The sequence below is a fragment of the Mirounga angustirostris genome, unplaced genomic scaffold (genome assembly GCF_029215605.1).
Source record: "Mirounga angustirostris isolate CCGP_5_RB_7025 unplaced genomic scaffold, mMirAng1.0.hap1 SCAF_2, whole genome shotgun sequence".
NCBI classification, from domain to species: domain Eukaryota; kingdom Metazoa; phylum Chordata; class Mammalia; order Carnivora; family Phocidae; genus Mirounga; species Mirounga angustirostris.
In genome coordinates, this window is record NW_026991710.1 from 90,082,772 (window position 1) to 90,207,744 (window position 124,973).

The following is a 124,973-nucleotide window of genomic DNA, read 5'->3' on the forward strand; positions in this document are numbered from 1 at the left end:
GAAGTTGGCAAAAGGGAACAGAAGGATGGATATGGTAACCCATATTTTCCTGTTGGTGCCCTGGCACAGGGGATGGGGGAGATGAGCGCCCATCTTAACATTTTTACCAAAATAAAAGAAGCCCTAGAGACCAGAGGTTTAGGCAAAAGTTCTAGAGTCAGACAGACTTGTGGTGTATGTCTCTCAATCACTTCATAGCGTCTCCATTACTCAATAGCTCTGAGACTTTGGGCAAGATCCTGAACTTCTCCAACCTCAGATTTACATTCCATAAAATGGAGTTAATGTCTACTTTTCATAGGGCCAGGTAGAGGTTTTCTTTTCCAGTCTTTTTCCTGATGGTGGCTCCTGACTGATGGCAAGCAAAGGTAGCTGATATCTGAGGGAAAAAAAACATGACTTTGTATCTTATTTTTAATTTTACTTCTGGTATTGTGGGTAAAACATTAGGCTTTGGACTCATTGAAAAAACTCCTTATATAATGAATTATTCAGTGAGGTAGTAGGATACAAAGTCCCTGTATAAAACTCAATTTTATTTCTATAAAAGAGCCACAAATAAGTAGAAAATAAAATTGAAAAACCATTTACAGAAACATTCAAAAACATAAAATACAAATAAATTTAACAAAAGATAAGTAAAGTTCTACACTGAAAAGTGAAAAACATTGATGAAATTAAAGAAAACTTAAAATAAATGGAGAAATATATAATGTTCATAGATTGGAAGACTTAGTATTATTAAGATGTCAGTTCTTCCCAAATTGAACTATATATTCAGTGAATATATATGTGGAGAAAAATAAACCTCTACTCCAACCTCACATAATACACAAAAATTAACAAAGATGAATCACAAACCCCAACATAAATGCTAAAACTCTAAAAGTGCCTAGAAAAAAACCAGGAGAATATATTGAGCCTGGAATAGGTGACAACTTATTAGAGAGAACACATACAAAAAAATGTAAGCATAAAGAAAAAATTAATAACTTGGACTTCATCAGAATTAAAATCTTTTGCTCATCAATGAAAACTTTTTTTTTTAAGATTTTATTTATTTATTTGAGAGAGAGAATGAGATAGAGAGCATGAGAGGGGGGAGGGTCAGAGAGAGAGGCAGACTCCCTGCTGAGCAGGGAGCCCGACGTGGGACTCGATCCCGGGACTCTAGGATCATGACCTGAGCTGAAGGCAGTCGCTTAACCAACTGAGCCACCCAGGCGCCCATTCTCATCAATGAAAACTATTAAGAAAATGAATGGACAAGACACGGACTGGGAGAAAATATTTGTAATACACAGATATGAATTTATATCCAGAATATATACAAAAACTATAAATCAATAAAACAAAAAAATGAAAAAACCCAATAAAGAAATGGGCAAAAGATATGAATACACATCTCACAAAAGAGGCATGATCAATTAACATATGAAAAAATGGTCAACACTATTATTCATCAGGGAAAGGTATATTAAAATTGCAATGTAATATTAAGTCATGCTTATTAAAATATGTAAAATTTAAAAGATGGATAATACCAGATGTAGGTGAGGATGTGAGACAACCAGAACTGACATGCATTACTGATGAGAGTATAAAATGGAGCAGCCCCTTCAGAAAAATGTTTGGCAGCTTCTTATGAAGTTAAACATATACTTAACCTATGAACCAGCAATTAGGTGTTAACAGAACAGAAATAAAAACATTCATTGAGCGAAACCTAAAAACAATTCAAATGTCCATCGACAGGAGAATGGATAAATTATGATACATTCATACTAAAGAATATGCCCTACAATAATAAAGAAGTACCAATACATGCAAGATGGATGAATGTCAAACACACATTGAACAAAAGAAGTCAGATACAAAAGCAAACCTACTGTATTACTGCATTCTTCTCAAGTTCAAGAACAGACAAAACTAACCTATGATAGACATCAGAACCATGGGTGCACCTGTGGATGTGGGTGGGACTGACTGGAGGGAGCACAGGGGACATTTTGGTGGTTTTGGAAACATTTTTCATCTTGGTCATTGTGTTGGTTTAAAGTGTATATACATTTACCAAAACTCATCAGATTTTATACATAAGATCTGTTCTCTTTAAATTTTATTTTAATAAAAATAAAAAATGAATGCATCTCAATTGCAAGTCAGGCTGGGAAGACCAAATGAAAGCAACTTTATTTTTGTTTCTCTGGTATTCGAAATTTTAAAAATATACCATTTACTCAAATATTTTCTACCCTTTACTTTGTACATCCTTCCAATTTTAAGTGGTAAACAATGATTATTTTCCCCCAAAATAATTTCTATCCTTGGAGGTAGAAGAAAGGAAATAACTATTTCAGTTTTATAAATATTCTAAGAACAAAGAAAGAACTGCAAACTATGGTTTACATTTTCATTAGTTTCCAGCAAGCAGTTTTTTAAATTTTTATTTTAGAGAGAGAGGGAGAGAAAGGGCATGGGGGGGGGGAGAGGGGGAGAGAGAGAGAACCTCAAACAGACTCCGCTAAACTCGGAGCCCAATGCGGGGCTCAATTCCACAACCCTGAGATCCCTGAGCCAAAACCAAGAGCGAGAGGTTTAACTGAGCCACCCAGGCGGCCCAAGCAAGTAGTTTATAGCATCTCTAGTACTCCTGTCAGCCTTCTAACAGTCTACACTTAAAAAAAAATTTTTTTTTTGAAAAAAGATTTGAGAGGAGAGAGAGAGAGCACGAGCGGGGAGGAGGTGGCGAGGGGCAGAGGGAGAGGGAGAAGCAGATTCCGCGCTGAGCAGGGAGTCCGACTGGGGACTCCATCCCAGGACCCCGGGATCATGACCTGAGCCGAAGGCAGATGCTTAACGACTGAGCCACCCCGGCGCCCCCAGTCTATACTTAATGGAACTATGCTTCCTACAGATTCAGTGGAATTGAAAATCAGGGGAAAGAGTGTATTATGGATGATTAAAAAAAAAAAAGCCAGAGTTCTTTCCCTAAACCTTAACATTTTTAGAGGTTAAAAATAGGGGTGCCTGGGTGGCTCAGTCGGTTAAGCGCTGCCTTCGGCTCTGGTCATGATCCCAGGGTCCTGGGATGGAGCCCGGAGTCAGGCTCCCTGCTCAGCAGGAGTCTGCTTCTCCCTCTCCTCCCCGCTTGTGCTCTCTCGCACGCACGCTATTTCCTCTCTCTCACTCTCAAATAAGCAAATAAAATCTTAAAAAAAAAAAAAAAAGACGATAAAAATACCTGAGAGCACGGTGAAGGAAGCATAGTTGGATGAGATCATGGAGAGGACGTGAGGCTGGTTGACCTGCCAGATGGACCAAGCAGTGGGAGGCTCCCACCTCCTCCCCTGGCTGGGAAGTTCCGTTCAGCTCATCGTTCCTGTAGCTGGAGCCATTTCAAGGATGCAACCTTGAGAGAGCAATGTGTTGCTGAGACTATCTGTAGGATATACACGATTAAACTCTGTTACGGCTTCTGTATAAACTTTTAAGATTCTGGCGAGTGAGTGCAGAGATCCACTTGTCTTGCAACCTCCTATGACGAGCCTCCTAAGTAAGTTCCCTTGCTTATTAAAACTGCCACCTCCCTAGCTTATCCTAAAATGTGTGTACAAAGCAGGTACTTTATGATAAAATTGTGTAGTGCACGCAATGTGTGGAATTCAGAGGAAAACCCAGAGTCAGTGATTAACAATGACAAAAAATGCAAGTAAATTAGCCATTGTTCAAGGAAAGCAGTGGTGCCATTTCTCTTTTGTGGCTTTTTAGACTTTTGTTGCCCCGAACTTCCATTTTATTGGAAACTCACTTTCTACCTGGTCTTCCTTTTTTTCCTTTCTTGGAGAGAGTGGGGGGAGGGGCAGAGGGAGCAGGGGAGAGAACCTTTAAGCAGACTCCACACCCAGCACAGAGCACCGCCGCCCCCCAGGGTTTGATCCCACAACCTTGAGATCAAGGCCTGAGCCGAAATCGAGAGTCTGATGCTTAACCGATAAGCCACCCAGGTGCCCATCCACCTGGTCTTTCTTGATAGGTTTTTTTTCTTTTTCTTTTTCCTATTTTAAACAGTTTCTAAATAAAATTCTCTATTTCAGGAGTAAAACAAAAACCAAAAAGCTTCCACTTACCCATCTGGAGTGGCCTGCCCCTTTCTTGGCTTCTCCCTGCCCTTCCAGTACAGGGTCACTTTCAGATTTCACCCAAGAAACTCCTCAGGTTGCAAACAAACAGTCTAAAATGAGCTTTTGTTTTAATTTTAAATTTTGCTGCTGCTTCATAGAATTATAAATTATATATTATAGATTGTTACGTTCTTTTTTATTTGTCCAGTTTCTGGAGGCTTGTTTCTTCCTCTTGGTCAGAGGAACCTTTCTAGGTGACTGGGGTGGACTTAGCTGAAAAATGGAGCATGGGCAAGACTCCTCTTCTACTCTTGTTTATCAAGTGCTTTTTAAAATCTGATTTCATTTGGTAGAAGAAGCATGGCATTACTTAATCTGTGCATTAAGCATAGCATTGCTTAACTGGATAGTGGATAGTGACTCCCCTCCTTTTCTTAAAAAAAATAGACCATTTTTATAAAAGCAGATTTAGACTTACAGAAAAACTATGCAGAAAGTACAGAGAATTCCCATATTCCTCCCTCCCTCCCTTTCCCCTGTTGTTAATACCTTGCATTGGTGTTCTACATTTGTTACAATTGATGAGCCAATATTGATGCATATTGTTATTAACTAAAGTCCATAGTTTAGAGTTCATGCTTGTTGTACATTGTATGGGTTTTGATAAATACATTAATGTATAATGACATATATTCACCATTATTACATCATACAGAATAGATTTAGTGCCCTAAAAATCTTTTGTGCTCCTCCTATTGATCTCTCCCTACCGCAGCCCCTGACCACCACTGATCTTTTTTACTGTCTCCATAGTTTTGCCTTTTCCAGGATGTTATAAAGTTGAATTCATGCAGTATGTAGCTTTTCAAATTGGCTTAACAATATGCACTTATGATTCCTTCAAGTCTTTAATGGCTTGATGGTTCATTTTATTCATGAGTGATATTCTGCTGTATGGATATACCACAGTTTATTTTTCCATTCTTCTCTTGAAGGACAGACATCTTGGTTGCTTCCAACCTTAGGCAATTATGAATAAAGCTGCCATAAATATTTGTGTGTAGGTTTTCTTTGTGGACATAAGTTTTCAGCTCATTTGAGTAAATACTAAGGAGCATAATTGCCCTTCTTTTTCAAGAAAACTTTTACATCTGTTATTTGTATCTTGATAGATTATAATTTGCCTGTGTAGCTAACTCCTGTGACTGTGTCCCTCCCAATTTCTTTCCCTTAAGACCATTTCAATTTCTCTCACATATGAATCACAAGAATGCCAGACACATGTCGACAACTTTCTCTTTGAAAAGCAAGATGTTTTCAGACTTGTAGGAACTACCCTGATACACCTGATAGTCATTGACAGAAGCAGCCCATGAAATAGCTTGTATATTGCTTTGGCAGGTGGATGTTAAGTGCTAATAGTTATTCATATGGAAATACACTGCCTTGTCCCTTCGGGTTCCTGCAGTCATATGCATGTGTGTAGTATAAGCTTTGCTCTTTCTTTTGGTGATGGCCCAGCCTGTTTATTCCTATCAAAACCACTGTCAAGAAGGAGACAGTAATGACTTCAGAGTTTATGCCCTCTATAAATGGATGTGATACTGGGGAAATTTCTCAGTCTTTCTGATCTCCAGTGTCCTCATTTGTGAAATGGACCTCATTTGTGAATTGCAAGGTGGTGGGGAAGATTGGAGGTGCTGTGAATAAAGCATCTACTTCCTCTATGCCTGGCTCATTGGGAACAATCTGTTGATGGTGTGGTAGTGGTGATGATGAACAGCAGCTGGGCATACAACAAATCTGTAACCCAGGAAAATTAAGTGCTTTGTGCCTCAATAGGAAAATTTTATCTGCAGGGTAAGAATGGTGACCAGCACATATAACCATGTCTCCCAATAGCCTACCTTCTTCTATTAATGTCCACTTATGCTTAAAAACATTCACAGCAGTCTCCTTGCCATTAATGCCTAATTCTCTTACTGACCCACCAGTAGGGTTTCCTCCCATCCATCCATGTCCTCTCAGGATCTAAGGATCCAATAAATAAGCATTTATTTTCTTTGTCCATTTCCTGTTCCACGTCCTATGGTCAGCCTGGCTTTCCTCCTCTCCACTCTGATCTGAGATTTCCTGTTTATCACACGAAGCTTCACTGCATGCTCCAGTCCACAGTTTGCTGTAGTTGCCCAGAATAATTGGTGACTGGCCATTCATTAGCTCATACTCATAAACTATTTTTTGTTGTTGTTAATCCGCCTAAGCAAGCTCTTAAACTTAGGGGCCCATGACCTCTATGTACAATATCCTATCATATATAGATGTTTAATTAATCAATGAATCAGTTAATTTGACTCTGCCAGAAACTGAAATGGGTATTTGGCCCATAAAACTGATTTTTTTTTTTTGCTTTTAAATTTGTTTTTTTTAAAGATTTTATTTGAGAGAGAGAGAGGGAGAGACAGAGCATGAGATGGGGGGAGGGGCAGAAGGAGAAGCAGACTCTCTGCTGATTTCTGGGCAACTTTAAAATACGGACGATGTTCATCTGCCCAGGTCAGGTTCAGGTTTATCTAGGAGTAAGAATATGGAGTAATAAAATATCGCTGCAAGTCCTTCCTGCATGGGTAGCTCTGGCTTAAGATTTTGCTATCTGGGCAACCCTGGATTTTCTGTGGATTAGCTGAGATTGATCTTTTCCATCAGTCCCCAGTCTTGATGTCCACCCCATAGCCATGGCTGTCTCCATCATCTCCTAAGGGGCTTATGCTCAACATTAATGACCATATTAGCCCAGGTGACATGTAATTAGGAAAGTGAGACTTTTTATGACCAAAAATAGTACAAGAGATTCTACATCCAAATAGAATATAGTTGTGGATTACTTCATATCTGTGCTCATGTCATTCCTCCTCCTCTCCACTAATCCAGCCTGATGCTTGACTGTCCTTCTAATTGTTGTCCTCTCTAACACTGACTATGCATTTTGCTGAAGGGGAAGCTTAACAAGGTTAGTAACTTAGTGCAGGTTATTGGTAGGACACTCATTCCGAGTCTCAAGTCCAAGTGAGTCCAGAAAGCAATGGAATATTCCATATGTCCCCCCACATGACTTCTGCTGCCCGCCAGGGTCTGCTTCTCTTGTGAGAAATCAGAGCTGTCTGGCAGAGGCCGGCTAAAATCAGAGAACTCCTGACTTTAGCCATTTCAGAAAGCAACCCGGTATCTGAGGAATGATGAGGACATAATTAAATTTGACTGAAAGGCTTGGAGTTCTTCCCATTCTCTACCAGAATGGGTGTTCACTAGTGTGACTGTTGTTTTTGTGACTATCGCTTTATCTACATTTTGACTAGCACTTGGAACACTACCTCTGGGCAACTTATATGAAAGCTTGTTTTCCAGGATGAAGTAAACTGACAGAAATTTCCACTGTTCTCAAATCTGGTGTAAATGGTTTGCCTGAGCTGGATATTTCTGGGTGCATTCCTGACAAAATAACTGAGGAGACAACTAATGGGTATGTCAAGCTTTTATGTTCTATCCCTGAGAGGTGAAAAGAGAGCCTAAGTTGTCTGGGAAGGAATAGCAGTCAGCTCTGCTAGATTTCCAGTGCTTCCCAGATTTTGCACTGTTAGCTTATTTTTTCCAACGTGGCTCTGTAATAACAACCCACTCCTTTCCTTGCACTCCTGGCCCCTCATGATGTTTTATTATGCTCATGCTGAAAGAAAAGGTGTCTGTGCATACTGTATCTCTTCATTTGGCTTCAGGGATTTCCCTTTGATTTGGAAAGAATAATCTTCCAAATTCCGCTATAAAATATACAGGAGAAAATAAAAAAGATAAAGCTCCAGGAATGTGCACTGGTGTTGACATTTTGTTCTAATATTGCTCACGTGAATGATCAATTACTCCAAGTCTGAATTATCAGGCACTGTTTTTCACTATTGATTTGTACGGCACAGTTTAACTTTGTTTCCATCCTTCCCCGTATTAAAACATAGCCACTCTTCAGCAGGTACCCCCTAGACACCAGGAGCAACTCCACAGCCCCCTAATTGCTCTCTCCCTGGTTCTGCCCAGAATATTTATGGTGAGTCGCCAGTTATCTCCTCCCTGGCAGCCGTCCCCGCTTTCCTGCAGTGAGCAATTGACCACACTCACATTTGCAAACAGAGGCTCACTCAAGTGTCACTAAAGGAGAGAGGAGGTGGAGCCAAAAGGGCTTTGAAAAGGAAAGGGAGTCATTCTACTTTTCAAAAAGAGAAACTGTTTGGGGAGGAATCCTATCTCTGTATTTCTTCTTTCAGCCTCATCAAGGGTCGCGGTCGGAACTTTCCATCACTTTCCCTTTTTCCTCTCTCTAGCCGTGGCCTACACCGCTCTTCCTGTCGCCGCAAAAGTCAGCGGCAGACCTCTACAAGTCAGTGGCCGTGAAACTGCGAAATTTGTCATATGGGTGTCAGGTATTTCTTCCTGACTTCCCAAGAACTTCGATAAAGAAATCTTTCCCGAGGGTCCCTTTCTGGCTGCAGGCCACTGTCTTGAGTTGAAGGAGGACGAGCTGGAGGACTACAGCAAAAAAGCAGAGTGAAAGATGCCCCAGGGCTGCCCGCCAACCCAGGGGGGACACGCTTGGGGTCCAACGTAACCACTCTGCCCCGGCTATGCTCAAGCAAAGTCAAGTTATTTTCTGTTGAAAGCTCAAGCCCATCAAGATTATGCTGCTCTTCCTAATCATTCTGTTGCCGGTAGTTTTTAAATGTAGTTTTGCTAGTCTCTCAGTCCTGGAACGATGGAACTGTCCTGGAGGCTCTCTCCCAGGAAAGGGGAATTCTACTTGTGTGGGTAAGTAATCTCATTAAAAGGAATTTACATCCTCCCAGAAACTGCCTTCATATACCTGTTCATTCCGTTTTGTATACTTGGGCATTTTTTTTCTGATTTGCTTTTGGGTGGGTACCTTTGTGTAATTTTTGTTTTCTAATGCATGTATATTTTCTTCCTGGCTGTTAGAGGAAATCTGCTACCGACTATAAAAAGTCATGGCTCTCAAACTGTTCTTGCGTGTGTGAGTGAATATGTCTCAGGTATAAGTAACTGAACATTTCTTTTCATGCAAACTTCTGTCTTTACTCTGACAGGAGTAACTACTCACTTAGCTGGTCAGCTTTATGTTGGAACCTGGGGAAACAGGAGGTTTTTGGGAAACTGTTTCTATATAAGCTATAAAGAAAAAATCCTTCTTTCTGATAACTTTGTACAAGAACTCAGAAGTTGCTAAAACACCAGAGGACAATGGGAAGGAAATAGGGAATAAATGTGATTCTATCATTTTGAAAGCTAAGTTTCAAGTTAAACCTCCTCTCCTCTCTCCCCTCTCCTGCTGTTTCTGGAGCTCTGAGGGCAACTTCAGTTTTTGAGTAACAGGTGCATTGAAACTTTGAGCACTGCTAAGAAATGACAGTATGCCACACCCCTCCCATATTAAATGGGTTTTTCATCAAGGAGAAATGGGACTTTTACCACATGCAAAGAATCATCTTGCTTAAGGACTTCACCTGAAAAGCATCTCTCTCCACCCTCCCGCCGCCTCTTCCCCCTTCCCTTCTTCCCTTCTCTCCCTTCCTCCATTCCTCCTCTCTCCATCTTCCTTTTCTCTCTCTCTCTCCCTCTCTTACTGTTGATTTGGTTTGTTTACTTCTTGGGTGTGTCTCCAACCTGTTGCTCAAACAAGACAGCCATTTCTACTCATTAGAGGGCATAAACTCCCCTGACATACTTTTTCTGTCGTCCTGACCTTCTGAAAAGGGGTATGGCTCCCAAAAAGAGGTAGAGGGAGGGAAACACAGTAAAGTTTCCAGAAGAGAAACCTCTGGAAGACAGCACAAAATCATGGGAATAGAGAGAACAATTCTGAGTCAAACTGCTGACTTTGGGCTCCTGCCCTGGCTCTCCCATGAAGGAAGTTCTGAATAAGGAAGTCAGGTGCTCTTGCTCAGAATCTCAGGACTCTGTCTCCAGGCAGTTCTCATTGTAACAAATGAGCAGAACCCTAGGGTACTGGAAGGAAGGACGGAATTCTAGTGACCTCTATGTCTCTGGCACCTAGAACATTTCTGCTTTTATAATATGTACTCTATAAATTCTTCCTAAATGAATGAGAAGTCTCTCCCTGGCCCGCTAATCACATCGTCCTAGGGAATAGCTATGAGAAGGGGGTGACAAAAGACGAAATGACCCCACGAGCCTGTTACTCAGCTGTTGGAGCAGAAGTAAAAGCTTTTGGACAGTTATACTAAGTGGACTGGAGCCTCTCTGGGGTGGGAGAATTTTCTGAGAGTAGTTGGCAAATGACCAGAGACAGGCTCTGCCATCTGCATGGGATGTGAGGGGAGATGGTAGGAGCCAGTCAAGAAGCAGAACCTGAGAGAGAAAAAAAAAATGACAGAAGTGAACTGCTACACATAGCTTTAGAGTCTCAGGGAACAAACGGATTCCTGCTTGCAAAGGAGCCTCCGCCTTGTGCTTCTCGCTGCCCCTGCTGGTGGCTCAGAGGCGCCTTTACTGAGACTGGTTGCACCAAATAAACCTGAAGCCTAGGCTAGAGACGGTAAGTGAAGCGGGACTGTGTCACAGAGTGGAAGGTTTTAGAAGCAAACACGCCTCCTTTCAAATCCATTCTACCTATTTAATACTTGAATAATACTGGAATATTGCTGGGAAATAATAAGACCCCATTTCAGCATTGTTGTGGGGATCACATGAGATAACACATAAAATGCACCTAGCATAGAGGCTTGCAGATGGTGCTCAATAAATATACCCTTGGCTCTTCCATGTCTTGGCTAAAACCCTTTGATCACATCATACCAGGCAGTGCCTTATTTGAACAGTGACATGGCACAGACCCCACAGAGTGTAGAATGTCTGGATGCCACTTTGTGACTCTGCCTCTGCTCCCTCGTTCCTTGCAAGTCATGGATTTAAACCCCCTACTTTACACTCCACGTCTCATGTTAGCTGATAACTGCCTGGGTCACACCCTCGGCCCCCTGCGTTTCAGAGGATAGTATTTCTGCTCTCTAAATAGGTAGAGTGCTATCATTGATTTTTCTCCCAATTAAATTCTACTCGCCTTTTTTTTTTTTTTAAGATTTTTATTTATTTAACAGAGAGAGAGAGAGAGAGAGAGCACAAGTAGGCAGAGCAGCAGACAGAGGGAGAGGGAGAAGCAGGCTCTCCGCTGAGCAGGGAGCCCGATGTGGGGCTCGATCCCAGTACCTGGGATCATGACCTGAGCCGAAGGCAGCCGCTTAACCGACTGAGCCACCCAGGCGCCCCTCTACTCGCCTTTTTACTTGCCCTTAGCATTGAGCCAGACCATCTCTGGCCAGCAGGAAGAATGCTTTGTGGTTGGACAAGATTCAGGTTACTTTACGCCAGGTTGTCATTCACGTGACTGCTAGCCAGGTAAACCACTTGATAACACAGGACTGGGTTTTCTTCTCATTTCCCACCACCCCCACCACCCTTCCTTTTTTTTTTTTTAATTGCGTGAGTATTTTATTAGCCTCTATTTGAGCTAGAGTAGGTGAGGGGAGCGCAATAAGGAATATTGCTTGGCAAGGGGCTTCTGAACTTTCAAGCCTATTTGCCCTGGAGGAGAAAAATGAGCTGAAAAAAAGAACTTTTCCTGTTTGCCATGTATACCTGTATTATTTATTTGAGCTTTCTTAGTAAATAAAGGGTGAGGAAGAAGTACAAGCTAACCCTGAGACAGCTGACTTCAGGAGGGATCCTGGGGCACTAAGTTAGCCAACCGGGGAGATCACTCAGTAAACAGTGAAATCCCTGATTTCAGCACTGACTACGGCTTGGTCAGCCTCCCAGTCATGTGCAATGTGGAGTAATTCCAGGATCAGAATCTTGTTTGTTTTTTCAGCCAAGGTTATGCAAAAGTTTGTTTTTCTTTAAAATCTAACTGCAAAGAAATTATAGAAATGATCTTTTATGCATACCATGGGAGTGAAACCACCCCCTCAAGTACACAATACTTTGTGGTCTTTGAGGGGTCGTCGAGCTTAGTGGTAAAAAGCTTAAGTTTTGGAGACAGACCTGGGTTCAAATCCCAGTTCTCCTGCTTGTGAATCCTGTCTCATATTCCTTAGTGCAAAACAGAGATAATTACCCCCTCAGGATTGTTGTTGTCAGGATGATGTTAATGTATTTGTTTTCAATGCTGGCCACACATTATAATCACCAATGTCTAGGTTACCACCCTGGTCCATCTGGGTCAGAGTCTCTTCTGGGGGTGAAATCCAGGCATCATTTTCTTTGTTATTCTCCTTTGGCAATTCTAACAGGCATAATGGGCAGCCTCGGTTCAGGACCACTAAATTAATACATAAGAAGTGCATAAAACAGAGCCTGGCATATAATTAGCTTTCAATAAGTCTTAACTGCTATTAATATTTTTATTGTTGTTAACATTATTTTTATTGGTGGTAATAGTAGTAGTATTTTCTAAATGTGGTTTGGTTTCTTCTACAATAATTGAATTTTTTTTTTTTTTTACACACAGAAAAATGCCACATTGAAAAAATTGAGGATAGTTTTACCACATTAAAAAATGTAGTCAAAATAATTTCAGCATCTATAACTTGTATTTTTGTAATCAGAAGAAATGTTTATTAAAAATACTAAAACATTAAACTGACTTGAGTCAGTGTTCATGCAGACCTGCAATTCCAATGTTAGCCTTTCTGTGATATCAACTGATAAAAAATTGCACTAAGCACAAATTAAAACTGCTTGCTAGATTTCTTACCAGTAATAATTTTATTTTAATAACAATAACAAAAATAAGCCACTTGAAAATGATTATTTAAATTTCTTGTGTATTTTTTCCTTATATTTGGAACCAGTTTCTCTAAGATTTTTAAAGCGGTTGAGGTCATACAAAAAAATAATAAAATAATTCTTTAAATGAATTTACATTTTTGAACAAGTTGGGGTTGTCCAAATATTTGACATTCAATTTAGAAGTTGGAAGGTGGGAATTCTTTGCTTTTGTTCAGAAGAGAACAGCTAGTTGTTTCCCATTAAAAGTAAATGGACTAGTAATTTGGCTCACATAAATTCAGAATCTTGCTTTACTATCTACAACTTTGCCTTCATGAAAATCCATTTGAGATAATTTCTTGTTTAGTATGAATGGTTGTTTTCTTTTCTTTTCTTTTTTAAAGATTTTATTTATTTATTTGACGGGGGGGCGTGCGGGGGAGAGAGAGCACAAGCAGGGGGAGTGGCAGGCAGAGGGAGAGGGAGAAGCAGACTCCCCGCAGAGCAGGGAGCCCGATGCGGGGCTCCATCCCAGGACCCTGGGATCATGACCTGAGCCGAAGGCAGACACTTAACCGACTGAGCCACCAGGCACCCCTCTCTTTTTTTTTTTTTTTAACATCAGTAGTCTCCAAACTCCATCCCGTTGAGCAAACAAAATGTGGGCACATGCTCTCAGGATGTGTTTCTTTGTCAGTTCCTTACATGTTATCAATACTACAATGATGAACATTACATAATTTTTGAACATACATACATAATATGAACACATAATATTTCCCATATTTCCTTTCCACACAATAGTGAATCTTCATACAGACTCTAAGTAGTACACATCCTACTTGGGAGAGACTGTTCTAGAGAAGTCATAAAATGATGGAACAAATGCTTTAGCTTCCACTTAAGTATGAAGAGATAACCAAAAGCATTGCTAATTTTTTTTTTTTTTCAAGTAAAGGGGACTGATTCATAGTGAATGACTGTTCTCAGAGTGTTTAAGAGAAGAAATAAAAATGTCCTGTGCTTCCATCCTGGGTTAGGGGGGAACCCAGTGTCTCCCTCCTTTATCTTGGAGGGTTCCTGGGCATGGGGACAGTGATGATTAATAATCAATAATTCAGTCCTTGCACTGAATTACTGATCTACTCTGTGCCTCCCTTCCCTCATGTGCTGTCCCTTTCCCACAGTCCATCACCTCACACTGGACACCACCCTGTTACATTTCTCATATATGAACCATGAGGGTACAGATTCTAACTGAAGTCTTTGGGCAAAAACTTCTAGCCACATCCTGATCCAGCACATCAGACACTTAAAATATTTTTCATTCTTGTTCTTAAAAAGTAAGCAATTGTTCTCTGGCAAAGTCTTACCAGCCATCTCTCTTTCTTGGCATTAGCCTTCCACTGCAGTAGCTGGCCCCCCTTTCTCCCTGGGTTGTGTTATCTGTACCTAGCCCTCTTCCCTTAATCTATTAAGGAAATCAATTAAGGCCCTCTTAATCTATTTCAAATGACCTATGCAGAACATTTTATTTATTTTATTTATATTTCCAGTATAGTTAACATACAGTGTTATATCAGTTTTAGGTCTACAATATAGTGATTCAACAATTCTGTACATTACTTAGTGCTCATCATGATAAGTGTACTCTTAATCCCCATCACCTATTTCACCCATCCCCCCACCACCTCCCCTCTGGTAGCCATCGGTTTGTTCTCTGTAGTTAAGAGTCTGTTTTTTTGTCTCTATTTTTCTTTGTTCATTTGTTTTGAATTCATATTTGTCTTTCTCTGACTGACTTATTTCTCTTAGGACTATACTGTCTAGATCCATCCCTGTTGTTGCAAATGGTAAGATTTCATCCTTTTATATGGCTGAGTAATATTCCATAGAATGTATATATATATATATATATATATATATATATGTATATATATATATATGTATGTGTGTGTGTGTATACACACACACCCCTTCTTTATCCATTCATCTGTCAATGAACACTTGGGTTGCTTCCTAATTTGGCTATTATAAATAATGCTGCAGTAAACATAGTGGTTCATGTATCCCTTTGAATTAGTGTTTTTGTATTCTTTGGGTAAATACCCAGTAGTGGAAATACTGGATCATAGGGGAGTTCTCTTTTTAACCCTTTGAGGAACCTCCATACTGTTTTCCACAGTGGCTGCACCAGTTTGCATTCCCACCAATGGTGCATGAGGGTTCCTTTTTTTCCACATCCTTGCCAACACTTGTTTCTTGTGTTTCTAGTTTTAGCCATTTGGACAGGTGTAAGGTGATATCTCCTTGTGGTTTTGATTTGCATTTCTCTGATGATGAGTGATGTTGCACATCTTTTCATGTGTCTCTTGGCCATCTGGATGTCTTCTTTGGAGAAATATCTGTTCATGTCTTCTGCCCATTTTTATTTGGATTATTTGTGGGGTTTTTTTTAGTGTTGAGTTATGTAATTTCTTTATATATTTTGGATACTAACCCCTTATTGGATATGTCATTTGCAGATATCTTTACCCATTCAGTAGGCTGTCTTTTTGTTTTGTTGATTGTTTCTTTGCTATGCAGAAGCTTTTTCTTTTGATGTAGTCCCAATAATTTATTTTTGCTTTTGTTTCCCTTGCCCCAGGAGACATATGCAAAAAAAATGTTTCTATGGCCAATGTCAGAGAAATTATTGCCTGTGCTCTTTTCTAGGGTTTTTATGGTTTCAGGTCTCACATTTAGGTCTTTGATCCATTTTGAGTTTATTTTTGTTGATGGTGTAAGAAAGTGGCCCAATTTCATTATTTTGCATGTAGCTGTCCAGTTTTCCCAGCACCATTTGTTGAAGAGACTGGTTTTTTTTCCCATTGCATGTTCTTGTCTCTTTTGTTGAAGACTGTTGACCATATGAGTTTATTTCTGGGCTCTCTATTCTGTTCTGTTGATCCATATGTCTGCTTTTGTGCCAGTACCACACTGTTTTCATTACTAGAGTTTTGTAGTATATCTTGAAATCTGGGATTGTGATACCTCCAGTCTTGTTGTTCTTTTTCAAGATTGCTTTGGCTATTTGGGGTCTTTTGTGGTTCCATACAAATGTTAGGATTATTCTAGTTCTGTGAAAAATGCTGTTGGTATTTTGATAGGGATTTCATTAAATCTGTAGATTGCTTTGGGTTTTAACAATATTTGTTCTTCCTATCCATGAGCATGGACCATCTTTCCATTTGTGTCATCTTCAATTTCTTTCATCAATGTTCTATAGTTTTCACAGGACAAGTCTTTTACCTCCTTCATTAAGTTTATTCCTAGGTGTTTTATTCTTTCTGGTATGATTATAAATGGGATTGTTTTCTTAATTTCCCTTTCTGCTGCTTCATTATTAGTGTATAGAAATGCAATGGATTTTTGTATATTGATTTTATATCTTGTGACCATTGAATTCACTTATCAGTTCTAGGACATTTTTGGTGGAGTCTTTAAGGTTTTCTGTATAGAGTATCATGTCATCAGCAAATAGTGAAAGTATTACTTCTTCCTTACCAATCTGGATGACTTTTATTTATTTTTTTGCCTGATTGCTGTGATTAGGATTTTTAGTACTCTGTTGAATAAAAATGGTAGGAGTGGACATCCTTGTCTTGTTCCTGATCTTAGGAGAAAAGCCCTCAGTTTTTTACCATTGAGTATGATGTTAGCTGTGGGTTTTTCATATATGGCCATTATTATGTTGAGCTATATTTCCTTTAAACCTACTTTGTTGAGGGTTTTTATCATGAATGGATGTTGTACTTTGTCAAATGCTTTTCCTGCATCTATTGAAATGATCATATGGTTTTTATCCTTTCTCTTGTTGATATGATATATCACATTGACTGATTTGCAAATATCAAACCACCCTTGCAGCCCAGGAATAAATCTCACTTGAATATGGTGAATGATTTTTTTTAATGTATTGTTAGATTCAGTTTGTTAATATTTTGTTGAGTATTTTTTCATCTATGTTCATCAGAGATATTAGCCTGTAGTTCTCTCTCTCTCCCCCCCCTTTTTTTTTGTCATGTCTTTATCTGTTTTTGGTTATAGGTTAGGGTAATGCTGGCCTCATAGATTGAATTTGGAAGCTCTCCTTCCTCTTTTTTTTTTTGGAATATTTCGAGAAGAATAGGTATTAACTCTTTAAATGTTTGGTTGAATTCACCTGTGAAGCCATCTGGTTCTGGACTTTTGTTTGTTGGAAGTTTTTTGATTACCACTTCAATTTCATTGCTGGTTATCAGTCCGTTCATATTTTCCATTTCTTCCTGATTTTGTTTTGGGGGTTATATGTTTCTAGTAATTTATTGATTTCTTCTAGGTTGTCCAATATTTTGGCATATAATTTTTCTTAATATTCTCTTATAACTTCTGTCTTTTTGTGGTGTTGGTTGTTATTTCTCCTCTTTCATTTCTGATTTTGTTTGAATCATCTCCCTCTCTTTCTCTCTTTTTTTTAATGAGTCTGGCTAGAGGCTTATCAATTTTGTTGATCTTTTCAAAGAACTATCTCCTGGTTTCATTGATCAGTTCTATTGGTTTTTTTTTAGGTCTTTTTTGTTTATTTTTGTTCTAATCTTTATTATTTCCTTCTTCCTGGTTTTGGGTTTTGTTTGTTCTTTTTCTAGCTCCTTTAGGTGTAAGATTAGGTTGTTTGTTTGAAATTTTTATTGCTTCCTGAGGTAGGTCTGTATTGCTATAATCTTCCCTCTTGGACCAGCTTTAGCTGCATTCCAAATATTTTTTTTTTTTTTAAGATTTTATTTATTTATTTGACAGAGAGAGACACAGCGAGAGAGGGAACACAAGCAGGGGGAGTAGGAGAGGGAGAAGCAGCCTTCCCTTGGAGCAGGGAGCCCGATGCAGGGCTCGATCCCAGGACCCTGGGATCACGACCCGAGCTGAAGACAGACGCTTAACGACTGAGCCACCCAGGTGCCCCCCAAAGAATTTTTTAAAAGATTTATTTATTTATTTTGAAAGAGAGGGAGGGAGTGTACATGAGCATGCATGAGCTGGGGGAGGGGCAGAAGGAGAGTGAGAGGGAGAGAATCTCAAGCAGACTCCCTGCTGAGTACAGAGCTGGATGTGGGGCTCGATCTCACAGCCCTGAGATCATGACCTGAACCTAAATTGAGTGAGACACTTAACCAACTGAGCCATCCAGGTGCTCCTTCATCCCAAAGATTTTGGACCATTGTGTGTTTATTTTTATTTGTTCCATGTATTTTTTGATTGCTTTGTTTTGAAATAGGCAGGCTGGGTCCAAGAACCCAGAGGGGGTCCCACAGGATCAGCCAAGAGGGTCCTTGGGTATATGCAAGATAGAAATCAAACATGAGCTAGGAGGGACTGAGAGCAGAGTTTATTGAAGATATAGAGAGAATGCAGGTACAGACAGAGGCTGGGAGATTCCAAAAGGAAAAGAAGAGAGAGTCTCATAGTTGCTTGGGGTCTGGGGTTTTTACTGAGGATTGTGGTCTGGTGTACGTGTCCTCCCAGGCATCCAGGAGCTGGTCAGATCAAGGACAAGAGCTCAGGTGTCTTCCATAAGTCACTTGGAGCCTGGGGGTCTTGGCGTCTAGATGTCTAACCCCGGTGGTCTGGAATATGCACAGGATGGCCTCACCCAGTCATTCTTGCCCAGTCTTCCCTTAGATGTTATCTATTGTGCTGGAAGACTCTAAAGAAATCATTAACTCCTTGTCCCTTACAAGGAAGACATACATTATTTGTACTATGAGGCATGTGTAAAGTGGGGGTACAGGTCCTAGCAAGAATAGAAGCAGGAAAAGGAGCAAAAAGCAGATTTTTATGGAGCCCTTTAGTTTTCCTATCTCACTTTGATGCTGGAATGTATGGTAACTTCAGTTGTTTTAGCCGAGTACTAGGCAGAAACTTTTGCTCTCATCACCTCTTGACCTTCCTTCTAAGCCTGGAGTCTGAATTGGTGTGCATGTCTGTTTTTACTTTATGACCTTGATTTTCTGAGTCTCCCAAGCCTGGCTAACCATGCTAATGTCTCTGTGTCTGGGTTTCCCAAGTATTTCCCAGGATACTGAGTACGCTGGAATTTGTGTGAGTGTGAAGGCATTTGAGAGCCAGCAGACCCCTGTGACAATGACTCATGGTTTACATTGATTTATTTGCAAGCCCCCTCCCAGTGACAGGATAGAAAAAGGCCTCTCAGAGGAAAGCACTACCTTCTTCCCTCCATTCAGAACAGCCTATCAAGGGCTATAGATCAGCTTTGTGCGGGTACCTGGGTTTCATTCATGAGGTGGTTCTTTTTGTGGGTGGATGGTTGCTAGGATACAGATAGTCCGAACAATATCATGGCAGCTGCCTTGTTCTTCAGCACATGGTATGGCAGTTGAGAAATATTTTATTTTATTCATTTCAGTACTTTTCTGGTTAAAATTTCAAAAGCTTGAAGAAGGATCTTTCTTCTGTAGATTCCATCCTTGTATAAACAGATCAATGATAGAGGATCAATCAAATTTGATACTGTATAGCTGCTGACACCAATCCTGTGTATTATGGGCCCTTCCCTTATGAGGTTTAAAAACAGGCACAGAGACAGAAGCTACCAGGAATCTTCTGGTGTTTTTCTCCCTCCCTCTGAAGCATACCGTTATTCTGTTTCCTGTAGAATTTTCTTTCTTTCTTTCTTTCTTTTTTAAAGATTTTATTTATTCATTTAAGACACAGAGATACAGAGAGAGAGAGAGAGCATGACCAGGGAGAGAGGCAGAGGGAGAGGGAGAAGCAAGCTCCCCGCTGAACCAGGAGCCCAATGTGGGGCTCGATCCTAGGACCCTGGGAACATGACCTGAGCTGAAGGCAGACGCTCAACCATCTGAGCCACCCAGGTGCCCCTACTGTAGAATTTTTGACAGAAAGGAATTTAACCTCTTCTTTGCCTGCAGGGAGACTGCAAAGGTTGCTGTCATTAGCATTAATTTGCCCAGTATGTGGAAATGTAAATCTTTTAGATTCAAGCGACATTGTTGAGAATTTTAAAAGCTCTAAGTGGATCCAAAAGTTTATTGTATTTTGGAAAACAAATTTGAAAAAATCAACTGAAAGTTTTATGTCTTGGTTATCCTAATGAATCATGACTAACAATTTCATCTAAGAAGAAAAAAAGGTCCATAAGAAAAATTTTCATCTAAGATTTCATCATATTTAAAAAGCACCCAACAATGCTCAAGAAAGGATGATAGGTGACTGTCTTTCTTTTCTTTTTTTTTATTATGTTATATGATTTTATTTATTTATTTCAGAGAGAAAGAGTGAGAGAGAGCATAAGCAGGGGGAGGGGCAGAGGGTGAAGGAGAAGCAGGCCCCCGCTGAGCAGGGAGCCCGATGTGGGGCTCCATACCAGGACCTTGGGATCATGACCTGAGCTGAAGGCAGATGCTTAACCGACTGAGCCACCCAGGTGGCTACTGTCTTTCAATATTGATATATTATCTTCTGGAAAAGAAAGCCAAAAAGAAGAACACTGTTCATGGATATCCCTCTTTAACATAAACACATCAATGCACATGAAATGACCAGGTTTTATTACATCCAACAGAGAGGATGAAATGTCATTTTGAAACAAAGGACACATTTTAAGCAGAGTGAATTGTGGTTGGTACATTACCCAAGTGGGTTGATCTTGTCACCGGAAAAAGTGGGGCAGTTGCAGACAGGTGGTTCTGGTGTCACCTTGCTTGTTGTCTTATTTTGCATGAAAGTACATGTAATTAGTTGATGAATTTTCTAGACTTCCTCCAGAGGGTGGAGCATGTGTCACAGCAGGCATGGGCATTGTTTGTTTTAGGTTATTGTTTTATTTCCTTTTGTAGAGCTCATAGTGACACATTATTAATTTGATATTTGAAGTTTAGAGAAGCAGAAAGAAAACATTTTACAGAAAATAGGTGTTAAGGTGAATAGCATTTATTTATGAATTTACCACAAGCTCAGGCTTCTTTACAAAATGCCCCAAACAAGGAAACTATTGAATTCTATAAGACCAGCAGGATAGGAATTGAATTGTTAATGTTAGATTAGAAAGACCTGGAAGATCATTTAGCCCAACCATCTCCTGTTACTGATGAGAAGTTGAGATCCAGAGAGGTGAAGTAACTCATTGGGATCCTGTAATACTTTAAACTCAGGACTCTGGACTCATAAAATCTACCATGTACATGCCACCTCCTGTGACTGATGTTTGAAAGCCCACCAATGTAATGATTAGTTCTTCCTACCAAAAAGTATTAATAATATTAAGTTGGTTTAGGTTAAGTCTCTTAAAATATCTAGTGGTTTATCTTTAGATCACCTTGAAAGAAGGACTAAGATTTCCTTTTATATAAATTATACCAGCAAATTAATTCAAATCAATTAAACAAATATTTATTCAATATTAGTTATGTGTTTGGACAGACAGTGGTGACATCACTGATCCAAATGCCCAGGATCTCCTGGGGGGACAGTGGGGTTCCCAGCTCAGAGAGACAGGTGTGGAGCGGGCTGCAGTTTACCTGATGACTTATAGACCATATTAGTTGGATTTACTAAAACTAATTTTGACAAAATCCAACAAGTGGCTTAAAAACCTTCCTGCAAAGGAACTAAAGATTGCAGACAATGCTACTAATTCAAACTCAAGAGAATAATGATGGAAGGACAGAAGGACCCTTCTCTCTTTCCTAGAATAAGCTCTTTCTTGGTTTCAGAAGAGACAAAAACAATGTAAGTCTCTTTAGACTTGACAAAAAATAAGAAATAAAAGAGAAAAATTAACAAGAAGACAGCCTGAAAAGTGGATTTATGTTTATTAATGTTAGCGATGAACCACACAACAAGTGTAAAATTTGCCTTGAAATGTTAGCTAATGGTAATATGAAGCCTTCAGGACAAGCATGATATTTTAAAATGAGTATCCAGCAATGTGAAACTACTTTTTCTGATTTTTACAGTTGTGTTCAAAGTTTGGGTATATAAGACTATAGTTACTAAGCTTAATGATAAAAAGTTAGAAGTCTCTTGAGATTTCTGACATTACAGCAAAAATAGACAAGCCTCTTACTATTAGTGAAATATGTATTTCCCCTGCTTCCTGCTGTGGTAGAACACAGCTAAAATAATACATGGAAAACCGCATAACAACAGATTAAAATGTGTTCTTTTGTCAGCACTGTTGAAAACTTCACAGAAAGCATTACTGAAATTTTGAAGAAAAAGTATTATAAAAATTACACAGTTGAGTAGAAGTAAAGGTGTTTCTAATATATCTTGGCTTATGGTATTTTCCAGAAAGTAATAGTCAACGCTTAAATGACTACTCCATCTCCATTTAAAGATGACGAAACTGTGGGGCGCCTGGGTGGCTCAGTTGGTTAAGCGACTGCCTTCGGCTCAGGTCATGATCCTGGAGTCCCAGGATTGAGTCCCACATTGGGCTCTCTGCTCAACATGGAGTCTGCTTCTCCCTCTGACCCTCCTCCCTCTCATGCTCTCTGTCTCTCATTCTCTCTCTCGCAAATAAATACAATCTTAAAAAAAAAAAAAGATGATGAAACTGATACACAGAGAGGTTAGGTAATGAGCTAAACGTCACACAGCTAATAAGTAATAAGTAGTGGAGCCAGGAAATACTCAACAGTGATCTTAGCCACTCTTTGTGCATTTGTCTTTGTTTCAACAATGAAATGTACAAAGAACTAACATTTCTCTGTTTCAACAATGAAATGCACAAAGAACAAATACTTTTTCATTAACCAATAAAGGAAAAATGCATCAGAGAAGAAATTTTCTCCATAGTCAATGACTTCTTTATATATTGACAAATGTATTATGAAAAACAAGTAGCATAAATGTACCAGCGACAATGGAACCACTGCATTTACTGGCACATCAGCAAAAAAGATTCTTAGGTAAGATCATGGTGGGCCCTATAGGACAGTCCTTGGCAGTCTCCCAGGGCAGCAGTATTGTCAAGAAATTGAAACTGGAATTGCACAAAGTGCTATGCGACACCACTGATTGTCTTTACTCCTCTAAAACAAGACTAAACTGGGTTCTTTGTGATACTTTGTATTGGATGGGGAGTAACTATGAAACTGTTCTTCCCACAGGCTTGCCATAGAGCATCCTGAAGCAAAGCACTTAAGAGGCAGTGTTACATAGTTTTCTTTTTTTAAAAAAAGGATAAGTTTCAATGTTGTTGTTTTTTTTTTACCTTTTCTGTGATTAAAAATAGATGTTACTAGTATGCTACTCAAAAAAATAAAACCATAGAAATTTGTCCCTTCAAATTGAAGGTGACGTTCTAACAATGAGGAAGTGACTGCTGATTATAAGAAACTTGTGTATGAAAGAGCAGTTTGAAAACAGGTGTTTGGAAAAATCTCCATTGTTATGTGATTAGGTACCTAATGTCAATATGCCACCTATTAAAAATTCTTATGTCTGCACTCAAAACAAAACAAAACAAAACAACAAACCTTGTAAACACATTTCTTGGAACTTTAAAAAACTTCTAAATATTTTTGTTCCTTTTAATTGCTAAAAATATAAAATATGACACTTTCTGGTTAGTTTGCACTTACTGGTTGAAATCTAGGAAGATAGAGATTTGCTAGTCTAATTCAATAAAATTTGTGAGTGATTGATATATTTTGTGATTTTTGTGCATACAGCCAGTAAAGCATTTCTTTCATTTGACATAGATATAATTGTGAATGAAATATGGGTGGGTTTTTTTTTTGTCTAGGACAGCTATCAAAGCATCAAAACATTGAACTTTAAGCCAATTTTTAAAATTCTTATGTTATATTCAATCTTTTTAGTAAATGCAAACTAACCAGAAGGTATTGCATAGTCTCAATTTTTCACATGCAGAGGGACTTTTGGGGCTGTGGGATATCCCCAGCTGGAAATGCTCAGCAGAGAGTAGGAAATATAGTAGAAAAATAGTGATTTCTGAGTCTTATCACGTGTGTATTTGTGTGTATGTGTGAACATCTGGAAAAACTTTTCTAATGCTTTAATGCTGGTGAGTGTATTTTAGTCTGGTAGCAGCAGTCTTTAAATAAAATTGAGCATAATTTACAGTGACAAGATGAGAGATACTTAAACATGCTTATTTGAGATGAGGGATTACCTACAGCACAGGAACCTTATAACAGGATTCACTGTCCTACAAAACTGCATTTTTATGAGTTTTTAAAAAGTTATACTGAGCTGTGGTATTAACCAGGAGATGGATACATAAATTAATGGAATGGACTAGAAAGTCCAGAAATGGACTTGAGCTAATATGGTCATTTGATCTTTGACAAAGGTGCAAAAGCAATTCGATGGAGAAAGGATAGTCTTTTCAACAAATGATGGTGGATCAGTTAGGTATCTATGAGCAAAATAATGAACCTCAACCTAAACCACATACCTTATGCAAAGATTAACTCAAAATGGATCATAGTTCTAAATTTAAGATGTAAAACTATAAAAATTTTAGAAAAAAGCAAAGGAGAAATTTTTGTCTTGGGGTTAACAGTTCTTAGAAATGACACCAAAAGCGTGATCAACAAAAGAGAAAAAAAGTTGATAAATTATACCTCACCAAAACAAAAACTTTTGCTCTGCCAAAGGCAATGTCAAGAGGATGAAAGACATGCTATCTGCTGAAAGAAAACATTTGTAAATCAGGTATCTGACAAAGCACTTGTATCCAAAGTATATTTTTAAAAAACCTTTCACATGCGACAATAAGAAAATAAATAACATAGTTAAAAATGGGCAAAGGATTTTTTAAAATTTTATTTTATTACGTTAGTCACCATACATGACATCATTTGTTTTTAATGTAATGTTCCATGATTCATTGCATATAACACCCAGTGCTCCATGCAGTACGTGCCCTCCTTAATACCCCTCACCAGGCTAAACCATCCCCCTCCCCACTCCCCTCTAAAACCCTCAGTTTGTTTCTCAGAGTCCATAGTCTCTCATGGTTTGTCTCCCCGTCTGATTTCCCCCCTTCATTTTTCCCTTCCTACTATCTTCTTCTTCTTTTTCTCCTTCTCCTTCTCCTTCTTCTTCTTCTTCTTGACATATAATGTATTATTTGTTTCAGAGGTACAGGTCTGTGATTCATCAGTCTTACACAGTTCACAGCGCTCACCATAGCACATACCTTCCCAATGTCCATCACCCAGCCACCCCATCCCTCCCACCCCCCACCACTCCAGCAACCCCCAGTTTGTTTCCTGAGATTAAGAGTCTCTTATGCTTTGTCTCCCTCTCTGATTTCATCTTGTTTCATTTTTTCCTCCCTTTCCCTATGGTCCTCTGTCTTGTTTCTCAAATTCCTCCTATCAGTGAGATCATATGATACTTGTCTTTCTCTGATTGACTTATTTAGCTTAGCATAATACCCTCTAGTTCCATCCACGTCGTCGCAAATGGCAAGATTTTTTTGATGGCTGCATAATATTCCATTGTATATATATACTACATCTTCTTTATCCATCTGTTGATGGACATCTTGGCTCTTTCCATAGTTTGGTTATTGTGGATATTGCTGCTATAAACATCGGGGTGCAGGTACCCCTTCGGATCACTGCATTTGTATCTTATGGGTAAATACCCAGTAGTGCAATTGCTGGGTCATAGGGTAGCTCTATTTTCAACTTTTTGAGGACCTCCATACTGTTTTCCAGAGTGGCTGCACCAGCTTGCATTCAAAAATGGGCAAAGGATTTAAGCAGATATTTCACCAAAGAGAATATAAGTATGCTAATTAAGTTCATGTAAAGATGCTCAACATTATTAATTGCTATAGACTGAATGTGGCCTATGTTTATGTTTTAATTTCTGGAACTTGTGAATGTTACCTTATATGGCGAAAGGGACTCTGCAAATGTGATTCTGAGATGGGGTGGATATCCTGGACTATTTAGGTGGGTCCTAAATATAATCATCAGGGTCCTTATAAGAGGGAGGCAAGAACATGAAAGGAGGAAGGAGGCAGTGGAAGTAGAGAGATATTTGAAGAGTCTGCACCACTGGCTTTAAACATGGTGAAGGAATACATTAGATATAGGGAATACATATATATGGGATGCAATATATTATAAAATTAGAGATGCAGTTATCCAGGTGATGTAATTGTAGGAATCCATTTAAAGGGACCCACTTTTTAAACTCTTCTTAAATTATTATTATATAAGTTTCAGGTGTATAGCTTTATAATTTGACATCTGTATACAATGAAAAGTGATCACCACCACAAGTCTAGTTACCATCTGTCACACATGGTTGACCCCCTTCCCCTCTAGTAATCACTAGTCTGTTCTCTGTATTTATAAGTTTGTTTTATTTTATCCATCCCTCCCTCCCCCCTCCTTCCCTCTCTCCCTCCCTCCCTACTTCCTCTCTCTCTCTTTCTCCCTTCCTCCCTTCCTTCCTTCCTTCCTTCCTTCCTTCCTTCCTTCCTGATTCCACATAGGAGTAAGATCATATTGTGTTTGCCTTTCTCTGTCTGACTTTTTTGCTTAGCACAATACCCTCTGGGTCCATCTATGCTGTCACAAATGGCAAGACTTTACTTTTTGTGGCTGAGTAATATTCCGTTCTGTATATCTATGTACCATATCTTTATTCATTCATATATTGATGGATACTCCATTTGTTTTCTTGTACTGGCTAGTGTAAATAATGCTACAGTGAACATAGGGGTGTATATATCTTTTGAACTAGTGTTTTTATATTATTTAGATAAATATCCAGAAATGGAATAGCTGGTTCATATAGTAGTTCTAATCTAAATTTTTTGAGGAATCTGCATACTGGTTTTTGTAGTGACTGCACCAATTTACAATCCCAACAGTGTATGAAGTTCCCTTTTCGTCATATCCTCACCAACACTTGTTACACTTGTTATTCCTTGTCTTTTTGATAATAGCTATTCTGACAGGTGTGAGGTGTTATCTCATGGTTTCGATTTGCATTTCCCTAGTACAATTAGTGATGTTGAGCATATTTTCATGTGTCTGTTGGCCATCTACTTTGGAGAAATGTCGACTCAGATTCTCTCCCCACTTTTTTTTTTTTTTTTTTGAGAGAGAGAGAGAGAGAGAAACAGCATGAGAGGGGATAGGGTCAGAAGGAGAAGCAGGTTCCCCACCGAGCCGGGAGCCTGATGTGGTACTCGATCCCAGGACTCCGGGATCATGACCTGAGCCGAAGGCAGTCGCTTAACCAACTGAGCCACCAGGCGCCCCTCTCTCCCCACTTTTAAATAGGGTTGGATTTTTGTTGTTGAGTGGTAGGAGTTTTCTATTATTTTGCATATTTACATCTTATCAGACACATGGTTTGCAAATATCTTCTCCCATTCAGTAGGATGCCTTATCAATTGATGATGTTTTCCTGTGCTGTGCAGAAGCTTTTATTTAGGGGTGCCTGGGTGGCTCAGTCATTAATTGCCTGCCTTCGGCTCAGGTCATGATCTCAGGGTCCTGGGATTGAGCTCTGCATCGGGATCCCTGATCCGCGGGAAGCCTGCTTCTCCCTCTCCCACTCCCCCTGCTTGTGTTCCCTCTCTTGCTGTCTCTCTATCAAATAAATAAATAAAATCTTTAAAAAAAAGAAGCTTTTATTTGATATAGTCCCATTTGTTTATTTTTGCTTTTGTTACTCTTGCCTTTGGAGTCAGATCCACAAAGACAGCACTTAGACCAATGTCAAGGAGCTTACCTCTTATGTTTTCTTCTGGGAATTTCATGGTTTCAGGTCTTCCGTCCAAGTCTTTAATCTATTTTGAATTAATTTTTGTGTATGGTATAAATAATAGTATAGTTTCATTCTTTTGCATGTGGCTGTAGCAGTTTTCCCAACACCATTTATTAAAGGGACTGTCCTTTCTCCACTGTATGTTCTTGGCTCCTTTGTTAAAGGGACCCACTTTCTAATCAGTTCCTGGAACGTGAATGCAGAGAATCTGGCCTTAGGGTGAACATACCTGGAGTAGTGTTTCCTGAAGTGGGTTTTTTGACACAGTTGAACTCTGAGACACTATCCAGGAAGAATTCCTGTTAAATTCAATTTGAGATAAATATTACAGCATGATGTTTAAAAGCTAGACTCTGTGATCAGAAAGACATGACTTTATTATTTACAAATAACATAAATCTGTTATTTATTGGCCATGTAACTATGGCAAGTTAACAGCTCTAAACTTCAGTTTCTTCTTCTGTACAATGAAAATGCTGAGAGCCCCTACCTCCTAGTGTTACACAATTAATTGAAATAATGCATTCAATGCACTAGTGATAACACCCAAGATGTTGGCTATTACTATGCTGGTGATATTTATCACCTACCTTCTTGGAGCATCAAAAAATTGTCATGGCACATTAAAGACTGAGAAGTCCTATTGAAAAAAAAAAAAACAAAACAATTTTGCAGAACCTTCTAGTCTCAGTTAGTATCCTGAGAACCTGGGAGTAGACCTCTTAAGCCTGACAATGAGAATCGGGCTAAGGATTAGGTAGGAGATATTTTCTGCTTTAGATGATACATGTCCACCACTGCTCTGGGACTAAATAGGCAAACTTCATTCACATATTCCAGAAAGCAAAATTGAACCCCAGAGCTTGTCTTATAGAATTAAGATTTAAATTCACCTCTCTGGCTCCCATTTCTGGATGTATTATTTCTGGGTCACTTGGTGTCTCTCTCACCTGCCTTGAATGCTGACACTAATGAACAAGCTGAGAATAAAGATATCATTGCCCCCAAATTAAATGTGTGCCCTTTCAAGTATGGTAATTAAAAGAAAAACAGATGGAGATGGACTTCTAGAGTGAAATAAAACTTTCTGCACTTCTTAAAACCCAAGTCACCACTGAAGTCAGCCCCTTGAGAGGTAGACTTTTATTAGGGGTTTATGGAAGGGGCAGTGAAAGGAGGTGTCAAGCTTTCTTCCATCAGTTCTGTCAGTTTGTTTATTTTTATTTTATTATTTTTTAAAGATTTTATTTATTAGAGGGAGAGAGCGCATAAGCAGGGGGAGTGGCAGAGGGAGTGGGAGAAGCAGGCTCCCCACTGAGCAGGGAGCCCGATGTGGGACTTGATCCCGGGACCCTGGGATCATGACCTGAGCAGAAGGCAGACACTTAACTGACTGAGCCACCCAGGTGCCCCAGTTCTGTCAGTTTAAATATATATTCCTTTTCCATGGTGGTGTTGAATCCTGAAGGTCCAGAGCTCCCTTTTCACTGTCTGTCCTGTGAACCTGCAGTCTGTCTCCAGATTTAGAGCAGGAAACCAGTGGTGGGGAGAGCAGGGTGCCATGCTGGCCCGAGAGAAGACGAGGATTTTCTGTTAATCTGGTTGCAGGACCATTTCTGTGTTCTTTTTTTTTTTTTTTTAAAGATTTTTATTTATTTGACAGAGAGAGAGAGCGAGCACAAGTAGGCAGAGAGGCAGGCAGAGGGAGAGGGAGAAGCAGGCTCCCCGCTGAGCAGGGAGCCCGATGTGGGACTCGATCCCGGGACTCCGGGATCATGACCTGAGCTGAAGGCAGCCGCTTAACCAACTGAGCCACCCAGGCACCCCCATTTCTGTGTTCTGTAGTTCCTGTGAGTCTTTGCCCCCAGGTAGCTGAAGACCTTTGCTTTCTCTTCTCTCTGACCTCTGTGAGGCCACTCCCACCAGTTCAGAGCCGATGTAGAGGTGCCTCTTGTGAAATACTCTGTTTCTGCTGCCCGCTTCAATCAAAACCTGCTTGTCCTAACTGACCTCTGAACCAGTTCTTGGAGTCACTAATAAAAGTCTTCAGCGGGCTCTAAACATCCTGGCCTCCTTTCTTATTTCTGCAGATCCCCTACTAATCCCCCAGGTTGGGAAGTCAGAGGTTCCGATTGATTTCTGTGACCTGTTTGCTGGCTTTGGGTTTGTATTCCTTAGAAATGATGTTTGATTTTCTATGCACTTCCCTCTTGCTGAATGGCACCCAAAATGAACGGCATGGGAAAGTTTAGCTGTTCAAATATGCACACCCTGCTGACATTCAAACCCACGGATTGTACCACACACTGATATGTACAGAGTCTCTGACAAGTCTGAAAACCCTAACTGATTATCATTTCCAGTGGTAGTACAGAATGACTATTCCATCAAGCCTAATTCTCAAAGTCTTTCATTTTTAAAAAAATCATATTCCATTTCAGGTCTACAAATAATTACCCAGGCCCTGATTTATACAAAATGATGCCCGCAGTGTAGAAAAAGGAATGAACAGTGTTTTGAGGGAAGTGGAATTAAAATCAGTTACATGGGGACGTCTGGGGGGCTCAGTTGGTTGGGTGTCTGCCTTCAGCTCAGGTGATGATACCAGAGTCCTGGGATCGACCCCCCAAATCGGGCTCCCTGCTCAGCGGGGAGCCTGCTTCTCCCTCTGCCTCTGCCCCTCCACCCCCCACCGCCCCTCCACTTGCGCGCTCTCTCGCTCACTCTCCCTCTCAAATAAATAAATAAATAAATAAAATCTTTAAAAAGATTTTAAAAAATCAGTTACATGGGGACGTCTGGGTGGCTCAGTTGGTTAAGCGACTGCCTTCAGCTCAGGTCATGATCCTGGAGTCCCAGGATCGAGTGCCGCATCAGGCTCCCTGCTCAGCGGGGATTCTGCTTCTCCCTCTGACCCTCCTCCCTCTCATGCTCTCTCTTTATCATTCTCTCTCTCTCAATAACTAAATAAAAATCTTTAAAAAAAAATCAGTTACATAAGTAAAATGAACATAGTAATGTCTTGACACATGACAACTCAGACCAAGGCCGGGAAAAGGGCAATGTTTGACTGCTAATTCCAACTCTGCCACCAACCAGGGGTGGGTCTTTGGGAAACATCACTGAATTTCCTCATCTGAACTAGATCTATGATTTTCAGTTCACCTAGTGTAAGAATCATCTGAGGTGTCTATTCAAAAAACAGATTGCTAGCCCTTGGCCTACCCCTACTGAACTGGAATCTCAAAGGAAGGGATCTGCAAAAGACACACATACTCACAGCACCCCGTGTGATTCTTTTGAACAACAATTTTGGAGAACAATGAATTAGGTAATATTTAGGGTCCTTTTCAGTTCCCAGAGGCTATGATAAACCCTGGGTGCCATGATTCACCAGTGAATGGGAAAAATCTGAAGAGAAATTTCATTAGTTAATTCACACTTAGTAATTTAATAAATATTTTCAATTTATTTTTTGAAAAATTACTGAAGTTAACGTTATGGTTCATGTTTTATGGATCTAGGTATTCTTTAGATTTCTCTTTTCTCTCTGATTTATTCGTTGTAATATCTGGCCTGTCTAGTTCATGGTGTTATGTTAAGCATAAATGAGATCAGGATGTGAAAGTTTGTTGCTATCATTATTATTATTATTGCTATTAGTAAAATAACTACTGTAGGATTGACTCTGCTTTTATGAATTTGATGTATCTTCTGGTGTCTTCAGCTTTGTTCCTATGGCTAAAGCCAGACAAATGAGCAAAACACATTTATTTATTTATTCAAAAATTTTGAGTACCTATTATGTACAAAGCATTATGCTATATTCTGTCTAAAATGTTTAGAGTGCCTTTTCTTTCTCCTTTTTTTTTTAAAAAAAGCTGGAAACCTCCCATTTAGTAGTACTTTTCTTTTTTTTTAAAGTTTTATTTAATTCTTTTGTAACCTCTACACCCGAGGTGAGGCTCAAACTCATGACCCCGAGTTCAAGATTCACATGATCTTCTGATGGAGTCAGCTGGGTGCCCCCATTTAGTAATACTTTTAAATGAATAAAATGTTTTATTGGTCTTATCATGTATCAGTGCACTAGAAAATTAATAATATGGGTACATTTATTCAGTTTATAGAGAATGCATGATACACATTTCAAAGAAATGACTCCTAGTGATAAATCTACAGGCCCACAGATCAGTAGCTTTCAGTTTAGGGTGCCTTTTGTATTCATTCCTTTCCTCTAGGACACATTGCTAAGGGAGAAATGAGTTACACCAATGTTCTCATCCAGGGGTTCAACCTGAACAGTGGCACAAACCTATGTAGTGAGACCTTGGTTCTCGGAATCAGCAATGGCAAATTATATTTGCATAGTGCTCCACAATTAATAAAATACTTTCTCATCTAAAATTTTATTTCTGGGATACCTGGGTGGCTCAGTCAGTTAAGTGTCTGCCTTTGGTTCAGGTCATGATCCCAGGGTCTTGGGATCGAGCCCCGCATCGGGCTCCCTGCTCAGCGGGGAGTCTGTTCTCCCTCCCCCTGCTCTTCCCCCTTGCTCATGCTCTCTCTCTCTCAAAATAAATAAATAAATTCTTTAAAAAAATACAATTTTATTTCTTTCCCCATTAATCCTCTAACACAGGCAGGGAGGTCCAGTGAGATGTGTAGGGAAGCTATGGTGCCAGGACTAGAAACAAGGCCTCCTGGCTCTCAGTCCAATGCCCTTCCCATTTCTTCTATGATACCTCTGGTTCTACAGCTGGAGTGGCAATAGAAAATGGGCTCTCCTCCATATCTGTGCAGGGGTCTTCTATCGTGAGAAAGATATGGGAAGAGTGATTTGAGCTAATTCTCTTAGATATGCATGCTGGCACCGATTTCAAACTCTCATGATCTTGCACTTCTTCCTTCCTCTTGTATCTATTCCAATATCCTCTAAAGCGGAGTTAATGTCTTCTGACTGTGGAACAGAATCCCTGAATAAGAGGAGGTTAATCCATCATTTCGTTTAATCCTCAGAACAATAAACACATTTACTATGTTACATTAAGGTATTAAAGGCTAATGTGAAAACAGAATAATGTAAACCTAATGGGGAAGCAAGAATATGTTAGCCTTCATCTCCAATGCCCCACTCATCCCAGAGGCTCCAGAGTTATCTAAAGGCACAGTGGGAGGAGCCTCGTCACCCTCAGGCAGAAGAGACCAAGGCAACTAACCTGGCTGTAGGAAATGAAGCTATTCTCTGGCATTCTCTTGAAGCATCAAAGGCAAGCTCTGCAGAGTCAGCCAGTGATTTGTGTTGAGGTTTCCAAAGAGAGGTATTGGATTCCCAAGCAGGTGCTGACTACCTGGGAGTCTGAATGGGAAGGTGGCCATCACCTGGAACAGGAGACGATAGGGTTAGAGTTCAGGGCAAGGTCCTGCAGGAATCAAAAATCCAGGGAGGTCCACTACCCAAATCTAGCAAATAAAAATATATGGCAACTAGCTAAATTTGAATTTCAGGTAACAGTGAAATAATTTTTTAGTGTAAGCATGTCCCATGCAATATATATGCAACTCAAATTTGACTAGGCATCCTGTATTTTATGTGGCAATGCTAACAGGGACAAAACACTTCAGAGCTTTCACAGGATGGCATCTCAGTTTTCCCTGCTTCCACTTAAGACCTCTTGTTTTCGGGCGTCTGAGTGGCTCAGTTGGTTGGGTGTCTGCCTTCAGCTCTGGTCATGATCTCCGGGTCCTGGGATCGAGTTCCACATCGGGCTCCCTGCTTGGGGGGGGAGTCTGCTCCTCCCTCTACCCTTCCCCTCTGCTCATGATCTCACTGACTCTCAAATGATTAAAATAAAAAAAAAAAGACCTCTTGTTTTCTCTTTTTTCTTCTCTGTCATTACCCCGAGGTTCTGTTCAAAAGGTAAGAAGAGGAGGTAGGTTCCATTTCCAAAATGATAATACCTGTAGTATTATTTCCAATTTGCATAATTAAAATTTACATTCATCCAGACCCTACCCACAACAGAGTATAGGAGGTGGTTTCTTTTTTAACATAAAATGGCATTTTACAGATAAGAGTAGAAAGTGGTTTTCTTTTCAAATAGTTCTTTCTTCCTAACTTGGCAACTTTCATTTCTTACAATCAATTTGTGAAGAAGATGATTTATAAAATTAATGGTGAACATCCACAGGAACTTGTTCTTCATATAACATTCTTTATTTAAAATATAAACCAGGAATTAAAAATTAAGCCTACTTGTACTGGTTGTCATGGGGAAATATTTAGTCTAAATCAAATAAAATATTGAAAATATACAGTTTGGTTTCTTTCTTCCCACTCAGGTCCTGCACCTTTCTTAATTTTCTCCCATGGAAGCAGTATCTTTAGGATTGACCTGGAAGGAACTAATTATGAGCAACTGGTGGCAGATGCTGGTGTATCAGTGATCATGGATTTTCATTACAATAAGGGAAGAATTTATTGGGTAGATCTAGAAAGACAACTTTTGCAAAGAGTTTTTCTGAATGGGACAAGGCAAGAGGTAAAGTACATCCCTGAAGTATTTAAGAGATTTTTGTATAGGCTGACAAACATGGTATCATTAATTAATAATGTACAGATGAACGAAAATTACATTCCAATTCAAATGTTTCAGGCATTTGTAGATATTTGTTTAATTTGCATCTGTGGCATGTTACTGAACAAACCCACTGATATTCAGAAGACCCCAAAAGGAGTCAGGATGTCAATGGAATTTTGAAACTATACATGTTTATTAAGTCAGATCACCATTTTATGGTTAAAACAGATTATTTACATGATTATTTTTGGCTCCAGTGGTTCTCAGCTGAGGACAGTTTTGCCCCTCCAGGGATATTTGGCAAAGTCTGGAAAGATTGTTGGTTTTCACAACTGTGTTGGGAAGGAGAGAGAATGTGCCACTAGGATCTAGGGGGCAGAGGCCAGGGATGCAACTATATCCTAAAATATACAGGATGACCCCCACAACAAAGAATTATCTGACCTTAAATGTCAGTTGTGCTGAGTTTGGGAACCCTGTTTTGTCTAAAATGTCTGTCATAGGTTTTAGCACCTGATATTTAGGAAGAAAATCTTTTTTGATTCTTTTTTTCTTTAAAGATTTTATTTATTTATTTGACACAGAGAGAGAGAGACAGTGAGAGAGGGAACACAAGCAGGGGGAGAGGGAGAGGGAGAAGCAGGCTTCCCAAGGAGCAGGGAGCCCGATGCGGGGCTCGATCCCAGGACCCTGGGATCGTGACCTGAGCTGAAGGCAGACGCTTAACGACTGAGCCACCCGGGCGCCCTTGATTCTTCTTCTTCTTCTTCTTTTTTTTTAAGATTTTATTTATTCATTATTCACTTGAGAGAGAGCACAAGCAGAGGGGAGAGCCAGAGGGAGAAGCAGAATCCCCACTGAGCAGGGAGCCAGACGTGGGGCTCAATCCAAGGACCCTGGGATCCTGACCTGAGCCAAAGGCAGATGCCCAACCATCTGAAACACCCCAGGCACCCCACCTTTTTTGATTCTTAAGGTGTTTGCACTCTGGAAGAAAAATAATAAAGCAGGTGTCAGATATAAAGTATTTTGCTTCAAGTACATACAAAAGATCTTTAATCTTTCTCTGTAACTGGTGGAACCTTTAAATGAGTCCCAGAAGGAATGTTCTCTCATTTCCTGAGAGATGGATTACAGAGACTTGTGACTGGAGAAACCTTAAGCATTTATTCCCAGCACAAAGTGCTCACTGTTTTGTTTGTTTTTCTTCAAACCTTTTTCCCTTCAGTTATTCTTAAAAGCTTCAATTAAGTGCTAATTTCTTTTATCGCATCTCTTCTCTGAGACTTAACTAATGTCACCTTTAACAAGGATGGCTACTCATTATTCTCCAGCCATTGGTAGAATAGTTTCAAAAATCTTGAGTCTCAAAATCTGGGAAAAAAATTAAATACTTGTGAATTTGTGTCAAGTCATTAGGGAAGGATTGACCTGATGCGTACAATCCACCATTGTATCCTCTTCTTTGAGTTAAAACACAGTTTACAAAAAAAAAAAAACCCAACACCCGTTAAAATACAATTCACCTGGGTGAGCTAATATATTAATATATTAGCAACTGGTTCAATGGATTGGCTAGATTACTTTGCATGAGGTATAGGAATAGTGCAAGCTGGTGAGACTAATCTCTGCCTCATCCGAGTTCAGTGATGTCGTGTCAGTGGCTAGAAATCAGCTATGGTGGGAATATTTACACCAAATGGTGGGAATATTTACAAACCAAGGAAATCTGCAACCACACAAATCAGGGCTTCTCCCTACCTCCCACCCTCCACCCCCCAAGAAGACTGACCGGTTTACCTGCACACGCTGGAATTAGGAGATAAAAGAGGTTTTTGTTTGGTCGTTTTATCATGAGAGAGCAGGAAACACCACCCAAGAGGCATAAAGAGAAGCTCTGGTCTTTGGGCCATAGGGTCATAGTGTGAGGGCCCTGAAGACTTGTAGAAAAGATGGGGCCTGATGGAAGAGGAGGGGCCAGGAAAGTGGGGCTCTAATGAGAAATTCATTTATTTTAGAGCTCTGTGCACAAAAGTCAAGGACATCTTGCCAGATTTTGGCAAACCTTAGAATTGGGTTCAGGTGAGAATATGGAAAATTCCATTAGCAAATGGATACACTGTCTTTAAGATAGCATGGAAATTTCACTGTTATTATAGTGGAAATCATTAATACATTATGGTTGATTGCCTAATTTCAAGAAGCATAGGATAATTTTCCATTTAAAGCCCAAAAATACTCATGTGGGAGGGTTAACATTGCTCCATCAAAACAATGGCACCATATCTGTGACTATTTTATGATTTAAATAGTTTTATGAATGCACAAAAAAATGGCAAGTACTTAAAAGAATAGACTTTTATACATAAAGATAAAAAATGTTGATGTGAATGAAAAAATATTAATATTTTGAAATTTGATTTTACAGAGAGTATGCAACATAGAGAAAAATGTTTCAGGAATGGCAATAAATTGGATAAATGAAGAACTTATTTGGTCAAATCAACAGGAAGGAATCATTACAGTAACAGATATGAAAGGAAACAATTCCCGAGTTCTCTTAAGTGCCTTAAACTATCCTGCAAATGTAGTAATTGATCCAGTAGAAAGGTAACTGCTGTTTTCAGACATTGAAATAGATATCAAAATCTGATGATAATTCATAGACTTATAATATTTTGAACTCAGAAGGACAAAGGTTGTCTGGATTTGAACCAAGGTAGGCTTCCTTCTACAAATGGTGCTCTTAATTATCATGATTTCCTACTAGAGAAGAATAATTCCTTTTTAAAAAAATTTTTTTTAAAGATTTTATTTATTTGACAGAGAGAGACACAGTGAGAGAGGGAATACAAGCAGGGGGAGTGGGAGAGGAAGAAGCAGGCTTCCGGATGAGCAGGGAGCCCGATGCGGGGCTCGATCCCAGCACCCTGGGATCATGACCTGAGCCGAAGGCAGACGCTTAAGGACTGAGCCACCCAGGTGCCCCAAGAAAAATTCCTTTTTTAACTTGAAATCACATGGAATGTCCACAGCAGGGCAATAAATATTTGTTGAATTGGAATTTCATTCAAAATAGTCCAACTCCTCCTGTGCGGACATCCAGGGACTGAAACACCGAGAGTTGACCATTTAAGTGACTTTACCTTCAATTATGTGTCTATGTAATGTGTTTGCTCTCAGGTTTATATTTTGGTCTTCAGAGGTGGCTGGCAGCCTTCACAGAGCAGATCTCAATGGTGTGGAAGAGAAGATTCTGTTAGAGACGACAGAAAGAATAACAGCTGTGTCATTGGATGTGCTCGATAAACAGCTTTTTTGGATTCAGTACAACAGAGATGGAAGCAATTCTTATATTTGTTCCTGTAATTATGATGGAGGTTCTGTCCATTTTAACAAACATCTTACACAGTAAGTTTTGGTTTTAGTGCAAACTAAAGTAATTGCCATTTGAAGTTTGTCCAGCTGACCTAGTGGAGTGGCTTAGCACAGATTTGGAAGTCTAAAAACTTGATGAGTACATGTCCTAGATTTACCATTTATTGGGCAGTTGGCTTTGGGAAGATTACATGACTTCTCAGTTTGTTTTTTTTTCAAGATTTTATTTATTTATTTGAGAGAGAGAGAGCACAAGTTGTGGGGGAGGGGGGCAGAGAGAGAGGGAGAAGCAGACTTCTCACTGAGCAGGGAACCTGATGTGGGGCTCGATCCCAGGACCCCGAGATCATGACCTGAGCTGAAGGCAGACACTTAACCAGCCGAGCCACCTCAATTTCCTTTAATGTGGGGATAATAGTAGTAGCTATTTCTTGGGGTTATTGTGAAATGTAAGTAAAATTAATTAAGTAAAGACATGCAAATAAAAATAATTAACAGAGTTTTGGCAACTAGTAAGTTCTCACTTGTTGGTTATAAGTTATAGCTAATCTTTTGGAATTACTATGTCCTGTATTTGTGAAGCACCTATTTCATTTGATATGCTCTCTTGCCTGTGACTGACTCACCAGCTTGTGGTAAGAGGCCGAAATTAGTCAAGTGTGAAATGGATACAACCAGAATCCACTCTTAGAGTATTCCTATTTTCTTCCCTGTTTTACATTCATCACACTTAAATGCTGATTAGCAAAAGAATGGGACAATGAAGCTGAAGCTAGAAATTATATCCCATTAATTCAGATTATGAATACATAAATAAAATTTTAAACTTAGTATCTGCTTCTAAACCTAAATGAGATACAATTGAAAAGGTAGGTAATTAAAACTCAGTCAATAAATTGAAATGAAGTGAAATGTTAATAAGCCTGGAAAGAAATGTTCTGCCATTCTTTATATTTTTCTATTGTTTTTTAGGCACAATTTGTTTGCAATGTCCCTTTTTGGTGATCGGATCTTCTATTCAGTATGGAAAAAGAAGACAATTTGGATAGCTAACAAACACACCGGGAAGGATATGGTTAGAATTAACCTCGACCCATCATTTGTACCAACTGTTGGAATCAAAGTACTGCATCCACTCTTACAGCCCAAGGCAGAGAGTGATGCTTGGGCATGTGGTGAGTCATATTTGACCTTGAATGGAGTCTGGCACTTCGTCCCCACCCATCCACCTACTCAAGCCAGACACTTAGAGGCCATCCTTGGTTTCTCTCACTGCCTCAGCGCCAATTTTCAATCTACTGCCAAATCCTTTCCATTCTACCTCCTAAATACATCTCAAATATCCGCTTCTCTCCTCTACTGCTACGACTATAGTCTAACAACCAGCATTTCTTGCCTGGCCTATTGTAGTAGCCCCTCAACTAATCTTTCTGTTTTCCCCTCTTGCTTTTATTTTTTATTTATTTATTTATTTATTTATTTATTTATTTTAAATACTATTTTATTTTTTTTTAAAGATTTTATTTATTTATTTGACAGAGAGACAGAAGAGCACAAGCAGAGGGAGTTGCAGAGGGAGAGGGAGAAGCAGGCTCTGCACTGAGCAGGAAACCCGATGCGGGACTCGATCCCAGGACCCTGAGATCATGACCTGAGCCTAAGGCAGACGCTTAACCATCTGAGCCACCCGGGCGCCCCTCCCCTCTTGCTTTTAAATAGTTAATCTGATCCATTAACTCCCCTGCTTAAATCCTTCAAAAGCTTTCCTTTGCATTTGGATTGAAATGTAACATTTTACCAAGCCTATCAATATATGATGAAACTGATCTAACACTCCTCCTCCCCTCGCTAGAATCTGACTCAAGTCTTTCCATAGTTGCTCAAACATGCTGTCCCATTCATGCCTTTGGGCTTTAGCAGTCACGCCTTTCTCGGCCTAGACTTGTCTTCAGTTCTGAGCTTAAGTATCATGTCCTCGGATTAGCCTTCTCTGGTCATCCAATCAAGAGGAGGTGAAGAGGCCTACCTCTCACCTCCGATTTTTTTTCAGTACACTCTTCACTGAACTCATCCCAAGATGTAATTACATATTATTTTGCTTTCTTTTTGATATTCTCTCCCACTTGATTATAAATGCTGTGTAGACAGGGACCAATGCCTATTATTTATTTGTTTGTTTGTTTATTTATTTATTACTTAAACCTCCCTCTATTCAGTGGTTACTGATGTATTTATAAATGAAGAATTTTAAATAACATTAGTTAAATGAATGGTTTGACTGAATCTAGTCGCAGTCCCAAATTTCTACTTTCAAATGTAGTCTCTGAATTCTTTAGCATATACTTTTTTTTAGGTAGGCTCTTCAATATGGTTTATATACCACACAAATGATGTTGTACTAACATTTTTTATATGTAAAAGGTTAATTTCAAGCAGGCTTTGACATATATTTACTCTTATCCCCAATTAGCCAGGAGAGGTTCTGAAGCAGAGATCGAATTCTTTGTTTTCTTTCTATCTATTGGGTGCCACTAGGGTTTGGTAATAGTGTGGGAAATGGTAGGGACTGTGTGTCCCTGCCACAATTAGTAGATGAATGTGTTTGTTCCTGCCCTAGACATAGCTCCTGAAGAGAGCTGTGGAGACTGAACAGGACAGGCACGAGATTGCTGAAGGGAGGCTGGAATCTAGGGCAACTGACATTATTATTTCTTATATCCTCAAAGAGTTAACTAATAGAAGGACTTTTTAACTGATTTCTTTAAAAACTTAGGTAGAAACCATAATTTAATTTGTGTAATGACTCTGCTTTCAATGCAAGTGATGAGGGACTTACAAAGATAAATTCCAAGAGATGAAGTGTTTACTCAGATAAATTATTTTTTTACAAACGGATTTACTTGAATTCAGCTGTGGGTTGGAGCATAACATTAAGTAACAACCTAGTGGCAATGTTATAAGTGAGATGGTTGACCATTATCCATGCAGTAAAGGCAGCGAATCTGATATTCTGCCAGATACCTTCCATGGGAAATTTTGACTCAAGCTGTCTTCACATATGACTCATTGTCCAAGTGGTGGTGACTCACTACAAAAGTAGAACCAACCACAACTATGAATAAGTAATTATTGAGTCTCATTAGTAATAGTTATAGATATGTCCATCACCGTCTCTTACATTTCTGTGTAATCTCTTGCTTTCCAAATATTTTCGTGAACATTATCTTATTTGTTTGTCACGGTAACATTGTGACACAGAAAGATCAGCAATTATTGTACTTATTTCATAATTGAGAAATCTGGAGCCTAGAGAAGTAGAGGGTGTTTTCCAAGATTACACAGCTTGTTAGTGAGGGATTTTGGAAACGACAATCTTGGTGATGAGTCTGTCAGTTTATTATTCTTTCTACCATAAACACTTGAGCTCTTCAGAATCCTCCACTGTTACTCAGCTTTTTTGATAGGGAGGTCAAATACGATCACTGAAAGCATGAAGTTTAGAAGAGAATCTATAGTGATTCATTAAAGAGCAGCTTCAACCCATCTGGCAAATCATGGACTTTGGTTGGGAAGCCATGGCCAGCTGCAGAGCTGCAGGAAGACCTGAAATGTAGAAGGCAGGTGGCACTGGACATACTGGTTCCAGTCAGTGACCAAAGAACGTGCTTCACATACACCCCAAGTGCAAAGGACTTTTGATTTCAAAAGCACTGTTACTTTAGCCATCATTAAATAGGTTTGCATTTTTTAGTGTCTGGTAGAGCAGGAACTCTTCAAGTGGGATTTAAGGACTGTGAATCTCTTGATTGTATGGGTTAGATGAAAATATGCAAGTGTCCCTCCTTATGCAGGTGGTATACAGCTGTCATCAGCTTCTCCAAGTGCCTTCACATTTAAAGACATACGACTTCTAGAGGCTGGCTAGTTCCTCCTGGATAGTGGGCTTGCAACCTCAGCTCCTCTGGAGAGGTGGATGGTGGCAGTACTTGGTTTGCAAGGCATTTAGTAGTGAGATTACTTCAATGGGGAGATGGCTGAGAAAAATCATGTAACCTGGTTGGTATTATTTTTCACATAAAATTTAAGTATTTATACACACAAGAGTCTCAATAGACTTACTTCATGCAAAATGACTAAACTATCATTTATCCAAGCATCTTCTACAAAACACTGGTTCTGTGGGGTTTAATGGGATTATTTGGGGGCAAAAAAGTTTCAGGGTCAAATGACTTAGATAGGCCAGGTTAAAAAAAATTAAACAGGGTGTCTTTTCCCCAAGTGATTTCTTAGAACCACTCATATGGTTAAGTGCATTGTTAGTCTCTAAGGGCCATACAACCTATGGCATTTCCCTTTTAAAAAAATTTCTTTTAAAGATTTTATTTATTTATTTGAGAGAGAGAGAGTGAGAGAGAGCCTGAGAGGGGAGAGGGTCAGAGGGACAAGCAGAGTCCCCGCTGAGCCGGGAGCCCGACGTGGGACTGGATCCCGGGACTCACGGATCGTGAACTGAGCTGAAGGCAGTCACTCAACCAACTGAGCCACCCAGGCGCCCCAGCATTTTCCTATTTTATTTCCTTGCAGCAGGCCCACTTGACTCCCGAATCTATTATTGCTAGCTCCGACCTCTTTCTTGAGATCTAGACCAATTTAAAAAAAGAGAAAGACTGAGGCACAGTGAGAGTTAAGCTGCAGAGAAAGTTGATTTAAAACATTGGGGATTTATTCAGAGCATATGAAAGTGAGCAGCCCCAGTGAACACTGTTGTCTGACCGAGGGCAAGGTGGGGTTTACAAAAGCGAAGCCACACAACCTCACAAAGAAGACTACAGCAGTTTGTCGGTTTAAAGATTTTGTTTTATTTTTATTTATTTGACAGAGAGAGACACAGCGAGAGAGGGAACACAAGCAGGGGGAGCGGGAGAGGGAGAAGCAGGCTTCCCGCGGAGCAGGGAGCCCGATGCGGGGCTGGATCCCAAGACCCTGGGATCGTGACCTGAGCTGAAGGCAGATGCTTAACGACTGAGCCACCCAGGTGCCCCCCCCCCTTTTTTTTTAAAGATTTTTTTATTTTTATTTTGTCGGTTTAAATAATCCTTGTCTTATTGATTTGGATGCGCTGGTTACAGAGGAGCTGGCTGCCCCTGGTGGCTGAGCCCCAATCTACGCGGCAGAGCCACAGTTTCACCATCGGTCTGGTTTTCTGATACTTCTACCCAGTTTCCTGAGAGTGGTCACTCAGGTCCCTCATCTGAGCCACACCTGCTTGCTGTCTGCACCCAGCAGGCTCAGGGTCCTGCTGTGGCACATGGAAAATTTCCTTATCAAGGCCCATATATTTATCTGCTTTCTGAGCATTTCTGCTTGGATTTCTTGCAAGTGCCTTAGGCACAAAGGAAATAGTTGACCTACCAACTTCCACCTCCCTTCTCCCCAGCTCCAGTGTCCCCATCTGAGTGAGTGGCATCTCACCTCCATCTCCCAAGGCAGAAATCTTGGCGTGAGCCTTTCCTCTTTCTTTCCTCACTCCTACGGCATGAAATGAACCTCCAGCCCCCAACAACTCCCCCGCCTGCAATCGAACCGCTAGTGCCCTTTTCTGCAGCAATTCGTCCCTAAGTTCTGCTTAGTCAGCATCTCTGCCTCCCTTCTCCATGCTGCCGGGAGCATAACCCTTCAGAAATGAGAGCCCAGTCATGCCATTCCTCAATAAAACCAATCAACAATTCTGTTGCCCATAATGAAAATCCAGTCTCTTTATTTTTTTTTATTTTATTCTTATGTTATTCCTCATACATTACATCATTAGTTTTAGATGAAGTGTTCCATGATTCACTGTTTGTGCATAACACCCAGTGCTCCATGCAGAATGTGCCCTCCTCAATACCCACCACCAGGCTAACCCATCCTCCCACCCCCCTCCCCTCTAGAACCCTCAGTTTGTTTTTCAGAGTCCATCGTCTCTCATGATTCGTCTACCCCGCCGATTTCCCCCGCTTCATTCTTCCCCTCCCGCTACTTTCTTCTTCTTCTTTTTTTTTTTTTAACATATATTGCATTATTTGTTTCAGAGGTACAGATCTGAGATTCAACAGTCTTGCACAATTCACAGCACTTACCAGAGCACACACCCTCCCCAGTGTCCATCACCCAGTCACCCCATCCCTCCCACCCCACCCCCCACTCCAACAACACTCAGTTTGTTTCCTGCGATTAAGAATTCCTCATATCAGTGAGATCATATGATACATGTCTTTCTCTGTTTGACTTATTTCACTCAACATAATACCCTCCAGTTCCATCCACGTCGTTGCAAATGGCAAGATCTCATTCCTTTTGATGGCTGCATAATATTCCATTGTATATATATACCACGTCTTCTTTATCCATTCATCTGTCGATGGACATCTTGGCTCTTTCCACAGTTTGGCTATTGTGGACATTGCTGCTATATACATCGGGGTGCACGTAGCCCTTCGGATCCCTACTTTTGTATCTTTGGGGTAAATACCCAGTAGTGCAATTGCTGGATCATATGGTAGCTCTATTTTCAACTTTTTGAGGAACCTCCATACAGTTTTCCAGAGGAAAATCCAGTCTCTTTATTTACCCTGTTCACAGCTGTTCACAGAAGGTTCTCGGCTGCACCTCTCACCATTGTCTGCATTACATTGCATGCTGCAACCCTGCTCAAAGATTTAATTTCCTTCCACAAGACGTGCTCGCTCTGAGCCCTCTTCCTCCCTCCCCCGGCCTTTTGGTATGTTCAGAAACATGTTTTCTCCTCTGCACTGGCTCACTCTCTTTGTCCTCCGAGAAGTAGCTCAAACGTTAACTCTTTCAACACCTTCCCTGCCCCACTCACGGTGAGCCTCAGTTAGCTTTTCTCAGAATAACACATTTCCCTCACTTGGCTCCCTTGCTCTTATGAGGACAGGTGACACCTCCCGGTTGTACTCCCAGTGCCTAGAGGACATTTTATAAATAATAGTTGAAAAAAAAGAAATTGCAAGAAGCCCAGAGATATGTTCAGAGTGTTTTGTATAGCCTATTCCATAACCGAAAATAAAAGATTTGTTCTATTTCATAGAAGAAATTAAAAAAATAATAGTTAAAAAAAAAAGAATGAATAAACACCCTTTGTCACTTTCTCCCCTAAAATCCTGATGAAAAAGTTTTAAAGAGGTATCATATCTAAGTATGTGTCATCTTCCTTAGGTGTTGTAAGAGCCCCCTTCCCTTGGTCTGACAGATAGTCTGCTCCCTTTGGTATATTATGACTAAATCCCCAATGTTTTAAATCAGTTTTCTCAACTAACTCTCACTGTGCCTCGGTGTATTTTTATTTTTCCCTTGAATTGGTCTGGATCTCAAGAAAGAGGTCTGAGCTAAAAATAATAAATTTGGGAGCCACATGGGCTGCTGCATAGGAAATAAAGTAAGAAAATGCCACAGGCTGTGTCATCCTTAGAAATAAATCGTCATAGGGGTGCCTGGGTGGCTCAGTCGTTAAGCGTCTGCCTTCGGCTCAGGTCATGATCCCAGGGTCCTGGGATCGAGCCCCACATCGGGCTCCCTGCTCGGTGGGAAGCCTGCTTCTCCATCTCCCACTCCCCCTGCTTGTGTTCCCTCTCTCTCTGTGTCTGTCTCTGTCAAATAAATAAATCAAATCTTTTAAAAAAAAAGAAAAATAAATCGTCATAATTATTGTGTGTAAAGAATGATCTGCTGTGGTGTTACCCATATCATCTCATTTAATTTTCACAGCAATCCTATGAACTAGGTGTGATTATTCCTACCATTTTATAGGTTAAAAAGCTGAGTTGCAGAAAGGTCATAATAGCATGTTCAAGGTCACACTGTGGAGGAATTGGGATTTGAACCCAGGCAGAGTGACACCATGCTTCTTCCTCAACCATGCTAAAGAAATTCAGCAATATTTTATATATTAGCAATAATATCACTATTCTCTCTCATTTCATATCTTAGATTTTGCTTTATTTGTTTGGGGGAAACCTGTAATTTGGTGTATTCTTAGCTATCCATGGCCTTCTGGTGGTTAAATTCTTTGGTGTGCATAGATCATGGGGCCAAAATCTCTCTCTCTCTCTCTGTCACACACACACACACACACACACACACACACCCCTCTCCCCTGGCTGTCACAGCATTGATCTCCCATTATTTCAAATTCAACTTATATGGATTTTTGCAACTAGTTTTACTGCTCATATATACTGCTATAAAAGGTCCAAATATTTTTGCTTTCTTCTGTACTCTTGAAATGTAGATTCCAGTTTTATGCTCATAAGAGAGTTTCCAAAGCATATTCTTTGGAAAATGAAGGGTGTCTACCATCAGCACTGTGCAAAATACTTTACATTCATTTCATGCACAAAAATATTACTGAATTGGGCACCTGGGTGGCTCAGTTGGTTGAGCGACTGCCTTAGGCTCAGGTCATGATCCTGGAGTCCCGGGATCGAGTCCCACATCGGGCTCCCTGCTCGGCAGGGAGTCCGCTTCTCCCCCTGACCCTTCCCCCCTCTCATGCTCTCTCTATCTCATTCTCTCTCTCAAATAAATAAATAAAATCTTTAAAAAAAATTACTGAATTTCTTTGGTTCTGAGATTTCATGAAGGAGAATTGCTTCCACCTGGAGATCTACCTGCTTATGGAAGTGATTAGTAGAGTTAAAACTGCCCAGGTGGGACTCTGATTCATTTTGATTATGTCATTGCTGGAATGTCTACTGTAAAACCTTGGCTATTTGGAAACCTCTAGAAAAGAATCATCCTAGATATTTGAGTATTTTTTTCATACAATTGTTTTCCAAATTTTTTCATTGTGGTTAACTACACATAACATAAGATTTACCATCTTAAGTATTTTTAAGTATACATGGGGCACCTGGGTGGCTCAGTCTGTTGGGCATCTGCTTTGGCTCAGGTCATGATCTGGGGGTCCTGGGACTGAGTCCTGCATCAGGCTCCCTGCTCAGCTGGGAGCCTGCTTCTCCCTCTGCCTGCCGTAGCCCTGCTTGTGCTCTCTCTCTCCAAATAAATAAATAAAATTTTTAAGAAAGTATTTTGAAGTGTATAGTTCAGTGACATTAAGTACATCCACACAGTTGTACACCACCACCACCATCCATCTCCATAATATCCATAACTCCTCTCATCTTATAAAGCCAAAATTCCATACACATTAGCTATACCATCTCCCAGCCTTGGACAATCACCATTCTACATTCTATCTTTATGATTTTGACTGCTCTCCGTACCTCCTGGAGGTAGAATCATACAATTGTCTTTTTGTGGCTGGCTTATTTAACTTAGCATAATGTCCTCATTTCATCCATGTGGTAGCAGGTGTTAGAACTTTCTTCCTTTTATTTATTTATTTATTTATTTATTTATTTATTTATTTATTTATTTATTTATTTATTTTTTAAAGATTTTATTTATTTATTTGACAGAGAGAGAGAGAGAACACAAGCAGGGGGAGCAGGAGAGGGAGAAGCAAGCTCCCCACTGAGCAGGGAGCCCGATGCGGGGCTCGATCCCAGGACCCTGGGATCATGACCTGAGCCGAAGGCAGACGCTTAACAACTGAGCCACCCAGGCGCCCCAGAACTTTCTTCCTTTTAAAGGCCGAATAATATTCCATTGAGCGTGTATATAACATATTCTGTTTATCCATTCATCTGTTGATGGATATGTGGGTTACTTCCATGTTTTAGTATTGTGAAAAACGCTGCAATGAATGTGGGCATACAAGTATCTCTTCAAGACTCTGCTTTTAATTCTTTTGGATATATACCCAGAAGTGAATTGCTGGGTCATGTAGTATTTCCATTTTCAATTTTTTGAGGAATCACCATACTATATTCCACACAGTGGCTATACCATATTATATTTCCACCAACACTTTTTTCTGTTTTCATACAATTTTAAATGATCAGTTCAAACACCCAAATCTCTGTAATTTTTCATAGAAATCTTAGTAAAATATGGATGGCTTTATCTTCCTAACATTATTTATAGATAGTTATTGACATTTTGTTAATGATGAGGGTCACACAAAGGTACATGCCGGTGGGGCAATCATCAGACTGGTTTGAGGCAAAGCTGGGTTTTATTTTATTTTATTTTTAAAGATTTTATTTATTTGATAGAGAGAGACAACTAGAGGGGGAACACAAGCAGGGGGAGTGGGAGAGGAAGAAGCAGACTCCCCACTCCTCAGGGAGCCCAACGTGGGGCTCGATCCCAGGACCCCGGGATCATGACCTGAGCCAAAGGCAGACGTTTAACAACTGAGCCACCCAGGCATCCCCAAAACTGGGTTTTAAATGCGAGTTTGCTCTGACACCAAATTGCTGCCACTTGAAATATCTTTTAAATACTTGGAATGGTTCTCTATCACTTTTCTCTCTTCTTTCTTGCTGTCAACTCTCCCTTTTTGCTGGTTTCCACATGCCTGGCTGGGGACTCTATTTATTTTCTAATCTGAGGCATTTCTTTGCCATTTATTTGTTGAGGAAACCAGATCATTTGTCCTGTAGCATTTTCCACAATTTGGATTTTGCAGAGTATAGCCCCATGGTGTCATTTAACATGATTCCATACCTCCTACACACAGATAGTTTGGGCCTAGAAGCCTGATCAGATTCAGATTTTTTTGTGAGAGCACTTAGAAGGTGGTACTGCAGGTGGCATTGTATGCTTCCTACAGACCACACCAGGGGTCGTGTAGTGCCCAGTTCTGGTTCTTATTGTGATGTTCAAGATTCACTGGCAGTTTAGGTGTTGCCGAAGTGGTCCATCCATTGTAAAGTTTCCCATCAGCCTTTCACATAATAGCTTTAGAAGCTATTATGATTGGCTCGAGCCATTTTTTCGTTAGAGTTTCAAAGAGATGATATTCTAACTCTATCATTGCTTATGCATTTGTTAGCTGAAGAACTTTTCTACATCAGCTACAATTTCCCTGGGGACGATCTTTTATAGGAAAAGTAAACTAAATGTTTGATTCTTTCCTTTATCTGTTTTCAGAATAAAGGGTCTTTTTTTTAAAGCATCTTCATAAACTCAGAGATTTAAAAAATATTTGACATGTTTCTATTCATTGCAGTTATTATCATTTTGACATCAAATTGTACCACCTTTCTCCAGGAGGAGCCCTGAACTGAGGCTTCTAGTCTTTGTAGGAGAGATGACCAAGAGGGATCTCAGCGGCCCTCTCCCAGTAAGGCCAGTCTAGAAAGCTGGGCTGAGGCTATGTCTGGGCTCACTGGAATCATGCAGTCATTTCTGGCAATGGGGAATGCAGTGGGGGTGGGGTGGTGACCATGCGAGTGGCATGGACACCTTACATTTCTATCTTTATGCTAGGGGCTGGCCATGGTCACATTTGTCAGAAATGGGTACGAAATAAGAAATGACTGAGTGGGCCCAAGGGGCTCATCTGGAGTAAAAAGCATGTATTTTTTAACTGCTCAGAGGCTGTTGATTTGTTTACCTTCTGATTCTTAGAGGGGTTTAGATGGATAAGGATACCAAGTAGCTGAGTTCTGGCTAAGTGGTTTTTGTTTTTACTGTGATTAGGAATTCCAAGAAACTATTCTTGTATTTTCTTCCTTGTTATTTTCTATTAACAAAGAAGAATAAAGCTATATTATACAGTCTGGGAAGTTTTTTGAGGAAATTAAAGAAGTCATTTATTCAGGGAACTCATTAATGAGGAAGACAATAAATAAATGAAACAAAAACATAACTAGGTTCTGGGGTGCTTAGGGTGCTCAGTTGGTTAAGCGACTGCCTGCGGCTCAGGTCATGATCCTGGAGTCCTGGGATCGAGTCCCGCATGGGGCTCCCTGCTCAGCGGAGAGTCTGTTTCTCCCTCTGACCCTCCCCCTCTCATGCTCTCTCTCTATCTCATTCTCTCTCTCCAATAAATAAATAAAATCTTTTCAAAAAAGAAAAAATATATATGTATAATATATACATATACATAAAAACCCATAGTTATATATATGCACATAAATACAAGTGTACATATATATATATACACACACAAGTATGTGTCTATCTATCATCTATCTTCTATCTATCATCTATCTATCTATCTATCTATCTATCTATCTATCTATCTATCTATCTATCAAGAGGTGGGTCTACAGCCAGAAGGCTTGAGCTTGAATCCCAGGTTTACCCCTTATTACCTTTATGTGATCCTTAAGACATGGTTTCCTAATCTGTAAAATGAAAGATAATATGTGCTCTGCATAGCTCAAGGGCTTGTTATGAAAATTAAATGAGATAATGTAAATGCTTTATAAAATGTTATTTGAATTTTTGACCGTATGTGCTAAATACTGGGTGTGCTGATACTGAGGTATAAGACTGGTTAAAGTGAATGGGTTCACATGGAAGAGACTAGAAAGGCTTTGTTGCTGAGGCGAGTCTTAGCCTGAATTTGAGGTGGAGGAAAGCTGATCAGTCGATGGGGGAATCCCATGTGCATTGTTTCAGAACTGGGCCAGGGTAAAATCTATAGATTTACTCGGCGGTAGAAAAGCTCACGAGAGCCTGTGTGTTAGGCAGTTTTTGAAGGTGCAGTTTGTGGTGGACATTAACTCCATGATTAGGAGCTTTAATTTTATCTCAGAGGTAATTAAGCCACACTGCTGAGCTCTGGGAAGGGGTGTTATCTGAGGTCAGCAGCAGCTGGTTGAGCACTAGCTTTGGCCTAATTTGAAGCTAAAGAACAGCAGAAGATTACGGAGATTAAACAAAAATATAGCCCTCAATCCTCTGTTTTACCACTTCCTAAAATGATCTTTTAAAGTGTTTGGCGGCTTAATTCAGGTGGCATCCTCAGCCTAACCATTTAGAGAAGAATGGTGATTGCTTTCCTGGCCATCTTCATCATTAAAGAGTGATATATATTGCTAATAAGTACCATTCAAACCATCAGCAGCATGGTAGCATGGAAGGGGTACTGGGCTAGCATAGTCTGAGTTCTAACGCTAAGGTTGACTGGAAATTCAAGGAGAAACGAAATAAAGGAGTTAAGTTGCAGGTGACATGATCACAGGGGTTTTTTTGTGCCTGAAGTCTATGTTTGTAGTATACCTGTGTTGTGAAAGGCACCAGGCTAGGTGCTGTTTGGGCTATAAAATGTGAAAGGGTTACATGCCTTATCCTCAAGAAGCTTATTGGTTAATGGAAAAAAGAAGCATATATATAATCGTGATGACAATGGGATGATGGTGATGATGATGATCAGAGCACAGGTAAGTGCAGGCAAGAGGTAGGAGAAAAGTACAAAAAAGGGATAAATAATAGTGGAGCTAGATGAGTAATAGAGCATTTCCCGTACCCTGGACACTAATTGTTTTTCTTCAATACGCAGTTTGAATCCCTATTAACACATTATAAACAGTAATTAAGGCTTGAGGCTCCTTAGAGGTATAAACTTAGAGGAATTTACCACAAACATCTGATTCTGTATAGAACCATAAAAAAAAATTTTTTTTAAAGTAAGGGATTTCAGAATATTTATTCCAAAACTGTTAATTCATGGATTAGGAAACCAAGGTGAAAGAGATAATGATTCGATGTAAAGGCAGAACCAGAAAATTTGGTTTTCCTAGTCCTTAATCCAGTACTCACCTGTCATGCTGGGTTTGACAAGACTTTTACAAGGGATATTTATAGGGAGCATAATTCCTTAATTTTTTGTTACGTCAAGAAAGTGGTAACACTTTGGTGCCTTTAAAAGGCTGAGTCAGAGGACTGCCTCTTCACCTGGTAGATAGGGTCCTGGTGGATTCATGAATCATTTAATAAAGCCAGTTAGATCTTCAAATTAAAAAAGAAAGGCCAGGGACACCTGGGTGGCTCAGTCGGTTAAGCATCTGCCTTCAACTCAGGTCATGATCTCAGGTCCTGGGATCGAGCCCCACATCAGGCTCCCTGCTCAGCGGGAAGCCTGCTTCTTTCTCTCCCTCTGCCTGCCACTCCCCCTGCTTGTGCTCTCTCTCTCTCTCTCTGTCAAATACATAAGTAAAAATATTTAAAAAATAAAAAAAGAAAGGCCAAGTCAGACATTTCTGTATTTTTATTGCTGTTATTCCCTTGCAAACTTTATAAAAATTAAAGTTCAAAAAAATACGTGTATTTTTTTTTTAGAAATTTGAAGTGCGTGCATTTTGTCTACTTTTAAAATTTGGATCATATTATTTTTTCATTTTGCTTAGTTAAAATTTGGTAAGTAAAGCATGTAGGAACCTGAAAGCAATGTAGCTCTATATGTGTGATTGGTAGAAAAACCATGGATAAGAAACAAAATGCTTGGAATCAATATCCAAGAATCTATTCGGTGTAAATCCGAACTGATTCAGTAGGTAATATTGCAACAGTATTGAATAGTCAGCAAGATTGATTTTGTATTTAATTCTGTCATGAGATCTGAATAAACAAGTTTAAAATAACTAAGTTCACAACACAGACTTGCTAAAAAGAGGTATTCATAATTGAGGGGAGGCCGGGATGTTTCAATAGTACATCACGCAGGTGTTTTTCAAAGTGTGTTGTGAAGACTCTTGGCAGCAGAATCACTCTGATTCAGTTGAAAATGCAGATTCCTGAGCCTTTCTCTTGATTCACCAAGTCAGAATCTAGAGATTCTGCCAGGGAGTCTCAATGCACACCAGGGACATTTTCAAGAGTGAAAAAATGTTTTTACTGTGTCATGGTGTTATTGGTCAAGAGGAATGTTTAGTGACTTGGAATAGAAGGAAATTGGTAGAGTCAGAGTGAGGAGACATCTTTATAAGTAGATAAACAGAGACCAGAGGAACAACCCTACATGGAGAATGGTCTCAGCTTCTTGCACAGCTGAGCTCAGGCTCTCGCTGGTTTGTTCCCTATGCCATTCACAGTAAGACTGTGTTTTTAGCAGTCCTTCCGTTGGGTCCTTAGCTCTTCTCATTATTCACAGACTCTCATTGATCTCAACCCTGCCTTGACTCGGGATCCATGACCCCAGTCTTCCCCTGCTGTCACCTCTTGCCAGAGTTCTGACCTCTGTATCTACTTGGATCCTGAAATCTGCCCTCAGACTCAGGATTAACTCTGTATTTCCCAGAACTTTTTACAAAGGTCCTGTCATTGTTAAAATTGGGGAAAAGTAAGAAGGAACAAAATTGGAATAGGGATATATGCGTTACTAGTTTGTCTCTTGACTCTGGCTCTGAAAATCAAAGGTACAAAGTTGTCCATTTATTGTTCCATGTATCTGGCTAATCCAGCCCCAGCACCTACCTCACTAAACAGATTTTACTATTTTCACTGGGCTATTTTGTAAAACATGGTATACCACCAGCAATGGACTCAGAAATTTGGGGATAAGACATATGGCAGTGGTATATTTTGAGTCTGAAAGATGTTGTTCTTTAAATAAGGATCCTAAAAAACAGCTAAATATATATATAGATTGGACCTATAACTATTATACTTAAAAAAAGATGTTCTTAGGATTAAAGATTTTTGTTTCTTAAACAGATATTTCATTTTCAGAAGTTTTGTTTATGTGCTTTATTATTTTTCTTTTTATGAAAGCAAACCAGAATGAGTGAAATAAAGGGGATTAAGAGTACTCTTATCTTGGTGAGCACTGAGAAATGTATAGAATTGTATAGGTATAAATATACATACATATAAAATAAGTAAAGCAGAGGGGCGCCTGGGTGGTATAGTCGTTTAATTGCCTAACTCTTGGTTTCCACTCAGGTGGTGGGCTCAGGTCATGATCTCAGGGTTGTGAGATCCGGCTGGGCATCAGGCTCATTTTCAACCCAGAGTCTGCTTAAGACTCTCTCTCCCTCTCCCTCTACCCCTCCTCCTTGCTCTCTCTCCTTCTCTCTCTTTCTAAAATAAATAAATAAATCTTTATAAAAAATAAGCAAAGCAGAATGAAAAAGCTACTAGTGTTTAGTGTTTACAACCCAAGGAATGAAATCTCCAGCTAATTAGGATGTCCAATCCTGACTGCTTTGGTAGGAATAATACAATTAGAGAAATAAGTGGGCTGCATCTCTGAATGCTTCAGAATCCAGGCTAACACAGTTTGGCTCCAGAGCAGTGCCACCACGGGGAAAGACAGCACCCCTGCTCCTGTCGAGGGGAAATTAGACTTCTAAGAACCACAATGGGATCAAGCAGTGTCCCCGTCAAAATACATCTCCACTCCAAGTAAACCATCTTCTCTTTTAGATCAGAAACCCTGCAAATGGAGGAAAGGTAACTGCAGAGGTAGCATGTGTGGTCAAGACTCGAAGTCCCATTTGTGCACATGTGCGGAGGGATATACTTTAAGCCAAGATGGAAAGTACTGTGAAGGTAACGTGCAGGGGGGTAGCTACCTAAAGCAAGGACAGCCCACCTGAGCCAGTGGCTGCTCTTCAGTGGGTCATCCAGAGCCTTGAAGCAAAACAACTTGAGGATCCCCCCCATTTTTCCCCAGAAAAATTATTTTTTTCTTCTGTTGTTAAAGCCTCTGTAATAACTTTCAGATCTTCTTTATGTGCTGTGTTCCTAGATCCAATACTCTTAGAGGCTACTCAGAGCTTGATATACGGCAGGGATTCTCTGAGTGGACACCACAAACCTCTGTGGGTTTGACAGTATGCAAAATGTCAGTATTTTCAAATTTTTGCAGTTCCATAGCTATCATTAGATCTTCAAAGAGTAAGTGACTCCTACACCACATCCCATAAAGTCTGGCAGGAATCTTGAGAAGCTACGCACCAAGACTGTTTATCTGGGGCTCCTCCTATTTTGAGGCTTCAGGCCCAATTCAATGAACCCGGGAGAAATACTGTGTTCTTTCACCTGGGAGGTGGGTCCAGTGGGTTACTAATGAAAAGCATCCAATGGCTGTTAGCACACATTCAGTAGAATTAGTTGGGGTGTGATGTCAGGTAAATCTGACATTGAAGTATAAGTTAAGTATATGTCTCCTGCTCACCTGGGACTACTGGGGCGAGAGCTATAGCATAGAACAGTGGCCTGGAAGGCTGGGTTTCAACCGGAGTGAAGCTGCTGGGGAATGTACCCACATTCAGGTGAAGGGCTCCTGTCAGCTCTGAGAAGACTTTCAAGAGTCCCTGCCTTCAATGGCTACATCTTTTCATGGGAAATTGTACTACTTTTTCCTGAAGGCAATTCTAGTATGAAAATACAGATATATTTGAAAGTTTAAACTGTGACAGTAAAAATGGCTGTCATGACAATTGAACTGACTTCTTTCATTCTTTGCGAGGGTAGCAAAAACAGTCTTTCCATGGTCAGTTACAGCAAATTCAAGTGTGAGATATTCTACTTTGTGCTGACTTAATAGCAATATTACAATTTATTTTAAAAAATAACTATGTTTTACTGTTGTCATTGTATAGATGTCAATGAATGTGCCTTTTGGAATCATGGATGTACTCTCGGATGTGAAAACATCCCCGGATCTTATTATTGCACATGCCCTGTAGGATTTATTCTGCTTCCTGACGGGAAACGGTGTCATCGTAAGTATTTATTGCATTTTTTTCTTTCATTTTCAGTGATGTTTCCAAGGTGGCTATGATCTGGGTTGTTGGTCCTTGATCAGCAGTATGCATCAGAATTACCTTGATGTTTTATTATGTACATGAATGACAGGACCACAGACCTATTAAATCAAAACTTCTAAGGTTCGGAAACAAGTATATAGATCTCTCTATATATATATTTCTTGTTTCTTTATCCATATTTTCTTATGTCTCTCTGAAAGATAAGTGTGTAAAAACATAATCGTGATACATTATTATATCTAAAACACTAGCTGTAATTCCCTGCTATCATCTATTATCCAGTTACTTTTTGGGTATAATCACAATACCATTGTCACACCTGAAAAAATTAGCAGTGATTCCCTAATAACACCAAATGTCTAGACAGTGCTCAACTTACCTTAAAAAGTTTTTTTAAACAGTTGAATTGTGTGAATAACCCTCCAGACAAGGGCAATGTGTTTTATTAGCTTAATACTTCTCTTTTATTCTACAGATTCCCTCACCTCTGTTTTTTTCTCCTTTCAAGTATTTGTTGAAGAAACTGTTTTTTTCCCCTGTGGCTTCTCACATTTTGGATTTTACTGATCGCACTTCTGTGATGTCCCTGGCTTTCTGCAAACTTGTAGTTAGATATAAAGGCTTGAGCAGATTCAGCTTTGACATTTTTTTGGCAGGAATACTTCCTAGGTGTGTTTATACTTCCATCAGGAGACACATAATATCTGGTCATTTCTCTTTCTGTCATCCATTATAAAGTTCCTCAATAGTCTTTTATTTTTCTTTTTTAAACAAGCTCTGGCCAGTTTTTTTTTTTTTTTAAGATTTTATTTATTTATTTGAGAGAGAGAGATAGCAAGAGAGAGCATGAGCAGAGGCAGGGGGAGAGGGAAAAGCAGGGTCCCTGCTGAGCAAGGAGCCCGATGCGGGACTCAGTCCCAGGACCCTGGGATCATGACCTGAGCCAAAGGCAGACGCTTAACTGAGTGAGCCACCCAGGTGCCCCTGGCCAGTTTTAATAAAGAAAAATTTTGCATGATTTACTTTTCACTAGTCTGTTCTGGCATATTTCTTTCTTTTTAAAAAATATGTGTTTTGCTTTATTTTTATTCTTTTAAAAAATTTCCAGTATAATTAGCATACAGTGTTATATTAGTTTCAGGTGTACAATATAGTGATTCAGCAATTCTATAAATTACTCAATGTTCATCAAGATAAGCATACTCTTAGTCCCCTTCACCTATTTCACCCATGGTTCCACCGATCTCCCCTCTGGTAACCATCAGTTTGTTCACTATAGTTAAGAGTCTGTTTCTTGGGGAGCCTGCTTCTCCCTCTGCCTGCAGCTTCACCTGCTTGCACTCTCTCACTCTGACAAATAAATAAAATCTTATAAAAAAAAAAAAGAGTCTGTTTCTTGGTTTCTCGTTTTCTTTGTTCATTTGTTTCCTAAATATTACATATGATAAATTCATATGATATTTGTCTTTCTCTGACTTATTTCACTTAGCATTATACACTCTAGATCTATCCATGTTGTTGCAAATGGCAGGATTTCATTCTTTTCTATGGCTGAGTAATATTCTATTTTATATATATATTTATATATACATATATATAAATATATATATCACTTCTTTATCCATTCATCTGTTGATGGACACTTGAGTTGCTTCCATAATTTGGCTATTGTAAATAATGTGACAGTAAACATAGGGGTGCATGTATCTTTTTGAATTAGTGTTTTTGTATTCTTTGGGTAAATACCCAGTAGTGGAATTACTGGACCATAGAGTAATTCTATTTTTAATTTTTTGAGGAACCTCCATACTGTTTTCCACAATGGCTACACCAGTTTGCATTCCTACCAACAGTGCACAAGGGTTCCTTTTTCTCTACGTTCTTGTTGTTTCTTGTATTTTTGATTTTAGCCATTCTGACAGGTATGAGGTGATATCTCATTGTGGTTTTGATTTGCATTTCCCTGATGATGAGTGATGTTGCACATCTTTTCATGTGTCTGTTGGCCATCTGGATGTCATCTTTGGAGAACTATCTGTTCAGGTCTTCTGCCCATTTTTTAATTGGATTATTTGTTTTTTGGGGCTTTGAGTTGTACCAGTTGTTTTTATATTTTAGATACTAACCCCTTATCAGATATGTCATTTACAAATATCTTCTCCCATTCAGTAGATTGGTTTCTTTTTGTTTTGTTGATTGTTTCCTTTGCTATGAAAAAGCTTTTCTTTTGATGTCGTCCAGTAGTTTATTTTTGCTTTTGGTTCCAATGCCATATCTAGAAGAAATATTCTATGTCACAGAAATTACTACCTGTTCTCTTTTCTAGTGTTTTTATGGTTTCAGGTCTCACGTTTAAGTCTTTAATCCATTTTGAGTTTATTTTTGTATATGGCAAAAGAGAGTGGTCCAGTTTCATTCTTGCATATAGCTGTCCAGTTTTCCCAACACCATTTGTTGAAGAGACTGCTTTTTCCCATTATATATTCATTCCTCTTTTTTCAAAGATTAATTGACCATATAATTGTGGGTTCATTTCTGGGTTTTCTATTCTAGTCCATTGATCTATGTATCTACTGTTATGCCAGTATCATACTGTTTTAATTACTACAGCTTTGTAATATAACTTGATGTCTGGAATTGTGATACCTCCAGTTTTGTTTTTGTTTTTCAGGAAGTCTATGGCTTTTCAAGGTCCTTTATGGTTCCATACAAATGTTAGGATTATTTGTTTTAGCTCTCTGAAAAATGCTGTTGGTATTTTGATAGGGATTTCATTAAATCTGTAGATTACTTTGGGTTTTAACAATATTTGTTCTTCCTATCCATGAGCATGAACCATCTTTCCATTTGTGTCATCTTCAGTTTCTTTCATCATTGTTTTCACAGGACAGGTCATTTACCTCCCTTCATTAAATTTTATTCCTAGGCATTTTATTATTTTTGCTGTGATTGTAACTGGGATTATTTTCTTAATTTCTCCTTCTGCTACTTCATTATTAGTGTATAGAGATGCAATGGATTTCTGTATATTAATTTTATATCTTATGGCTACTGAATTTGCTTATCAGTTCTAGAACTTTTTTGGTGGAGTCTTTAAGGTTTTCTGTATAGAGTATCATGTCATCAGCAAATAGTGAAAGCTCTACTACTTTCTTATTAATTTGGATGCCTTTTATTTATTTCCTTTTTTTTTTTTTGGTCTGATTGCTGTAGCTAGGACTTCCATTTCTATGCTGATTAAAAGTGGCAAGAACAGACATCCTTGTCCTGTTCCTGATCTTAGGAAAAAAGCCCTCAGTTTTTCACCATTATGATGTTAGCTGTGGGATTTTCATATATGGCCATTATTATGTTGAGGTATATTTCCTCTAAACCTACTTTGTTGAGGGTTTTTATCATGAATGGATGTTGTACTTTGTCAAATGCTTTTCCTGCATCTATTGAAATGATCATATGGTTTTTATCCTTTCTCTTGTTGATGTGATATATCACATTGATTTGTGAATATTAAACCACACTTGCGCCCCAGGAATAAACCCCACTTGATTGTGGTGAATATTTTTTTAATGTACTATTGGATTCAGTTTGCTAATATTTTGTTGAGTATTTTTGCAGAGATATTGGCCTGTAGTTCTCTCTTTTTTTTGTAGTGTCTTTATCTGTTTTTGATTATAGTTTAGGGTAATGATGCCTCAGATTGAATTTGGAAGCTCTCCTTCCTCTTCTAGTTTTTGGGAATAGTTTGAGAAGAATAGTTATTAACTCTTTAAATGTTTGGTAGAATTCATCTGTAAAGCCATCTGGTCCTGGACTTTTGTTAGTTGGGAATTTTTGATTATTGCTTCCATTTCATTGCTGGTAATCAGTCCATTCAAAATTTTCTATTTCTTCCTGATTCAGTTTTGGGGGTTACATGTTTCTAGTAATTTATTGATTTCTTCTAGGTTGTCCAATTTTTTGGCATATAATTTTTCATTATATTCTCTTATAACTCCTGTATTTCTGTGGTGTTGGTTGTTATTTCTCCTCTTTTCATTTCTGATTTTGTTTATTTGAGTCCTCTCTCTCTCTCTTTCTCTTTTATGAGTCTGGCTAGAGGCTAATCAATTTTGTTAATTTTTTTCAAAGAACTAGCTCCTGGTTTCATTGACCTGTTCTATTGTGTTTTTTTGTTTGTTTTTGTTTTGTTTTGTTTTTTTAGTTTCTATTTTGTTTAGTTTTTCTCTAATCTTTATTATTTCCTTCTTTCTACTGGTTTTGGGTCCTGTTTTTGTTCATTTTTTTCCCTCTAGCTCTTAGGTGTAAGATTAAGTTGTGTATTTGAGACTTTTCTTGCTTCTTGAGCTAGACCTGCATTGCTATAATCTTCCCTCTTAGAACAGCTTTTGCTGAATCCCAAAGATTTTGGACTGTGTGTTTTCATTTGCATTTGTTTCTATGTGTCTTTTATTTCCTATTTGATTTCTTGGTTTACCCATTCATGGTTTAATAGCATGTTATTTAACCTTTATGTATTTGTGTTTTTTCCAGGTTTTTTCTTGTGGTTGATTTCTAGTTTCATAGTGTTGTGGTCAGAAAAGATGTATGGTATGACTTCAGTCTTTTTGAATTTGTTGAGACTTGTTTTGTGTTCTAACATGTGATCGCTTCTGAGAATGATCCATGTACACTTGAAAGGAATGTGTATTCTGCTGTTTTAGGATGGAAACTTCTGCATATATCTGTCAGATCCATCTGATCTGATGTGTTAAAAATACCACTGCTTCCTTGTTGATTTTCTGTTTGGATGATCTAGCCATTGACATAAATGGGTTGTTAAAGTTCCCCACTATTATTGCATTACAACTGATTACTTCCCTTATGTTTGTTATTTGGTGCTTTATGTATTTGTTGGGTGCATAAATACTTACAATTATTAATTCTTCTTGTTGGATTATTCCCTTAATGATTATGTAGAGTCCTTCTTTTTCTCTTGTTATAGTCTTTCAGCACTTTGAATATCTCATGCCACTTTCTTCTGTCCTGCAGAGTTTCTGCTAAAAAATCAGCTGATAGCTTTATGGGGTTTCCCCTGTATGTAACTGTTTCTTCTCTTGTTCCTTTTAAAATTCTCTCTTTTTCAGTACTTTTTGCCATTTTAATTATTATGGATCTTTGTTTGGACTTCCATGGGTTGATTTTGTTGGGAGCTCTCTGTATCTCCTGGATATGGATATCTGTTTACTTCCCCAGTTTTGGGAAGTTTATAGCAATTATTTCTTCAAATAAATTTTTTGCCCCCTTTCTGTCTCTTCTCCTGGGATTCCCATAATGTGAATGTTGTTAGGCTTGATGGTATCACTGAGTTCCCTTAACCTGTTCTCATTTTTTATTATTCCTTTTTCTCTCTCCTGTACAGTTTGATTGCTTTCCATTACCCTGTCCTCCAGCTCACTAATCCATTCTTATACTTCCTCTAGTCTATTATTTATTCCCTCTAGGATTATTATTGCAGTTACTGAGTTCTTCATCTCTGATTGGTTCTTTTTTATATTTTATATCTCTTTGTTGGGGGTCTCACTGAGATAAGCCACTCTTTTCTTAAGTCCAGTGAATATCTTTATGACCATTACATTAAATTCTTTATAAAGCATATTGCTTATTTCTATTTTGTTTATCTCTCTTGCTGTGATTTTGTCCTGTTTTTCAGTTGGGATATGTTCCTCCATCTCCTCACTTTGTCTAACTCTCTGTGTCTATTTCTTTTTTTTAAATTAAGATTATTTATTTATTTATTTTAGAGAGGGAGAGAGCATGAGTGGGAGGGACAGAGGCAGAAAGCATCCAAGCAGACTCCGTGCTGAGTGTGGAGCTCCATGTGGGACTTGATCCCAGGACCCTGAGATCATGACCTAAGCCAAAACCAAAAGCTGGATGCTCAACCAACTGCGCCACCCAGGTGCCCCGTTTCTATTTCTGTGTGTTAGGAAAGTCAGCTATGTCTCCTGCTCTTGAAAGTAGTGGCCTTATGAAGAAGAGGTCCTGTAGTGCTCTGTAGTGCAATGTCCCCTGTTCACCAGAAACTGGCAATTTAGGGGTGTCTTCTGTGTGTTCGGTGTGCCCTGTTGTTGTAACTGAGCCATGTTTGCCTTTAGTCCAGTTATCAGCAATGGCTCTCTTCACTTGTTGTGGAAAGGATTTGGTTCCTGTGTTGTTCTTTTTTTTTTTTTTTTTTTTTGGTCGTGATAAGTGCACTCTTTAATCCCCATCACCTATTTGACCCACTCCCCACCCAATTCCCCTCTGGTAACCATCAGTTTGTTCTCTGTAGTTAATAGTCTGTTTCTTGGTTTCTCTCTCTCTCTCTTTTTACCTTTGTTCATTTGTTTTGTTTCTTATATTCCACATATGAGTGAAATCATATGGTGTTCATCTTTCTCTGATCAATTTTTCTTAGCATTATTCTCTCTAGCCCCATCCATGTCATTGCAAATGGCAAGATTTCATTCTTTTTTATGACTGAGTAATATTCCATCACACACACACACACACACACATCCAATTCTTTATCCATTTACCTATTGATGGACACCTAGGCTGCTTCCATAATTTGGCTATTGTAAATAATGCTGCAATAGATATAGGGGTGTATGTATCCCTTTAAATTAGTTCGTATTTTTTGAGTAAATATCCAGTAGTGCTATTCTGACAGGTGTGAGGTGATATCTCATTGTTTTTATTTGTATTTCCCTGATGATGAGTGATGTTGAGCATCTTTTCATGTGTCTGTTGGCCATCTGTTGGCCATCTTTGGAGAAATATCTGATTATGTCTTCTGCCTATTTTTAAATTGGATTATTTGTTTTTTGGGTGTTGAATTATATCAGTTCTTTATATATTTTAGATACTAACCTCTTATCAGATATGTCATTTACAAATATCTTTCCTATTCAGTGGTTGCCTTTTTGTTTTGTTGATTGTTTCCTTTGCTGTACAGAAACTTTTTCTTTTGAGGTAGTCCCAATAGCTTATTTTTGCTTTTGTTTTCCTAGCCTTAGGAGACATATCTAGAAAAAATATTGCTGTGGCTAATGTGAAAAAATTACTGCCTGGGCTGTCTTTAAGGATTTTTAAGGCTTCCAGTCTCATATTTAGGTCTTTAATCCATTTTGAGTTTATTTTTGTGGATGGTGAAAGAGAGTGGTTCAGTTTCATTCTTTTGCATGTAGCTGTCCAGTTTCCTGACACCATTTGTTAAAAAAGACTGTCTTTTTCCCATTGTATATTCTTGACTCCTTTGTTGAAGATTGTTGACGATATAGTTGTGGGTTTATTTCTGGGCTCTCTATTCTGGTCTATTGATCAATGTGTCTATATGTGTGCCAGTACTACACTGTTTTGATTACTACAGTCTTGTAGTATATCTTGAAATCTGGGATTGTGATACCTCCCATTTTGTTTTTCTTTTTCAAGTTTGCTTTGGCTATTCGGTCTTTTGTGGTGCCGTACAAATGTTAGGATTATTTGTTTTAGTTTCATTCTGTGAAAAATGCTGTTGGTATTTTGATAGGGATTACATTAAATCTGTAGATTGCTTTGGGTAGTAGAGACATTTTAACAGTATTTGTTCTTCCAATCAATGAGCATGGAATGTCTTTCCATTTCTTTGTGTCATCTTGAATTTGTTTTATCAGTGTTTTATAGTTTTTAGAGTACAGGTTCCTCACCTCTTTGTTTAAATTTATTCCCAGATATTTTATTGGTTTTGGTGCATTTGTAAATGTGATTTTTTTCCCCCTTAATTTCACTTTCTGTAGCTTCATTATTAGTATATAGGAATGCAAGAGATTTCTGTACATTGATTTTGTGTCCTGTGACTTTACTGAATTCATTTATGAGTTCTAATATTTTTCTGGTGGAGTCTTTAGGGTTTTCCCTATATAGTATCATGTCATCTACAAGTAGTGAGAGTTTTTCATCTTCCTTACCAGTTTGGATACTTTTATTTCTTTATGTTGTCTAAGTGCTGTGGCTAGGATTTCCTGTATTAAATAAATAAAATAGTGGGTGTGGACATCCTTGGTCCCTGTGTTATTAATGGGTCAGTCTGGGGCCACTTTGGGCTTGAGTTGGGTCACAACAGATGTTTGCCAGAGCTGTGGCTGCACCAAACTCTCCCTGTGTTGTCTCCTGAGAGGTTTTCAGTGGTGGCTGGGGCTTGCATTCAGACTTGCTGTCTACCCCAGCCTACTGCTGGACTTGTAGTCAAACTGGTGTGTGTGCTTATGTTCCCCTCTCCCAGGACAGGAGTCCCTTTGGAGTGGTGCTGACCCCTGACTGGGCTGCTTGCATAATGACAATCTTGTTGAGCCACTTTGGAGGACTCTTGCCTAGGGCAGGTTAGATGCAGTAGGGGTCTATAGGAGAGCGTGAGGGCAGGGTGTGTTGTTAGTAAGCTAGGTGGAGAGTATTGGCACTACTGGTTCCCACAGGTGTCTGTGTATCTGGGCCAGAGAGTGGGGGAGAGAAATAGCACTAGCCAGCTCTTTTGTTCTTGGAGAAGTCTCCTAAAGATCCTTGCCCCTCCTGCGAACATTCTGAGATTAGTAAATAAATCTCCTTCTTGTATACTCCAGGTGTTTTTCTAACTGTTGCTTGTATGCTGTATCTCAGTGGGGCTCTTTGTTGTATTATCTCTTTAAGGGTTGGGATTCAGTTTCCTTTTGCCCCCCAGCTCTCCCAGAGCTGAGCCCACTGGTATTGAAAGGCCCTGGTGTTGAGCCAAGCCCCTCTGGTTTTCATAGCTAAATATAATGGAGCTTCATCTTCCCAGTGTGGGTCTCCCTGTGCCTGGGGTACCTGTGGTGGGGTCTGCTCTTCGCCATTCTTCATGCTTGCAGTGGCACTCCCTCCCAAGGGATGTCTTGCCATGTCAGTTTGTTCCCAGCTATGTCTCTACAACTAGCTGTGGAGAGTTTGTTCTGCTAGTCTTCAGGTTGTTTTCTGGGTTATTTACACTGATGTGGGTGTTCTCTAGGTGTATCTGTGGGATGAGATGAGCTTAGTATCTTCTTACTCTGACACCTTCCATGAAAGCTCTTTGGGCATAATTCTAATGATATCAAAATCACCTGGGTCATTCACAGCTAGTGTGTATACTCTCTGATATTTTCCACATGCTGTGCCTAATTTAATGTTATTGCCACTGTAGTGATGGACACCAGTTTTGGCCAACATGGCACAGTACTCTATTTTAGCTTTCTGCAAGGCTGGGCCAGAGTTGTTGGTGAGGATGACCACTTTTGTTTGCCTTGTCTAATCATTTTCAGAGTTTTCTTGTATTGCACTATGCACTTTCCACTCTTCATAATGGGTTGGAGCCTAGAGTTGATCTATTCCAGCAACTTTTTCATGTTCTCTGAGGCCACCATCTTCCTGCCTTAGGTACAGGACAGTTTTCAAACAAAAGACACTAGGATGGTTGAGAGTGACAAGAGTCCAATAGTCTTTCAGCAAATGGTTGTAGCAGACATTAACAATAATATACTAGGTCTATTACTTCACCAAGGGTTTCAAATGGTGATATCTAGTTGTATTATTTAGTTTTAGTTGTGCTTCATAAAGAGCACTTTCTCTCATTAACTTTTTTGTTACCTCAAGATACAATTCTTACATTAAATGCAGGATAAATGTTGGATTTTTTTCTTCTTTCCTTATTTATATAAGTAAACTATATGGTTCCTTAACACTTTTCAAAGATGAATGGTGAGTGTTTTTTAAAGATTAAATATTATTATGAACTCATGGGTTTTTAACATTTTTAGTATGGTTCAACCTATCGCAGTTGTTATCCTTACCGATGAGCAAATTGTCTTCTCCTTGGCCAGTGGGAGCCTCTTCAAAGACCCCAGTAGTCTTCAGTAGTTGCCTTGTTATCTCATAGGACGTATTTTCCAGGCTTGTCTCGTATATTCTATGTTCTAGACATGGCATTAGCAATTTCTTAAAGAGCAGTGCTCCTTTTTAATGAGAAAAGTTATTTAGAGGACATATCTGCTACTAAGTCATTGTGTCTAGCCTTTTGGGGCATCAGAGCTAGGAATACACTTTTAAAAAAGAGAAATATGGGGGGCGGAGCAAGATGGCGGAGGAGTAGGAGACCTGGATTTCGTCTCCTCTCAGGAATTCAGCTGGATAGGGATCAAACCATTCTGAACACCTACAAACTCAACAGGAGATCGAAGAAAAGAAGAGCAACAACTGTCTCAGCAGAAAAGCGACCACTTTCTGGAAGGTAGGACGTGCGGAGAAGTGAATCCGAGGCGATATTCGGGAGGATAGACGGCGGGGGAGGGGCCTCCGTCGGCCGCTTCTGGCAAGTGATAGAGCCGCGGAGCACAAAATCGGAACTTTTAAAAGTCAGCTCCGCCGAGGGACGTCACTCTGGTGGCTCAGCGGGGGGTGGAACCCTCCGGGACAGTGTGGTCTCAGGACCCTCGGGGTCACAGAAAGACCGGGGGTGCCTGAGGGCAGCAGAGCTCCCAGGTAACGCAGCAGGGAAGCCGGCTGCAGAGGCGGAGCCCAGGCGCGGGCTCTCAGCTGGGGTTGCCATTAACCGCGATCCGCGGCCCAGTCGGGCCCCTGCTCCTCCAGCAGGGACCCAACAAGCGGCCGATCCGGGGAGACTCACCTTCCTCCCCCGGGAGGAGCCGCGCGGGAGTGCACCGCAGGGATCTGCTGGGTTTGGAGACTCCAGACCGGGTCCGGTGCCAGAGATAGAAACGCGTGGTCACAGGCCGGTTGAGCACGGAGTGCAGCTGCAGACCGGGGAGACGGGAGTGACTGGCGGCTTTTCTCTGGGGGCTCACTGAGGAGCGGGCCCGAGTTCTCGGCTCCTCCGGGGCGGAGATTAGGAGGCCGCCATTTTCACTCTCCGCCTCCAAAGCTGTACGGAAAGCTCGCAGGGAACAAAAGCCCCGGAGAGCAAACCCGAGCAGATTACTTAGCCGGGAGGGGGCAAGGGCGGGGCTATTCCGCCTCCGGCAGAGACATTTGGGAACCACGGCAACAGGCCCCTCCCCAGAAGATCAGCGAGAACAGGCAGCCAAGACCAAGTTTACCGATCAATGAGAACGGCAGAACTCCAGCGCTAGGGGAATGCTGCACATAGAATTCACGGCTTTTTTACCATGATTCCTTAGTCTTTTAAAGTTAATTTTTTTTTAACTGTCTTTTTGTCTTTTTATTTCTTTTTGAATTTTTCTTTTTCCCTTTTTCAAACAACATCTTATCAATCCCTTTTTTAAAAAAAAACATTTTTATTTTTCATTTTTAGAGTCATATTCTATCCCTTCATAGTAGTTACCCATATTTTTGGCTTATATATATAAGTTGTTCTCTCTTTAAAATTTTGAGATAGTTTCTTCTAACAGATTAAAATATACCCTAAATCTCTAGTATATGGTGTTCTCTATTCCCCTGCCTGATCACATCCTCTCCCTTTTTTTTTTTCTTTTTTCTTTTTTTAAATCCTCTTTCTTTTTTCAAACAACTTCTTATCAATTCCTTTTATAAAATTTTTTATAATTTCCATTTTTACAGTCATTTTCCATCCCTTCATCATATCAACCCTTATTTTTGTACATATATAAGTTTTTCTTTCTTTAAAATTTTGGGAGACACTTTCTTCTAAAAGACCAAAACACACCCCAAATCTAGTGTGTGGCACTGATCTATATACCATATAGATCATATTTGATCACATTCTGGTTTTTCTTTTGTTGTTGTTCTTTTGTTTTGTTTGTTGTTGTTTTTATCTTTATCTTTTTCTTTTTTTTTCTTTTTTTTTTTTTCTCTCTTTCCCCTTCTTATCCCACTGCTTCAGGTCTTTTCTGATTTGTTTAGAGTATATTTTCTGGGGACGTGGTTACTCTGCTAGCATTTTGTTCTCTCATTAATCTATTCTCCTCTGCACAAAATGACGAGACGGAAAAAATCACCTCAACAAAAAGAACAAGAGGCAGTACCGACTGCCAGGGACCTACTCAATACGGACATTAGTACGATGTCAGATCTAGAGTTCAGAATCATCACTTTAAAGATACTAGCTGGGCTTGAAAAAAATATGGAAGTTATTAGAGAAACTCTTTCTGGAGAAGTAAAAGAGCTAAAATCCAACCAAGTAGAAATCAAAAAGGCTATTAATGAGGTGCAATCAAAAATGGGGGCACTAACTGCTAGAATAAATGAGGCAGAAGAGAGAATCAGTAATATAGAAGATGAAATGCTGGAAAATAAAGAAGCTGAGAAAAAGAGAGATAAACAACTACTGGATCATGAGGGCAGAATTCGAGAGATAAGTGATACCATAAGACGAAACAACATTAGAATAATTGGGATCCCAGAAGAAGAAGAAAGAGAGAGGGGGGCAGAAGGTATAATGGAGCAAATTATAGCAGAGAACTTCCCTAATTTGGGGAAAGAAACAGGCATGAAAATCCAGGAAGCACAGAGAACCCCTCTCAAAATCAATAAAAATAGGTCAACTCCCCGACATCTAATAGTAAAACTTACAAGTCTCACAGACAAAGAGAAAATCCTGAAAGCAGCTCGGGAGAAGAGATATGTAACCTACAATGGTAGAAACATTAGATTGGCAACAGACCTATCCACAGAGACCTGGCAGGCCAGAAAGGACTGGCAGGATATATTCAGAGCACTAAATGAGAAAAATATGCAGCCAAGAATACTCTATCCAGCTAGGCTGTCATTGAAAATTGAAGGAGAGATAAAAAGTTTCCAGGACAAAAAAAAACTAAAGGAATTTGCAAACACAAAACCAGCCCTACAGGAAATCTTGAAAGGGGTCCTCTAAGCAAAGAGAGACCCTAAAAGCAACATAGACCAGAAAGGAACACAGACAATATATGGTAACAGTCACCTTACAGGCAATATAATGGCACTAAATTCCTATCTTTCAATAGTTACCTTGAATGTAAATGGGCTAAATGCCCCAATTAAAAGACACAGGCTAACAGACTGGATTAAAAAACAAGATCCATCGATATGCTGTCTGCAAGAGACTCATTTTAGACCCAAAGACACCCCCAGATTGAAAGTGAGGGGGTGGAAAACCATTTACCATGCTAATGGACACCAAAAGAAAGCTGGGGTGGCAATCCTTATATCAGACAAATTAGATTTTAAACCAAAGACTGTAATAAGAGATGAGGAAGGACACTATATCATACTTAAAGGATCTATCCAACAAGAAGATCTAACAATTGTAAATATCTATGCCCCTAACATGGGAGCAGCCAATTATATAAGGCAATTAATAACAAAAGCAAAGAAACACATCAACAACAATACAATAATAGTGGGGGACTTTAACATCCCCCTCACTGAAATGGACAGATCATCTAAGCAAAAGATCAACAAGGAAATAAAGACTTTAAATGACACACTGGACCAAATGGACTTCACAGACATATTCAGAACATTCCACCCCAAAGCAACGGAATACACATTCTTCTCTACTGCCCATGGAACATTCTCCAGAATCGACCACATCCTAGGTCATAAATCAGGTCTCAACCGGTACCAAAAGATTGGGATCATTCCCTGCCTATTTTCAGACCACAATGCTTTGAAACTAGAACTCAATCCCAAGAGGAAAGTCGGAAAGAACTCAAATACATGGAGGCTAAAGAGCATCCTACTGAAGAATGAATGGGTCAACCAGGAAATTAAAGAAGAATTAAAAAAATACATGGAAACTAATGAAAATGAAAACACAACTGTTCAAAATCTTTGGGATGCAGCAAAGGCAGTCCTAAGAGGAAAGTATATAGCAATACAAGCCTTTCTCAAGAAACAAGAAAGGTCTCAAGTACACAACCTAACCCTACACCTAAAGGAGCTGGAGAAAGAACAGCAAATAAAGCCTAAACCCAGCAGGAGAAGAGAAATCATAAAGATCAGAGCAGAAATCAATGAAATAGAAACTAAAAGAACAGTAGAACAGATCAACGAAACTAGGAGCTGGTTCTTTGAAAGAATTAACAAGATTGATAAACCCCTGGCCAGACTTATCAAAAAGAGAAGAGAAATGACCCAAATCAACAAAATCATGAATGAAAGAGGAGAGATCACAACCAACACCAAAGAAATACAAACAATTATAAGAACATATTATGAGCAACTCTATGCCAGCAAATTAGATAACCTGGAAGAGATGGATGCATTCCTAGAGATGTATCAACTACCAAAACTGAACCAGGATGAAATAGAAAACCTGAACAGACCTATAACCACTAAGGAAATTGAAGCAGTCATCAAAAATCTCCCAAAAAACAAAAGCCCAGGGCCAGATGGCTTCCCAGGGGAATTCTACCAAACATTTCAAGAAGAATTAATACCTATTCTTCTGAAACTGTTCCAAAAAATTGAAACGGAAGGAAAACTTCCAAACTCATTTTATGAGGCCAGCATTACCTTGATCCCCAAACCAGACAAAGACCCCATCAAAAAGGAGAATTACAGACCAATATCCCTGATGAACATGGATGCAAAAATTCTCACCAAAATACTAGCCAATAGGATCCAACAGTACATTAAAAGGATTATTCACCATGACCAAGTGGGATTTATCCCTGGGCTGCAAGGTTGGTTCAACATCCGCAAATCAATCAATGTGATACAGTACATTAACAAAGGAAAGAACAAGAATCATATGATCCTCTCGATAGATGCCGAAAAAGCTTTTGACAAAGTACAGCATCCTTTCTTGATCAAAACTCTTCAGAGTATAGGGATAGAGGGTACATACCTCAATATCATAAAAGCCATCTATGAAAAACCTACAGCAAATATTATTCTCAATGGGGAAAAACTGAGAGCTTTCCCCCTAAGGTCAGGAACGCGGCAGGGATGTCCACTATCACCACTGCTATTCAACATAGTATTGGAAGTCCTAGCCACAGCAATCAGACAACAAAAAGAAATCAAAGGCATCCAAATTGGCAAAGAAGAAGTCAAACTCTCACTCTTTGCAGATGATATGATACTTTATGTGGAAAACCCAAAAGACTCCACCCCAAAACTGCTAGAACTCATACAGGAATTCAGTAAAGTGGCAGGATATAAAATCAATGCACAGAAGTCAGTGGCATTCCTATACACCAACAACAAGACAGAAGAAAGAGAAATTAAGGAGTCGATCCCATTTACAATTGCACCCAAAACCATAAGATACCTAGGAATAAATCTAACCAAAGAGACAAAGGATCTGTACTCAGAAAACTATAAAATACTCATGAAAGAAATTGAGGAAGACACAAAGAAATGGAAAAACGTTCCATGCTCATGGATTGGAAGAACAAATATTGTGAAGATGTCAATGCTACCTAGAGCAATCTACACATTCAATGCAATCCCCATCAAAATACCACCCACTTTTTTCAAAGAAATGGAACAAATAATCCTAAAATTTGTATGGAACCAGAAAAGACCCCGCATAGCCAGAGGAATATTGAAAAAGAAAAGCAAAGCCGGTGGCATCACAATTCCGGACTTCAAGCTCTATTACAAAGCTGTCATCATCAAGACAGCATGGTACTGGCACAAAAACAGACACATCGATCAATGGAACAGAATAGAGAGCCCAGAAATGGACCCTCAACTCTATGGTCAACTAATCTTCGACAAAGCAGGAAAGAATGTCCAATGGAACAAAGACAGTCTCTTCAACAAATGGTGTTGGGAAAATTGGATAGACACATGCAGAAGAATGAAACTGGACCACTTCCTTACACCACACACAAAAATAGACTCCAAATGGTTGAAAGACCTCAATGTGAGACAGGAGTCCATCAAAATCCTAAAGGAGAACACAGGCAACAACCTCTTTGACCTCAGCCGAAGCAACTTCTTCCTAGAAACATCGCCAAAGGCAAGGGAAGCAAGGGCAAAAATGAACTATTGGGACTTCATCAAGATAAGAAGCTTTTGCAAAGCAAAGGAAACAGTTAACAAAACCAAAAGACAACCGACAGAATGGGAGAAGATATTTGCAAATGACATATCAGATAAAGGGCTAGTATCCAAAATCTATAAAGAACTCATCAAACTCAACACCCAAAGAACAAAGAATCCAATTAAGAAATGGGCAGAAGACATGAACAGACATTTTTCCAAAGAAGACATCCAAATGGCCAACAGACACATGAAAAAGTGCTCAATATCGCTCGGCATCAGGGAAATCCAAATCAAAACCTCAATGAGATATCACCTCACACCAGTCAGAATGGCTAAAATTAACAAGTCAGGAAACGACAGATGTTGGCGGGGATGCGGAGAAAGGGGAACCCTCCTCCACTGTTGGTGGGAATGCAAGCTGGTGCAGCCACTCTGGAAAACTGTATGGAGGTTCCTCAAAAAGTTGAAAATAGAGCTACCATATGATCCAGCAATTGCACTACTGGGTATTTACCCCAAAGATACAAAAGTAGGGATCCGAAGGGCTACGTGCACCCCGATGTTTATAGCAGCAATGTCCACAATAGCCAAACTGTGGAAAGAGCCAAGATGTCCATCGACAGATGAATGGATAAAGAAGATGTGGTATATATATTCAATGGAATATTATGCAGCCATCAAAAGGAATGAGATCTTGCCATTTGCAACGACGTGGATGGAACTGGAGGGTATTATGTTGAGTGAAATAAGTCAAACAGAGAAAGACATGTATCATATGATCTCACTGATATGAGGAATTCTTAATCGCAGGAAACAAACTGAGTGTTGTTGGAGTGGGGGGTGGGGTGGGAGGGATGGGGGGACTGGGTGATAGACACTGGGGAGTGTATGTGCTCTGGTAAGCGCTGTGAATTGTGCAAGACTGTTGAATCTCAGATCTGTACCTCTGAAACAAATAATGCAATATATGTTAAGAAAAAAAAAAAAAGAAGAAGAAGAAGAAGGTAGCGGGAGGGGAAGAATGAAGCGGGGGAAATCGGAGGGGTAGACGAACCATGAGAGACGATGGACTCTGAAAAACAAACAGGGTTCTAGAGGGGAGGGGGGTGGGAGGATGGGTTAGCCTGGTGGTGGGTATTTAGGAGGGCACATTCTGCATGGAGCACTGGGTGTTATGCACAAACAATGAATCATGGAACACTTCATCTAAAACTAATGTTGTAATGTAAGGGGATTAACATAAGAATAAAAAAATTAAAAAAAAAAAAAAAAAAAAAGGAAACCCAGTTTTAAAAAAAAAAAAAAAAAAGAGAAATATACTATGAATTTATATGGACATGCCCATTTTCAATTTAGGATCATATACTCAGGTACCTTCTTATAGGTTTCTTACTGAATCTACTAACATAACTAAGTAGAAATTAATGTTTAAAGCCATGTATATTGTCTAGTCCTGTTCCAGAAATGATGGTGAATAGGTCAGTCTGAGTGTCATAAGTGCTCATGGCATTTAAGGCATTTAAAAATAGATGGTAATGAATTTTTTTGGAAATTACCCACTACATTTGTGCCTGTCTGTGGAACTTGCCCTTCTTCTAATACCAAGTGATTTACCTGTTGGCAAATATACTAAAGTGTATGATGTTAATCTGTTATAGAATCCACTATGTGCCAAGCATGACATGCATAATCTCACTTGATTGTCAAAACTTTTAAGACCTCTATGGTACACATATTTTATATTTTAATCTTTGATTTACTTGGAATTTATTTTGACGTATGGTGTAGGGTAGGGATTTAACTTTTGCCCCAAATCATTTCTCAGTTATTTATGTGTCATATTGGAGGATCTTTTACATGCTCAATGATTTAAAATACCTTTACCACAGGGGTACCTAGGTGGCTCAGTCGGTTAAGCATCTGACTCTTGGTTTTGGCTCAGGTCATGATCTCTTGGGTCCTGGGATTGCATCAGGCTCCGTGCTCAGCAGGGAGTCTACTTGAAGATTCTCTCCCCCTCCCCACTCCCGCAGTTCGTGCATGCATGCGCTCATGCTCCCTCTCTCTCTCTCAAATAAATAAATAAATCTTAAAAAAAAAATACCTTTATCACATACTACATTCTTTTTTTTTTTTTTAAGACTTTATTTATTTATTTGACAGAGACACAGCGAGAGAAGGAACACAAGTAGGGGGAGTGGGAGAGGGAGAACCAGGCTTCCTGCGGAGCAGGGAGCCCGATGCAGGGCTCAACCCCAGGACCCTGGAATCATGACCTGAGCCAAAGGCAGATGCTTAATGAACGACTGACCCACCCAGGCGCCCCCACATACTACATTCTTAAACATACTTGAGTCTTCTAAAATGAGCTTTCTCTCTGGTTCTATTGTCCTCTCTGTCTATTCCTGCACTCATTTAGTTAATGCTCCTTAATGATATATTTTGATGTTTGTTAAGAGCCTTTCATTCTCTTCCTACACCTAACCATGCTCATACAATGTTCTTAATTTTTTTTTTTACATATACAATTAGTTTTCCAGATGAACTTGCAAATCATTTGGCTAAGTTCCATTTAAAATATTTTGATGACTAATAACTTTGAAAATATTATTTGACATAAAAGAAACTTAGAGGAAGCTAGAAGCACTTTCCAAAATGAGGTCTTTCTTAAATTTTTTTAGATTTGAGATTTTTCTTTATTTTTACATCTCCCTTACCACAGCATTTCATAAATGTCTGATCCTTGGTTTAACTTACTCTTTTTAGCATAGCATTTTTGTTAGCAGTTATTTTGCTAAATTTTCACAAATCTGATTTAACACTAATCTTGACCTTATGCTTCATTAATTAGAATTAATTTCCTGTCCAAGCAATACATCCAAATGTAGCCATGACTGTGTTCTGACATCAGATGGTCCCATATGTTTTTGTCCTGAAGGCTCAGTGCTTGAGACAGATGGAAAAACATGTAGTGGTAAGTTAATTTACTTTTTGTTTGAAAACATTAATTTTCTGAGTGACACCTAAAGATCGATCTTATTTATAAAGGAGAAGAGACTTTCCAACATCACACATTAAAAGATATTTGTGCAACAGAGTCATATATAGATTTATATCAGGTTTTTACTTGTGTGTTTTTTTGTTTTTAGATAGCATAGTGTAGTAGTTACGGGCAAGGGCTCTAAAGTTGCACTACCTGTTAATAGCAACGTGATTTTGGACTAGTTACTTGCCCTCCCTTAGTCTCATTGTTTTCATCTGTAGAAGCTAGTCAGCCCTGCCTCCTGGATTTGTGGCCAGCATTGAGCAAGACAATGGACGCAGAGTTTTTAGCCTATTCCTCACAGCTAATAAATACCTCTCTACTTTTATCTTCATAGAGACTTAAGCATATAGAGGGCTGGATGTAACTTAAAATTAGCATAAGAGTTATGTGTGGCTCTTTTTTTTTTAAATAAAGAAAGCAAAAAGAAAATCACAAGGCCAAAAATATATGTGAGAAAAAAATATATTACTCACTAGCAAGAGTTGGACCAGCTGTCAAACTCATCAAAATATATTTCTTATTCCAGCCACTGTCGGTGCACTTGGTCTTCAAGCTCAGTTGTAGAACGGAGGACAGGGGCTTTTGGGATGTGAAGGGTTAACATTCAAGCTATGAGGTTATAGGAAAATAGAATACGGTGACATTTTGCTCCTAGTCTCTGAAAAATAACCTTGATTGCAGCAGTATAAAAGATTGTGGAAATGGTTTTAAAAACCTACATATACTGGGTTCACTCAATATTTTGATGAAAAATTATTATATTTTTGAATGGCGTGGCATCATTAGCAAGTGCTTGTTTTTGTAGGCTGTTCATCACCTGATAATGGGGGCTGTAGCCAGCTCTGCCTCCCTCTCAGCCCAGTCTCCTGGGAATGTGGTTGCTTTCCTGGGTATGATCTACAACTGGACAAAAAAAGCTGTGTGGCATCAGGTTGGTGCTGTGGATGTTTGAAAGTGTGTCTGCAAAAAGATTATGTGAAAACATTTTATTTAGAAAGGTGGGGAGTTAAATTGCTTTTGGCTTCTGAGTGGAACGTCCGATTTTTTGTTTTTGGAAATAGAAAACAAATCACATTGTAAATATAAATAAGAATCACATAAATAAATAACCATGTTTTTGAGGAATGTGTCTAAGTTCATTAGCACTCGGCAAAGATTTGCCATTACATCAAGTATGACATTCCCATATATGTGAAAATCATGACCAGAATAATTTTAAGACTTCATAGTTTAGAGGCTTTTAATAAATATTTGTTGATTGATTTGATTTTCATCTCTTCAGTGAATGTAACCATCATAATACTTTGACAGATTCTGTCCTTTTTATGTCAAGAGTTAATAAGCAGTTGAATGCTTGAATAATTTTCTCATCTTCTGACATTCTATCTCTTGTGTCCTTTGACCAGCCTTGGATTCCTAGATTTATACCGAATTGATGTTATCTCTCCCTAGGTTCATTATGTTTATAATCTGGGATAACATAATGAGGAGCCTGCAGAACTTGCCTTAGACACCAGTACTCTTAAGATCTTAGAGCCTTAGTGAATATAGCATAATCTGAGCTCTGAAAATTATCAGGGGTCTTGTTATTAATTCAGATAATCATGCCTCTCTTTCAGAAGTGCTCGGTCAGAGAAGGGTATTTATTTGGACATGAATTAATATAATTTGCTAATATTAGTATGTTTCCATACGTGTGAATCAAGGAGATTATGGCACTAAGACTTGCATCATCTAGCTATGGTGTTGGCTGTTTAATGTTGGCTCTTTTTATAAGTAATTTGCATTTTAAAAGCAGGCACCTAGACAGAGGGGGATCCAGTAAAATGGAATTCTGGTAGAATGTCACCTCATAGAAGAAATCTTTTTGCCTGTCTTAACCTACACCTCACTGGTGGGAAATAGAGAAGACAAGAACTGCAGAAAGAGGGTACAATGAAAAGGAAAAGTCAGAAGTGCTTACTGGGTTCCAAGGCATATTTTAAATGGAGGCATACTTGAATTTAACAGGACCACAACCATTTTTACTGTTTGCCAATTCTCAAGATATTCGACACATGCATTTTGATGGAACAGATTATAGAACCCTGCTCAGCCAGCAAATGGGAATGGTTTTTGCCCTTGATCACGACCCTGTGGAAAATAAGGTATGGTTTTGTCTCTTGAGCGGATGTGGCTATGGTTTAAGGACAGAGTAGAGGATTTTATCCTAACAGATGACCTGAGCTACTTGACAATCCTCTGCTAAGCTCAGAATGATTAGGTGCAGAAAAATGTAGATACAGACATTGGAGCATAATTTGGGAAATGTTAAGGACGCTTCTGTTCTCATAACCCTACCCTAGGGGCCCTTACTGTGACTCAGACATTTTATTGGGAATGACTGAGCAGGATCTTAAATTTAGTTTCCTCTTTGGAGATGAGGCTGGGAGGCTAGCACAGTGCTGTACACACAGGAGGACTGCTATAAATAGGTTTTTAGTTATTTGCCAATAGCAGAATGAGTGGGAGGCCGGGGTGGGTTATATTTGTGCTAGGTAGAATGTGCTTGAAATGATATGTTATGGTGTCTTCTGGAGTTTAATCACCCAGTAGTTATAAATTTACGTAGTTATTAATTAATTATTTAGTTACTACTAGATAGTGCATTCATTCCTAGAATTTTAAACGTTGTATTTTTTAAAAAAGATTTTATTTATTTATTTGACAGAGAGAGAGAGGGAGAGCATACAAGCAGGGGGAGCAGCAGAGGGAGAGGGAGAAGCAGGCTCTCCACTGAGCAGGGAGCCTGATGCGGGGCTCGATCCCAGGACCCTGGGATCATGACCCGAGCCGAAGGCAGACGCTTAACCGACTGAGCCACCCAGGCGCCCCTAAGCTTTGTATTTTTGTGTCTTCCTGATTTGAAGCAGTCTGGTAAATGGTCAAAAGAGACAGAGTGAAGCTGATTGATTCTGTGTTTAATTGCTATGGATGGATAGCCAAATATAACTCTTTTTGCAAATAGAAGTTTTATACTTAAACACTAGCAAAAAAAATCCTCCTTTCTTTTCCTTGAACTGAATTTATATGACTCCCTGGAAGAATTATATTAATAGAAAATAATTAATAGGAAAAATCAGTTCAAGATTCATTTATTACCGGGGCGCCTGGGTGGCTCAGTCGTTAAGCGTCTGCCTTCGGCTCGGGTCATGATCCCAGAGTCCTGGGATCGAGTCCCACTTCGGGCTCCCTGCTCAGCGGGAAGCCTGCTTCTCCCTCTCTCACTCCCCCTGCTTGTGTTCCCTCTCTCGCTGTCTCTCTCTCTATCAAATAAATAAATAAAATCTTAAAAAAAAAAAAAGATTCATTTATTACCAAACTAGTTTTTTTCCTACACAGTCAGCATTTTTTATAAGGTGAATAAAGAGACCTAGAATGAACTTTTAGTCATGTGGCTGTTTTTCATTTCCCTGGTCAAGTTCTCATGTTCTTGCTCTTCAAACTGTGGTCCTTGGACCGGCAGCATCAACCTCACCTGGAACTTATTAGTATTGCAGACTCCCAGGCTCTGACCCCTGAAGCAGAACCTGCATTTTAACAAGATTTCCAGGTGATTCGTGTGCACATTTGAGTTTGAGAAGAGCTCTAGCTTAGTGTTTTTTTTAATATGAGAGGTACTCACTTTTGTATTATGGAATAGAACCTTTTCTATCTTATCTAGAAAGATGACAACCCATTAGCTAACGAATTACCATTTTATGAACATTCTCATCATTGATTATAAGTTTAGGTACATATACCTACTCAGCTAAAATTCCACCAACGCTATCATTAAATTATCAGCTGACCCACGGCAGTTTTTAACACTCACAAAATTCTTGTACCGGTTTGCTAGTCTGCATAGGAGACTGAAAAGGAGCTTTGCATCTGCAAGTTATGTTCTGTTGAATAAGATGGATTAATTAAAAAGAAATTAAATATGGTTAGAGATGAAAGAAACTTTAGCAAATACCTAGTCTAACTTTGTCATTTTTCCAGTTGAGAAAATTGAGGTTAATGACTTGGCCAACTCAATTAAACAAAGAAGGGCCCAAACCAGGAGAGGAACCTGTGTATCCAGACTTGCAGTGAAGTGCAGGGCTGTGGATTGAGCGGGGGAAGTCACAGCCCAGCTTGAGGCCCCCACTAACTGCTCATCATTGCTCCCTTTCAGACAGTAGAAACCATTAGGGTTTAAGTACAATGGCTTGGTTATTCACCAATTATCGAAGATTAATGAATTACCCAGTAGCAATAGAAATATGTGCCAGGGACAGGCATATATATATATATGAAGACACTGAGTATCTGAGACTTGGAGGAACTTGCTTATGTTTACACACATCTGGAAAGCAGCAGAGGTGGGAGGTGGAATTCAGTTGTAGGTGTGTCTATCTCCAAAGCCAATCTCTTAATGATTACACTATATGATCTGAAGATTTGCTAACCATGTTTGTATATATGCCACATTAATTTTTAAAAACAAATCAGATAGAAATGCCTATGTTCTTTTTTGTAGATATACTTCGCCCATACAACCCTGAAGTGGATAGAGAGAGCTAATAGGGATGGTTCCCAGCGAGAAAGGCTTATTGAGGAAGCAGTAGATATGCCAGAAGGTCTTGCCATCGATTGGATTGACCGTAAATTCTACTGGACGGACAGAGGGTAGGGCTCCTCCTTCACTTTTAAGCCACGTGGGATGGGAGTGGTGACGTAGGTGATACCACTGGCCTCATCCTCCACTTTGAACCCAAGAAAATAACGCTGGGTGCTTGGGTGGGACTGGAGGAAAGATGCCCCTAATGTTCCCTCCATTCCCTCCATTCCCTCCACACTACCAAGCAGGATGGTCCTCCTTTCACCAAGACTGGATCTGTATCCAAGGGAGAATTGTGAGGGCCAAGAAAGTAACATGTGTTTTTGCACTTCAGGCTGTGGTAATCAGAGAAATGCAAAGCCTGTCTGAATACAATCAGTGAGCACCCTTTGAGCATCTGTTATGGATAAGGCCGTATCCTGGGTAATGTGGGAGATGCAAAGGAGCATGAGGAGTGTCCATCTTTGCAGTCGGCTCACAGGTTAGCCAGCGAGCTAAGGCACATGGACCCAGGAAAACCCAGTACAAAAGCTTGTTCTACATATCAGTACAAGAGATATACAAAGAAGGCGGTCCATAAATAATTGCCAACGGAAGGGTGTACACACCCAGAGGGAGCTTTAGAAGAGGCTCCGGGAATCAACTAGCCCAACCCCTTCATTGTACAGACTAGAAGGCACATGCTGTCTCCCCGTGAATAAGCATGAAGGAGGGAGCAAGGCTGAACATGGGAGTTGTGAGCCAAGTCCTCACAAGGTTGGAGAGATGGTCTACTTGCCCTGATGTGGTAAAGAACAGAACTAGAGAGAAGCTATGATGTTTCTGCCCCCTGGGCGTACTGCTCTTGGGGCTGTAGGGGGGGCAGCCGCGCTTGGTGTGTGTGGGGCTTGTGTGAGCTCCAGGAATGGTGGCGGTGGGAGGAAGCTGGAGGAGGGAAGTGGCTGCATCTCTCATGTATGCTACTGAGAGCCCACTCCTTGCTTCCGAGAGAGGCAGCCAACCACAGAGTACAGACAGCTGACCCAAGATAGTCTTAGAAATTCGCTGTGCTCTAGGATGTTTTCTCAGAGTAACTTAAGGCTGTAGAGTGTAGGGGTAGTCAACCTATGCAGCTGTGTTGAAGTAAAAGAAGATAGAATTAATTAGGATTTCACCTCTATGAAGTCAGCGGTCCCAACCCAGAAGGAGAAGTCCCAGGGAACAGGTTTATATGCTTGGGGGTAGGTTTCCTATGTCCCAGAAAAATCTTTTGGTCTGGATAATCCATGGGAAACAAAAGGTGTTTTAAAAATGAGCTACGTGTGCTGCCGGTGTGGTGTATAGTTATCAATAATACAGTACTTTTATATCCAGGGTAAGTCCATTTTCATTCATTCATTCATTCATTCATTCATTCATTCATTTTTGTTTGTTTACTTGTCATACCTTTATTCCTTTATTCTTTGGATATTTATTTATTACGTAACTGAAATGCATCAGACACTGTAAATCCCAAAAGGCTAAGTTTTCTTATCCCCAATTTAAAGATGAAAAAATGGAGAATTAAAGAGGTAAGATACCTTTCCCAATGGCAAGCAGCCAGCAAGAAGTAGATCTGGAATTTCAGTTGTAGTAATGATAAAAATCATAATAACAGCCTCCTCTGTGTTGAACCTACTTAAAAGGACGTTTTAAAATGTCAGCTGTGCATAATAACAGAGCTTGTCCGTGGCTGTTCTCAGAAAGGTAAACGTTGATCAGGACAGCAGATGTGAGCCACTCCGGGCCCCTCTGAGCATGCCAGGTCTTCTCGTACTTCCCACATTTGCATGGCACCTTTAATTTTCAGTGTTTGATTAATGGCCCCATGGTACCTACTGCAAGGCAATGCCTTCAGGAGATAGTCATGCACCTCCGTGTCCTGGAGAATCAGACCTCAGCTTCCCGAGTTCATTGACTTCGGTAATAACAAGCCCTTCTAAGTCCTCTTGCCTCTAACGGCAGCTGTTAAAAGAAAACCTTTCATTTGTCTGGAAATGAGAGGTTTATAGCTTGAAAACCTTGATATTAGCTAGAAATTGGATTTAAATAACTGAGATTCCAAGCTCATGATATTAGATTCTATGGTAACTTTTAGCCAATTAAAAGAACCCAAGTGGATGCTTACAGTTTATACTGGCTGAGGAAAAGACAGAGTCAAATTAACATCTCACTGTAGGAAGGAAGCTAATTGATCGTTCCGCTGGCAATGCTATTATTTAGCATTAAGGAATCCTGATTCTTAAAGTCAAATGCCCAGTAAAAATGAATCAGGAGGGCAAAAATGTATGTTTGCTCATGATTTATACCTACCAGTAGGTATAAATCACTCTTCTAGGGTTCTGGATGGACAAGTCCTGCCCTGGAAACAGGGTGGGTCTTGGAGCGTCCCAGTGGCATCGAGACCAATTAGATCACGGAAAGAAAGAGAAAGATGCTCCACTAGATCAAGGGTCGTGCTTGAACTCATGTGCACCCAAATGTCCGTGCTTGCCTTGCTTTCTCATTACCCACACTGGAGTTAGAGATTTGCTTTCTGGCTGAATCAAATAGACGTGTATTATTGGGTGAACCCCTCTGAGAACTGTGAAAGTAAATTCCAGCAATCCCGCCCAAGACAGATCCAGAGTCAGGAGCTTATGTCCATCTTGATTCTCATCATTTCACTCCTGCCAAAACAGTAAGAATTTAGAGGTGATGTAACAGTGAGATCAGAACTGACAGTTTTATCTCCCCTGGTCACAAGCAAGTGGCCTCAGAATTCCTTCCCTCCCACCCAGGGACAGGCTCAGTGACAGTTGTGATTGAGTGAATTTGACACATTGAGTTCAAAAATACCTTCCACCCAGCAGTACCTTCGCGACGATCACTTCATCTGGGAATAGAATTATCTTTTAAAGGGGGACCTGTTGTACAGATGGCTTCCAATTATCCAGCGCCCTGAATTGGTAGTTTGCGTAGTGTCCTTGACCAGCACAGGCCCTCAGCCAATTTTGCCTTTGCCTGTCTCCTGCATAGAAACTATGAGGAGGCTGCATGGAGCACTGGGTGTTATGCATAAGCAATGAATCATGGAACACTTCATCTAAAATTAATGATGTAATGTATGGGGATTAACATAAGAATAAAAAAAAGGCAATGGGAGTGTACTGCCAAAAAAATCTGGAAAAAGAAAATAAGCCACATGGCAGGTAATTAATAAAATAGTGTTATTCTGAAAAAAAAAAAAAAAAAAAAAAAGAAACTATGAGGAGGAGGACTATATGAAGCCCCTTCCCCACTGACTGGCTAGAAAGTACACTGGAATAAACCACCCAGAGACCTCCTTAGTGTTTAGTAGAACAGGAAGGAGAGAATAGTTCTGCCTTGTGTTTCTGGGCAGGCCTGTTTTATGCGGACATTGCCCACAAGAGCAAGGGATAGGCCTTTCCGGATGTTGGTTGAATGAATCAAAGATAATTATACTTATTAGTTTGTAGTAGGGAAACAGGCTGAGTAGACAACACGGGGTGGGGAGAGGAGGTTCTTCTTATCCCTTCAGCCTGCGGTCCTGTCTGCTCCTGGATGCTGCTTGGAAGCCCAGGTTGGTACACAGGGTGAGGGCATGCTGGGATAAGGCATCTGTCTGAGTCTGCCACTTGCATTCTTTACATTCTCTGGACTATGATTCCCTGTCCCTCTCCTGCTGAACTCTAAGCTCTGTAAGGACAAAGACAGGGTTTTGTTTACTATTGTCTCCAATGCTTAGGCCAATCCTTGACACACAGTAGGTGCTCAGTAAATATTTATTTGACAATAAAGGTCAATTTAACAAATAGATAGAAAAATCAGGAAAAGAGGATTTTCTCCTCTGCCAGATTCCAAAGGGTTCTTTTTTTTAAATTTTATTTATTTATTTATTTGACAGAGAGAGAGGGAGAGCACACAAGCAGGGGGAGCAGCAGAGGGAGAGGGAAAAGCAGGCTTCCCACGGAGCAGGGAGCCCAATGCGGGGCTCAATCCTAGGACCCTGGGATCATGACCTGAGCCAAAGGCAGACACTTAACCACCTGAGCCACCCAGGGGCCCCCCCTTTTTTTTTAATGTAAAGATTAGCAAATAATATTTCAGTACTCCCATTTGTCTTAGAATCATATGGAAGAAAATTAAGTCAACAGAAATCTCCCCTCTGTTGTCCTTGTGCTGGCTGTCTCTGTGGCCCTTCGAAGCCTGCTCTCTCTCCTTCCTGTGATCTGTGACCATGAAGATGGTAACTCCTCTCCTCTGGCTTTCACTGGGTTCAGCAGGAGCTGGGAGGTTGTGAAGAAAAGGGGTTGGTGGTTACACCTCTGGCTTTGTCCCTGCCAGGCCCCTGACACAGTCCCCTCTTACCTTATCCTTTCACTGTGTATTTTAGTTGTGTGGGATAAATATTAGGATGCTGATTAAAAGACTGTTTTAAAATAATAGAATTCGTGGGTGTATGTCCTGATGTGTGTGCGTGTGTGTACGTATGATGTCCCTTATTTGTGTTGAGAGTGTGTGTATGCACACATGTGATGGAGGTTAGAATGCTCATCTTTGCATTTCAGTAAGTAACAGGCAAAAGGAATATGTTTGTTTAAGAAGCAAAGTTGATCTAACAAGCTCCTCTATATTACATGCATCTTAGGAAATCTCTCATCGAAGGGAGTGATTTAAATGGAAAACACCGTGAAATAATCATTAAGGAGGACATCTCTCAGCCACGAGGAATTGCTGTCCATCCAATGGCCAAGTAAGTATTTGTGAAAATAAATCACTTTCCTATAGAGGTCATGAGGCAGTTCATGTTTGATATACTAGTATCCAAAATTTGTCTTAAGACCTCAGGTGTTCAGTGGAATCTGAAATCAAGAAAATCGGGGCGCCGGGGTGACTCAGTCATTAAGCATCTGCCTTCGGCTCGGGTCATGGTCCCAGGGTCCTGGGATGGAGCCCCGCATTGGGCTCCCTGCTCCGCGGGAAGCCTGCTTCTCCCTCTCCCACTCCCCCTGCTTGTGTTCCCTCTCTCGCTGTGTCTCTGCCAAATAAATAAAATCTTAAACACACACACACACACACACACACACAGAGCCTTAAAAAAAAAAAAAAAGAAATCAAGAAAATCCATGAGATTGGTTCAAACTTTCAGAAATGATATAGCTAGCATGACTTCCTCATCCTTTCATGTCTTTTGACTTTCTGTCCTTACATAAAAATTTTGTTATTCAGATAACTGTCCTTTTAAGCCAATTTAACTTTTTAAAAAAGAAGTGGGCTGTAATTCATTAACCAATTAGATGCAAGCCCACAAAACTATTTTCTTTAAAAATCTACATTATTGCTTTTCTGAGCGAGGGATGGTATTTGGATTGCATGGCTTATGAATTCTACTCAGAAAAAAACATCAGATGAGTTCGAATGATAGGTCATTCCTAGATTTAGATAAGTGGAAATAGAAATCATGAAAGATTAGAGGACTATGTTGTTAATTGTGAATTAGTGACTTATTGGTGACAAATGTTAGTTAGGGTTAGAGAATTAAGGAGAATAATGGATTCCTTCCTAGGTGTTAAAAAACAAGGACTAAAAACATCATTTTATTTATAATGGGAATTTATGATGGTCTATGGGAAATAATATACTGGCAGTAATTGGTAATTGATTTGGAGCCAACCACATGATTAAAAGAGTGAGAATGTAACCATCTCTAAACAAACCAGTATAAAAGATAATGAACCATATTGACCTCAAAAAAATCTGCCTCAGGGCGCCTGGGTGGCTCAGTCGGTTAAGCGACTGCCTTCGGCTCAGGTCATGGTCCCAGGGTCCTGGGATCGAGCCTCACATCGGGCTCTCTGCTCAGCAGGAAGCCTGCTTCTCCCTCTCCCACTCCCCCTGCTTGTCTTCCCTCTCTCGCTGTCTCTCTCTCTGTCAAATAAAGAAATAAAATCTTAAAAAAAAAAAATGACCATTGGGGTGCCTGGGTGGCTCAGTCATTAAGCGTCTGCCTTCGGCTCAGGTCATGATCCCAGGGTCGTGGGATCGAGCCCCGCATTGGGCTCCCTCGTCGGCAGGAAGCCTGCTTCTCTCTCCCACTCCCCCTGCTTGTGTTCCCTCTCTCGCTGTGTCTCTCTCTGTCAAATAAATAAATAAAAAATCTTTAAAAAAAAAAATGTGCCTCAGCATCCGATTTATGGAACTTAAAATTGACCAAGTTAACTGAGTACATTGTATAAAACTAGATAACAAATATTCAATTTCCTTCATGTTGTAATTTTACACATATAGTGGGTTTTATAAATGCATAGCAGAAGGACAGGTTAACAAGATTGTATTGCCTTTTGCAGCATGAAATGCTAATTTAAGAATATGCTCTTGAACACATTTTCAATTAGTAATATAGTACAGTTTTTCAAACTAATAATTTCTTCTTTATCCAATGATCTGAGCCTTAATTCAGCATTTCCTGTCCAAGATGTTCTACATAGAAAAGATAATTTTTGCTATTGAGAATTATTGGTCCAATGTACACTGCTATACTTTCTATATTCCTTGGCGTACCACTTCAGTTTATTCTAAAGTGATTTACACTGACATTTTCAGTGATGAAAGAATGGAAGAATTTTTTCATGCAAATTTTATTTGTTGTATGCTTTCTTGATTAAAGGAGATTATTCTGGACTGATATGGGGATTAATCCACGAATTGAAAGTTCTTCCCTTCAAGGCATTGGCCGACTGGTTATAGCTAGTTCTGATCTGGTCTGGCCCAGTGGAATAACGATTGATTACTTTACTGACAAATTGTATTGGTGTGATGCCAAGCTGCCTGTGATTGAAATGGCCAATCTGGATGGTTCAAAACGCCAAAGACTTGCCCAGAACGATGTAGGTGAGGCTTTGGGATGGGTGATTTCTTCCTCTTGACCTGAGTGTTGACAAGTGTTAAATACAAAATGTGTTTACACACACACACACACACACACACACCAACTCACGCCCAGACACCCCCTTCCCTCAGCCTTATGATGAGAGAGAGATGGAGACAAACAGACTGACAGACTTCTCTGGGGATTTCTGAGCTACAACGATTAACTTCACATTGGAATACTGGATAAAACACAGTGAGATATAATCATTTCTCTTTGCCAAGATTTCCCAAAATCAGAATGAAAATATTAAAAATTTTAAGACCTCTTTAGGAATAAGAACTTGATTCAGTTGTTGTCATTTGTTATGTTTTAGACAATGTCATTTGTACAACTGTGATAGTTATCACCTTTAGCTATTAATGAATATCCATTCATATGCAAAGATTAATACATATAGTTTTATTTCCTATTTTCAGATTTTTCACTGGGTGTCATGTATGTTCATAAATATATTTAAAATGCTGTATTCTATGTTAAATGTTAAAAGAGAAATACTGGGGATGCCTTGGTAGCTCAGTTGGTTAAGCATGTAACTCTTGGTTTCAGCTCAGGTCATATCTCCAGGTAAAGAGATTGAGCCGCATGTGGGGCTCCCTGCTCAGTGGGAAGTCTGCTTCCCCTCTGTCCTTCCCCCCACTCCCGTGAGCGTGCACTACCTCTCTCATAAATAAATAAATCTTTAAAAAAAGAGAGAGAGAGAAATACTGAATGTACCAGGAGCCATTGCATTTTCTTGAGCAGGAAATGTATATGATAAGACTGGCACCTCACTATAACCACTTAGGTAGCAATATAAGGGTTGGGTTGAAATCGAGAGAAGGAAATTAGTCGGGAGTCTACAGCAGTTGTCCAGTCAACAGTCGATGAAGGCCTGAGATAGAACATTGCCATTTCAAAGTGGAATGGAGGATTAGAGTATTAAAAAAAAAATCACTGTGAATGAAAAACTTAGAGGATTTGGGAGTAGATTGAATATCAAAATGAGAGTCAGAGAGATATTGAAGATGCTTCAGAGATTCAGAAACTGGTTGGTTGAGAAGATGCAAAAAATCTGGTCTATCTCTTTTACGAAGAAGTGGATTAATAATCTGTATATTTATTTTGTCCATTCTTTTGATTTAGAGGAGATGAATTTCTAGATTTGTATTATACATTGAATAGGTCATAAGTATAATTGAAAATTTTACATACTTCTAAGATTCCTTAAAAAATTAAAGGTATACTTTACAATAAGTCATAAGCTTATGTAAGAACATAGACTTTATTCATCCATGCACTTAACAGATATTTATTGAATCATCTTGGGGAGTGGAGATACAGTAGAGAGTAAAACAAAAATGGTTCCTGTGAGGTCATGGAGTCTGGGGGTAGGGGTGTATGTTATTAAAAAAATACATCACCCAAATAAATGGAAAATTATAGCTTTGATATATGAAGGCATAAAGGGATTTGAAAATTCCTAACCAGAATGTAAAGATACCATATGCTAAACCAAAAAGCATAACAGATACTTTGTGAATAATTTCTGTGCTGCCGTAATCTGTGACTAATACAACTTCCTATTAAAAGCCATTATTGATAGACTTTGGGGAGGGTATGTGTTGTAATGAGCACTGGGTATTATATAAGACTGATGAATCACAGACCTGTACCCCTGAAACAAATAATACATTATATGTTAATTAATTGAATTTAAATTAAAATAAACCCATTATCAGATACTTGTTAGAAGATCTAAGTGACCATTTCCATCATTACAGTGCCATCTACTGGCATAGAGAGGTGGCTTCTCAGCTGCCCACTCTGGGTTTTCAATGTAAAGATTGAAGGATTCATTCATTCATTCATTCATTCATTCATTCATTCATTCATTTCTTTCTTTTTTTTTTTGCGAGACTGCGTGCACGGTAGGGATGGGGGAGGGGCAGAGGGCAGAGGGAGAGGGAGAGAGAGAATTTTAAGCAGGCTTCAGGCTCAGTGTGGAGACTGACACAGGGCTCGATATCATGACTCTGAGATCATGGCTTGAACTGAAATCGAGAGTTGGGTACATTACTGACTGAGCCACCCAGGTGCCCCTGAGGAATTCATTTTTCATTTAACATTCAACTGTGGCTCTTCTATTTAAAAAAATAAGGAAGATTATGTCTAGGGTGAGGTATTTGTTGAAAAACTATAGCTAATTCTCAATATTAAAAATAAGAAAAATAATTTTTTTTTAAAGATTTTATTTATTTATTTGAGAGCGAGAGAATGAGAGAGAGTACATGAGGGGGGGAGGGTCAGAGGGAGAAGCAGACTCCCTGCCGAGCAGGGAGCCCGATGCGGGACTCGATCCAGGAACCCCAGGATCACGACCTGAGCCGAAGGCAGTCGCTTAACCAACTGAGCCACCCAGGCGCCCGAAAAATAATTTTTTTTAAAGATTAAAAGAAAACATAGCTAATTCTGACACATGCTACAACATGGGTGAACCCTGGGGACATTATGGTGAGTGAAATAAGCCAGTCACAAAAGACAAGTACCATATGATTCTATCTACTTGAAGTATCTAGAATAGTCACATTCATAGAAAAAGTAGAATGATGTTTGCCAGTGACTAAAAGGGGTGGGAAACAGGAAGTTGTGGTTTAATGGATATTAGAGTTTCCGTTTTGCAAGATAAAAGAGTTCTGGAAATTGGCTGTACAACAAAGTGAATGTACTTAGCACTACTAAAATGTACGCTTAGGTTAAGATGATACGTTAGAAGTTTTTTGCCATAACAACAACAACAAAAACCTCATAGCTATATAAAAAAATTTCCTTGCTGCATTTATGGCTTTAACTGGGAACAAAAGGCTAGACACTAAAATGCATTTTAATGGCCCTGGTCAATAATGATGGATGGAGACTCGTTGTCACCAGAACAAGTCATTTGAGTTTGCTGCCAGAAGAGGGAGATAGTCATTCTAATCCACCAAATCCATTGCTCATTTGCAAAAAAACTGGCCTGGGAAATGTGACTGGACATGATTAAAGCTTCCAAATTTGGGGCTCCCTAGCTTTAGCCTCTAGCCCTTTGAGATAGTGTATTCCAGCATTTCCCTGCTTACTATAAATACTTGAATATCTTATCAGGGCAGTTGCAGGGGTGTGGAGGGGTGGCTTAGTGGAGGTGGGGTCAGAAGAACCCACTTAGGCGTTGATAGGCACCATGAAAATGGAGGCAGTAGATAATAAATGACTTTTAAACAGCTTGGCTAATAAGGGAAGGAAAAAGACAAAAGGAAGCTAGAGGGGCCTGAGAGATGAGGATATTAATCAGCTAAGAGAAGGCAGCTAGTAGAATGAAGAGAGTGAAGATGTAAAAGAAAGGGGTGATTGACAGAACAAGGTGCAAGAGAAGGCAGGAAGAATGAGACCAGAAGTACAGGCCAAAGCACTAATACTAGATAACAGGAGAGGTAAGGAGGTGGGGGGTCCGATGCAGGGAAATGTGTTGCTGGAGATGGGAATTTAAGGAGACTACTATTCAGTTACTTCAAATTGTTAAAGATCCTTACAACGACCTGTGAATTTAGTCTACTACTTACTGTTGCCACTCAGAAGACAAGGAACTTAATGCAAAGAGAGGTAAAAGAACTCACTGAAGTTTAGTCTATAGTGACAGAATCACCAAACACAGAAACATTGCCGCCCTGGCCTCCTCCTTCTTGATACTCTGTCAGTCAGCCCACATTCTCCCACTCCCCAAATGCTGTGTGACAGGGTGAGGACCTCATACCCCGCGGTTCCCATTCTAAGAGGAGGTTCCCTCATCATGTGGGTCTCCTTGCTGCAGGCAAAAGTAGGGGCATGTATCTTGCTTAGCAGCTCTATTAAAAAAATGCTTTAGTGTGGGCATCGTGTGAGCATGTTGTAAGCCTTGTTCGTTTAAGAATATTCATGGCAAAGACAAGATGTATGTAATGGATTTAAACTGCTTCCAGGGCACCCATTTGCTGTGGCTGTGTTTGAGGATCATGTGTGGTTCTCGGATTGGACAATGCCATCGGTAATAAGGGTGAACAAGAGGACTGGCAAAAATCGGGTACGTCTCCGAGGCAGCATGCTGAAGCCTTCATCACTGGTTGTAGTTCATCCGTTGGCAAAACCAGGTACACTGGACATGTCCACAGTGTTTCTTTGGCTGGCACCTGTAACTATTTTAACTGATAGGAGAGGAGGAGGGGGGTATTGCAGTTCTCACTAATTTGGGTAGATATTAAGATTTCCTGAGATTTGGACTGGGTTTAAATTGAGACAATCTGATAGTGAATTTGGACTTTATCTCTCCATTCTCATGTTGACTTCTCCTGACCAGCTTCTACTTAAATTGTTCCTTTTCAAGGATTCTTGGGTTAAAGTCACTGAGGGTGAGGATGAGGGATGGGGGCGATTTAGACACCTGCAGTAGAAGCTTCTATCTCTACTGGGGCCTTTCCCTAACCCCCCCCCCCCCCCAGAGTGCCTGTGAGTGAGCATCACTCAGTGTCCTATAATAACTTCCTTCTGAATTGCCCTTTGTCAGTTTGACTAGATTATGAGTCAGGAAATAGGGATCACATCTGCCTAAAGAGCTTCTTGACCAAAGTACTGGCTATACTCAATAAATACTCACAAGGTAATAACATTCTGAGCTGATCTTAGAACTGGCTCCATTAAGGAACTCTTCTGAAATAGCTCTTGATATAGGCTCCATTTAGATATGCTGAGTTTCTCCCCCCAAAGGCTGTACCCTGTGACTTGTATCAATGACACTTTTTTGATCTCCAAGCCCATCTGTGAATGAACCTTTCTCCCCCCAAGGAGCACAGCCCTGCTTACATCAAAATGGAGGCTGTGAACATATTTGCCAAGAAAGGTTTGGAACTGCTCAGTGTTTGTGTCGTGAAGGTTTTGTGAAAGCCCCAGATGGGAAAACGTGTCTGGCTCTGAATGGTCACCAGATACCAGCAGGTAAGATGATAAATTGTATGGCTAAAGTATCTTATTTTGGCTCAGGAATATAGTTCTACATCAATCTCTATGCTTTTACTCATGTTTAATATTTTGTAAAATTAAAAGCTTCCCTGCTTTGGGGCACCTGGGTGGCTCAGTCAGTTAAGCGTCTGACTCTTGGTTTCAGCTCAGGTCATGATCCCAGGGTTGTGAGATGGAGCCCTGCATCGGGCTCTGTGAAAGACGTGGAGCCTGCTTAAAGATTCCCTCTCTCCCTCTGCACCACCGCCCCCCCAAAAGCTTCCCTGCTTTTAGGGATGCCAAGTATTTTTGTTTTGTTTGTTTTTCTCCTCTGATGAGTTTGGGCTCCTTATTAAAGACTAAATTCAATTGACCTCTTCTAGTTATAAAATTAACAAACAAAAGATAATCTCCAAAATGTTGAGTTCCAGTCCTCCAGCCCCCCATTTACAATGGAGTGGCCCAAACTTGGAAAAAATATGCCAGCATTTTACCACCCCAGATAATGTTCAGAGACATTTTGTTTAGGCATTTTATGGCCTCAGTTTTAGTGTAGTCATAGACAATCCTTCTACTACATAACTGGTCTTAATATGAAAAACAAAGTCCTTTATAGTAAATAACTTTAGGATAGTAAATAACTGTAGGGAATGTAGCCTGAGAAGGCTTATGATCCATGTTTCAAAAGCTAAATGCGACTTTGAGGAAGAGGAAGGAAGAAGAAATCAAATGTGTTGTGTAACTGGTAGTGCTGATCTGCTTCCCTTGAATATGTATGCAAGCAGTGAAGGAGTCGTTGGATTCATCTCTTGATATCTTCATACCAAAAAGAACTTAAATGTTATTAAAGATTTTTTTTAATTCGTTTATCTAGTAGGTATGGTATAAGTTAGGTGATAGATTAGCAGCAAACAAGTGGGTTGATTATCCATGGACCAGAACTGGTGATTTTGGATTTTCAGAATTTTCTATTGATTGTTGCTTTAGAAAAAGGGTTCTCAACATTTTTGGTTTTAGGACCCCTTTACACTCTTGTTTTAAAAGATTTATTTATTTATCTTAGAGAGAGAGAGAGAGTGTGCGCCTCCCCACTGAGCACAGAGCCTGACACTGGGGCTCAGGGCCACAACCCTGAGATCATGACCTGAGCCAAAATCAAGAGTTGGACACCAGGTGTCACCCAAGGACCCCTTTTCACTCCTAAACATAATTGAAAACCCCAAAGAGCTTTTGCTAATGTGGGTTGTATCTATCAATATTTATAATATTAGAAATTAAAACTAAAAGTTTAAAAAATATATCTATTAAACTTACAATAATATTCCAATATGTATGAGCAGAACATATTTTTAAGGAAATAAATAAAATAACGATTTTCTAAAACAAAAATATATAGTGAGCATAATGGCACTGTTTTGCATTTATATCCTAATGTCTGGCTTAATATAGGGCAGCTGGATTCTCATATCTGCTTCTATGTTAAATCTGTTGCTGTGTTGTTTTGGTTGAAGCCTACGAAGAAAATCTGACCTCACATAGACATGGATTTGGAAAAGAGAGGGTTGATCATTTAATAGCCTTTTCAGATGACTTTTTTGTATATCTTCTTTTGATACTATGGCAGAACTGGACAGGTCATTCTTAAACCATAGTTGCAGTGTGGAATCTGAAGCCGTATCAATAAACTTTTTGTAACCGGCGATGTTAAAATCCGATGGTCTGTTTTGTACTTTGAGTGGCTCTTTTACCAATGCATGATTTTGTGGCATTATGTTGGTCATTTGAAAATACGGATTGGCTGAGTTGTGCGTATCTTCCAAGCGTCACACACACTTACAAGTCACATTCATTAATTGTTACCATCAAACTCATTAGACAGGTCTTTGAGTTTTGGGATTTTCATCAAGCTCAGGGTAGTGGAGAAAATTTTTCAGAATTCTACTTTTCACTTGAAAGCTGAACTTTTATCATTGGCAGTAAGTACTGTCAATTCTTTTTCTTGAAACGACAGACTCACCTCATTTTTGAGAAAACGCTTGCCAAATTTCCAAGTGTTAATAACATCCCTTGTCAGTCAGCCTTTCAAGTAAAAATTATGTTCAATGAAAAAAGAGGCTAGTGTCAGTTTGCAACTCGAAGAGTACGCAAGTGCTTTTCCTCCAGATGACCAGACGTCCATCATAACTTCAGAATGTACCCAGAGTGTTTTATATATACTTTCCATTTAATTATATAGAATATTAAAGAGCCAAGTGTTCCATGGTTGAGGTTTTAAAAAATTAGTATCTTACCGCTTCATCATGGTTCTTCTTAAGTGAGACAGGATTTGTGTGTGCGTGCGTGTGTGTGTGTGTGAGAGAGAGAGAGAGAGAGAGAATGTGTGCGGCGAAGAACATGACTTTAGTTGAGCTTGGTACCATTGCCTTAATTCATGCTGAGATGCCAGCAGTCTTCCATAATATCTAATGTCACATGTATTTGCATTTTGTGAAAATAGTTTTGACCTTATGGACTCGGTGCAATGGGAGCCCCGGGGGTCCATGGACCACACTTAGAGAACACACTTAGTGTTTTAGGGGATCCATTTTTCCCATGTACTGGGGAATTGCATAGGTCCCATACCTATGTTAAATTATGGCTTGTTTATGCCCTTCCACATTTCTAAATACAGGCAAAATAAGGCTAAAATAAGTATTAAAGCAGCCTAAAGGAGAAGGAGTGTATATGGAAGGCAGGTTGGGGAGATCATCTTATTAATTTGTCCTTAGTGATGGTGGGCTGTGACTGTGAGTTGATTATGTCCATAAGGACTTTAGTATTCTACTCTTACTGTTTTTGCCAGTACCTAAAAGAGTCCTGTCTTTTTGCCCTCTGGCTCCCCCAACCCTCAACCATCAAGTGCGCTGAGTGATGCTTGGAGGGTATGGTATAGCAGGCAAGATTTTCTAAGTCATCAGGACACTGCTAGTTTCCCTGAATGCTCTTACTGTAAGAGTAAGTCTAAACTTACAACCAGCAAACAGCCATAAATATAAATTAAATCAAACTTTCTTGATCATAAAAGGTACAGTAACTGTAACTTCTGCCCTTCACTAGGTAGTGAAGCAGATCAAGTAATGCCATTGGATGTCTTATCCAGGAATAGAGGATTTGAAGATAACATTACAGAATCTCAGCATTTGCTAGTGGCTGAAATCATGGTATCAGGTATGAATAAGGAGTTCTCCAATATAGCTTTGGTTCCAACAATTTCCATCCTACCAGTTAGAATCCTGAATTAGCTCTCTAACTTTGGCTAAGTGTACACAAACCTAGTGAAGCCAAACTTTGGACTCAAACTTTGGTCCTTCTTCTTTTCTGAACCTTGTGCCTGAGGAAGATGATTCCACGTTAGACTGGACATGAACTTTACTCATTGAGCGTCTTTGAACTGAAACTTTTTGGAAGAAATCTAACTTAGAAACAAAGGTGAAAAATAAGACAGAACAGATTTGAGTGTGTCCCCATCCATACCTAGTAATTTTGATATTTAGCCCATCTAGCTATATACTTCCATTAGGGTGAAAAGTAGATAGTAACTGATAAGCAAATATAGGTTGGTTGCTTCAGCTGCTCCAGAGTTTACAAACAGCAAATGTTAGAATTGTGTTCTTCTATATTGCACATTTATCACCAAGATGCTAAATAATTTTTCAGTATTTAACAACTTCAGGGAGCCTAGTTCTTTTATACTCTATATTCAAACTGGGCTTCACTCAGCCCTAGAACCTCTGTAAACCTCACCCCTTCTTCACTGCTCTCTACCTGTAATCAGTACAGATCTACTTTGAAACATTTTATTTATTTATATTTCTAAGATTTTATTTTAACAAAGTATCTGTGGCTAAAAATAAGTTTGAAGGCTCCACATTAAGACCTTAGATACACTGAAAGTGCTCATCCAAATTTTGTGGTCTACAGACTACTTTGTTTGTGTATAAGACCCCGGAGACCGCTTACCTCTCCCTGTAAGAACTTATCCATACAGCGGTGCCTGGGTGGCTCAGTTGGTTAAGCGTCCAACTCTTGATTGCAGCTCAGGTCATGGTCTTAGTGTTGTGAGATCAAGCCCTGCATCAGGCTCCCCAGTGGGTGTGGAACTTGCTTAAGACTCTCTCTCTCTCTCTTTTTTTGGCCCCTCTTCCCTCCCTCTCTCTAAAAAAAAAGAACTTATCAGTATGATTTTTTTATAAAATACACAGAGGTGGATATTTTTGGTAATAATAATTTGTATGGAGCTTTAGAGTTTACCAGGCACTTTACCCTCTAATTTGATTCTTTTTTTTTTTTTTTTTTTAAGATTTCTTTCTTTACTTGAGAGAGTTGGGGGTGGGCACAGAGGGAGAGGAGAGAGAATCTCAAGCAGACTCCCTGCTGAGCACGGAGCCCACCATGGGTCTCGATCTCACAACTCCAAGATCATGACCTGAACCAAAATCAAGAGTCGGAAGCTTAACCGACTGAGCCACCCAGGCGCCCCTCTAATATTTTTTAAAGCACATAATATATATATATAATACATATATATGTATAAGTTCTAATTTTATTCTTATCACAATCCATCACTTTACAGATTTGAAAACTGAGACTAAGGTATATTAAGGTAATGAGTTTACCAAAAATTTTTGAAAATTATGACCAAATAATTAATTCATGTCAAGAGAAAGTCTAGAAAACAGCACACTAAGAATATTACTCATTTAGTGATTATTTAATAATTTTCTACATGCTGTGCTAAGCACTAGGGATATGATGATGAGCCAAATATAGCCCTGTTCTCCAAGGTCACCGTCTGGTGTAGAGACAAATAAATGATAGAATAAAACAGTATAAATAAATATTAGCAGTATTGAAAACCATTTAAAAGTTGCTAAGGATCCCTGAAGGTTCCCAGAGCATAATTTGAAAGACTCATGTTTGGGAGATTCAAAGACCAAGATAATGACAGATAGTAAACTGACACATGGGTGGGATAGGGGAGTGATGAGAAGGCCAAAGATTTGGAATACATATACTGTATAATAGGCTGTGTTTGGCTTCATACCTGAGACTTTATCTTGTGCAGAATAGATGAAATTGGCTGTTTTTGTGAAAACTGCCTCATCTTTCCATATCTGAATTGGGTTCTATTTTGTCTTAGTCTATAAAGTTCTAGTTCTACTCATGTTAAGCTAAGGGGTCATATTTATATTTTGTAGTGAGATTTCATTTAAATAAAGTGTCTATGCTAAAAAGAATTTGAAAACTCTATAATAGATTTTAGGTTAGGATCAATATATTCTTATTCCCCAAAGACACACAGACTGCTATGTAGCAAGTAGATCTGTATACAACAAGACAAATTCAATCATAAAAAGGTTTCATTGTCAGGTTTACTAAAATAATGAGTTCTTCTAAATTCATGAATAAAATTTGAAATTCTTAACATGGCCTGCTGGGTGCTAGCTGAACTAGTCCTTACACACCTCACCAGCCTCAGTGTGTGCCTTTCTGTGCTCGACTTTTTTTTTTTTTTTAAGATTTTTATTTATTTGACAGAGAGAGAGAGAGAGAGTACAAGCAGGGGGAGGGGCAGGCAGAGGGAGAGGAAAAAGCAGGCTCCTTGCTCAGCAGGGAGCCCAATGTGGGGCTCGATCCCAGGACCCTGGGATCATGACCTGAGCTGAAGGCAGATGCTTAACCATCTGAGCCACGCAGGCACCCCTCTGTCCTCAACTTTCTTTTTTTTTTAAAGATTTTATTTATTTGAGAGAGAGAATGAGAGACAGCACAAGAGGGAAGAGAGTCAGAGGGAGAAGCAGACCCCCCGCTGAGCAGGGAGCCCTATGGGGGACTCGATCCCAGGACTCCAGGATCATGACCTGAGCTGAAGGCAGTCGCTTAACCAACTGAGCCACCCAGGCGCCCTGTCCTCAACTTTCTATGGCCGGCTTCACTTACATTGGCCTTGTCTGTAACAGACAGATGCTGTGTTCTCAGCTCACAGTGCTCTTTCTAAACCCTTTCAAGTCCTGTGTATCCTTCAGATCTCAGCTTCAGATCTCACGCAGAAAGCTTTTCCTAGTCCCCTAAGCAGGTGAGATGAGAGTTATTTCAGCTCTCTTAGAACCTGGGACTGTTTCTTGAGAGTGCTTATCTTACCTGTACTTCAGTAACTAATTGTACAAGAAAGCAGAGACCCTGTCTGTGTTCTCCATCACTGTATTTTCAGCTCTCATGTAACAGGTACTTTTAAAAATTAATTTTCGTAGTTTAACTAATAGGCCCAAGAGTCTTTTCTAGTGTGATAAGGCTAATTCTGATTCAGACTGTCACAATACTCTTCTTCTTTATCATCCGTATTTACATATGTATAAAATTTATTATTCTCAAGTCTTTTTTTTTAAATCACTTTTTTTCCCAAGTCCTTACAATTATCATGTGAAGTAGACTGGACAAAAAGTGTCACCCATATTTTGGAGAAGAGGGATGTGAAGCCCAGGCACTCATTCCTTCCAGAGCTAACTTGTGGAAGAAAGAACTTTGGCTATAGCCCATCTCCCACCCCCCAATGGCATATCCATTGCTTTTCATTATGCAAAAGCTGCCTTGGGGTTTGCAAGTTACCAAATAAATCCTGAATCATATTCTAATTTAAGGCAATTCTGCAAGTGATTTAAAATGTCTTGGGTAATTGGATCTTGTCCACTATACACTGAACAAGCCTTGTGACTTGAGAGCTAGTCTTCCAAATAAATGCCAGATCAAATGGATAATTGATTTAGTCTGAACTTATCCATCTTGAAGAGTCATGAGTGACAGGAGGTGACCAAGCAAGAATGAAGGGCATGTGTTCCCACAAGAGAAATCTCACACAAATAGCTAAGCAAATCAAATGCAATTACCCAATGTCTGCATTCACATGGAACCTGAATCCTACTTAGATCATCAAACCTTCTTTAATTTATGGGCAAGTTTAGAAGGCTCTTTTACCTCTTCTGTACTCAGATGAGCAAACTTACCAGTGAATAGAGAGATGATAGTTTATATCCTGCTGTGGTATGTCAGATCCCCCCAACTCCAACTGTGGCATTTGGAGAATGATTATATATATAAGTAGTCAAAAGAAAAAAAAAAAAAAAAGAACTTGCTCATGTTTATGGCTCAACATGCAGCTCTGTCCCCTGGGGGATTTGCATTTCAATGGAGTATGAAATGAAATGATCCATTTACAGCATTTAGTTTATATGGTTCATGACTTTGTAAAAGTGCCTTGAGGTTTGCAAGTCACTGCGTAAATCTTGACAATAAACATACATTGTGACATACATATTCTCATATACATGAGACATAATTTTAGTACATTGACAATAAATCTTTTTATTATATCTTGTATTATTGTAATAAATTCTTATTTATTGTGTCTCTGCCATGTTGGTACACAGATCTACTTGTTAAATATTAGTCTGTGTCTTTTGGGGAGATAAGAATATATTGACCCCTATCGTAAGTCATAATGGTTGAGAATTCTCAAACAATAAAAGGTTTGATATTTGAGTCCATTTACTCCTGGAAATTTTATAGTTCAAGTTTGCTTTAAAAAAGCAAATGCTTTTTAAAAAATCATAAGTTCACACAGGGCTCTTTGAACACCAATAGTTCTTTAAGACTAAAGATTTACTGAAAGCATGTAAATGGGAGCATATAGCTTATGGACCCTTTAATATAGATATAGCTTACAGGTCAACTAATTGTTTCTCTTTGGAGGTTAGGCTGTCCCAGAACTTGGAAAGAAAGTGCTGGAATATTCTGTAGAACCTAAAACATTCAAGCCCCTTTTCCCCCTAAGGTCTGCAAATAATCTGATGGGGTTCTCGCTGTTTGCAGATGGTGATGACTGTGGTCCTGTGGGATGCAGTACACGGGCTCAGTGTGTTTCAGAGGGAGAAAATGCCACATGTCAGTGTTTGAAAGGATTTACTGGGGATGGAAAACTATGTTTTGGTAAGAGCAAAGGCCAATACACATATCTGGAAAATAGTGAACCAGAAACATTCTTTCAGATAATACTGATTCAAAAGCTCCAGAGGATTTATGTAATCAGCAGGATGGAATAAATTATTTGATATTAGTTAAAAAGACAAAGGATGGCATATATAGAGTATATGAAACATATAGTATGTTGTTCTATTATAGTGAGTTTGTATTAGAATTATATAATATATGCAGTTGCTATTAAGGAGAAAATTTTATAATTGGCTTCAGAAGCATGAATTTGAGTTTGAGTCAAATTTATAAATTCACCAATTACAATAAAAACACAACTTTCCCCCCTAAAATCTGAGGTCATAAGTTTTAGTTTAATAAATAGATTGTGCTGGGATAGATTCCATTTTATATTGAATGCCTTGAAATTTTAAGTTAGTGGTTACTGTAAAAATCTCAGTTTTTATGGTCTGAAACTCTGGCACAATCTGATTTATTTACACATACTTAGCTAAGCAGACACCTAAGCAATCTGTAAAAATTGATTCGGAAATGAACTTTATGACCAAGATGCAGAGTCTGCATTACATTTGCAAACAGTATCTGTGAGTGGCTGAATGATGATATGTCAGCTTATACTTATTTTTTCCTACGATTCTCATTTATGCCAGGATTGTCTCCACATTTCACTAGTTCATCGTTTTGCCCACAGATATGGATGAATGTGAGACGGGCATCACAATTTGCCCTCCCACCTCCAAGTGTGTCAATACTGAAGGTGGCTATGTCTGCCGGTGCTTGGAAGGCTACCGAGGTGATGGAATTCACTGTCTTGGTAAGAGAGCGTGTGTGCCTAGGGAGGGGCCTGGAGGCAGCCCTCAGAGGATTGGGAAACACTGTGGGTGTGGTGGGTCGAGAAAAGACAGGATATAATTTAAGTGCCATACATGTTAAGACTAAAAGAGAAGTTGCGTGACCTGTTCAAACTGACATATCTCAGTTCTGGATGAGCAGTCAGGGTTGTGCCCTTGTGTTAGGATGGGACTAGTCAGCTTCAAGACCCTGCAGAGGTGGCGGGCCCCTCTGCTTTCCAAATTCTTTCTCTCGCGTTTGAGTGACACCAGTGCCTCATCAATACTCCACACCTCGAGCCATCATGGGGTTCGGGGGGAGTCCTACAGCATTTTCGTTATCCTTGGATTTTGCAGGTGAGCCATGGTGAACTGCAGAGCTGATCTGATGAGGCTTGTTGGAAGTCCCTGCTCTGTGCATAAAGGAAAGGGGGAGTGGTTCTGTGAAAGGGCTCATCAGGCGGCCCTTGAGGAGTGTCAGTAGATGGGAGATTCAAGACACTGACATTTAGATACAAGTAAAGAGTGATCAAGACCTCTTTCGTAATCACCGTCCTCTGCCAAGGTCTGGGTGTGGCTTCTGGGTTGGGAGCTCACTCAGTGGATGTCTCGTACCCTGCCAGGTGTCAGGAACATGGTAGCACCCCACAAGTGGGGACCTGCCTAAAGTCATCCTAGCCCAGTGAAGTGCTTACCGGGAGTTTAACAGGGCTTTCACATGTCTCTTCCAGTACTTTCTTTGCCTTCTGAAAACATACAAATCTTTTCACAGTAAGGGGCAGATGACCTGATAAGAAACTGAAATGATACTGCTTTCTCCCACATGCTGAGCTTAAAGATGAAACATCAGTCATGACTCCCAAGTTTTTTTGGATCTGGCTGGTTTAAATCAGACCTTTATCAGATTAGTTTTGTGGAGTCCACAGTCGCTTGTAAGTACTCTTTTCAGCACATAGTTGGCTGTCAGTTAGGAAAATGTTACTGCTCTAATTAATTAGGCTCATAGATAATTTGGACAAGCAGGCTTTCTATTTAATTTACTTTGAAGAGAAAAGAAGGCATACTTTTTGGATGTTTAAACTTATTAAACTCTGTTTCTCTGTTACTAACCTACCTCCTTCCAGTAGTGAACATGCAAAAGGGTATCACGGCCCAGCGTACCTGGTTGGTGTGGAGTCCTCACACCATATGGAAGAATGGGCTTATTCCTGTTTCTCTCTCTCTCCCTGCCTTTCTTCCTCTCTGTCTCCCTTTCCCTCTTCCTCTCCCACTATCTCTGCTTCTCTTTCCTGCTCTCCTCCTTTCCTTCCTCCTTCCAGATATATGTGCTTTAAACCATGCTTGGAACATAATAAATGCCACACAAAAATAATAAGTTATGCTTATTCTTAGGAGTGGTTGTATTTCTTGGCTAAAAGTATATCTTTGTTCTTGCTTCTTGGAAAAGCTCTCTCTGACTCTCAAGTTTCATTGAGATTATAGAAATTATAGAGATATAGAGACTATAGAGATTTCATAGAAATTACAACAGGAAGTAAGCAAAAAAAAAAACTCAATTTGAGTCATTTGGGATAGCAGCAGTTCAATGTGACAAATAATTATTTGGCACCTATTAGTGCAAAGACACAGTACTCATTAGTGTGAGGAACACCAGAATGATGGAGGTAGTGCTTGCTTGTGAGAAGAGTAGGATCTGAGAGACAGGGAGCTGTGAGAAGTGGTGAAAAGGGGTATGCATTATGAGGGAAGTAAAAACTACAATGAAAGTTCCCAACTGGAAGAATATCTGTTTGAGGTATTAGGAAAGACTTCATGAAGGAAGTATCACTGTGGATGGACCTTGGAGCATGAGTAAATTTTCATTAGGCAGAAATGGGAAGGAACGGGGAGAATTCCATGCATGAGCATATGACAGGTCTATTTGGGGGCGGAGAATAGCCTACAGGAGCACGAAGTATAGTGTATGTAAACTAGATGGCCTTTCTGCTGTGGTTTGGGGATAGGGGATCTGGTGTCTCTTCCTTTTCTTATAAGAACTTCAATCCTATTGGATTAGGGCCTCACTCTTGTGACCTCATTTAACTTTAATTACTTCCTTGAAGGCCCCATTTCTAAATATGGTCACACTGGGGGTTAGAGCTTCAACATAGAGATTTTGGGGGAGATACAATTCAGTTCATAACAGGTGGGTTGGATTACATATGTAGAAGACTAGAAGCTGAGGGTCAGTCATTAGGGTTTTACTTCTCTAGACAAACCCTATCCAGTAGAACTATAGTATAAGCTACCTACATAATTTAAAATTTTCCAATAGCCACATTACAGAAAGTACAAAGAAACAGGTGAAATTAATTTTTATATTTTATTAAATCCAACGTATCCAAGATATTAATATTTTAATATGTAATCAACATAAAAATCATTGAGGTATTTTATATTCTTTCTTATTTTGGTACTAAGTCTTCAAAATCTGGTAGATGTTTTACACTTACAGCATATGTCAGTGTAGACCAGCTGCAGTTCAGGTGCTCACACACACACATGGTGATGGCTGCCATATTGGGCAGCTCAACTCTAGGCAACAGAGAGCATTTGAGTCAAGGGGTGCAGTGATGGGAGATGTGCTTTAGGACATTAATCTGGTGCTGGTGTTTAGGAGTAGAGTGGGGGAGATACAGGATGCAGGGAATGTAGTGAGACTGTTCTTCTTATAGTAATGTAAAATTGAGAAGAAGGATTTAAATGTTAGGCTGGTGGTAATTGAGAAAGAAAACATCGGTAGTTGGGAAAGAAAGGGATGACTTAGTTTATATTTATGCAGAAATATTTTATTTGCTATAACATGTATGTCAATGACTGGATGTCTATTTGCAACAGTTAAGAATGAATCTTTCGGATCTGATTTTCTAAATGTTTGTCTAGAGCTAGTTTACCCATCTCCAACCTTCCCACTGAACTGTGTATTGGGATGTCTCCTTTCCTCCCAAGCACTGGGAAATCATCCAGCCTTATTTCAGGAGTTTAGAACACCTGAATGGGCAGGCAGCTGAGGGATCCAGTTCATCCTTGTGTCCAACAGTCATGATCGAACTTTTTATTATTTATTTATTTATTAAGATTTATTTATTTATTTATTTGACAGAGGGAGACACAGTGAGAGAGGGAACACAAGCAGGGGGAGTGGGAGAGGGAGAAGCAGGCTTCCTGCAGAGCAGGGAGCCTGATGCGGGGCTGGATCCCGGGACCCTGGGATCATGACCCGAGCCGAAGGCAGACGCTTAATGACTGAGCCACCCAGGCACCCCCATGATAGAACTTTTTAATCAAAAAAATACAGAGGCTCTGAGAGCATGCAGCATGGCAGAGGTTGAAGATGCTCCCCTCCCAGAATGTTGGCTTTTCCAATAATATAACCCTTTGTCCTCTTCTGCACCTCACTTTTCTCTTCCCTACTCCTTTGTTCCTGGCAGATATTAATGAGTGCCGATTGGGCATACACACTTGTGGGGAGAATGCCACCTGTACAAATACTGAGGGAAACTACACCTGCATGTGCGCCGGCAGCCTGTCTGAACCTGGGCGGATATGCACTGGTAGGTTGGTGGGTGGTCTAGGCCCAAGGAAGGGACTTAATTCTGGAAAATTCTATACCCCAATGTATTTGCTCTAGAGAGTCTAGAAATCATTCGATTCAACCCGGCTGGTGAGTTTACGTTCCTGATTAGGTGGATGCTAAGCTTGGGAATGTGAAGTAGTCCAAGTTTTCTTAATTTGATAACATCTGGAAGAAATTCTTTTTTTATTATTCACAATTCAATAAAGGTGGGAATACAGGTGGTTCTCTTTATGTGACTAATGTCTTAATTTGTAATGTTGATTTCTGGGGCTGCTAGAAAAACTTTGCAGGTCAAGGCAGGTCAGGAAGGATGTCTGGACCCTTAGCATTTTGAATCACTTTTAAAGCTTTTAAAATATTACCTTAAAAAATTAGTGTTTCTTGATCTGAATTAGAACTTCAGCTCTTTTTTCTTTCTTTTTGAATGTTAACAGTTGACTTCTGCTTCCTTGAGGCTCTCCCCAAATGGCAGTATCTTCTCACCACCTGTACCCCAGAAGGGGAGCTGGCTTCACCCAGACCCTGGAAACCAGGATCGGGGGCTCTTTTGCCACCACCTCCCAGCTGTTTACCTGTTTCAGCTCTGCAAGCAGGAAACATCTTAAGAAGGGAAATTTCCACACTTATTTGGGTCTCTTTTTTTAACACATTATTTTTCTCAGATAATTTGCTCTTCCTATAGTATTGAAAGACTGCTAGTATTTATATAGTCAGCCACACACCCTAATGTTTTCCTTTTAATGAGCAGAGAACTATTCAATAAAAGGGACTTTACCACTTTGACATTCCATCTGTTATGGTAACATTTCTTTTCTGTCAGATTTGCTAGTCTTGTCTTTGAGGGCTCCCCTGATATTTACATCATTTTTAGAAGAAAAACATTATATGGGAGAAATTTTTGAGGCTTCCGGGATACTGGGGGTAAGGGGCTGTATATTGGTGTAGTTTATAAACCATAAAGAGAGATTTTGTTCAGTGAGACCCTCTTAAAGCTAGCTGTCACTTCACATCATTGGTGGGTGTTTGTGGATGACAGATGGCTTTCATAATGAGACCAGTGACTCGGGATTCATGCAGTAATTTAGAATTGACCATTCTCTTACTTGCCTCCAGTATGCTTTATGTCAGACAATACTGAAGCTAAAGAAAGAATGCCTGGCTTCATGGTGAATGACATGAAGTCTGGTTAGGAAAGTGAAAACTAGAGTTGCTTCTGAGTTCCTGTCACTAAGAGACACTAGATCACAAATTGTTCACAGAGACTAGTTCCGGATATTGACCCCTGAAAGGCCTAATCACTTCAGAAAGTAAAAGTAATGTCTTTGATTCTTGTAGACTCTACGTCTCCTTCTCATCTCATGGAGGATGGCCACCCTTCTGTGAGAAATGGCTACCGGGAATGCCCCTCATCCTATGACGGCTATTGCCTCTATAACGGGGTGTGTATGTACATCGAAGCAGTTGACAGATATGCATGCAAGTAAGTCAAGCTGTCCTTGTGATGGCACAGAGATATGAGACTGCAGTCCATACCTTTTAGCTAATTCATAAAATTCGTTTCAAGGAGTTTTTTCTGTAATTCGGTTTTTGCTAGGGAAAAACATATAAACACACATGTATAAATTGTGTGTGTGTGTGTATGTACGTCCTGCACCCTCCCTGCATATCACCCCCCAGCCCCCAAGCTGCCGATGGTAAATATACGTTTAAAGAATTGGTGATTTTCCCTTTTACTTTCCTTGATGTCACTACTGGTACAATCTGGGGCCTAAACCTCTTGTTCTGGCTGAAAAACTTAGGTTTGTGAAAGAATTCCTTAAAACTTTATTTTCTGCCTCATATGTGGAGAACATCTACAATATATTTCTGAATTTACAAAAGTGTTATATATACACACTGGACTTCTTACCTTCAATTTTCAAACCTAGAAAAAAAAATATTTTTCTTCAGTTTCTAGTAGTTGGTGTTTACATTTCTGTTACTTAGTAACAATTGCTGGAAGCAGTCCCTGCTTCTCTTTGTTCCTTTTTTGTCCCTGTGATGGTTTCACAGTGTGCACAGTCAACTGAAAAGTAGGTTTAGGGTGCCCTGAAATTATAGGTCCTCCCACTGTACTTACTCAGAAAACATTTCCCTTGCGGCAATATCTAGTTCTGCATCAGATTTTACTTTTAGTGGATTTTGTATTTTCAAGTCAATCAGAGGAAACTGATAGGTCCTGAAAAATAAATAGGCCCCCCGTGGCTAGACTCCTGACTCATTGATAATTTCTCCATGCCGGAGGAAGAAGTGATAAAATATTCTGATCCTCAGGAATAGATGCTATAAGCTTAAAGGGTTTTATTATTTTATGAATAATAATCAGCAGAAACATAGTCTAAATTGTTAGAAGAACAAGTTATATTCTGTGACAAAGCGAATGGCCTTGCATTATAAATCATGTCAGCTAGACAAAAGGAATGAAAAATGCTCGTGAATATTAGTGAAAATGACTCAATTCTCATAGAATTCTACCCTCATGTTCGTATTTGCATGCTGTAATTTTCTAACATAAGTCCAATCTTCACAATAGTTATCCTTGATTTTGATAAAAAGAATCAATTTTTTTTCTTGTTCATGGCTCCTAATTATCCTAAATAATGAAACTGTGAAGATAAATATCCTACTTTATTAGATCACGGTTTGTTTTTCTCGACGGTACTTAAACTTTAGATGATAAGAGACATTACGGTAATGTGAAGGGTACTTCACAATTACGAATTGCATTTAGTACATTATTTTCACTTGACCTGATAGCATCAATTCATTAAATGATTTATGAACTCTTCAGTACGCTGCTTTTCTTTCTGTCATTAAATCCTGATGAAAATATCTTATTCCCTGATAATGTTTTAAACATGAGTTGCTACAAAATGACGATTAAACTAGAGATAGCACTCACATTTAAGGAGCTTTAATCAAAAGCAGTATTTAAAATATCACCCAGAGGTCCCACTAATCTAGATTGTAACTTTGTTTTTGAATTCTGCATTTAATAAAAATGTGGTTTAATCAGACATCCAACCCTTTCCTCCTTTTGTCTCTATGACTTCACCTTGTATTTTTAAAATTCTATAATAACACATCTCTAGGAGTGCTCACCACTCTAACTTTTATTAGAAACACTTCATCAGCATCATTCTGCAGAGTTTTCTTAAGACCATGAGAAGGTTTATAAAGGGCTGTTCTTTCCTTGCTCGAAAGCAATGGGAGCTCCCCTTAGATACAGAGATCCCCTGGCTGCCTGGGGTGCAGAGGATGTGAGAACTGAAGTCTCTATGCCTCATGTCTTCCTCAAAGGTTCCCTGGTCTGGAGAATCTCAGAAGACCAAGCCTCCTGAGCTAAGAGGAGGTCCTCATTCATTCTGGTTTGGCTTTGAACCAACCCACATGCTTCTGGCCAGGTCTTCTTTAGACCAAGCTGCCCCAACACCAGTGCTGTGAAATGTCTCATGAAAAAAGAGTTGTGTGGTCAAATCAGTCTGAGAAATGCTACATACTCTAGCCCTCAGTTCTTGATCATAGTACACCACAATGTTGTTGACCTGTCTTCAGTCCAGAATTTCTTGAAATTATTTGACCAAATAAATTCAGATTGGAATAATTTATCTGAATAAGTAAACCCAGAAATCTTTTGCTTGGTTTAACAGAACTAATTAATAACCCAAAGAACTCGTAGTGGGGGACCCATCCATGTGAAATGCTGGCCAACTGCTCTGGGCCATATATGGCTCAGGGAGGCCCCAATATGACAGCTTGCCTTTGCTCCCCAGGACTCTTGCCCATGTGATTGGCATATTCCTTGAGACCCCAAAATCTCTGAGATTAACACCCAACAGTTTAAAAGTGCTGCTAGGCATTGGTAATAAATGACTATAACCAAAGATAGTTAGAATTAAAACAGTATCCAGGAAAGCCTGGAATAACGTGATGGTCCTTTATACTTCCTACACTTAGATCCTATCATCTCTTTCATGATCCATTCAGGGGTGCATAGAGCATAAAACCCTTTTAGGAAGTAGCCCAATGTAGCAGAGAGAACACAGGCTTTGAAATCAGAAAACCATTTGGATCAAACCTGTCATTCACTGGCTAAAAGCAAAAAGACAAAAACTAACAAGTATTGGCAAGGATGTTGAGAAAAAGGAGCCCTCATACACTGTTGGTGGAAATATAAATTGGTACAGCCACTGTGGAAAACTGTATGGAATTTCCTCAAAAAATTAAAAATAGAAATACCATATGATCCAATAATTCTATTGGGTATTTACCCAAAGAAAAGGAAAACACTAATTCAAAAAGATATGTGCATCCCTATGTTTATTGCAGAATCATTTACAATAGCCTAGGTGTAGAAGCAACTGAAGTGTCCATTGATACATGAATGGATAAGGAAGATAGTGTGTGTGTGTGTGCGCGTGCGTGTGTGTGTGTGATGGAATATTATGCAGCCACAAAAAGGATGAGATGTGCCATTTGAGACAACATGGATGGACCTAGAATATATTAGGATAAGTGAAATAAGTCAGACTGAGAAAGACAAATACCATATAATTTCACTTATATATGGAAGCTTAAAAAATGAATAAACAAACAAGAGGCAGAATCAGACCTGTAAATACAGAGAACAAACTGATGGCTGCCAGAGCGGTGGGGGTGGGGGGATGGGCAAAATGGGTGAAAGGGAGTGGGAGATACAGGCTTCCAGTTTTGGAATGAATAAGTCACGGGAATAATGGCACAGCATAAGGGGTATAGTCAGTGATATTGTAATAGTGATATATGGGGACAGATGGCAGCTACACTTGTGGTGAGCAGAGCATAATGTATAAACTCGTCAAATTGTTACATTGTACTCCTGAAACTAATGTAACACTGTGTGTCAGCTATATTCAACCAACCAACTAACCAACCAACCAACCAACCAAATCCCTGCCATTCACCAGCTGTATGACCTGGTACAAATTACTTAACTGCTTTGAGCCTCACTTTTCTCATCTGTAAAATGGGAATCTGCTCTTGAAAGTAAAATGCGTAAAAGTGCCTCGCAAGTGTCAGTCAGATACATAGCGTGCTTAAATGCTAGTCTCATTCTTCTTCTCTCTTAAAGTGACTTTCCAATGCTCTTACGACCATCTCAAGGTAGAACTGGGACTAGGATCTAGATCTTCTGCAGCTTCATCTCATGCTTTTTCCGGGCTGTCTCTTCCCACCGGGAGGACCAGTATCAATTCCCTGGGCATTCATTCCTTCAGGTCCTTTTGGAATGAGGTGCGGATAGGTAGCCGACCCAGCGCTGAGCGGGGAGGAAATTCCTAACAAGTGAGCAGCTCAAAATGCTTAATAAGTTATTTTTGAAGTTTATGCTCCTGTGAAGAGTAGAATACAATTGTACCCAAGATCCCATGATTTCTGGAAGTATACATTCCCAGTAGATGGCAGCATTGTTTCATTTACTTTTATCTACGTGTTTGCAGCGTGTGGTGGTGGCTGGTAATGCTAGTTAGGGGTTTCACTAACGAAACACCATGAAAGCCCCTTTTCTTCCATTTAGTTTTTTCTCCCTTGAGGAAAGTACACAAATGTTCATGTGTCGCCACTGAGACCTTTTCTCTTGGGCCAGTGGTGATTTTTTATTTCCTTGGCTAACAAGGCTGTACTTCCTGTTCAGAGACTACACGCACACTTTTATAAGCCTGGTCTCCAGTGAAGGACTCTGCCTTCAAATTCTTCCTTCCTTTGACCTATACTCTCTGCAATGTGGCCAAACATTTGTCCAAAAACTCTCTTGGCTCTTAGGGCAGAGTTGCTTTGTGTTGGTCTTAGAGGTAGCTCCTTAGGATTTTAGCCTAACAGAAGCTGATCTTTAATCAATGTTCTGCAGTGCCTTGTAGAGGTGGTATGCAAATAATCCCTCCTCAATCCCAGGGCAAACAGACCACAGGGGGAAGTCCATGCTGCATTAACTTGTAAATCAGAGTGTTCTCAACTGACCCCTGATGGATTTTCCATATGCTTCTCAAGAGCTGAGTCTGGAAATGCAGAGGGTGAAAGACAGCCGGATATCGAATCTGAAAATATGTAAGTGGTTTTTGGCCAGGGCTCAGCGCTGACCTCTGTTGTGTGTTGTTACAGCTGTGTCTTTGGCTACGTGGGGGAGCGATGTCAGCACCGAGACTTGAAATGGGAACTGCGCCACGTTGGCCAGGGGAGGCAGCAGCAAGTCACCGTGGTGACCGTCGGCGTGGTGGGGCTCGTCCTGCTTCTGCTGCTGGGACTGTGGGGGGCTCACTGCTACAGGTGACCTTGTCTTTACGTCGGCACTTTCAACCTCCCTCTAGCACCTCCCAAGGGAACGCCTGCCTCCTCGAGATGAACTTTTTCTACACACGTGCCACCTTTGTTTATTTTTTATTTTATTTTTATTTTATTTATTTATTTTTTTAAAGATTTTATTTATTTATTTGACAGAGACAGAGATAGCGAGAGCAGGAACACAAGCAGGGGGAATGGGAGAGGGAGAAGCAGGCTTCCCCCCGAGGAGGGAGCCGGATGTGGGACTCGATCCCAGGACCCTGGGATCATGACCTGAGCCGAAGGCAGACGCTCAACGACTGAGCCACCCAGGCGCCCGCCACCTTTGTTTAAAAGGGGCAATAAGAGTAAAAGAAAACAAGAAACGGCTGAGGATTTCACGGCTCTAAAGTATCGGTGGTTTTACAGTCCTTGTCGGTATATCTACATCATTTATGGGGTTGTTACTGAGCATAATGCATTTTTATATTCCCCTTTTTTTCCTCTTAGGCATCACCTGCTTCCCCCCCACACCCCGCATAGGCTGCATAGTTAATTTTGCGTGGCTGCCTTCCACTCAGTCAATTTCCCGCAAAGTATTAACTTCTGTTCAAGAGAATCAGTACTTTCCCTCACTTGGAAGGTCCTTGGGGTTTGTGTTTTCAGTAATTTCAAGGTAAAAGTTAAAAACCGTGGAGCAAAAACATTTCATTAAAAACATTTAACTAAAAAAAGAATACTACATTAAGGTGAGGGGATCATTTTCCATTTTCTTGCAAAGGACTTTATCTCCCCCTATTATCAGCGTCGAAAGACGTTGTGTGTACCGTTACAGTTTGGGCTGTACAACATTATGGAGCCATAACACTTTTGGGCAGAAGGGAACTTTGTAGAATTACCTAATTGAACCCTGAATAGCCCATGACCCGCTTAACTAATGGCCCCAGTTCTCTGGGAATGTAGGGAATACCTGTACTACCTTCTGCAGGTGAAAACCCTCCCTTTACTGCCCTTCCCCTCAGGGCATGACGCCATGCCTTCTATAGACTTTGTGCTTTGCGTTTGTGAAACAAATAAGTATTTATAAAGCTAGGTTTGGAGGCAAGAGACCTGTTCTAGTTCCTAGCTTGGCAACTCTGAGATAGTATTCTCTTGGGTCCTCAGATGCCTCTCTGTGTGCATCTGATGCCTTTGGGCAGGAGGGGGCACCAAACTAGCGGGAGGAGCCCAGGCATCTCACAGAACCTTGGAAAAAGTGAAATATCTGGGAAGTTCTGCAGAAAAGAACGCCTTAGAAAACCTAAAGTTATGCTCCTAGTTTTCTTAATATTTCTTCTCTCTCAGACATTTTAAGTACCTACATTTCAGTAGCAAAAGCAGTTGTGCCTGACCATCCCTGAGTGGGCTATAGTTGTGTTTGGTTTTGAAATTGTCTCACATTTTGGCTTTATTGCAGGACTAAGAAGCTGCCATCAAAAAATTTAAAGAATCCTGATGAAGAGTCGAGCAGAGAAGTTTGCAGTAGCAGGTCTACAGACGGCGAGGCCGGGATGGCCTCTTGTCCCCAGCCCTGGGTAATGTGACCAAAGTACATGAAGCAAGAAATTGACTTCATATGGATCCCAGTTCATTTTTTCTCTTTTTTTTCTATCCTGTAGCTTCTTATGGCTTATGTGAAAAGCCTTTCCCAATTTTTAGGTAGTCTCTTTCAAATTGATGTCTTAAAAGCCCAAGATTATGCTCTACTTCTCTTTCTTTTTTTTTTCCCCCTTGTGTTTGTTTTTATTTTATTTATTGTGTTTGTTTATTATTTTATTATTTCCCCTTGTGTTTGTTTTTATTTTATTTATTGTGTTTGTTTATTAACTGACTTTATTGAAATGGAGTTGATGCTCTAATTTTCTTAAGATTTCTTGTCTTAAAAAAAAAAGATTTCTTTTCTTCACATACATTTTAAAAGGCGAAAGATTTATGCGTTTTGAAGAGAAACCGGAGTATTCTTCACATACATTTTAAATACCAAATTTCAACAGCAAAATAATTGCCAGATGTAGCAAATAAAAATACAGAATGCCTCGTTAAATTCATACTTACAGTGAATGTTTAAATTTAAATTCAAATTTAGCTACGTGTCTTGTATTTTATCTGGCAAACCTATACATTTTCCAAAAAGCACAGAGATTGGGAAGTTCAAAATGCTTCATAAATTACCCACTTCAGTAACTGATCTTGAAACCATATAGGGCGAGCTTGGGCTAGGCTAAGCTCCCTTGAAACTGTTGGAATTTCCATTTCCAGGCACCTGTCAGTGACAACTTGAGTAGTTCAATGTGTACTGCTGGTATTATGTGTGGCATGAATTGCAGAAGAGGCTGGAATATATGGCAGGTCCATGGGGGATTGAAACCTGTGAGTGAATAGGGAAAAGTTTATTAGGGAGATGTTTTGGAGGAGTGGAGGCAACATGTCTCTCCTTCCCGACCACGTCCTCAACCCTCCCTCCACTCACTGTGCTTTCCCAGAGAGGAGCTTCCTCGTGGCCATGCTTCTACCGAATCGGGGATCGCCGATCCTGCCTCTTAGAGGCATTCAGTGTATACTTGTTTTCTGGCTGAGACTTAAACTACAGATACTTAAAATACAAAAATCAAATAAGAAATGTGAAGTCTAGCCTGACCCTCCTACTAATTGACTGTCTTTTCTAAAAAAAATATTTTATTTATTTATTTGTCAAAGAGAGAGAGAGAGAGCACAAGCAGGGGGAGCAGCAGAGGGAGAGGGAGAAGCAGACTCCCCACTGAGCAGGGAGCCCGATGCGGGGCTCCATCCTAGGACCCCGGGATCATGACCTGAGCTGAAGGCAGATGCTTAACCAACTGAGCCACCCAGGCACCCCCTAATTGGCTGTCTTAATCTTCAGCAAGTCACTGAACTCCTGTTTCCTCTTCAGGACACTGACGGGTTTGGATTAGATGACTTCTGAGATCCCTTCTGTATCTTTGGATTCCATAAGTGTGTGCTCCTGGGTGGACTTACCTACAGAAGGTCCTCAGTTCCTTGAGCCCTCATGACTGTGGACTTCTAAATGACCTATATTGTGCCTGTCGGTCTATATGGTGTCTCATTCAGGTTTTGGGTAGCAAGTTTAATTCATGGTATTGAAATCATGGAAAGGAGGGAGAAACAATCTGTATCTAGTTTAAAAAAAAAAATTAAAACACTTGGCCACTGTCATTAGCAGCTTGTTGGCTCAAAGCTGTGGTAGGAGGCCTCGGGCTGTGAGCTCCATCCCCCTCACCATCATAACCATCCACCATAATTGTCATTCACATCAGCCACTGCTGCAGATAGCAGTGGGAATGGGAGAGAGCCGAGCATCTGAACTAGCTGGAGAAGCAGCAGAACCGAATCTGGTTCCATCAGCTGTCTTCCCCACCTCAGCCCAGAATTCTAGGACCTCTGTTTTTCTGGCAGAAAAACATGTGGCTGGGAAATTTGCAGTGCAGAGGGCTGGATTTTGACCTTGGTCAGAAATAATGGGTATGTGCCCTGAAACAGTGGGTTGTGTATTGATTTGGCAATATGTTGCTGCAGGGAGACCATTAACGAAGAGAAAGCAGTGAAGGATAATTAGCATTGTGCAAAATAAGAAAATGAAAACACATGTTCATGGGATTCGCCAACATTTCTCTCCCTAATTGACTCCAGTCGTTATTCTTCCTACACTTTTCTCAAAGAGAAATACGAGCAGGGAGGTGGTTGGTTTTGTTTTGTTTTTGTTTTTTTTTCCTATTCCCTTTTCCTTATTGTATTTCTGAGTTATGGGCTCCTCCTGTGGAGGGCCCATTTCTGAACCAACAGAGAGCATGATCAGCTAAAATCCTGGGGCAGTCCCTCTGCTGGGTTACTGATTGGTGAGGGAGGACTTTGCAAATTGCACTCTTTGTCCTAGGGCATGAGATAACTTACAGCATTGATCTATTCTTTTTTTCATTGATCTATTTTAGTATCAAATCTATCTAGTGTGAATGTGGGCCAGTGGACTCTGGTCAGCCTGCATGGCAAGTGCCCAATCAACTGTGGGTAATATAATAAGGACAAAAATAATTTTTTTTTTTGACCAAAGAGAAATGCTGAATCATTCTGGGCCTGCCTTTTAGAATTCTTGTACCCAATGTGTTCAACTATGAAAAAGCGTTTGGTGGATCCCTGAAAAATAGTAGTTCTCCTATTAGTTATTATTACCCATTAATGACCCCAAATTACTCAGAACTTGGTAGCATGTTTAAATGAATTTTATTAACTAGACACACACACACACATTTGAAAAACTGGAGCACATACATATATATTAGATCTTATTTGTCTGGTCTTTGGGCAATGCTTAGAACACTTAGGGATTCTTGGATTGCTTAAAGTAAAATAGTGCAATCCTTGGGATCCATGACCCAACATTTGGGATTCCAGAATTAGACTAGATTCTTCAGTAAAGGTCCTGGTAGTGCCTAGTTGCCTTAATCAACATAAGGCTCCTAACTGAAAACTGAATCTTTCATTAGCAAGAGAAAGAAATTTGCCAGGGCCTTTCAGCTTTTACCTTCCATACGATGAACATAATGAAGCCATAGAGTTTGGTTTCATGTATGTTGAGATAATTGATGAATTATGGCAATGTCCTCTCTCTCCCTCCCTCCCTTTGTTCTCTGTAGTTTGTGGTGCTAAAGGAACACCCAAATCTCAGGAATGGAAGTCAACCTGTGGCCCTCAAGGATGGTGAGCCAGCAGATGTCAGCCAGTTCTCCTCTCCGGAGCCAGGTGAGTGGCTATCTTTACCTGGATCCTGAATGTTTTTCCGAGTGGGAAAGTCTCATGGAAGCACAGACACAATAGTTAAACCATGTATAAGCTATGTGAGCAGCTGGGCTGTATTGAAATGCCAGAGAGCCTTAGAGAATTGTATTTGGATTGGATTCTTATCTTGCATGAGGTTACCATGTTCACTCAAAACTCTGGTCACACTCAGTCTGCTGGATCACTTTGAGCAAGCACACAATGAGTGACTCTCTCTTTTGAATTTGGTTGGGTTTTGGGGTCATTCTTGGGGTTTGGGATCTGTACTGGTAGCTGTAGGTATAGATCTGGTGAAATTGTAAATGGCCCTAAGAAAATGTGTTCTGTGTTCTAGTAGGAAGGTTCCTGTGAATTTAAGTTGATCTGGGGGTCCTCCTGGGGATTTGGGAGCATTCACGTCTTATCAAGGGCTGGCCCTCAGCCAGATGCCTGGTCATCTGTGAAGTCCATGCAAGCTACTGGAAGAAGGTCCATATAATCAACCTGGGTTCTCAGGCTGCTCTGGGACTCAATCTGCGTCAGGTGGAAATGGAATTAGATACCCTTTAACATAATACTTTTGCCAAGAGTTACATGATGATAAACATCTTGGGCCTGGGGCTCAGATGTCAGTTTTATTTCATAACTCAGAGGACAAGGTTGAGCACGTTTTGAATCATAAGTGGTTAGGAAGTTTCAAAGATGGGGTGCCTGGGTGGCTCAGTCATTAAGTGTCTGCCTTCGGCTCAGGTCATAATCCCAGGGTCCTGGGATTGAGCCCCGCATAGGGTTCCCTGCTTAGCGGAAAGTCTGCTTCTCCCTCTCCCACTCCCCCTGCTTGTGTTCCCTCTCTGGCTATCTCTTTCTCTGTGTGTCAAATAAATAAAATTAAAAAAAAAAAGTTTCAAAGAGGGCGCCTGGGTGGCTCAGTTGTTAAGCGTCTGCCTTCGGCTCAGGTCATGATCCCAGGGTCCTGGGATCGAGCCCTACATTGGGCTCCCTGTTCTGTGGGAAGCCTGCTTCTCCCACCTCCACTCCCCCTGCTTGTGTTCCCTCTCTCGCTGTGTCTCTGTCAAATAAATAAATAAGATCTTTTTTTTTTTTTTTTTTAAAGAAAGTTTCAAAGAAACTTGGAACCAACAAAAAACTGTTTCTTGGGATGCCTGGCTGGCTCAGTCGGTTAAGCATCTGCCTTCAGCTCAGGTCATGATCCCAGGGTCCTAGATCAAGTCCCGCATTGGACTCCTTGCTCAGCGGGAAGCCTGCCTTTCCCCCTGCTTGTGTTCCCTCTCTCACTGTCTCTCTCTCTGTCAAATAAATAAATAAAATCTTAAGAAAACAAAAAAAACAGTTTCTCTGCTGAGAGGGGCTTCAGCTCTGCTTGTATTTTCTGATGTTTGCCCTCTGTAAATATGCTTGTTACCTTACTCTTCTCTTCAGATTTCCTCATAGAGAGAACGTAGGATTCTTGTTTTGAAAAGCTCATTCTACATCTGTCTCGTGTGTGCATTGCCGTGTAACCCAAATTCAGTAGAACTTTTTTTTCTTTGACGAAGGCCTTGGATATTAAGGTACACTTAAGAATTGAATATTAAAACAACAATAAATATAGTTTTATATATAAACTGTTCCCAGTGTTGTTACCTTCATAATGAAAACATTCGGCATTTTCAAAAGTTGCTTGGGTTTTGTTGTTAATACTAACATTATTAGAAAGTAATAGAATATCTTATAGTTATATATTAGTTTTTCTTGAAGAGCTAAAAGCACATAATTCTTTGTTACAAAAATAATTCAATGTAGAGATACATATAATTTTTCCAGTCAATCAGTAGCACAATGGTTTGACCAAGGTGTTGTTAAACTCAGAAAATAACTAAGGACTTGGTTAGCTGAGTACACAGGAAAAAATTAGAATATCTCCCTTTTTGCTCACTCTATTACAGCTTGACTCACTCTCTGTGGGCCATTCATAAAACTGTCTCCCAGTTTGAGTAATCCCAACCCCCCAATCATGGCCAGCTGTCTTATTAAGTGCATGAGGTGAAAGTGCACGAAGAGATCTAAAGTAGGGAAAGGGAATGGAGAATGAGATAAAAGATCGAAATTCGCTCTGAGCCAGTTCCTGCTCTGCTCCTGGAAAACCCATTAAAACCCAGGTTGTACTAGTGGTGGATCCATGGAACCATATGCATTGACCTCAGCCAACATGAGTTGGTGCAGGTTAAGTTAGCATCGTGCTGCGGGCGGAGTACCATGCTAGGGAATAGGCATACAAGTGCATCGAAAACCTGAGCTCTGTTCTCAAGTCTCCCAGAAGGGGAGAGAAGTGCACAGAGAAAGTCAAAGAGGACTGTCAGGTGGCACAGCCTTTGAGTCCTCTCATCCAACCAAGACTCATTTTTTAGAAATTGGGTCCAGATAGTCTGAGAATGGATTCATTCTGTGTCTCATCTTTCAGGCCTATTCGCCAATCACTATTATTAGGGCCTCTCTTGCTGGACATTGTGAATGATGTGAATGCTCAAGTTTCTTTTTCCTTTTGTATAGGCACAATGCAACGGCCGTCATGGAGAAATGAACCCCAGATGTATATGGGCACAGAGCAAGGCTGCTGCACTCCACCACCCAGTGACAGAGGCTCTGGTCCCCAGGCAACGAAGCAGAGCTTTTCTCTCCCCTCCTGTGGGGCACAGCCCATTGCTTTGGGGGTTGAGAAGCCACATTCTCTCCTGTCAGCTAACCCTTATTGCAACAAAGGGCCCCAGAGCCACCACACCAAAAGAAGCTGACTCGGTGAAAACTGGAATTAAAAGGAAGGTCAAAAAGGATAAACTGTACCAATAGATGGTAATACTTCATTTCAAAAAGTAGAGGGAAAATACAGATTTGGGTTCCACAATCTCTGCAACTGATCACCCATTCAGGCTCCTGGAGACAAATAGGGAGTCATCCTTTTGTTTCTTCCTTCAAGCAGTCCTGTTGCAGATTTTCAAGTATGAGTAACTGGGAGAATCACTATGTAACTCATTAGAAATCAAAGCACAGTATTACTTTGTAAACTGTGTTGTCTTCAATAGTCAATACAGATAGGTACTTTTTTCTCTGCAGCTCCAGAAGAAATTGGGTTAAAGCAGGCAACCACACTGGTTTACTCAGTTATAAGGGAATTCCTTTTATCTGGACAGAACATTTAGCTCAATCTCATAAAATGATTAGAATATTAAAATTGCTGGTATGATACATTGTGGGCATTTAACCTATCACTGGTGTGGTCCATGCTGGTAATTTCACAGAATGAATTTTGATAAATTAACCAAAAAATGCATTAACTTAGAACCTGATTTCCTCAGAATTAGTTGCCTTATTTTTTCTATTTTAAAATCTTTGAATGAAAACATTTTATTTTAAAAAAATTACCCAAGAGACATCAGTGTTTCTCAAACATTACTATCCCTTCCCCACGGAATTTTTTTTTAATGAAAAAAATGGTAAATTTTCCTTTCATGTGTTGGCACAGAATTTTTACTTACTTTCAAATATGAGATTGGAAGCAAATTTCCAGGTTTGTTTTCATTTTGAATAATCGATCTCTTCTAATTATTTAAATAAAATCACCATAAAACAAACATTTTCTTGTATTCCTGGTTAAGGAAGAAATTATAGTTTAAGGAATATTAGATTTGAATGAAAGTGATTTGCCAAAGTGATTGTCAAAGCTTCCTATTGTTACATTTCTAAAAATAATTTTGAAATCTGTTGTTGTAACTTTATAAAGTAAAACTTCCTAAGGTGTTCTAATTAAATCTTATTCTTGTAGCTAAGATGTTGTTATTACAAATTAGACAACCTAATACAGTAAGTGTAGACTGTCTGGGCCTTTGGATTATTCAGTCTATGCATCAGCTAGTCCCTTCGCTTATCTTTTCTTGCATTTTTCTTCAACTCCTTAGACTTTGGTTGGACCAGAAGTCAGCATAAAAAGGAGTCGAAGCACATCTCTTCAAGTAGACACTTAGAAATTTTGGTAAAGATTTAGTGGTGAGGAGGATAACTTATTTAATTATTCGGTCTGACCCCTTTCCCAGATTTATACAAATACAGATTTTTCTGTATTCTATATACAGTTTTGCTGTGACAGTCGATACCCTGAAGGATCAGAAGACCTATTTTCTTTTCTTTTCTTTTCTTTTTTTTTTTTAAAGATTTTATTTATTTATTTGACAGAGAGAGACACAGCGAGAGAGGGAACACAAACGGGGAGTAGGAGAGGGAGAAGCAGGCTTCCCGCTGAGCAGGGAGCCCGATGCGGGACTCGATCCAGGGACTCGATCCAGGGACTCCAGGATCATGACCTGAGCCGAAGGCAGTCGCTCAACCAACTGAGCCACCCAGGGGCCCAGGAGTTAACATTTCTTGATAGACTCCGCTGAACAACTTGGGGCTGAAGACTATCATATCATCTTTGCAACCTCAGAGGTTGATGACAATGTCTGATGCACAGAATCTATCTCCTGAATCTTTTGTTTTTTTTTTAAAGATTTTATTTATTTATTTGAGAGAGAGAGAATGAGAGAGAACACATGAGAGGGGATAGGGTCAGAGGGAGAAGCAGACTCCCCGCCGAGCAGGGAGCCCGATGCGGGACTCGATCCCGGGACTCCGGGATCATGACCTGAGCCGAAGGCAGTCGCTTAACCAACTGAGCCACCCAGGCACCTTTTTTTTTTCTTTCTAATGAATGGAATGACCTCAGAAAACAATACTCAGAACATTGCCAACTATGGGGAAATTATATTCTGAAGTGTGAATCTTTTTTCTCCTCCCCAAAGTGAGTATTTCTGAAGCTTTCAGGGTGTAGATAATACAATTTTTTAAAATTTTATTACCTCTTTCTTTTAGAATTTCAATGATAATTAAAGAGATGACATGAGACCACAGTAGCTCAGAATGTAACATTATCTTTGAACCAGATAATCCCTTTTCCTTAAAGACTTTCAATGAATCTGATACCTCATAAATTGGGACCATGTTAAATCCCAAACCAGGCTCTAACACTGGCTCCCCGGTCAGATTAAAGGAAAACATCCTTAGCGTTCTGTAATCTACAAATCGCCATAAAGAGATAGCTTCCTTTCTTGTGCTTCCACGTTTCTACTAGAAATATCCTCCTTTAAAAATTTATTTTTAGAAAAGAGCATTTTCATCTGAGATGTTTGATTTGCATTTTTTCCAGACTGAATATTTTTATTTCCTGACTCTCATGGTCTCATTGGGCACAATGCCTGATTGTGATTCTATTTGACTACGTGTTGCCTACTACATATAAAATGAGCATTCAGAACTCTTTTCTAGCATCTGATGAAGGCTTAGGACACGGTATTCTTTTAAAACCAGTTCCACATATTAGCCTTGATTTCCAGCTCATGTCCTCTTCATGTGAATAAATGATTATTGTGTAATAATTTGAAAATGTGTTAAAAGCACTAAATAATAAATCCTTAAAAATAATTCTGGGAGAAAAAGAAAATACCTAGTCGTTTTAAGTAGCTGTGACAGGCAAGGTATTGTTATGCTTTGCTTTGTTTTACTTTTTCTTTCTTTTTTTAAGTCTTTAAATGAGAAACCCTAGTCCTATGCATTGTTTCAACCTCAGCTCTTCAAAGTTAGACATGCCTGAGGCAGAGAACCCTTTCCCATTTAGAACTTCATAGGATGTCTATAGCCAGTGGCCATACGCTAGCCACAGAAGAGCTCCATAGGAAAATACGTGCAGACATTTAGTATCATGTTAATCATGGACACATCTGAAACAGAGGCATCTAAATTATAAAACAGGAAAATTTCCTAGCTGCTGGTCAAAATTTTTTTCCCCTCTACAGGGAATATTTGGCCCTTCTGACATGATTCAGTTTCTGATGGGCCAGAAGAAAATTAAGATGCGCTGCACTCAACAATAAGCCTTCAGGATGCATTCTTCTTCTTTTTTTTTAAGTTTTTATTTTAATTTCAATTAGTTAACATACAGTGTTATGTTAGTTTCAGGTGTACAGCATAGTGATTCAACACTTCCATACAACACCCCGTGCTCATCACAAGTGCCCTCCTAATCCCCATCCCCTATTTCACCCATCCCCTCACCCACCTCCCCTCTGGTAACCATCACTTCGTTCTCTATAGTTAAGAGTCTGCTTCTTAGTCTACCTCTCTTTCTTTTTTTCCCTGTGCTTGTTTGTTTTGTTTCTTAAATTCCACATATGAGAAAAATATGGCATTTGTCTTTCTCTAACTGACTTATTTCACTTAGCATTATACTCTCTAACTCCATCCATGTTGTTACAGATGGTAAGATTTCATTCTTTTTATGGCTGAATAATATTCCATTGTGTATATATATACTGTATCTTTTTTATCCACTCATCAGTTGATGGACAATTGGACTGCTTCCATAGTGTGGCCATTATTAAATAATGCTGCAATAAATATTAAGGTGCAAGTTTTTGTATTCTTAGGTAAATTCCTAGTAGTGCAATTGCTGGATTGTAGGGTAGTTCTATTTTTAGCTTTTTGAGGACGCTCCATACTATTTTCCACAGTGGCTGCACCAGTTTGCATTCCCACCAACAGTGCACAAGGTTTCCTTTTTCTCCACATCCTGGCCAACACCTGTTGTTTCTTGTGTTACTGATTTTAGCCATTCTGACAGGTGTGAGATGGTATCTCACTGTAGTTTTGATTTGCATTTCCCTGATGGTAAATGATAATGAATATCTTTTCATATGTCTGTTGGCCATCTGTACATCTTTTTTTGGAGAAATGTCTGTTCGTGTCTTCTGCCCAGTTTTTAAAATGGATTATTTGTTTTTGGGATGTTGAGTTTTAGAAGTTCTTTATGTATTTTGGATACTAACCCCTTATCAGATATGTCATTTTCAAATATCTTCTCCCATTCTATAGGTGGCCTTTTAGTTTTGTTGATTGTTTCTTTTGCTGTGCAGACGTTTTTATCTTGATGTAGTCCCAATAGTTTATTTTTGCTGTTGTTTCCCTTGCCTCAGGAGACATATCTAGAAAGAAGTTGCTACAGCCACTGTGAGAGATCTTACTGCCTATGTCTTTTATAAGATTTTAATGGTTTTAGGTCTCACACTTAGGTCTTCTTCTTCTTTTTTTTTTTTTTTAAAGATTTCATTTATTTATTTGACAGAGAGAGAGAGAGAGAGACAGTGAAAGAGGGAATATAAGCAGGGGGAGTGGGAGAGGGAGAAGCAGGCTTCCCTCGGAGCAGGGAGCCTGATGCGGGGCTCGATCCCAGGACCCTGGGATCATGACCTGAGCCGAAGGCAGATGCTTAACAACTGAGCCACCCAGGTGCCCACACTTAGGTCTTTAATCCATTTTGAATTTATTTTTATGTATGGTGAAAGAAAGTGGTCCAATTTCATTCTTTTGCATGTTGCTGTCCAGTTTTCCCAACACCATTTGTTGAAGAGTCTGTCTTTTCGGGGCACCTGGGTGGCTCAGTCATTAAGTTCTGCCTTCGGCTCAGGTCATGGTCCCGGGGTCCTGGGATCGAGCCCCGCACCGGGCTCTGTGCTCAGACGGAGGCCTGCTTCCCCCTCTCCCACTCCCCCTGCTTGTGTTCCCTCTCTCGCTGTGTCTCTCTCTGTCAAATAAATAAATAAAATCTTTAAAAAAAATTAGGAAAAAAAAAAAGAAACTGTCTTTTCCTACTGGATATTCTTTCCTGCCTTGTCAAAGATTAATTAACCAAATAGTTGTGGGTTTATTTCCGGGCTGTTCTGTTGATCTATGTGTCTATTTTTGTGCTGGTACCATACTGTTTTGATTACTACAGCTTTGTAATGTAAATTGAAGTCTGGAATTGTGGTGCCTCCAGCTTTACTTTTCTTTTTCAAGATTGCTTTGGCTATTTGGTGTCTTTTGTGGTTCCATACAAATTTTAGGATGGTTTGTTCTACCTTTATGAAAAATGCTGTTGGTATTTTGATGGGGGTTGCATTAAATGTATAGATTCCTTTGGGTCATATAGACATTTTAACAATATTTTTCTTCCAATCCATGAGCGTGGAATATCTTTCCATTTCTTTGTGTCGTCTTCAGTTTCTTTCATCTTTCATTCAGTGTTTTATAGTTTTAAGAGTACAGGTCTTTTACCTCTTTGGTTGGGTTTATTCCTAAGTATCTTATTATATTTGGTGCAGTTGTAAATGGGACTGTTTTCTTAATTTCTCTTTCTGCTACTTCATTATTAGTGTATAGAAATGCAACAGATTTCTGTACATTGATTTTGTATCCTGTAACTTTACTGACTTCGTTTATCAGTTCTAGCAGGTTTTTGGTGGAGTCTTTCAGGTTTTCTATATAATGTATCATGTCATCTGCAAATAGTGAAAGTTTTACTTCTTCCTTATCGATTTGGATGCCTTTTGTTGTCTTATTTCCGTGTTTAGGACTTCCAGTACTATGTTGAATAAAAATGGTGAGAGTGGACAGCCTTCTCTTGACCTTAGGGGAGAGGCTCTCAGTTCTTTCCCATTAAGGATGATGTTTTTGGGTTTTTCATATATGGCCTTTATTATGTTGAGGTATGTTCTCTCTAAACCTGCTTATTGAGGGCTTTTATATGGATGTTATACTTTGTCAAATGCTTTTTTTGCATCTATTGAAATGATCATATGGTTCTTATCCTTTCTCTTATTGATATGATGTGTCACATTGATTGATTTGCAAATATTGAACAACCCTTTCACCAAGGAATAAATCCCACATGATCGTGATGAATGATTTTTTAAATGTATTGTTGGATTCAGTTTGCTAGTATTTTGTTGAGAATTTTTGTGTCTATATTCATCAGGGATATTGGCCTGTAGTTCTCTTTTTTAGTGATGTCTTTATTTGGTTTTGGTATCAGGGTAATGCTGACCTCATAGAGTGAATTTGGAAGTTTTCCTTCCTTTTCTATTTTTTGGAATAGTTTGAGAAGAATAGGTATTAACCCTTCTTTAAATGTTTGGTATATTATGCCTGTGAAGCCATCTGGTCCTGGACTTTTATTTGTTGGGAGTTTTTTTTTATTACTGCTTCAATTTCATTGTTGGCAATTGGTCTGTCCAAATTTTCTTCTTGTTTCTGTTTTGGTAGTTTATATGTTTCTAGGAATTTATCCATTTCTTCTAGCTTGTCGATTTGTTGGTATCTAGTTTTTCCTAATATTCTCTTATAATTGTATTTCTGTGGAGTTGGTTATTATTTCTCTTCTCTCATTTGTGATTTTATTTATTTGAGTCCTTTCTCTTTTTTCTTGATAAGTCTGCCTAGAGGTTTATCAATTTTATTGATGTTTTCAAAGAACCAGCTCCTGGTTTCATTGATCTGCTCTATTGTTTTTTTTTTTTAAGTTTCTATATCATTTATTTCTGCTCTAATAGTTATTATTTACTTCCTTCTGCTTGTTTTAGGTTTTGTTTGTGTTCTTTTTCTAGCTTCCTTAGATGTAAGGTTAAGTTGTTTATTTGAGATTCTTCTTGCTTTTTGAGGTAGGCCTGTCTTGCTATAAACTTCCCTCTTAGAGCTGCTTTTTCTGCATCCCAGAGATTTTGTCCATTGTATTTTCATTGTCATTTGTTTCCATGTGGTTTTGTATTTCTTCTTTTATTTCCTGGGTGACCCATTCATTGTTTAGTAGCATGTTATTTAACTTCCATGTATTTGTGGTCTTCCAGATTTTTTCCTTGTGTTTGACTTCTAGTTTCATAGCCTTGTGGTCAGAAAATATGCATGGAATGACTTCAATCTTCTGAATTTGTTGAGGCTTGTTTTGTGGGCTGATGATATGTGATCTATTCTGGAGAATGTTCCATGTGCACTTGAAAAGAATGTGTATTCTGCTGTTTTAGGATGGAATGTTCTGAATATATCTGTTAAATCCATCTGTTCCAGTGTGTCATTCAAAGCCACAGTTTCCTTGTTGATTTTCTGTTTAGATGATCTGTCCATTGATGTGAGTGGGGTGTTAAAGTTCCCTACTATTATTGTATCATTATCGATTAGTTCCTGTATGTTTGTTATTAACTGTTTTGTGTACTTGGGTGCTCCATGTTAGGTACGTAAATATTTACAATTGTTATATCTTCTTGGATTGTTCCCTTTATTATTATGTAGTATCCTTCTTTGTCTCTTGTTACAGTCTTTGTTTTAAAGTCTACTTTGTGCGATATAAGTATTACTACTCCTGCTTTCTTTTGACATCCATTTGCATGTTAGATGTTTCTACATTCCTCTGTTTCTTCCAGCCTGCTGTTCATTCCATCAGGCATGTTTCTCATTTTGTTTATTGAGCCCTTTATCTCTGCTATGTTATT

At 39.6% G+C, this 124,973-nt stretch overlaps 1 protein-coding gene and 1 pseudogene across 2 annotated transcripts; one reads left to right on the forward strand and one right to left on the reverse strand.

Moving 5' to 3' along the window:
• Positions 1–8,337: 8,337 nt before the first annotated feature.
• On the forward strand, positions 8,338–118,253 carry EGF (epidermal growth factor). 2 transcript variants are annotated; one of them, XM_045880593.3, is made up of 24 exons: positions 8,338–8,975; positions 34,146–34,345; positions 36,813–36,994; positions 37,568–37,795; positions 38,735–38,937; positions 54,047–54,172; positions 55,228–55,350; positions 74,204–74,326; positions 75,204–75,329; positions 76,409–76,545; positions 78,939–79,087; positions 83,689–83,793; positions 85,708–85,931; positions 89,943–90,110; positions 90,802–90,951; positions 94,051–94,161; positions 98,860–98,976; positions 99,671–99,793; positions 103,280–103,402; positions 104,761–104,905; positions 109,600–109,764; positions 111,215–111,332; positions 114,468–114,573; positions 117,139–118,253. In XM_045880593.3, exons 1-24 carry the CDS (start codon positions 8,849–8,851, stop codon positions 117,378–117,380), a joined length of 3,621 nt encoding a protein of 1,206 aa, XP_045736549.1. In that variant the 5' UTR covers positions 8,338–8,848; the 3' UTR covers positions 117,381–118,253. The 2 variants fall into 2 exon arrangements, with proteins under 2 accessions (XP_045736549.1, XP_045736550.1); XM_045880594.3 differs by lacking the exons at positions 34,146–34,345; positions 36,813–36,994.
• On the reverse strand, positions 64,447–64,805 carry LOC123847707 (large ribosomal subunit protein eL30-like; annotated as a pseudogene).
• Positions 118,254–124,973: the final 6,720 nt, after the last annotated feature.

Bases quoted from the DNA above. Each gene is read 5' to 3' on its own strand.
- EGF (XM_045880593.3), top strand. From the start codon at position 8,849: ATGCTGCTCTTCCTAATCATTCTGTTGCCGGTAGTTTTTAAATGTAGT. The intron at 79,088-83,688 runs GTAGGGCTCCTC...CATGCATCTTAG, and splicing joins TTCTACTGGACGGACAGAGG to GAAATCTCTCATCGAAGGGA. The intron at 103,403-104,760 runs GTAGGTTGGTGG...TGATTCTTGTAG, and splicing joins ACCTGGGCGGATATGCACTG to ACTCTACGTCTCCTTCTCAT.